Here is a 144,179-nt window from a genome sequence, read left to right on the forward strand (position 1 = left end):
CTCAATCCTCTAGGTCCAAATCTCCCATCCTAATTTGGTTATGCAACTCATTTCTTTCATTTTCCCCATCTAAAGGCTCCTAAGAAGGGAGAGCTGGCAAAAAAACAAACAAAAAGAACCAAAAATCAAAACTGAAGAAATGTAAAGAACCTGCATGTTCTGTCTCCTTTATGTATCCTTTATGCTGTTGCACCTTTTACAGGGTCGGAAGCCTCACACTGATAGTAATGAGTTATTCAGGGCATGCCGTGTTACTAGGCCTGTGTGTAATGTAAACGGAATTATTTGCCGTGGAAATACCCAGTCCAATCTCTTAGCAAATTGCAATCCCTGAAACTAGGTCCCTCTGGAAAGTGCTTAAATAAATGTATACCTTGTTGGAGAGAGTTGCAGCAATTTGAGAGACATATTGGGTTCTTTCTAATATAAAAATTGATAGTCTCTGCTCCATTTATCATAAAATTTAATGAACAATCATTTATCAGAACCTATTAATTACCTGATCGTTCATTGTTTGACAGGTTCAGTTGAATCATCAAAATACTTCTTCAAAAAGTGCAAGCTATGTGCCACTTAAATATGCATGTATGTATATATGTGAGGAATGTTTATATATGTCTGTATTTGTTGATTTATGAAAGAAAATTAAGCAGGCTTTTGTATTTTGCTTTGCTAGATTTAAAAAGGCAGTTTTGTTAAATTAAGTTTTCTTCTAGGTTCAGAACTCACCTGGACCCAAAGGCAAAGAGGTTATACAATACAGCCCTACTCTCAAGGACACTTTACAAATTTAACTAGGGAGTTAAGACTTATAAACATGAACTAGATGAAAAAAGCAAGTCTATGAGCAGCCATGACTATATGCCCAGGTACAAATTATACAACTAGTCAGGGAAAGAAGTTTCTAACATGAGATGGAAGTTGCCCAATGCTCCTTTTCAAAACACCATGAAAAAGACTCCTTCCAGGGTTTAGACCTGGGAAAGAGCCTGTCTCTGAGAAACAGCATGATGACCACCATCCCTAGCAGGAGTAGTCATAGGTCTTTCATAAAGCCTGGAATGGGATTCTGTTGAGTCTGGTGCCCAGACACAAGCTGGAGACCAGTTTAGGGGCCCAGAGGTGGGTTCTGTGAGAACACGGTGCCTGCAAGAAAGGAAGGGTCCTGAATTCAGCACCAAGAGGCCTGGGTTCTCCTGCCAGCCTCCCTTTTTTGAACCAAGCACTGAACCTTCTTCAAAACATATTAAATTATGCCTTTAAAAGCTTTTTCAAGTATGATGAAATAACATCTTAGGGTGGGAAGGGAAAGTTTTTTGGAGGTTGTGTTTTAGAAGGAACCAAATTCCTGGATATCTCAGGAAAGGGAAAAGACAGAAGGAGACATTTCTCTCTCCACACTTTGGCCTGGGACTCTCCCTGAAGCACACCAGCTGACTTCCTAGAACCATCACAGATGTTGAAGATGAGACCCTTCCCATTCCCTTAGCCCGTCATCTGTGTGGAGAGGAGTCTTCACTCCCCAGAACAGCCCTTCTGTTACCATAGAAACGGGGTAGGAGCAGGTAGCTCACCTACTCTGTGCTCCCATAGAGGTGAGCAATTTGTAACAACCTGTGAGATACAGTGTATCCCTATTGTACAGACAAGCAAACTGAAGCACAGAGATATTCAGAAACTTTCCAAAGTCATACAACCAGCAGGTGGAAGAGCCGGGTTGGAATCTGAGTCTACATGACCGTCTTCACGTGTCTGCACTGGGGAGGAAGGGTGCACGCCCTGAAGACACCAGGCTGGGGCCTGGGAACTTATGCTCCAGCCTTGCTCCACTGCTACTTCATTACATGCTCTCGGGTGAAGCCCTTGCCTGTTTTGGGCCTCAGGGCTCAACTGAGGACAATGAGCTCACTGCCCTCTCAATTGAAGGCACAGGATGTTTTGGTATCTAGTTTTCCAAGAAAGGATCCATAGCTTTATGGATCCTTTATGGAGGGATCCGTCATCCCTCAATATGTTAAGAACCACTAGTTTAGTAATGTTAAGCTATAAAATTGTAACTGCCAATATTTATGAATACATTTTTATGTTCAGTATTATTCCACACATTTTGCATATTTAACTCATTTAATTCTCATAAAAACTCTGCGGCAGGTACTCCTTTATACCCCTTTTAGAGATGAGGAAATAACAGCAGAGAGAAGTTAAGTAACTTTCCTAAGGACACACAGTAAGAGGCAGAAGCCAGATTCAAACCCAGGCAGTCTGGCTCCAGAGCCCATACTCTTAAACCACTACACTTCTGTTACTTTCTAACAGACACCTGGAACAGGACTGTGCCTCCCAGTGTTAAAGTTGAAGGTTCAAAGGGCTGAAAGAGTTCAGAGATCATCTGGTTCAGTGGCTTCCAAACTTTTTCGTACTTAGCTGGACCCTATTTTCTTATCACCTACGGTGTCATGTGTCCTTTACAGTAGGCTGGTGCATGAAACAGATGAGAGCTTCTGAGAAGAGAGAAAGAACGTGAATGCACGTGTGAGTGTGTGTGATTGTGTGTGCCTTTGTGTGAGACGTAGGGGTAAGTGTGTGGGAAATGTGTCTCAAAGTCCTTCTCCTTTGTCCCCTGCGGTGGCTCTACATCATCTCCTCTGAGCTCTACAGCTTCAAAGAGAGAATGTGAAGATCACTCATCTTGTCCTGCCCTTCTGCTTTGCAGGGTGTAAAATGAGGCACAGGGAGCGGGTAGCTGGGTGTGGACCCAGGCTCCTGATTCCAGTGCTCTGTTCTCTTTCTGTTTGATCCCAACTCACGGCCAAAGGGCTAGCACCAGTCAAGGACAAATACACTCCGTACACACCTCCCAAGCCTCTCCCTGGGCTGCGTGGATGTCTGAATGCTTCTAACCTTCCAGCTGGCTGGGGACAGTCACCGAAAGGCTTTCTAGGACAGGACGAATGGAAGAAAAGCTTTGGAGTTGTTTGGCAATAATAGCAAAGTCAATGACAGGAAAATGGTCAGCTCCAAGTGGACGGGGTAGGGGGTCACCTAAAAGGATCCTTATACTCAAGTCACATCAGACCCTTTGTCCATTTTGAGTGAGGCAGCCGGTAGAGGAGGGAGCCAACACCTCTTCCCCCACCTGCCCCCAAAATCTGGTGAGGCTCGTTCTCCCAGACAGAACATGTCTGGGATGTCATACCTACTTAGAAGACAACTTTGCTGTCCTCCCTGCCGCCTGCCTTCCCTTCTGGGTTTGCCATCATGCCCCTCTGTTGCCTCTGCAGTTGGCCACTGGACCTGGCTGAGTGTTCCAAGGAACAAGCTCGCAGGAGAGCTGTGGCCTGATTTAAACAGGGAGGGAAGCACCATGGGGCAGGGTGGGAACCAGTGGCCACAGTGCTTCCCAGCAAGTCCCTGTGATGTTGAATGACTGGGCGGGGTGTCTATGCATAGGCAGTGGAGGAACACCCCCCAGGACCACACTGAGGAAGGGAAGCAGGGCATCCTCATCTGCCTACTTTCTCTTTTCACACTCAAGTTTCTAGTAAGGGCTGCAGATGATCAACTATTCATCCCAGAGAGCATCTACAGGGTACTGGGCATGATGCTAGATGCTGCGGGAAAACAAAGATAAAGACAGTCCTCGTGAGGCTTCCAGTATAAAGAGGGAGGCAAACTTACATCAGATAATAAAGTTTATAATTATAATTGGTAGTAAGCTTCATAAAGGAAACGTAAGGAGCTAGAACATATAGCAGTGGGTCTGACTGAGTCTAGGGGTTAGGGCAGGGTAAACTTCCCTGTGGCAGTGATATAACTGAACTGAGGTCTGCAGGGCAGGTAAAATGACTAGGAAGAGAGGCAGGAAGAATATCCAGATGGAGGGAACACCAAGTGCAAAAGCACTGAGGCTACCAGACACACTTCTTTATCCACCATGATATCAGTGACATATTGACATACACATATATTCACATACATACATCCTATTTACTCATCACCTGCTATGCCACATACTTTACATTTTCTCATTTCTTCTTTCTCAAGGTGTTAGAGAGGCAGACAGAAACATGCAACAGAGTTACGTGAAATGAGAGGTTATATATTAGCATAATGGGGACAAAAAGGAGGGGCATAATAGCCTAGAGGGCCGGTGAGTCAAAGGAAGTTAATGGGAGGAAAAAACTCTTGTGTAAGAGTATGATTTCCTACACCAAGTGAGTGAGGAATACAATGATATCTTAGGCAGGGAGTCCAGTTAACCAAAAGCTAGAAGGTAGAACACAGCCTGGTGCCTATATAGGCAACTTGCAGCATTTCAGTGTTACCCAGAGAAACATTGCAAAGCAGAGTGGGGCAGATTAGGCAGGAAGCCCTTGTATGACATCCTTGCCTGTGTTTATTTTTTCTATGACTATTTATTGAGCATCTGCTACAAGCTAGACCCTAGGGCTATGATATGCACAAAATCAGACTTAGTCTAAGGCCTGGGAATTGGGACCCACACAAAACAAGGACTCAATCAGGTGAAAAAGACAGCCCAATAATTAGACCAATGGGAGTTGGGGAGATGACCGGGAGGAGTATCTAGAAGCCAGACTCTGTAGACCCTGTTAAGAGTGTTGGTCTTTATTTGCAAAGTAGTGAGAAGCTCCCATAGGGTTTTATTTTTTTGGAAAAAAATGTATCTTTACTCTCACTTATCACTAACTGCAATGTAGCATTCTTTGAGTTTTAAACATAGTCAACAAACCACAGTACTATTGGCAGTTCATGTGCCTTTGTCACAAAATCTCAGATATTTTCAAATTAAATCTCATAGGGTTTTAAACATCAGTTTTAAGCACATTCAGATTCATGTTTTCAAAAGATGACTTTGGGTGCCGGGGGCAGGGGGAGGGCATCTATTCTGACTTGGACACCCTATCCCTCTCCTAACTCCCATCTATCTGGCAACGGAAGAGAAGCTCGGAAGCCACTCTCCAGCATCATCTGGCCACACAGAATGCTAGCGGCTTCCACTAACTCTTTGCTTTTGCAGCCATCTCGGGTTACTAACCACGACGCCTTGCTGACTGCCTCTGAGGCCGACTGCAATGTCTCGGCAACAATTATATTAATATTAGAGCTAGGAATGAGCTGATGGAAAGGTGTTCATGCGTGTAATGAGGTTTCAGTTGCATTTTAGAAAAGCGTCAGATAATTTGCTGAGAGACGGTAGAGTTTTTACTGTTTGTCAAGAGACGGGGGAGGTGGAACTCGAGCTCCTCAGCTTCAACTACAATGTGAGAAATGTCATCTGTACGTGAGACGCTCAAGGCAGAATAAACAAATGTGAAGGGAACAGTGACAGTGAGAGAAGCCCAGGAAAAGAGGGGGGATAGAAGGGGAGGGGGAGTGGACAAAAACATAATTATCACCTAATATTGATCAAGCATCATCTGCACCATCTTATTTAAATATGGCAGCTCTATGGGGCAGGTATTAACCCCATTTGACATAGGGTTCAGAGTGGCAAATTCAAAGCCCTATTTTTTATACTCCAAAATCTGATTTTAAAAGACCTGATATTATGCTCCATCCCTAGATAAAAAGGCCTGTAACCGTCATGTGTCTTGGTGTAGAATTGTGGTCTATTTTATATGAAGCGGAAACACTTTCCCCCTAAGCTCAGGTGAATGTCAATATTGTATGTTCCTGTGTGACATTCACGTGATCTGAGATAGCCATCCTGACCGGTGCTCCCAAGTGTGGGACACGCAATGATTTCCAAGGGGCAGATGGAGCCCACATTGAATAAACTGAATCACATAGTGAGAAGACTGGGAAAAATGAAAGGGTTGATATAGAACCAATTACACTAAGTCTGTAGTTGGTACATCACCTGCCCCGGTGGGGTCACCTGGGAGCCTTAATCAACGCCCAGGTTCAAACCCCACATCAGAGATTCTGATTTAGTTAGTCCTGTGCAGTACTTCTTATACTTTAATGTCCTGTGAGTCACTTGGGGACCTTGGTAAATGCAGACTTGGATTCCCTGGGTGTGGGTAGGCTTGAGATCCTCTACTTCTAACAAGCTACAAGCTCCCAGGGATGCCAATGCTACTGGTCAGGGGACCTGACTTGGAGCAGCTGGTGTCTAGGTGTAGGCAAGGTTGAGAACCACTGCTTTAAGGAGATGGTTTCATTTTGGTGCTTAGCTTTTTAAGGGTTTAAAAAGCTTTCAATTAGAATGAGTTATACATGCACACGGAACACAAATTAAATAGCAATGACCCTCCCTCCCTCTCTATTTCCAATTGCCAGAAGCCTGTTCCCTCTACAGAATCAAATATCGACATCCTTCCAGAGGGATCATTGCATACACAAGCCTAGATGCATGTGTATATACATACTCCTTAAAAAAAAAAAAAAAACCCACAAATGGCAGCATTCGGGTCACACTGTTCAGCACTTTGCTTTTTTCACTTAATGCATCTTGAACATTGTTTCTTAACTGTACATAAAGAGCTGCCTCATTTTTTTTAATGGTTAAATATATATAAGTGCATTCACATTGTTGTGTAACCATCACCACTGTCCATCTCCAGAGTATCCCAAACTGAAACTCCACACCCATGAAATGGTGCCAGGTAATAGGCAACTTTCCTTTGAAACAAAGCAAGAGCTGGTCTCAGAGACAGAGCTTTCAGTGGACGGCAGTGTAAGGCTAGAGTTTACTCATGGTGTCGTGCATTCATTGTATTTAATTGCAGTTACCTTCTGTGATGAGCAATACTGACTTTCCACTTACAGTAGTTCCCTTTTAAATAAACTGAAGTTCCATCGAAATAATGATGTCTGGTGAGCTTTAGTGAAGGCTGCCCCTGGCCGTGCCACAGGTGAGAAAGTTGCCGTTCAAGAAGAACCAAAGCACTGGACGCTCCTCCCCCTTTCTGAGCTGCCCGCTGACCTTCTTCTCCACACACTAAGCTGGGAAAACAGCCTTCCCTTCAGCCTCATGACTTGTACCCAATGGCAGCCTTTCCTAGGCCATTTTCTCTAAGTCAGACCACACAGCAGACCCTCCTCTGTCATCCTCAGCAGAATGCTCACCAAGAATGAAGGTTCAGGTCCCTTACGGGATTTTGTGTCCCCTGATAGAAACAGGGAACCCAAACCCAGGCTCCTTACACTAAAGCAACGGGAGATTGCCCTTCTAGAAAATGGCACCCTTCAGTGGGTGGGTATCTGGCTTGAGAGCGGTCAGAAGGACCAGCATCCCTCTCACACGGGAGGGCGCCTAGCAGACCTGGGCTGAAGGCAGAGGTAGGTTTGCTGAGCAGCCCACGTTGGCAAGAGCTCAGGTCGGGAGCCCAGAGTCCCAGCACCGAGGCCAGGGCTCACCACCCACCAGCTCTGTGACCTCTGGCGGGTCATTTCACCTTGCCAGTGGCAGGGTTTTGTTCAGTGCAAAATAGTGAGGTGGAGGTCTTGTGATGGTGAAATGAGGTAGTATAGGGAAGCGTTTAGCGCTGAGCCTGGCACATTGTTAGTGCTCAATGAATGGAAATCTTATCATCCTGGACTCTTCCTGAAGGGGAATTCAAGAAAGGAGGAGATATGGGGAAGAAGTGGGGTCCAGGAACACGCACATGGTCGCTGCCAGGCTTTCACCTGTGTTGGAAAGAGGTAGAGTGTGTGCGACGGACCTCCCAGTGTAGCCGTGGCAGAAGAAATGGCATTATTAGATGGGATGGAAATGACGAACTCCACCCCGCCAAGAGAGTCCAGACTAACTCAGAAAGTAGCTGAGCAGAGAAATACTGAGAAGCTGATAGAGGAAAATGTGCTCCCAAATGTAATGATTCCAATACCCAACATTTAACCCTCTCCCTTCTTTGTTTCTTCTTAAGCAAAACAAACAAGTATCTGAAAAATCTACAATAAACATGTACTTTTTTTTTTTTTTTTTTTTAAGCTAACACAATGATCCAGGGAATAAACGCTTGAGCCTCTCTTATGTGCCCGGAACTGCTCTAGGGATCGGGGAACAGTGACACACAGGAGCAGAGCCTTGCACTCATGGGTGTACATCCTACTGGGTCCCCTCCCAGCCCCTGACTCTGTGGCCCATTCAACTCGCCAGCGTACAACCCCTGCTTCTCTCTGAGTGTCCTGGAAAGGCAGCGGTATCTGGTGGTCCTTCTGCCATGCAGAGGGAGGGAAAACGGATGGTTGTATTCTCAGAGGTAAGCACAAGCATTTGTTTGGAAGCTCTCTCAATTGTTAGGAAACTAAAAAGATTTACACTTATCGATGAGGTATCTTTCTGTGACGAGGAGAGCAAATGCAGAAGCAGGGGTAATGAGTAATGGCCAGGCTTGGGCTGGAGCTGCTCGGGTCACTGACCAGGAGATCGGCAGGTAAGAAGCAGTGCAGTGAGACCTGGAAAACGTCCTTAGCATGAGCTGCAAAAGCAGACTGCATGCAAGGGAAAGACTTGTGTGTGATCTCTTGGTAGAAAAGGAAGAATTTCACATCGAACCATCAGCCAGTGCATGATTCTGGTCGGGGTTATAGATTTTTACTTTGAAAGAACTGGTTCAAATCCCACCTCCACTACTTACTTAATAGGTGCTTAACCTTAACCGACTTGAATGTCCTCACCTGAAAGTGATGAGTGCAATGCTTACCTCATTAGGTTGGTAGGTGAATTAAGGGAAATGTTACCCATAAAGGAGTCAGTACAGTGCCTGAGACACTGTAAGAAATCTTAATACTAAATGTATGCAGAGTTGAACAAAATGAAAGCAGTGTTATGCTACTGCAGACAATAAGTAATCTGTGCAAGATCACATAGACAGTAAAAGGGCACGGTGTCTAAGATTTAACTAGATTTCCCCGACTCCTTTCTGCATTTATACCCGGTAAGAGCCCAGCTGAGTGAGCACTGCTTTCGAGGGATGACCCTTGCTTGACAGGCAGCCACAATGCAGCCCACCATTCTGTCTGCTTTTGTAAATAACATAATTCACAGCCCAGTCATCAGGCTAAGATGCCAATTACTGGGTTACCTCACGGCACTGAAGATATGCTTTATAATCCGATCAAATTCAGCTTGCTCTTAAACCAGACTGAAAAGTGAACAAAAAAGGCAAGAAAAGCTGGAACAGCTTAGAAGGGTTACTGTTCAAAAGGGTAAGAAATAGGCTGAGGGTGCCTTGGACAGACAGAAACTCTGCCCTCACTCTTTCCTGCTGTGATATTCCTGCGACTACAGGGTTACGGGGAGAAAGCCAAGCTGAGTCATTAAGGAGTTCAGCTGTGTCTGGAGAAGATGGAGCAAAAGGAAAACAGCTCACGGTCCAGGGCAGGAAGGACCAGGGAAACCAGGTGAGGCAGGTTTGTCTACATCCCCCGTGGGCCTGGCCCAGCGGGACCGGTTTTTCCATGGCTAGTTGGGAATGTGTTATATCACAGCACCTCAGAGAGGGTGACTCAGGCAGGAGGAGTTTGGGGTTGATGAGCACAGAGGTGAAGAACATGTGTTCAATCACACAGGTTTGGGTATATGTCCTGGTGGCACCGCTCAGTTGGGTGTCCTTGACCACGTCTGTGAGTTCCCCTGAATGTCATGTTCCTCTTCCCTAAAATAGGCAGGATAATACTGGAACCTACTTGAGAGTATTGTTGGGTTAAGATTCCATGAACTAGTTAAATAAACTCACACATAGCAAATACTCAATAAAAGGAAGCTGTTCATTATTAATGACTGTCATGATTTGGGAGGCATCTCAGAGCCGTGCACACTTCGTGCTGGCAGCTGCAAGACGGGGGCTTCCTGGGGATCCCGGTGCTCTCGCATTGCATGCTGGGATCCTGCAGAAGCAAGTCCCCGCCCAGGGAGAATGAACCCGTACAATAACTCCAGTATCCAACTGGGTACCACGACCGAAAGAACACAAGTGCTGGCATCTGTCTTTGAACAGCCCAGGACAGACCCCCGGACAGTTTCTTCTCATCACTTACGCCAACATAGATGCTAACTCAAGAGACGGTGTATCAACAGATTTCAGCCAGCCAGCACAGGACGATGTTATCACAGAGCTGAAAGAAGGCCCCTAACTGCTCAGGTAAGCACTCTGTCTTGAGGAAGAGGAGTGCTACTGATTGCTTTTAATGAGCAAACTTATCACCACAAGGCCAGTGTGGACGCCTGCCCACAGACAGAATCTTGAATAGAGGAGAGAGTTCTGGCTGGTTTGATGATAACCTAGAGACACAGCTTGAGACATTTCAATAAGATACTTTACTTACCAGCCTAAAAATGACATAATTAGGTACGTGCACAGAGAGAACGTAGGTTGGGTCTTGGAGTGTAAACCCCTGTCAAACTGAGTTCCCAGAGGGAATGTGCATTTCCTTTAGAGTTTATAGAGGAAATAACGACATAGAAGAGAGAAGGCTTGGGATGAGCACAGTCAGAGGTTTGCATCCTAGCCCTATGACCTGACTCTTCATCAGTCTATACTTGGGAGTGTAGGATGGGAGTGAGAAGACCTCGCTCACAGGAGGGCTGAGGGAAAAGCAGCAGTGGCAGCAAACATTTTAGTGGACGTTATATACCAAGCACCGTTTCAGCCCCTTACATGTTTCCACTTAGACAATGCTCACAACACCACTAGGGGAAAAGTTCAGCAATATCCCCATTTATAGATGGGAAATCTGAAACAGAGTGGTCGAGAAACTTACCCAAGGTCACACAGCTAGCATCAGACAGAGCCAGGCACCCTAAACCACAAGCCCACGACTTTACCACTGCGAGTGACTGCCTGTTGCACATGTGTTAACATGAGGACAATGCTTCCGTCAGTACCGAGTAGGAAGAAGTAGTTAATAAATGCTGACTATCATGATTATATCATTAACCCCTAGCATGGCATGTAGTATCTGCAAATTCTCCTGAAGATTTAAAGAATTTAAAACATTTTGGGTTCAGCCTGGTATCAAACTTATGCTCCGGGTTAGGGCAGATGATTTTCATGTTTCCTTTTGGTGAGATGCACCATTTTGCTTTCTTTTTGAAATATGTGTCATTTTCTTCAAAGGTCACTTCAAGAAAAGGAGTATCTGTAGAACATTTTTCTAAATCTTGGTAAACAAGATGTATGGAAAATGGTGAAATAAACCTGCATCATTTCAATGAACCATCACTGGCATCTTCTCATTGGATGACATCCTGTGGGGATGGCAGTCCCGGGGATGTCGAATTGTATATAAAGATCCTAGCATAGTGTGGCCCAGTAGACAGCAAGGCACCTGGTACGTAAGTGCACGTGCTCTTAAGTCAACCAGCACGTGTTTAAATCTGGGTTCCATCACTCCCTACCTGATGACCTCCTACCCTCCGAGTCTCACATTCCCCATTTCCAAAAACAGGAATAGTCAGCATGACCATGAAATGAGATTATCCAAGGAATCGTTTTAACATTTACTAAGTTCTCAGTAAAAGTCCACTGCCAATACTGCTATTATCCCCACCATGGCCCAAGGAGTCGGGAGAGGATTACTGAGAAGCGTGGCCAGGATTCAAGTCCAGGTCTCTGGACACTTAATGTCACTCTCTTTCCCTGATACGACTTTGCTTACGGACGTCTTCCTCCTCAGAAAATCCTCAGGTCTCTGGCTTCGCTCCTAATTCAAAAATATATTGTCTTTCAAAAAAGGCCTATTTTAAAATCTGGAAATCAAGAATAGTACAAGAGAGTAGAACAAGATAAAGAATGCCTTAAAAAAAGAATCACAGGGGCTTCCCTGGTGGCGCAGTGGTTAAGAATCTGCCTGCCAATGCAGGGGACACGGGTTCGAGTCCTGGTCTGGGAGGATCCCACATGCCGCGGAACAGCTGGGCCCGTGAGCCACAATTACTGAGCCTGCGCGTCTGGAGCCTGTGCTCCGCAGCAAGAGAGGCCGCGATCGTGAGAGGCCCGTGCACCGCAATGAAGAGTGGCCCCCGCTTGCCACAACTAGAGAAGGCCCTCGCACAGAAACGAAGACCCAACACAGCTATAAATAAATAAATACATTAATTAATTAAAAAAAAAAAAAAGAAAAAAAGGAACTGTCCAAATCAAAAACCTGTGGTCAGAACATCCTAGACATCTCCCTCTTTAAAAAAAAAAAAAAAAAAAAAATCACAGAACCACCTGAGGATCAGATATAAAGTCAGAAGTCCCTTAAATCAAATAGGGGCAGGGCCGATGCCAGAAAGGCCTACCACACATTACAATGAAGAACACATAAGAGCAAGAAGGGGCCCATAAAAACCACCAGCGTGTGACATACTGCCACGCGCTGCGTGCCTGTCATTAGGCTGGATTCTAATGCTTCTCACTGAAACGCAAATCGTCTGGGTGTTAATTAAAGTGTGTAAGTCGATTCTTGAGGTAGCTGCCTAGGAGAAGGAGTCCTGCAGAGAAGTCTCTTCCTCTGACAGATTTCTTTTGGAATTGTGGATTTTCTGCAAGTGAAATTCTCCAAAACAAACACACCTCCCTGTGTATTCTCTGCTCCTCACTGCTTGCAGGGCCAGGTGCTTATAAAGCAAGAGATATATCGCACTGGTCTCTACGTCGCTGTCACCCCGAATACTCTGAAACCTCACCGGCAATCGAGGGCAGCTATTCTCAGGCCATTTTACAGAGGAAAAACACGAGAAGTGGAGGCGCTAAAGGGACGTGCCCACAATTGCAGAGAGCAGTAGAGCCCATAGAAACACTTGGGACCCCATGTTCCTAAGCATGGGCCTCTTCCCATCCCACGAATGAATGACACCCAAAATAGCAAAAGGTATGTGGGCAAAGGCTGGTGGGAATTTGAATGAGAGGCTTGATGAAGCAGGGCTGGAAGCGTGCACTCTCAGCTTTCTGAAATCGCATTGGCATGCCAAGTACCCCAGGCATGGCCAAGGTCAATACCCTGTGTCCAGAAGGGCGTTGCTGGGCTGAGTCATAGGCAGTGTTGCTTATCAAGACTGGCCAGCAGAGCCAGCCTTATGGTACCTTGCTCTTTCTCAGGGAATGAAATCCACCTGATAGATTTCAGCCTTTTTCCCTATGTTACTCCAAGAATGCAATCAGCTGCCCCTTGAGCACTTGAAAACCCAGATGATCTTTACTTCAGTTTCTAGACCGAGACGTTTGCCTTCCGAAGGAAGACTGAGTCGAGGTGTTGGATAAGAAGGAGGCGATGATATCTCCTGATCCCTTCTATTATTTACTGACTCTATAAACTTTAACCCAGCCCCTGTTACTGGGAAATATAAGCTCTGGGGACCCAATAGTGTCCAGCAGGCAGAGGACATGTACGGTCCCTACCCTCATGGAGTTCTACTGGGGAGACACACAATAAACAAGAGGACAGACTTTCAGACTGTCATCACTATAATGACTATAATCAACACTATAAGGGAGTATACATGGGGATGGCAGTGGCGGGTCTACTTGTGATGCTGGGGTCTAGGAAGCCCTCTTAAACAGGCAACATCTGAGCTGCAGCCTTATTGAAGGGAGAGAGCCAAACACAGGAAGAGCCCAGGGAAATATGTTCCAAGCAGAGGGAAAACCACAGGTCCTAGGGAGGGAAAGAACAGCTGGCTCACCATGAGCTGAGGGACCCTGTATTAGGTGAGGTTGGGGAATGGGCAAGGGTTGGAGTCATGAGAGGCCTGGTAAATTGTTTTGGGGGTGTTGGGTTTAATTCTAAGAGGCCACAGGGCACTGGCTCGGTGTCCAGCTCTCAAAGGCATTCCTTTCCTCTGGTGTTTTAAAGACCAGCTCCATTGCTCAGCTGTAATCTCTGAATTCTTAATGGCACAGACCATGGGGATTACATCTTGCTGACAGTGAGCTCTTAACAGTTTCTGAATCCACAAGAAGGGGCTATTGAGGCCTGAGAAGCAGAGACCCAGGTCTAAATTAATTCCTGAACATGGCAGGGGGAGATGGAGGCTATCAGCTTTGTTCTGCTTGGAGAAAGCCTCTTTGCAAAGCCTCTTCACAGGTGGTTGCCTCTCACCTCTGTACACTTTGAATCTGAAAGACGCTTGGCTAAATATGACCTCATGGATATAAATCAGTGTGTACTGAGATCAGCAAACCCTGGTTTGCCTCAGTTAACCCGCCTGACCCTCAGCCTCCTCGTCACTAATTGTAGATAACACCAACACCTGCCACACGGGCTGCAACAAGATGAAAAGTGCTTCACCGTCCTGCTTTGCAAGTCGTAAGCTCTCGATAAGCTCTTACCCTTACTATTTATTCATTACCATCAAAAATCCAACTCTCTGTCTCACTCTGGCTCTTCCTCACACAATGTACATCTTTCAAAATCCCGCACAATGGTTTTGTCAGCTTTTGGGAAGAGGCCCTGAAATAGTACAGGTAGGTAATGACCAATGCCTGTATATCATGGACTCTCCATACAGGTAATTCATTCCAACCTATCGACAGCAAAGGCAGAGGCTGTCTGCTCATCAGCGCATGGAAAAAGCGGGGACCACATCGAGTGACCACTATCACCGCCTGCAGCTACCCTCATGACCCAGTCAACTGCACGCATGGGTGTGAACAAAGAGCTCCCCGGGTAGAGCGCTGAGGTTCCATGGGAGCCCGGAACTGCAGGTGGCTGGCGGTAGACACGGCTGCAGCACCCAGAATACAGAGGGTGAGGCCTGGAACAGCCTCAGGGGTTCCCTTTGAGGCAGCATCCCTGCCCCAGGCCAGCAAGCAGTGGGGAGAGCTGAGAAGAAAAGCTCAACCCTTCCCCACAGTCGTAGCATCAAGCAGGGTCCGTACCTCCTCTGTCCTTGGTGCAGGGTCCACAGCTATGACCGGGGGAGTCAGCACGCCTTGGGCACTCCTTGGGTTTTTCTTCTGGTGGGGAACTGTAGCGGGGGAGACCGGGTTGCAACCGCCTCCAGTTACCCCATCAACGGAGCATGACAGCCACGAGAGAGCTTCCTTCTCATCCCTGGCTGGAGCAGGCAGACCCAACCGCTTCTGAAGCCCAGCCTTCAGTGTCACACACCTGAACACAATTCCTCCACCTTATATCCTCCTCTCCCGGCCCTGCTGCAGAAACCTGCTTAGCCCCGCCCTCCCCACGGCTTCATGGCTCCTTTTCCAAGCCCTGCATCTCCACCCTCCTCTCCATGGCTCCCTGGGAGGGCTGGCCTGACCGGCTAGGGGCCCAGAGCTAACCCGAGGCTGCCTGTGCTGTTAGCTAGGGGCTGGCTGACCTGGTCTCTACCAGCCCGGCTCCTGCCCCTCCAATTTATTTTGAGAGAGAGCCCCTGGGTTAGAGCCAGAATTTAGGACTTTAATCCAGCTGAGGGAAAATGGGAAGTATCCATTTTCTGGTGATTAATTTTTAAAACTGTAGGAAGTTGAAGGTCAAGTGTCAGGGGATGGGGGCTCTGTCCAGCTGCTTCAATCCAGGCCAAGGAGCTACATCTCTCTGCCCGAAACTTGGCTATACCGCATCCTAACTTACGGGGCCCAGCTTTTCCCAAGACCGGTGCAGCGACTACCTGTATTCTCAGTAGAAAGGTGAGAGAGAGAACTTGAGATCCAGGTTGAAATCTGCCCACCAGGCCAAAAGGAGATTCTATTTCTTCCTCTGTGAAGTACTGGGGAGATCAGCAAGGAAAGTTTTAACAATGCACCCCATGTCTGTTAGTAAAAAGCACTTCGTCATCCTAGCTAATTGCTGTTGCACTGAATCCACAGGTGGTCTTAATATAAGGAGTTAAATGATCCACATGCTGTCTACTGAGACGCCATGTGCCAGGTGTACTCGATGAAAAAAGGCATCGTTACTCAGGTGCCAAATCTAAGCATTTGGGATTTTATTTCCCTACCCTGACAAGTATTCTGTCTCTCCAGATGAGAGGTTTGCAGACTTTAGGATTCATAGCAATTGTCCAGGTATTAAAAATGCAGATTTCTGCATGAAACTTTCAGATTCCAGGAAGGCTCAGGAAACCATATTTTAAAAATTTTCCCTAGGTGATTTTGTTGTGCGTGGTTTGGTGCCTGGACTTCAAGGAATACAACCCTAGAATAGGCCTAAGCTCTCCTATCCCAGCCTGGCATTTCTAGGTGGCTTTTAAACTCAGCCGAGGACCAGCTGTTCTCCATTGTTTTCAATTCACTCTTTTGCCCCTGCCCTCAGGAATTTTCCAGCTGACTCCAGTATCTTCCTCCTCCCTTTAAAAATGAGCTTTGTCAGAGGAAAGAGTGTTAGCCTCGCCAATATTGCAGCTACAAGAGGCCTTAGAAATGACATCGTTGAAGCCTTTATCCCACCAGCAGACACCAACGACATTAAGCCCTAGTTCTGCCCTTTCCCCCACTGGAGGCCCAGACCTCACACTACAGTCACCGTCCTGGAGCAAATCCCCCCATGCCGGCCCCTCCCCAGGCGCATTCTCTCTCACAGTACCCCCACTTCCAAGGAGAAGCCAGGTGTGTGGCCCTCACAATCAGTTCCTCTCCCTGCCCTATGGCCGACACTATCCGTGTTCAGGTTCCTTGTTTCTTGAGTCAAGTTTAGCTTTAGAATGAGATTCTCACATCCAACCTGCTCTCCTAAATGGAGTTTTTATACAGGCAACTAGATCTCATATGACTGCTTGTCCTTGCCAAACATTTTAATCCTAAGGCAAGAACTACAAAGCACATTTACTAAGCACCTAATATGGGCAGAGGCCCGTGCTCAGCTCAGCAAGGGGTGTGAGACTGTAGGTAGCTCAAGTAATCCATGGGATACAAAAGGGAAACTAAAAAAAAATGTTTTCTTGCCTTGTCAATGCAGGTCTGCAAGACTCTCCCAATACTCATAACCTTCAGACCAAAGGAATGGCAGCATAGTCCAGTGGTTACAAACACAGACTTTGGCTTGGATTCAAGCCCTTTCTCCATCAGCTCCCAGCTGTGTGGTTTTGGGCAAAGTACTGACCTTCCCTCTGGAATATTAGTAGTACTTATTTCACAGGGCTGTTACCAGGATGATATGAATTAATATGTATAAAGTGCTTTTAACAGCAAAAGTGCTTAAATATTATTATTATTATTCAGGAGATCCTGAACGCTGTTACCACATATTTATTTGCACTATAGAAGATTCATAATGTTTTCTCACCTAAAGACCAATAATGCCTTCCAAACATTTGCTCCATTTGATTGATGCTTCTCAGTTCTATGTTCAAGGTTCTTTAATTAGTCTTTCCATGGCTCCTTCATGTATTTACTTAACTTTTTCTATTGAGGATGTACTACACGTCAAGAACTGTGCTAGGTCCTGCTGATACAATCGGTGAACAGATAGCCATGATCCCTGCTCTGAGGAGTTTACAGCCCTTTGGTGTACCGGATATTGACTGAAGTCACACAAAAATTGTGAAATTAAGATCGTGACAAGTGTTAAGAGGGAACAGTGCCTGGTGCTGAGAAAGCATGGGAGAAGGGATTTGACCTGGTCAAAGGGTTAGATTAGTACTGGGCTGTGAAGGAAGAGATGGAGTTGGCTACGTGGAGTGGGGGTGACCAGTCAGAATGTTACGGATAGAGAGACGCCATGTGCCAGGTGTACTAGTCAATTTCGCCGCAGTAACAAATGACCTCTATGTCTCAGTGGCTTATGCCATAAAGGTGTATTACTTGCTTATTTTACAGTTAGGCTATGGGTTGACTGCAGCTCTGCCCAGGCTATGACTCTGCTTCTCATTCAGGGACTCAAACTGCAGGAACAGTCCCTATGTGAGATATGGTATTCTTGTAGCATAAAGAAAGGTCAAGAGCACTGGTGGAAACGTGCCATGACTCTGAGGGCTTCTGTTGGGCGTGGCCTTGTTCTGTTTACATTCTGTTTACATTCCTTTGGCCAAAGCCCAAAGTCAATGGGACAACGATATGTGGTCCTCAACACTGGGGACATAGCAAGGTACAGGGCAGCTGACAGGAATGTGATCCTCCTACAGGGAAAGGGATGGGAATGAATACCTGCAAAAATAATATAATTTACTACATTAAGGCTCTGTGGTAAGAGGCCTGTGTGTCTAGTGGTGAGAGAGTTGGTAGGAACATAGGAGAGATGAGGGAGGAGCGGGAGGTGGGGACATGCCATGGAAAGAATTTGAACTTTACACTGTGAGCAATGAAAACACTGACCTTTACCCGTTCAATCTCTTTCCTTAGTTGTGAAAAAATACTCTCCATGTTTTTCCGGTTTCTGAAGTTATACATGTTTATTATAGAAAGTGTGGACATGGCAGATAAATTTTTTAAAAAGTCACCCTTAACGTTACAAGTCAGAGAGAGCCATCATAGACTGATATTTTGTTGAATATATTTCTAGACTTTTAGATGCCATTTAAATGTACATAAAGTATTCTTACAACCAAAATTGGATCGTATTCCCTATCAGTTGTTATGAATACTCTCCAAGTTATTAAATAGTCTCTCCATTGCTTCAACATACGGATGCACCATAGTTTAACCCCAACTATTGGACATGGAAGTTTTTCTAATTTTTGCATTTTATAAAAATTTCTAAAGAATTCTGCAATGGAGTTGTTTCAATTCTGCAACATCCATATCATTTGGTAGATGTGGCATTTTTATCTTAAAGGGTATAAAACAAATTTAAGGCCACTGATACATATTGCCAATTGTCCCTTGAGAAAAGTCAGAGCAGATCACACACAACCCTAGAGCAGGATTTGCCAGCTCTGTTGAAAATTATTTTGTATTGCCAACTTAATCAGTGGAAGATACTGTCTTACTTTAATTTTGCATTTATTTGATCATTCAGGACAGACCTGATTTTCTATACTTCCCAGTGCTTTCATCAGGGAAGGACTTACCTGATTAAAATACTCGGCCGTTTGCATCTTCTTAGAATGCGCTCCTGGTTTCTCTTCAGCAAATTATGTCTACTTTGTCCCTTACGACGCTGCAAGATTTTCTTCTGCTTCCTATAAGAAGCCTTCTCTGCCTCCATCTCTTTACTGTGGAAGCTGCCAGGAAAGATGTGGGCAAGTTGGTTTTACGTATATGATAGGAGGTCATGGTTCCATACACCTCGTCTCCCCAAATGGAGAGGGTGTTTCCGTGATTGAATTTTGTGCCCTCCTATAGTGACTCACTCTGTCATCTGCATGCCTTAGAGTCCATAAACATTTGTGAATGACTGCTAAGAAAAGCCATAATGGCACAATGGGTGGGTAAGTTTTGACCTGATGAATGACTCACTTGTGGAGACGGGCACATGGCTATATTAATAAAAGACTATGGACCAAAAATCATTGTGAATGCCGCTCAGGAACTCTTTTTAGATTATAATCTAACACCAGTCTTTCAACTTTCATAACAGAGGTTAGCAACAGCACATCTGATTTGATAGACGCCCAATTACTTATATCTCTCTCTCTGATATATATACTTTTCCTCCTAGCCAGAGTCAAAGGACTTTTACCCATTTGATATGTGGTGTGATTTCCAGTTAACTTTTAATAGAGATTGGACGGTTTTCCCCTCCTGTTACAGGTTGTGCTAATGTCTTGTCAAGTTAGTCTGACAATGTAAATTGTACCTTCATGCTCCCCTTCTCATGTTACAGGGGGGCCAAGCCTTACAACATGGAAAGGCCATTAACGGAGCATTGGATTGTGTCAGTAAGGAATGTGGAGACAAGGGCAAACCTTGTTGACATGGTCTTGCTTCCTGGGGTGGTGGATTAAGTGCTTGCAAGTCTCTCAGAGGCCTCAGCGGATTGGGTTTATGATGATTTATTTGTACACGGGCATCGCCTGCACCCCCTGTCTTGAAGGAGCAGGGACTAAAGTCTGTCAATTCTTTGTCCCATCATGTCTCTCCTTCTATGCTCATTCTGTGCCACTGAACCCAGAAGTAATTGTAGGATTATTCTCTCACATAGCTCCACATAGCCCCCCTCAGTGACAAGAATGGTTACATGACATCAGATCTATTTGCCTTCCCTACATGTTTCAATATTATCAGATGGTGTTTGAATATAGTATACAGTCTACCATATAGTCTCACTGCTCTCTCCTATCTCACAAATATTACCTATGCCTTCAAATAGATGCCCACCTCCTTCCGGAAATAGTGAGATTTTGGGTTTTAATCATTGTTTTCCAAATAAAGCCAAGGCACCACCTGAACAGGTGTTCTGTCCATGAATTACTTAATTAAAACAGCTCGCTGAAGGCCGCTGAAATACTAGAAGAAGAGAGCAAAGCACAGAGACTTAATTTTGAGTAAATCCTTTATTAAAATGGAAGGAAAGACAACCTGGTCTACTTCAACTTAGGTGAATGCATTAAAAAATGCATCAGCAAAGAATGATGCCTTGTAATAAAGCAGTGTCTCCAGAGTGTGGTATGAAGACCACCTACATTAGGATGATTTGAGGAACGTGTGAAACATTCAGGTTCCTGGTTCTGCCCCAGACCTACTGAACTCGCTGAGGGTGGAGCCTGGATCTGCATTTTAACACCCACCATGCCAGATGATTTCTTTGTACACCAAACTTTGAGTACCAGTACAGGGCTTAGTGATCTTCTGGGGGAGAAGTCTGAATGTGATGTGGTCTTTGTAAAACTCTGTGTGTTGGAACATTGTTTAATGCCTGCCTTCGAAATTAAACTGTGTGTCCGGTGAAGACAGGGACCAGTGACTTCACTCCCGTATTCCCAGGGCCCAGCATGGTGCCTGGCCCATTCCTTACCTACTGGATCAGAAACTCCAGGATTCAGGCCCATCTTTATTTTAACAAGTCCTGCAGGTGAGCCTGATTCATGCTACAGTTTGAAAAGCCCTGGTATAAAAGAATCTTTTCAGAACAACTATTTGCTTCTTAAGAGTAGGAACCTACTGCCCTTCCCACTCACCCACCTACTTCAAATGGGATATTCTTCAGTCTATATGATACCACATATCTTTTAAGACAGAATATATTAGATGATCCCAGGCAGAGTTTCAAGGAAAGGAAATATTATCTCCATCTGACAACAGAGGATAGTGAGGCACATTGAATGGAGGTGACTTGTGTGAGGTTGCACAGCTGATAAGGGACAGACTTGGCGTTTAATTCAAGGTCTCTTAGAAACTTATGCCACATTCTTCCTTATTCTTCTACTAATTGCCTAGGTTCTGGCTTATGTTTCACTGGGCTGCATGAGGACTCTTGTGAGAGTTTTTTAAGGGGAGAAATAATACAGTCTCTTCTTGCATCACTAATAGCATCACCTTGAGGACAGCTGCCTTGTGGGACCTTGAGATCTGAGTAGTTTCCTGAACATGTCATCCAGAAGTGATTTGGAGGGATTCACTGGGACTTCTAGGCTGGAGAGGCAGACTGATTATTGTGGAATTGTCCCCTCTCACATCTACCAAACAGTCCTTAAAAGCTATGTATTTTTAAAATTCTGTTCCAGAAACCAAATTAAATCATATTTCTACAGACTGGAGGAGATGAGAGTAGGCCTAATGGAAGAATATTCATTGGGAATAAATAAACATTTATGCTGAAGACAGATCTGTGCTTTTTAAAAAATTAGAGTAGTGAGTGAGGTCATGCTTGATTGGTCCAGAGCAAAGTAGGTAACATCATCCATTCATTCATTCACCCTCTATGCCCACTTTGAACTCATGGTTGGGTGAATACAAAAAACAATGCCATTTCAAATATAGCAAGATGAGTGCCATGACAAGCAAAGGCAAGATGCTGTGGAAACATGTAAGAGGGCAAACCAATAAGGTATGGGAGTTAAGGAAGGCTTCCTGAATGTAGTGAGCCCAGGACCGGAAGATTTTATAGGCACTGCCAGCTGAGGAGTGTGCAAGGAGAGAAATATTAGGGAGAAGGAAGGGGTTTCTCAGCAGAAGGAAATACATGTAAAGAGTATACTGCAGAGCCAGGTAATCTAGGTCTTGTAAGTATACCCCAACTTATCTCTGTTCTTGGGGGAATCTAAACCAAGATAGAGACTGGAAGACAGGCTTTAGTCCAGTCATTCAAAATCTAGGCATCCTCTTAATCTTATTTATCACCGTCATCATTATTATAATATTATTATTAGAGCTAATAGAATGGCAGACTATATTAATATAACTACGTATTCAGAACAGGGAGAATGGAGAATATTCTTCCCTTCTTCTCAGGTTAGATACATCTGGGGTTCATGTTTGATGCCCCACTTAAAAAGACCCTGATAAACTGCAGTGTGTTCAAGGGTAGGAAAGGGGAAATATCTCATGTGAGGAAAAGCTGAAGAACTAGAAGGCTTAGGTGAGGCAGGAGAGCTATCTTTCAATTCTCAAGTGCTATTATTGGGGGAGAACTCTTCCCTAACATCTAACTCTAGGCTGTCTCCCATGAAACTGTCATGGCACCCTTTAAATTGTAAGTTTCATTGGGGGTAAGGACCAAGTTTGTCTTACTACTGCTTCCTCAATGCCTAGCACAGTGCCTGGTAAATAACAGGTACTCAGTAGATATTTGTTGAATGAATGAACGACTGGGACAGAAGCAGTCTCAGGCCAACTGCAGGGATTTTCTAGGCTCTGTATTATTCCCACTCTTTCCAAAGATTAGAGCTTGGCTGTACGCCCTTTTGACTAGAAATGTGGCCCATTTAAAATATCCAAAGCACATCACATCATTGTGTCTGGTTTCCATGGTGTATGTACAGACAAATCTTTTAAAAAACTTAACCAGTGGATGAGATGCCATGTCTAGTAGTTCTGCAGTACAGCTTGGAGAGTTTATTTTTCACAATCTGTTTTACGCATCATAAGCCAAAATATACAATTGAAATCGTTGCTGAGAAAGTGACACAACTTTTTTCAGATCCAAAGACCTGGGAACTGACCCCTCTGCCTAATCTACTGCTAAGTGTCCTGAGATTGCACAAGAGGAAAGAGGGTATAAGTGAAGATTTTAATCGTAGAGCTGATAGGTTCAAAGCACCCCGAGCAGTTTTCTGAACTCCTCAAGCATCAGAGCACCCCTTCAAGGGACTTTAGAGACCATTTGGTCCAACATTTTCATATTTTATATGGGTCAACTTGGGTTCCAAAAAGTAAAGTGTCTTTTTCCCATTAAAGCACCCTATTAGTGGCCGAGCAGGTGTCTTTACTCAAAGACCTGCTTTCTCTACCATGCATCACCACTTTTCTGCTATTCTTTCTTTTCCATCTGTGTTAAGCTCAGTATTCATCTTCCTTTAAAAATCAAAGATGGGCTAAAACATTAAGCTGACTTTTTTCAGTTTCCTCCACCTAGAATCATGTCCCTCTCAGCTACCTCTTTTCACATGGAGCGTATAGCAGTATTTTTCCTCTTATCTTCCCTTTGGGTTTTCTTTTTCACAAAAATGGTCTATTTAACTGGTAATGATAATTTACATGTTGGCATTCTGGCAGGCTACAGCAAAATAACAGATGCAGGAAAACCAAATGGAGGAGAGCACTCTGAAGATCTGGACTTTCAAAGAATGAGAAAACACTTAGCTTTCCTGACTTCTTGTTCAGTTTTCTAAGATTAATGCATTTAAATACATAAAATACAATACTCATAGTAGGCAGCTGCTCATTTATGAGGCTTTTGGCACCAGCCATCTAAAGTTGGATTTTTAAAATGGAATGATTGATGCTCTCTGTGATCTCAAATTTTCGTATTCATTGTACGAATGCTTATTCCTAACTAGATCTAGATTGCAGGCTGAGTGATATGAAGACTAGAAAGCTTCTTCACTCCAGATTCTATTTCCATTGGCCTATTCAACAATCTAGAGTTAGACATATAATCCTTTTCATGAAGGCATTTGTCTCTAGGAACCTCCTATAAAATACAGTTAGGACTGGCACACTCGGGGTACAAGGAGTCATCAGCTATTGAATCATAGGTGAGTTTACCAGGCAGTTAGTTTTTGCCTTAAAAATATGAAAATATTATTCTTTTCATGAATGGGAAGCAAGACAGCTAAGTTTGATACCTGTAAGCTTGGAACATATATCATATTGACAGTGAAGGAAGCAGGCAATGTGGGGGACACTGCATGGGAAAAGTGATGAGTATAAGGACAGTTACGAGATACTTCAATAAAACTTACACTTCCCCCTTGTTTTGCAGAGGAACAGACAATAGAAAAAATAGAATCTTTGAAAATTCCACTGCATTCACCTATTTGCATTTTCACCAAATACCTCATCAACAACTAAAGTTAAGATACTCAGATTCCAGAATTCTGTTTTTTTATTTTTTTTTTAACGTTTTTACTGGGGTATAATTGCTTTACAATGGTGAGTTAGTTTCTGCTTTATAACAAAGTGAATCAGTTATACATATATCCCCATATCTCTTCCCTCTTGCGTCTCCCTCCCTCTCACCCTCCCTATCCCACCCTTCTAGGTGGTCACAAAGCACCGAGCTGATCTCCCTGTGCTATGTGACTGCTTCCCACTACCTATCTATTTTACATTTGGTAGTGTATATATGTCCATGCCACTCTCTCACTTTGTCACATCTTACCCTTCCCCCTCCCCACGTCCTCAAGTCCATTCTCTAGTAGGTCTGCGTCTTTATTCCCGTCTTGCCCCTAGGTTCTTCATGACCATTTTTTTTTTTTTTTTAGATTCCATATATATGTGTTAGCATATGGTATTTGTTTTTCTCTTTCTGACTTACAATAGCCAGGACATGGAAGCAACCTAAGTGTCCATCGACAGACGAATGGATAAAGAACATGTGGCACATATATACAATGGAATATTACTCAGCCATAAAAAGAAACGAAATTGAGTTATTTGTAGTGAGGTGGATGGACCTAGAGTCTGTCATACAGAATTCTGGTTTTTAACTGTTTCACTCTATTCTCTTCCAAAGGAGCCCCAGATGGAAACATCTGGTCCCAAAAGTCTTTTGCTGGATTTTAATGAATAAAAACCTTTTCTGAAAAAAAATAAAATAAAACAAAACCCTCCACTAACACTTACCTCAAGTTACTGTTCTAACTTTATTTGAGCCATTTGAGTTTTTAGTCAAATCAAGCAAGTGAGGTTGTGTTGAGTTGAGAGGTAGCTTTTATCTTAGCTTTCTGGGGTCTAATATTAGGATAAAAACTTCTCATCTAGATCAAAGGTTTTCTAGAAAAGTCTGTCTGTGAGAAAGAGTAGTTGCTTATCTTGAGTGAAGACGATGTGGAACAGGGTACAAGCATCGTCTCCATAGATCAACACTTAGTGGCTCCTCTTGTTTTCTCTCTCGGGTTGTCTTTTTCCTTCTCATCTCAGTCTTCATTTTGGGTGTTTTCTTTGTCCAAAAATATGTAAGAAATTGACATTGGTTTTCTGGGCACTGGGCTCAGGGTTTCTAGAGTTTGGTTTTTCTACCTCAGAGGTGATTTCAGACATTACACTTGGAGATGACCACATTGGTCACTGTTATATTCATTAGTGGGAAAATGTATTTCAGTTGAGGAGAAGAGATCTTTAACTCTGGTGCTTCTAAGGATGATAGGTGAAAAGGGCTGTCCTATGAGTTGAGAGTGCTGAAAGATGAGACATAAAAATAAATCTTGTATTGCCATGGAAAAGCTTGTTCCTCATATTTGCTTTGCAATAGAGCTTGGTTTTAGTTTGAAAGCTATTCAACCTTGATGTTTGAAATATTAACATTTTATCCACAAATGTGTTTACAAATCACAAATCATGCTGGTAAATATTCATGGACCATTCTCTTTTGCTTCCTGGGAAAGTATGGAGAGTAGAAAAAAACCTTATGGGGTCAGAGCTTGGGGTGTGGTGGGAGATAAGATTGAATATCAACAGAGTTAAGCTGGCAATAAATTTGGGTTGCTGTTTGTGGATCTTGGTTGCAAAATAACCTCAAGCACTTTCAAAGATGAATGATGCTGGGGAAAGGCAAAGCCAAACTTTCTGGCCCCAATCCAAGCACACACAGGCTGGGATGCTGGAAAATTGGCAGCAATGGTGTCTCATACAATACCTTCCCTTGCACTGTGTAGAATGCTTTAGAATTTACCAGTCACTTGCACATATATTTTGTTACCTGATCCTATGAGATGTATTATTATCCCCATCTCAAAGATGAAGAGACTGATGTTCTTTGATTTTAAATGACTTGCACATGTTTTATAAGACTAACAACTCAAAAAATTGGACCTGGATCCCAGATCCATTGACTTCTGGTTCAGGATTCTTTCAGGTACATCTTACCATCCGGGACTCAGATTAAGACACTTCTTCCTCTGGCAGACATTTCTGTCTACCAAAATCTGGATTAAGTAAACATCTCTGGGCTCAAAAAAAAAAAAAAAAAATACCCTATAACAGCCTAGCTCTCATCACATTGACTTCTAATGAATTATTTCCTTGACTTTATTTTTCACTGGACAATGAGCTCCATGAGAAAAGTGACTTGTTTACCATGGTAATTACAACACATTGGGCCTGGTAGTAAAATATTCTCTAAGTCTTTGCGAAGTGAACTGAATTCCAACACTTATTTTACAGGGAGGATAGTAAAGACCTGACTTTTAACCTGACAAGTTCCAAGTCTGTTTAGAATGGGCGTTTTCAAGGAAGAGCTCATTACTGGTGTTGCCCTCTTGAAAATCTCATTGCAGATGCCCAAGAGAGAACTTGAAGAAGCCAGCATCTCTGGAGCAAGATGCACAATGGGAGAGAGTAGTATAGACATGAGGTTGGAGAGGAAAGCAGATGGCAGATCACGTAGAGATGTTGTAGGCTATGGTGACTAAGACTTCAATGCATTACCTTCTCTAAGCAACACAATAACCCTACGATGTAAGAGCTATTTGTATCCCCATTTATAGAGGAGAATAGTGAGACATAGAGAGGTAATGCAGAATGGTCAGGGTCACATCACTGGCAAGAGAACTTGAAAATTCTTTCTAACACAGACCATGGTTCTGCAAACAGGAATTGCCCCTGTTTCAGTTTCAGTTGAAGGGCATTTCTGCCCAGCTGTGAAATCAAGATGGCGAAGGAATGAGAAATTCTAAAAGTTCTCTGGGTACAAGGAACATGTCCTGTTGTTTCCTCACCAATGTCCACAAACCTGCAGAAGAGGGACGTGTATGTTTGCCTCTCTAGAGAAGCTGTATCTGTTCTCCAAAGCAGCCATCCTCTGCCAGGCAGGTAATTGTGATGATGAGGTTGGCAGAGGTGCCAGATGATGTCTCATCCTCCCAGATGAAAAGGAGCAAACGCTAAGTGAAAATAAACAATGAAAAGGTCCATTTAAAACTCATAACCTGCATAACTCAAAATTGGAAGTGGGACTTAGGATCTCTGTCCCCTTTGGAAATCTGTAAATTCCAGCCTACTCTGTGAGATTCTCCAACATGGCCAGCACAGCCAGAGTTGGCTAGCCTCCCAGATGCAATGCAGAGTCCATCTGTTTGGTCACTCTGTCTGGTGCGGATTTAGAGAATGAGTTGTGTGCATGGGACAGGTTCCAGATAAATTTGAATTTCCTAAATATATCGAAAATACGGTTGTGAGTTCTAAGAGTTAGAGATTCCCACTGTGCCTGGCCCCCACACCCCAACTTTTTCAGTCCATATACAACAGAGGTTTAAAGGAACATAGGCTATACTCTGCTGTAAGGCTGATAAATCTAATTTAGCAAAATGCCTGGCTTAGAGTAGGTATTTAATAACCATTTCTTTAATAATAATACTAGTAGCGTGTTTTTACTATTTTTATGCATCAGGTGATATGCTAAGTATTTTCCTTCTCCTTTGTCTCTCCTTCTCTCTCTCTCTCACTTCCTCTCTCTCCTCCTTCCTTTCCTTCCTTGTTTTCCCACAAAAATTCATTCATTTCCCTGTACACAGCAGTTACTCTTCTAAGAGCTACATCTATACTAGTGAACAAGTGACATGCACCCTAATTTCTAGTTGGAGGGATACTATTAATAATCAAGTGAACAAACAATAAAACTTCAGACAGTGATACATACTATGGAAACATTAATAAAAGAGAGTAATAAAAGAGAGTAACAAAAGAGAGTAACAAAAGAGAGTAACAAAAGAGAGTAACAAAAGAGAGTAACAAAAGAGAGTAATAAAAGAGAGTAATAAAAGTGACTGGGGATGAAGGATATTTCCTTTGGGCATACAGGAAAAACTTCTCTATGGGAAAGACATTTGAACTGACATTCTTTCAGCGAGTAAGAAAGAATTTGCCATGTAGCAGTCTGTAGGGGCAGTTTTCTAGGCAGATGAGCATTCCAAGGTAAATGTCCCAAATGAATCAGACTTGTTTGTGGAATCAAAAGAAGCCAGCATCTCTGGAGCAAGATGCACAATGGGAGAGAGTGGTATAGACATGAGGTTGGAGAGGAAAGCAGATGGCAGATCACGTAGAGATGTTGTAGGCTATGGTGAATAAGACTTCAATGCATTACCTTCTTTAAGCAACACAATAACCCTACGATGTAAGAGCTGTTTGTATCCCCATTTATAGAGGAGAATAGTGAGACATAGAGAGGTAATGCAGAATGGTCAGGGTCACATCACTGGCAAGTGGCAGAATCCAGATTTGAAAACGGGCGCCCTGGCTCCAAAACTCAATCTACAAATCCCAAAATAAATCCAGACATTATCAACGACATCTTAGAATCATTTCCTTTCCCACATCCAACCACTCATCAATCCATGTTCCCATCAACAACACAGAATACTGGGTACCAGCATGAATATGGGAGTCAGAGCCAAACAAACCCAGCTTAAGATCTCAGCTCTGTTTTGATGGGCTATGTGATCTGGGAAAGTCATCTAATTCCTTAGGGCTTCTGTTTTCTTGTCTGTGAAATGAGACTACTAATAGTACTTTCTTCCCACCTCTTAGAGTGTTGTGAGAATAAAGTGATATCATAACTGCCCATGCTAAGTCCTCAATAAATTCTTAACCTCAAACCAAACCAAACCAAATCTCCACCACATGTATCATGTACCACAACTCATCTGTCCTTCCTCTTTCTTTCCCCACTGTTATCGAGGTTGCAGATCACTGCTGCTACCATCCAGTTCTTCTGAGTCAGACTCCTCAGGTGGAGTCAGAAAGTTGCATTTTAATATATACTCTTCTATTGTTTCTAATGCAAACCAGAGTTTAAGACCACTGGAACAGACCATCAACCAAGATACAAGAGGATCTTGGTAGATCTCAGTGTCAGCCTTAGACATTGCAACTATATTTGTAAATATACAGTGTTAAGGATTAAATGGGATTTCAGGTCTTTTTGATGCTATTTTGATGCTGTGACAGTCAGAGTCTTGGTAGTACATGAATCCTGTCCTGCTCTTGCCCATCTTCCATGTTCTCCTGCTCTTACAATATTCCCATGTGAATTATATGCAAGGAATAATTGCCAAAGGGTATTTAAAATAGAATGTGTAACAACTGTCAGCACACAATTATGGTAAAGGCTAATCTGATTCGCCTGTTCAGGTTCAGTCTGACATTTAATTCCAATATTGACATCTCAATTTGAATCTTCAGTAGGCATTTCAAATGTAATATTTAATTTCAGATTTACTATATAACCATACTCATTATCTTTCCTCTAAATCTGCTCCTTCAATAACCTTTCCCATTTTGGAAAAAGCCTATCTATCCTTCCAATTGCTCAGGCTGAAAACTTGGAGAAATCAGTTCCTCTTCTATTTTTTCATGACCCATATCCACAAACCATGTTGATTTTGTCTTCAAAACATATCTAAGATAAGACTTAGATATGTTACTTATCTAAGATAACTTATACTTATCTTAGATAAGACTTAGATGGCACTCTGCTGCCATCACCCTGAACTGAACCATCATCATCTTTTACCTGAGGTATTGCAAGAGCCACCTAATAGGTTTCCTTGTTTCTGCGCTTGCACTTCCAAAACTGTTCTTAATAGAGCAGCCAAAGAACACTTTAGAAACCTAAATCAGAGCAAGGTATCTGTGGTAGAGTGAATAATGGCTTCCCAAATATGTCCAGGTCCTAATCCCCAGAACCTATGCATGTTATATGGCAAAAGAGATGTCACAGGTATGATTAAGGATTTTGAGATGAGGAGATTATCTGAGTCGGGGGCGGGCATGGGTCTGATGTATCAATAACTATATTGGTCTTTATAAGGGAATGATGGAACAATCAGAGTCAGAGTGATGTGATGATGGAAGCAGAGATTGGAACAACATGCTTTGAAAATGGAAGAAGGGGCTGCAAGCAAAGGCATGCAGGCGGCCACTAGACCCTGAAAAAGGCCAGGAAACAGAGTCTTTCCTCCCAGTCTCCAGAAGGAACCATCTCTGCTGACACCTTGACCTCAGTCCAGTGAAACTGATTTCAGACTTCTGACTTCCAGAACTGTAAAGAATACATTTGTGTTGATTCAAGCTGTTCAACTTGTGGTCATTTGTAACAGCAGCAACAGGCAATTAAGACAGCTCCCCCTTTCTTCCCTCTCATACTAAGTAAAATCCAAAGTCATCACAATGACCTACAAAGCCCCACACAATCTGAACCCCACCATCCACCTTGTGACTCTGACCTCACCTCCTATGATATTCCCCTTTGCTCACTCTTTCCAGCCACTTGGCCTCCTTGCTTCAGACACCCAGACATGTCCCCCTGCTCTTTGCCTTTGCTCCTTTCCGTACCTGGACTGCTCTTTCCCCAAAATAGTCTCATGATTTGATCCTCACTTCCTTGGGTGTTGCTCAGCTGTCACCTTCTCAGTGGGGGCTTTCCTGACCATGCTACTTGAAATCAGAACACATCTCCTTTGCACCCTTCTATTCCTTGTCCCAGTTGCCTGCTTTATTTTTTCCAAAGAACTTATCACCATCTGGCAAACTCTAGTTTTGCTTATTTATTTCCTAGAATGTAAGATCTATTTTTCTTTGCTTTGTGCAGTGCTATAAGCCTACCACTTCCATGATGCTTGCACACAGTAGGTACCCGAAATATTTTTGTTAATTGAAAGGAAGTGACGTGAATGAGTTGTTAACCCAGTGCAATGTCCAGCATGGCTTGGCACGCAGGCAGATGGTAGGGCTCCAAGGAGAATCCTGACTCAGCTGAGTGAGTGTTTCATGCAGTTTGAGAAGAGGAGAGGCAGGTGACACGTCCTGCCAAGGACAAGTGCTAATTTGACTTACTAACCAAGCTGTGTGTAGTGGAAGGCATGGAGAGAGGAGCAGAATGTGGGCTAAGGTCCTTTAATGCCGTGGCCCTACATATTAATATTCGTGGCACAATTAATTCTTGATCGCTGACCAATTATATTAGCTATTCTTCCCCCCTTGCCTTGAAAGGAGACCTGGAAAGAGAGTGGACAGAGAAGAGAGTTAAAATTTCTTTCCCTTATATTGGGGTACTTTTAAATTTTTCAGAAAGTCTCGAGAAAGGATTTAATGAGGAAACCATCAATTTCCAAACTTTCTCTCCATGACAGACGACGATCCATGAGGAAAGTTCAGCTTCCATTTCGGCACAAGGATGTGTTCCAGGCAAATTAAAAGCTCTTCAGCAGTCATCCATTAGCAATGGTGCCATATACTACACCACACATACGTCACACTGCACAAATGCAAGGGAAATTGATACCACTGGGACCCAAACCATGGATACAATTCAAAGCAGAAGCCTGGCGTGCGGCTTGTGATGACATTGTGATGACTTTGGATTCAGGGGTGGCAGATAGTCTAGATCACCTGTCAGTTCTAAAGCAGTTGCCTGAAGCTCTGAGGCCTCATCTAGAAGCAGTAGGAGAGAGTGCTGTTATGCTGAATGAGTGATACAGGCCCTGGGCATAGGAAAGCCACACATGTCACAGTCTTTCTTGCTTTAGATGAGAGAATATATTTAAGAGATTAGGATTTGCAAAACAAGCTCAGATGGGAACCACTGGGTATTTTCCCTTTCTCATCCATGGATTGCCAACCCTGCCTAACATCCTATGTTAGGAAGGAGAAAGCAAGTTAGAAAGAGGTTAAAGGATCTGGTTGAACTTGTACAGTTAATGTATGAAACAGCAAAAAGTCCCAAGGTTTCAGCAACTCTGCTTGTCTTTAAGCAATGACATGTGACACCTTGAAGGACAGGTACTTATAGAACAGTACAGTGAGTGTGTGGAAGCTTCCATGGGTGAACAAAAGCTTATTTTCCTCATCCTGATCTATCATTTCTCACCACATGTGCTATTTATCAGAAAATGGCTCACTAGCCACCAAATAGGTGATAGTTATTGATAAGACAAGAAGACAAAACTGAAAGGAAGGGCTTCCCTGGTGGCGCACTGGTTAAGAATCTGCCTGCCAAGACAGGGGACACAGGTTCGAGCCCTGGTTGGGGAAGATCCCACATGCCGCGGAGCAACTAAGCCCGTGAGCCACAACTACTGAGCCTGCGCTCTAGAACCCACAAGCCACAACTCCCGCCTGTGCTCCACAACAAGAGAAGCCACTGCAATGAAAAGCCCGCACACCACAACGTAGAGTAGCCCTGGTTCTCTGCAACTAGAGAAAGCCCGTGTGCAGCAACGAAGACCCAATGCAGCCAAAAATAAATAAGTAAAATAAAAAACAAAAAACAACTGAAAGGAAAAAGTCAAGCATCCAGAAAAGCACGTTGCTACTAGTCTCCTTCATTACTGTAGTGGATTGCCCAATCCATTCTGCTCTTGAAGTTGGCTTTGAGTCAGCCTCCTTTGGAGACCTGCTGATTGTGTTACAAATATGAGTTTGACACGTAGCAGATGAGGATTTTTCAAAACACATGTTCAGTGAAGAGCGAGGTCACAGCTTAAGCAAAATCCATGTGGGTTCTTGGCCTGGCTCAGATCAAAGAACGTGGGGAGTAAAATCCCCTGGAAGGTCATGTAAATACACCTGGTAATAACCTTCCACTTCCTCATCAACCTCCAGGTCTTCAGAGGTTCCTGGTTATGGGGGCCCTTCCTCAGGTACTCCCATCATCTTTCGGGGTTTTGGCCTCCTATAGCATTCTCAAGTATTTTTCTATCATCCTCCCCATCATCTCTCTGCCCTGAAATTGTCTTGTGGATAATCCTGGCAGCTGGTCCCATACAATGCTGCTCTCAGTAGCTTCAGAGCTTTTGGAGGTAGAATCTTTTCCTGCAGCTTTTATCCCTGATGGTGGGAAGATGATGTGCCAGGTGACAGCAGGTAGAACAGATGGCCTCATTTTTTGCCTGGTTCCTATTTAAAGTCAGGTTCTTCTCCTCTGATGTCATGTATTTCAAAAGTCACTCCTCCTAAGCAATGATATTTACTTATATTAATTATTCCTGGACTCAGATTTGCATTGAAAGAAAATTTAGATGTCACTAAATTCTTTTTAAATGGATTTTTTACTATAAATTAAAAAGGCTCATGGTAAAATAAATTCTAAAACTGTACAGAAAGGCACAAAACAAAAGATAAAGTCTCTTTTCTCTCAGCTCTCCTAAAGGACACTGATAAAAATTCTTGCATAGCCAGTCAGAAATATATTTATACCTTTATCTATATCCAGCTATCCCTTTTCTAATTCTCAGAGTTGTGGTAACACAGTGTATACTATTCCTCACTCAGCTTTCTATTTTTGTTAATAATTTATCTTAGAGATAGTGTCATATAAGCAATACAATCTTACACTCTAGTCTTTTTTAAATGTACCAAGATTTATCTCATTAGGTCCCACAGATGAACACCTGGGTTATTTCTAGTACCTGTCATTAGTGTTGCTATTACAAAACATTGAGGTGTGCTCATTCTGGTACTCGGCCCACTTCTGCATACATCTAATAGTTTTGTAGACTCTGCTCTCCTCTTCCATGCTCCTAGTAATTCCTTAGTACTTTACCCTGCTTTATTTTCTAGCATTTAGTGTGTCTAAGCTAACCCATCTACTTCTACTTGCTTCCCATCCCCCCAAATTAGACCATTAAGTGTAATAAGAATAGGTAGTGGTGTCTTCTTCACCTCTCTATTACCGGCACATAGAACAGTGCATGGCATCTAGTGGGTGCTCAATAAATACTTAAACAAAACAAGCCTCAGCATATCTGCGAGAATGAATTTTCCTGAATGGAACCAAAAACTGCAATGCAAACTGGCTTAAGCAAAAAAGAAAATTTATCTCACGAAACTGGATGTCTAGCAATGTGGCAGGTTCTAGGCATTTTTGATCAGTGCCTCAATCATGTCACCAAGGATCCAAATCCTTCCCTTCTTTTTATTCTGTCATCTTCAGCCTGGGCTTCATTTTACGGATGGTTATGTGCTCAAAGATGTCTGCAGGATTTACAGGCCTCACCATCAGACATGATAACAGCCAGAGGAAGAAGCTAAACTATTTCTTTCTGTGTTTCTTTCCTAGGGATAATAAATCTTTTAGTAGAAAGCCCCAGCAGACTGTCCTCTAGCATTTTATTGGCCAGATAGGTCACACGCATATTTCAGAGTCACTCATAAGCAAGGCATGTTGAAGTACCCGGCCTGGCTTAGACTAGTACTACACCTCGCGTGGAACCGAGACAGAGAAGTCATCCATAAATGTACACCTCACTTGAGTTCTGGAGTCAAATCAACAGCCCTGGTCTCCCTGGATTCTAAACCTGGCCACGGGCAAGGTAGCAGTTAGTTATACAATGTAAGCGGGACCAGAATAGGGGGTAGAAAGGTGGAACTGGGGGATCAAAGGAGCTAAACTGCTCTGTAATCACAGAAAACCTTTTCCGTGTTGTAGGAGAAGATGTGTATTTTCAGACTATATTCCTTTGGGGGACAACTTTACTTTCTAGGTCTGGGTTTAGAAATATATGTGACTAAAATCGCTGACTTGTTCTAGGGCGAAGTGTGCATTTTTATTTGCTCCGTAGCCCTTCAGGAAGGCTGTGTGAACACGGGTTTCGCCACAGGCCAAGGCAGCTCAGGGGGAAAACCAAGAACCTGCTGGTTCTAAATATGTCACATAACTGAACCATGCTCATCATTTCCACTCGTGCACATTCAGCTGGCGCTCCCTTCATCTCCTGTCTGGACCACTGCATTACCTGCCTGGACCACTCCTCCCAGTGTCTTGGCCTTCTCTTGCTTCCCATCAGTTGGTTCTCCCCATAGCAGCCAAGCGAGCTTTTGAAAACCAGTCCTCCTTTCCCTGGCTCAAATGCTCACATAACTTTTCACCTCACTAAGAATATAACACCCTCTCCTTTTTGGATACTATGTATAAAATAGGTAACTAATGAGAAGTTACCATATAGCACAGGGAACTCTACTCAATGCTCTGTGGCGACCTAAATGGGAAGGAAATCCAAAAAAAAGGGGGATGTATGTATACGTATAGCTGATTCACTTTGCTGTACAGCAGAAACTAACACAACATTGTAAAGCAACCATACTCCAATAAAAATTAATTTTAAAAACCACTCTCTTTTTGGCAAGGGATAAATTAGGAGTTTGGGATTATACACATGCATGACTGTATATAAAATAGATAACCAACAAGGACCTACTGTATAGCACAGGGAACTCTACTCAATATTTTGTAATAACCTATAAGGGAAAAATAATGTGAAAAATAATAGATATAGTACATATATATTTAAATATATATAAATTATACATAAATTTATATATATATATAAATATATATTAATAATTTATACAAATTATATATTTAAACATATAAAAATATATAAATTTTATATATTATATATAATATATATAAAACTGAATCACTGTGGTGTCTACTGTTACGAATCAACTATACTTCAATAAACTGTAAAAATATATAAATAAAATGCACTATCCACTTAATGATAGTTTTGAAAGCCAAAACATAAGTGTTCTATTTACTATTTAAAAAACAAAATCAAGAACAACAAAAAACCACCCTCTCCATACTTTACGTCCTCAACCCCTCCGCTATAAGGTGATACACCATGGCTCTCGCCCTCATTCGCCACACTCCAACCCCAGGCGATGCTGTTCTTTCCCCTTGAACATGTCAAGCTGTCGCCTTCCGAAGGTCTTTGCCCTGGACTTCCAGTTGTTCACATGGTTGCCACCTTCAGCTTACTCAGGTCCCAGCTCCAATGTCACATCCTCCTTAGGCCAACCCTGAGCACTGCAGTGCAAGTGACTCCACCACAAGTCCTAGTAACTCACTGTCGCATGTTTAATTTTAATTTGTTCAGAGTTTCATTACTATGTAATGTCTTAAATATTTATTTGATTACTAATTAATGTTCAGTCTCTCCCAACCGGAGGGTATACTCCTGGAAGGTAGGGTTTTGTTTGGCACTTTATCCCCAGCACCTAGGTCAATAACTGGCTTAATTAATATTGGATTGTTTAATACTTGTTAACAGCAATGCCAACGTCTGTTCTTTTAACCAACCCCTTCTACACGGTATTTTCACATCATATGTCACATAGGAAGGCGCAGAGAAGAAATGACTCCCTAGCAGGCATGGTTGGTTTGGATGACACAAAAGAGAGTGGGTACAGGCTTACAAACCTTTGGTCAATTATTTAAAGCACTGTCATGTGGAGAAGTGGCTCCGAGGTCAAGTCACTTCAACAGGACCAGTAAATAGGAACTGGGAGATCTTGACATAGGCTCACCCAAACTACAAAAGACAATCCCCAAATTGCCAGATCAGTTTCTCCCTCTTGTAAAAGGAATGATTCTCTCTCGCTGAGAGAGATGCTATGTCAGTCTATATAATACAGGTCTGGGGGAAAGAGGGTAACGGAAGGGAGAAGGAAAGAAAAGCTGCCTTAGTGGGAACAGAGGAGAAAGTTTTGAGGGGGAGGATGGTGTTGCAACACAGCTGCACATTGGGAGAAAAGGAGGGGAGAGGAAAGAGGATTTCTTACGTCTTTCTGTGGACCCTTTATTTGGGTCCCTTTTAAAGCTGTTGAGTGGAGAATAGACTTCCTTTCTCATTACTTTTGGATATTGACTATACTTTTTTTTTTAAATTTTTATTTATTCATTTATTTATTTTTGGCTGTGTTGGGTCCCCGCCTCCGTGCGAGGGCCTTCCCCAGCCGCGGCAAGTGGAGGCCACTCTTCATTGCGGTGCGTGGGCCTCTCACTATTGTGGCCTCTCTTGTTGCGGAGCACAGGCTCCAGACGCGCAGGCTCAGTAGTTGTGACTCATGGGCTTAGTTGCTCCGTGGCATGTGGAATCTTCCCAGACCAGGGCTCGAACCCCTGTCCCCTGCATTGGCAGGCAGACCCTCAACCACTGCACCACCAGGGAAGCCCTTGACTATACTTTTTGAACATAAAGTCCCTCTGATATTGAACCACCTGCGTCCCTGGATTATAATGGTTACATTAAAAATACAACTTTAAAACAATTGACTGAAAATGGAAGAAAAAACTGCTTGATAAAGAAGTTAGTAGCTTGTCATTTGAAATATAAGCAGAGGGGGCTTCCCTGAGGGGGCTTCCCTGGTGGCGCAGTGGCTGAGAATCTGCCTGCCAATGCAGGGGACACGGGTTCGAGCCCTGGTCTGGGAAGATTCCACATGCCGCAGAGCAACTAAGCCCATGAGCCACAACTACTGAGCCTGCGCGTCTGGAGCCTGTGCTCCGCAACAAGAGAGGCCACGACAGTGAGAGGCCCGCGCACCGCGATGAAGAGTGGCCCCCGCTTGCCGCAACTAGAGAAAGCCCTCGACAGAAACGAAGACCCAACACACCCAAAATTAAATAAATAAATAAATAAATAAATGAAATTTAAGCAGAACGTCAAAGACAATTTGCTAGAGACTGAAGTATAGGTTACTTGCCAAAGTCTGTTCCAACTCTCACCAGACAATGACTCTAGTCTACTGTCAAGTAGAAAGAGCTTCTCTGGGTAGAACAGAAGGGACCCTTTACATGTTCTTACAGATACCCTCTTGGATGAAAGTTGGCCAGTTTGGGTTTGGAAATGGGTACAGTAATGGGACATTGTTTCTGTTTTCCCATCTAGAATTTCCTGCTGAATGACTTGCAGAGTGGAGAAAATGGAGGTGTCAGGGGACTGTGGAGAGATGAGGAACATGGTATCAGTTCTGGCCAGGGTTGGGTGTGTGACCTCAGGTTGGCTGCCAACCTCTGTGTGCACGCTCTCCTGCCACTTGCATACAGGGGCACGATACTCTCTGTATGTACAGAAAAGATGATCTGTTTGGGGAGCTATCCTCACCTCAGCAAAAACGGTCCCTGGAATGAGTTGAGCAGGCAAACAGGTGATGGACCAAACACAGGAAACAAGTGAGAACACTGGACTGCAAGGGTGCCTGTGTGACCTTGTGAGGGTCCCTTCCCTCTCTGGGCCTCACTCTGTTTATTTGTGAACAAAGAGGACTAGACAAATACTCTGACAGCTCTCCTCACCCTGATATGCTGGTTAGCAAATTTGCAGGTCAGTATGTTTTTGCTGTTGTGTAATCCTCAGAAAGTTAAAACTTAGAATAAAATTGGGATACAGAAGTAAGGCAGAGGAATGGCATCAAGAAAGAAACAAAAAGAACTGGGCAAGAAAGGCACCAATTAGAGTATGGAAAATCATAAGTTTGCTTAGACAAAGTAACGTTACAAGTGGCCAGGGAAAGAAAGTATTGTTAGAAATTCTTAGCAGATTCTCTTTTGCTACAAGTATTTCTGAGATGTGAAGAACTGTAGTTGAGAAATCTCTTTTCTTCCCCCTTCTTCCTTACTATTCATAGCTGGTCTGAAAATTTGACCTTCTTTAATGACACACGGCTCTCTGCCATCTGCCCTATCTGTCTTTGCTACTTTATCTCTCTATAATCCTTCCTGATTTTTCATTACGGTGGCCACTTTGGACTCTCACAAAGATTTTGTACTTTGCTATCTGTATTAGTTTGCTCAGGCTGCCACAGCAAAATACCACAGATTGGGTGGCTTAAACAACAGAAATTTATTTCTCACAGTTCTGGAGCTTAAGATGCTGAAAGTCCAAGATTAAGGTGCTGGCAGGTTTGGTTTCACCTGAGACCTTACTCCTTGGCTTGAGGTTGCCTGCTTTCTCAGTGTGTCCTCACATGGCCTTTTCTCGGTGCACAGGAATCCCTGGTGTCTCTCCATCTTCTTATAAGGACACCACTCATATTGGATTAGGACCCCTACCTTAAGTTAAATGGCTTCATTTAACTTAATCATCTCTCTAAAGGCCCTGTCTCTAAATACAGTCACATTTTGAGGTACAGGGGGTTAGAGCTTCAATGTATGAATTTTGGGACACAATTCAGCCCATCACACCATCTCATCAACTTGGTTTAATGTCTTCTCCCCTTTTCTATCTTTCAAAATCCTATGCATCCTTTAATTCCACCTCAAAAACCCTTTCCTCCTTTTCTTCCTTCACTTATCACTCCCTCTCTCTGTAACTAGCTTTTCTTTTAATTGAAGAAGTAACACTTGTACCTGGTATACTAATAAAAACACAGAAGTGCTATCTTGTAAATGATAAAACTCTTTCACACCCCAAATCCCTCATCCAGAGTGCCCCTCTGCAAGCAAATGGTTAATACCCATTTTGGGAGTCTCTTGTCTGATCCACAGTACCCACATCCTGGCCATTAGCCCACACTGCCTAGAGGGAAGGGCTAATTCTAAGTGAGGGATGGACAAAGGTATCATAGACTGTTGTATATCCTCTCATACAAGGTCTTTCCCAATTTCTGATGATTAGGTCTTTCTCTAGGCAGTGGGACAGAGTGCAGCCTTGGGCTATATGACTCACACAGATTTGGATTTGAATCCAAGCACTAAAACTTGCTGGTTGCATACTTTGGACAAAGTGTTTCATCACTTTGGGCCTCTGTTTACTTATCTACAAAATAGGGACAATAATTACAGTAAGTCCCCTACATACAAAAGAGTTCTGTTCCGAGAGTGCGTTCATAAGTTCCATTTGTTAAGTCCAACAAAGTTAGCCTAGGTACCCAACTAACATAATTGGCTATATACTGTGCTGTAATAGGTTTATAATACTTTTTACACAAATAATACATAAAAAACAAACACAAAAAATAAACATTTTAAATCTTACAGTACAGTACCTTGACGAGTACAGTAGTACAGTACAACAGCTGGCATACTGGGGCTGGCATCAAGTGAACAGGCGAGAAGAGTTACTGACTGGAGGAGGGAGAGGAGGTGGGAGATGGAAGAGGTTAAGGATTGTCAGCAATAGGAGACGGAGGGCAAGCTGCAATTTCACTCACACCTGACCTTGATGGCACAGGTTCTGGTTCTTTGCTGGATTCAATTCTATCTACCCTCTTGAAAAAACGATCCAGTGATGTCTGGGTAGTAACTCTTTTTTTCTTGTCATAGATGACACGGAAGCACTGGACTGCATTCTGAATGGCTGCTGCAACCTTCATGTACCGTTCTACATTTGGGTCCTGTGCCTCAAAAACTAACAGTGCTTCCTCAAATAAAGAAAATCTCCTTGCCGTTTCCTGTGTTGTGAATCTCTTCGATCCTTCAGTTACTGAATGAGGGACGTCTACCGTCTTTTCACCTCGCTCCACTCTCTCAATTATTTTCACTTTTGTTTCCATCGTTATCGCTTGGCACTTAGCAGTACTAGCTACATCACTGCTGCTTTTACGCTTGCTTCTGGACATTCTGGGTTTGAAATAAAGATACTGTACTACTGTAGTCTATACAGTACTGTACAGTAAAGTACACAAAAGCACAACCACTCGTAGAGGAGGCATGCACGTGACAATGTACGCCAAATATGTGAACTAACTTATGTAATTGGACATATGAACGCATGTTTGCATCGTGGAAAGTTTGCAACTTGAAGGTTCGTATGTAGGGGACTTACTGTATACTTTCTCTAGAGAGTTCTGGGATAAAACAAGAGGTTGCTTGTGAAATGCCATGGGAATGGCATGCAGTAGTGCTGCAGAAATGTTCTCCTTTTCATCACCCTCTGTGCTTCTGCAGGACTCTATGACTACTTCATGGCTCCTGTAGGATGCTTTGCTCTCAGCCTGTCCTGTGGCTCCTTTGAGAGTAGGGCCCAGGTAGGTGCCGCTTTATATCTTTGAAGATCCCACTGATTCTAACTCAGTACCTATTTAGGCAATAAATATACATTAAAATCAATTTAAACATGGATCTATCTGGCATACAAAAGGCAAAGTATTCTGTTTTGTGGAGGAAAGATGTGGGAGAGTAACCCAGTTCTGTCTTAAATGAGCTGTGGCCTTAGGCAAATCATTTAAGTCGCCTTCATCCTCAGGTTTCTTATCTGTAGAATGTGGGTGGCCATCTCTACCTCATGGGGCTGTTGGGAGGGAAACTGAGAGAATCACCAGAGCTGCTGCAGGACAGTTACATAGAATTATGAGGATCTTTCTTACTGCTTTCTGTTTTCCCTTCCATGTGAAATTTTCCCTTTAGGTACACAGTGTCCCAGTTCCTCCTATTCTATCCCCTCCTCATCCTGAGAGCTCGCCACAAGCAAGGCCTGGAGGGAAGATAAGAAACTAAGGTGTGTGCAAATGTTGTCAGAGTTATTCTTTTCCTAGGTTCTGACAGTTTGAAACTGCATTACTGCAATTTTCTGTTCCACTGTCAACCTGACTTGCATGAGTCATCTCCATGGCAACCATTAGAGAAAGCCTCACATGATCATTTATTTAATGATGGCATCCACATTGTGCTGCACATGGCTGTCCTCTTAAAATACAGTCAGCAGCTGACCAGCAGGACATCAGGCAATTTGTGATCCATTTGGTGCCACTCAGCATCTTGCATTCAATTTCTAACTATAGTGTCCAGTTCTCTGGCACCTCATTTGATATTCCAGAACCTCCCATTTGACTGTCTCTAAGGGCAAAGCATACTGTGTACTTATTCTCTGATCCCATCCCATGTCCCCATCTCCAAGACTGTATCCTGAGTAAAAACAGGGAGAGCAGCCTTGAAGTAGAAGTCAGGAAGGCCACCAGGCAGGCTTGTGGTAAGATTGCTGGTGGGCAAACAGATTTAGAAGGAGAAGACAAAGTTTGTCCAGGTCAGTTGTTCTCAAACATTTTAGGCCCAGGATTCCTTCACACTTGTAAAAATGATTGAGGACCCTCAATAATTTTTTTGTTCATGTGGATTATATCTACCAATAGTTATTGCATTAGCAATTTTAAAAAGGTTAAATTTTTGTGACTTTAAAAAAAAAATAGCAATAATAAGCTGTTAACAACAGCACAGTAACATCAATACACATCATGTAGCCTCTGGAAAACTCCATTTTACATTTAAGAAAGAATAAAAGTGAAAAGTCAATTAATGTCAGATTATAAAAATAATTTTGATCTCATGGACCTCCAAAATGGGTCTTGGGGACCTTTGAGAGGTAAGGACACTGGAGGTTAAAGGAGAGAGAGAGAGAGAGAGAGAGAGAGAGAGTTTGTGTGTCTGTGTGATATACATGAATCTCTCTCTCTTTTGGTAATAATGATAGCACATTAGTGTTTACTGAGAATTAGATACTCTGCTAATTCACAGTTATTATTTAATTTAATCCCCATAATAACTCATGAGAGGCGTTACTATTATTATTCGCATTTTACAGGTTAAGAAACAAGGCAGGTTTAGAAAGAGAGGTTAAAACTCAAAGTGAGGCCAAATTTCCATGACAAATACCAGAAAAGGACAAATCACGTTTCTAATGCAAACTACTGTGGGGTGTATTCTAAAGCATGTAGATAGAAAACGAAAAGACTTGAGGAACACTCTTCTACAAAAAAACCTCCAGGTTAAGGGTTATTTAACCTTGGAGGATGACAGGAGTAACTTCCTGGTTAGGTTCTAGAGAGATGGGGAGAGCTGGCTGTAGTGGATGCTGTTGTGGGCTGTCCACAGCCCCTTCAGAACTGAGTCACTCTGGTATTGACTGCTGACTGCTCTCAGTGAGTTCCTCTCTGGGAATTATCCTCAAAAAGAGGGCTGTTAATCCAAGGTCACACCTCTTCCCCTGGGGCAGCCCAAAGCCAGGACTAGTTACTAGTTAGCCCAAAGCCAGGACTAGTTACTACAAGCCCTTACCCCAAGGCAGGACAGCTCTAAAAGGCCATCCAATCATAGACCTCCCCACGGGATCTGAGGAGGCCTTTCCTGCTTGTGCAGTACCGCTCAAAACCTCCCTCGGACCAGGCTTGCTGCCTTCATTCCCCTGAAGGTGTTGATCCTGAAGGCACTTCTCAATCAACATCCTGTTGCCAAATCTCCTTCTCAGAGTCTGTTTACCAGGAGAACCAACCTAAGACAGATTCCCAAGTCTTCCACCATTCGAAACAGTTCATTCCAATTCCTTTTAAATATTCGGTCTCTGTAGGATTAAGCCTCTTGACACTCAGCAACCAGTGGAATAGTCCTGATTTATGCTTACCCAGCCTTCCCGCAATAGGCTTTCTGTTCCATGTTGGACACTTTAGATTTTGACAATTCTTCTTCCTACTGAGTGGAAATCGGTCTGCCTGGTACCCATCCACTGTTCTTAGTTTTCCATGTGGAGCTTTTCAGATCCACCCATTCATTCTTCTGTGATGGCTGTGTCCACATTACAATCTGGGTTGGTAGGTGAGAACCTGACCAGTCAGAGAGCTGGACCAGACAACATTTTAGGTGCTTCCTAGTCCCAAGGTTTTCTGATTCCAGGAAGGTTTTTCTGGTAGGCCGTTCATAATAGAAGGTTCCCTCTTTCCAATCTCCACCTTCCATGCAGTCTTGGATGCCTCATGCCATGGAAAGGTGGTAGCCTAACAAACTTCCTTCTGATTCTTCTTTTGTTTTCTGTTATAGTCAAATAGGGGTGAAGGTTTAAGGCCCCTGAGTTACATGGTTTTCAATTTGACCCCATATACCTTCTTTCTTGTGAACCAACTTACCTTTGTGCAGTCTCATTTTCCCTGCTGTGCTCTGGAAGTAGGACAATTTTCAGTGTTATTTTTAATCATGTAGCACTCAGGGAGATAATGATATTGATTAAAATGTGAACTTAAGAAAGGTAATTCTCTTGGAGAAGGATGAATGTGTGTCTTGCCTGCAAAGCTCCACTAGGTGACATTTCATTAAAGCAGTATTGCTATTGTGCTTATTAGAGGTAATTGCTCATGCTATAACTCTTAAACGAGTAAACTCCTCAAAGATTTAAACGTCCACATTTCCATGGTAGAGTGAGGATTCTAAAACAAAGGCTTGTCATATTTTTTAAGATAAAATATCCAGATCTATGCCTGGCAAATCTAGCTTAGCCTAAAGAGAGAATGAGGGCTCAAGACAAGATTTCTAACCTGGATTCCACCACTAACTTATTCACGTGACCTTGTGCAAATCACTTTCCCTCTCTGGGCTGATTTCTTCTTTGACCTGAGTGGGGAGAGCAAACTAGACAATCTTCTAAGGTCTTTTTACTTCTACTATTTATAATTCGATCTCATTCATTTATGTGTTTAAATGACAAGTTTTTTAATACCCTCATCACCGAATTTGTAATGAAGACAAAATTTGACCATCGGTTTGTTGATAAAATACTTACTGTGAAACATTACTGTGATTTTAGGCAATTCTAATTTTTATTGAAGAAGACCTGTTAGAGGCATTTTTTCTCATATTGAGTTTCAGAGTCTTTTATTTCAAGTCAAACAATTTCAGCGGTCGACAACCTCTCTACTTTTTCAAGCCCTGTGGAATGAGCGTCTTTGAAACCTAGAGAAAGTCACCTGGGAGAGCAAGAGAGGTCTTCACAGATAATTATCAGCATTAGACAGGAGAAGGGCACTCAACACTCTTGTCCAGTTCTGCCAAAGAAACCTCTTTAAAGTTTCTATTTTCCAGATTGCTTTTACCTGAACTATAACAGATGCCACTGAACAGAGGCTTGTAATACTTTACAATGTCATAGAATTTTTTTCCCATCTTTCTATCCCTAAGCCTTACTAAAACAGAAGGGATAGTGCCTTCAGAGCTCAAGCTCCTCCGGACCTGTGGATTTGGGCCCAGGGGAAGGCAGTTTTAATTCTTTGAGAGCATTACTGCTCTCCTGTGGACATCGAATAATGAATGCTACATTGATTCTGTGGTTAGAAATCTGCTTCTCCCTTGCTTTCACTGCTCTCCTTACCCCCAAATTCACAGAACCTAAGGCTATCAGTGTCAGAAAGGACTTGGCTGGTTGCCTGGCTTGATGTTTTTCAAAGGGTGTTCCATGAAACAAGAGCCACCGTGGGAAAAAGAAATGGCTCTGTCTTCAAAGAAGTTTCAGGAAGCTTGCAAAGAACTGTCACAGTGTACATTAGCATTTTAACTCTCTGGAGTTTTCTACAGTAAAGCAACCTATTTGTAGAAACCATTGTTTGGCAAAACTATGAAATGGTTTGGAGAGACACAGCTAATTTAACAATTTTATGTTATAAATAATGAAGAAACAGAGTTTTGTCAAGAATAAAGTCCAGGAAAAAACTCTAACTTGAAAAGATACATGCACCCCTATGTTCATAGCAACACCATTTACAATAGCCAAGACATGGAAGCAACCTAAATGTCCATCGACAGATGAATGGATAAAGAAGATGTGGTACATATATGCAATGGAATATTAGTCATAAAAAAGAATGAAACAGACAGTCAGCTCTACCCACCACCAGAGCCTCCCATCAAGCCTCTTAGAGAGCCTCAACCACCAGAGGGCAGACAGCAGAAGCAAGAAAAACTACAATCCTGCAGCCTGTGGACCAAAAACCACACTTACAGAAAGATAGAGAAGATGAAAAGGCAGAGGGCTATGTACCAGATGAAGGAACAAGAAAAAACCCCAGAAAAACAACTAAATGAAGTGGAGATAGGCAACCTTCCAGAAAAAGAATTCAGAATAATGATAGTGAAGATGATCCAGGACCTCGGAATAAGAATGGAGGCAAAGATTGAGAAGATGCAAGAAATGATTAACAAAGACCTAGAAGAATTAAAGAACAAACAAACAGAGATGACCAATACAATAACTGAAATGAAAACTACACTAGAAGGAATCAATAGCAGAATAACTGAGGCAGAAGAACGGATAAGTGACCTGGAAGACAGAATGGTGGAATTCACTGCTGCGGAACAGACTAAAGAAAAAAGAATGAAAAGAAATGAAGACAGCCTAAGAGACCTCTGGGACAACATTAAACCCAACAACATTCGCATTATAGGGGTCCCAGAAGGAGAAGAGAGAGAGAAAGGACCAGAGAAAATATTTGAAGAGATTATAGTCGAAAACTTCCCTGACATGGGAAAGGAAATAGCCACCCTAGTCCAGGAAGCGCAGAGAGTCCCATACAGGATAAACCCAAGGAGAAACACGCCGAGACACATAGTAATCAAAGTGGCAAAAATTAAAGACAAAGAAAAATTATTGAAAGCAGCAAGGGAAAAACGACAAATAACATACAAGGGAACTCCCATAAGGTTAACAGCTGATTTCTCAGCCGAAACTCTGCAAGCCAGAAGGGAGTGGCATGATATACTTAAAGTGATGAAAGGGAAGAACCTACAACCAAGATTACTCTACCCGGCAAGGATCTCATTTAGATTTGATGGAGAAATCAAAAGCTTTACAGACAAGCAAAAGCTACGAGAATTCAGCACCACCAAACCAGCTCTACAAAAAATGCTAAAGGAACTTCTCTAAGTGGGAAACACAAGAGAAGAAAAGGACCTACAAAAACAAACCCAAAACAATTAAGAAAATGGTCATAGGAACATACATATCGATAATTACCTTAAACGTGAATGGATTAAATGCTCCAACCAAAAGACATAGACTGGCTGAATGGATACAAAAACAAGACCCATATATATGCTGTCTACAAGAGACCCACTTTAGACCTAGGGACACATACAGACTGAAAGTGAGGGGATGGAAAAAGATATTCCATGCAAATGGAAATCAAAAGAAAGCTGGAGTAGCTATACTCATATCAGATAAAATAGACTTTAAAATAAAGAATGTTACAAGAGACAAGGAAGGACACTACATAATGATCAAGGGATCAATCCAAGAAGAAGAGATAACAATTATAAATATATATGCACCCAACATAGGAGCACCTCAATACATAAGGCAACTGCTAACAGCTATAAAAGAGGAAATCGACAGTAACACAGTAATAGTGGGGGACTTTAACACCTCACTTACACCAATGGACAGATCATCCAAAATGAAAATAAATAAGGAAACAGAAGCTTTAAATGACACAATAGACCAGATAGATTTAATTGATATATATAGGACATTCCATCCAAAAACAGCAGATTACACATTCTTCTCAAGGGCGCACGGAACATTCTCCAGGATAGATCACATCTTGGGTCACAAATCAAGCCTCAGTAAATTTAAGAAAATTGAAATCATATCAAGCATCTTTTCTGACCACAACGCTATGAGATTAGAAATGAATTACAGGGAAAAAAACGTAAAAAAGACAAACACATGGAGGCTAAACAATACGTTACTAAATAACCAAGAGATCACTGAAGAAATCAAAGAGGAAATAAAAAAATACCTAGAGACAAATGACAATGAAAACACGACGACCCAAAACCTATGGGATGCAGCAAAAGCAGTTCTAAGAGGGAAGTTTATAGCTATACAAGCCTACCTCAAGAAACAAGAAAAATCTCAAGTAAACAATCTAACCTTACACCTAAAGAAACTAGAGAAAGAAGAACAAACAAAACCCAAAGTTAGCAGAAGGAAAGAAATCATAAAGATCAGAGCAGAAATAAATGAAATAGAAACAAAGAAAACAATAGCAAAGATCAATAAAACTAAAAGTTGGTTCTTTGAGAAGATAAACAAAATTGATAAGCCATTAGCCAGACTCATCAAGAAAAAGAGGGAGAGGACTCAAATCAATAAAATCAGAAATGGAAAAGGAGAAGTTACAACAGACACTGCAGAAATACAAAGCATCCTAAGAGACTACTACAAGCAACTTTATGCCAATAAAATGGACAACCTGGAAGAAATGGACAAATTCTTAGAAAGGTATAACCTTCCAAGACTGAACCAGGAAGAAACAGAAAATATGAACAGACCAATCACAAGTAATGAAATTGAAACTGTGATTAAAAATCTTCCAACAAACAAAAGTCCAGGACCAGATGGCTTCACAGGTGAATTCTATCAAACATTTAGAGAAGAGCTAACACCCATCCTTCTCAAACTCTTCCAAAAAATTGCAGAGGAAGGAACACTCCCAAACTCATTCTATGAGGCCACCATCACCCTGATACCAAAACCAGACAAAGACACTACAAAAAAAGAAAATTACAGACCAATATCACTGATGAATATAGATGCAAAAATCCTCAACAAAATACTAGCAAACAGAATCCAACAACACATTAGAAGGATCATACACCACGATCAAGTGGGATTTACCCCAGGGATGCAAGGATTCTTCAATATACGCAAATCAATCAATGTGATACACCATATTAACAAACTGAAGAATAAAAACCATATGATCATCTCAGTAGATGCAGAAAAAGCTTTTGACAAAATTCAACACCCATTTCTGATAAAAACTCTCCAGAAAGTGGGCATAGAGGGAACCTACCTCAACATAATAAAGGCCATATATGACAAACCCACAGCAAACATCATTCTCAATGGTGAAAAACTGAAAGCATTTCCTCTAAGATCAGGAACGAGACAAGGATGTCCACTCTCACCACTATTATTCAACATAGTTCTGGAAGTCCTAGCCACGGCAATCAGGGAAGAAAAAGAAATAAAAGGAATACAAATTGGAAAAGAAGAAGTAAAACTGTCACTGTTTGCAGACGACATGATACTATACATAGAGAATCCTAAAACTGCCACCAGAAAACTGCTAGAGCTAATTAATGAATATGGTAAAGTTGCAGGATACAAAATTAATGCACAGAAATCTCTTGCATTCCTATACACTAATGATGAAAAATCTGAAAGAGAAATTATGGAAACACTCCCATTTACCATTGCAACAAAAAGAATAAAATACCTAGGAATAAACCTACCTAGGGAGACAAAAGACCTGTATGCAGAAAATTATAAGACACTGATGAAAGAAATTAAAGATGATACCAACAGATGGAGAGATATACCATGTTCCTGGATTGGAAGAATCAACATTGTGAAAATGACTATACTACCCAAAGCAATCTACAGATTCAATGCAATCCCTATCAAATTACCAATGGCATTTTTTACGGAGCTAGAACAAATCATCTTCAAATTTGTATGGAGACACAAAAGACCCCGAATAGCCAAAGCAGTCTTGAGGCAAAAAAAATGGAGCTGGAGGAATCAGACTCCCTGACTTCAGACTATACTACAAAGCTACAGTAATCAAGACAATATGGTACTGGCACAAAAACAGAAACATAGATCAATGGAACAAGATAGAAAGCCCAGAGATTAACCCACACACCTATGGTCAACTAATCTATGACAAAGGAGGCAAAGATATACAATGGAGAAAAGACAGTCTCTTCAATAAGTGGTGCTGGGAAAACTGGACAGCTACATGTAAAAGAATGAAATTAGAATACTCCCTAACACCATACACAAAAATAAACTCAAAATGGATTAGAGACCTAAATATAAGACGGGACACTATAAAACTCTTAGAGGAAAACATAGGAAGAACACTCTTTGACATAAATCACAGCAAGATCTTTTTTGATCCACCTCCTAGAGTAATGGAAATAAAAACAAAAATAAACAAGTGGGACCTAATGAAACTTCAAAGCTTTTGCACAGCAAAGGAAACCATAAACAAGACGAAAAGACAACCCTCAGAATGGGAGAAAATATTTGCAAATGAATCAACGGACAAAGGATTAATCTCCAAAATATATAAACAGCTCATTCAGCTCAGTAGTAAAGAAACAAACACCCCAATCCAAAAATGGGCAGAAGACCTAAATAGACATTTCTCCAAAGAAGACATAGAGACTGCCACGAAGCACATGAAAAGATGCTCAACATCACTAATTATTAGAGAAATGCAAATCAAAACTACAATGAGGTATCACCTCACTCCTGTTAGAATGGGCATCATCAGAAAATCTACAAACAACAAATGCTGGAGAGGGTGTGGAGAAAAGGGAACCCTCTTGCACTGTTGGTGGGAATGTAAATTGATACAGCCACTACGGAGAACAATATGGAGGTTCCTTAAAAAACTAAAAATAGAATTACCATATGACCCAGCAATCCCACTACTGAGCATATACCCAGAGAAAACCGTAATTCAAAAAGACACATGCACCCGAATGTTCATTGCAGCACTATTTACAATAGCCAGGTCATGGAAGCAACCTAAATGCCCATCAACAGACGAATGCATAAAGAAGATGTGGTACATATATACAATGGGATATTACTCAGCCATAAAAAGGAACGAAATTGAGTCATTTGTTGAGACGTGGATGGATCTAGAGACTGTCATACAGAGTGAAGTAAGCGAGAAAGAGAAAAACAAATATCGTATATTAATGCATGTATGTGGAACCTAGAAAAATGGTACAGATGAGCCAGTTTGCAGGGCAGAAGTTGAGACACAGATGTAGAGAATGGACATATGGACACCAAGGGGGGAAAACTGCGGTGGGGTGGGGATGGTGGTGTGCTGAACTGGGCGATAGGGATTGACATGTATACACTGATGTGTATAAAATTGATGCCTAATAAGAACCTGCAGTATAAAAAAACAAACAAAACAACTAATACTAAACTTTCATTGGGTTATTTGTATGGAAATATGTTAATATAAATGTTTCAGACATTACATGAAATTTCTAAAAATCTTATATGTTCTGGTATAATGTTATAAGTAACAATCCTAGTTATTACTTTAAAATGTATATCTCAGAAATAACTAATTTTCTTGCCAACTGCATTATTATGAACTTTCATCAAATCTTTAACCGTGGTCATTTTTAAGTCTTTTGTCATTTACAGACAGTTCTGGGTGTGCTCTGATGATTTTGCAAATATGTTCCTATAAAAGGGTTTCATCTTCAGGAAATTCATGGAAAAGACTCTGACAAGTACAGGTTTCTGGTAACTGACTGTACTGCTGAACTGAATGAATAAGCATTTTCAGAACTCTAATGAAAAACTGATGAACTCATAAAAGTGCTAACAAAAGATCAAGATGAAAAAAAAAATTAATTACATGGGACTGAGTGAACTGATGAGGATGAGTATAATTTTTGTGTCTTTCTGTCTGAATTTAAAAAAAAAAATCCCACAAGGACTCAGAGGCAAAGAGTATACAAATCAATTTTCACTGCAAAGTAAAGGAGCTGTTACAGTGGAGGATTACTGGACTGAATGTCAATATTATGACATAGTATGAGTGTGTTTCATGTTTGGTAATTGCAATCATTGTTGCTTTTGTTGTGGTCATCCATGTACAATGCTTGGTGTCAGTCTATTTATCTCTTGTAAAAATAAAATACAGTGTGTGTGTGTGAAAAAAAAAAAAAAGAATGAAACAATGCCATTTGCAGCAACATGGAGATTATCATACTAAGTGAAATAAGTCAGAAAGAGAAAGATAAATTTCATATGATATCACTTATATGAGGAGTCTAAAACAATGATACAAGTGCAATCATTTACAAAACAGAAATAGACTCACAGATACAGAAAACAGACTTATGGTTACCAAAAGGGAAAGGGATAAACTGGAATTTAGGATTAACAGACTACTATATATAAAATACATAAACAATAAGAACCTACTGTATAGCACAGGGAACTATATTCAATATCTTGTAACAACCTATAATGGAAAAGAATCTGAAAAATAATATATATATATATATATGTGTATAACTAAATCACTTTGCTATAATCTGAAACTGTAAATCAACTATATGTCAATTAAAAAATAAAAATTAAAAAAAAATAAAGTCAAGAGTTTAGTCACAATAAAAACATAGGAGAAGCATTGGACTCAGAACCCTGTATCTTCTGGCTTTCAGCCCTGTTCTTTTTCCCCCATACATTCTAGTTGCAGATCCAAATCTAGAATATCCTCTACAATTTTTGAAAACGCAATATGAATTACATACAATTTAAAACAAAAATGGACCTAGACAATGTTGCTTAGTGTTATTTTACTAGTGAGCAAAGCAAGACTCAGAGAGGCTAAGTGACCTTCTCAAGGTCATACAACTAAGTACAAGCAGAACTAGAGATAAGAGGTGAATTCGCTTAATGTCTAGGTATGGTGCCCATACTTATGTCATTTGTCCAGTTTAACCCACGCCTTAGATATAATCTCCATTCTTAATTCAAAGTCATTCTGTACATGTGTCATTATCAAATTCAGTTGAATAGGGTTGTTCCTTTTGCTTTAGCAGAAGGTGACAATAAGACAGATAAGATCTGATGACACTGTTTCGACAAGAGAGAGCCAATAAAAATAAGGATCAGAATGAAAAATGTCAAATGCATAACTTCAAACATGAACCCATCTTCTTTAAAGTTTGGCTTGGACTAGTTTAGTGAGAAATTGTGTTCTTAAATTTTTTTTTTTAATCGAATTATAGCTCTGGGTAGCAGTGACAAAGAGCCCAAATTATTAAAGATAATAGTTATAGAAATACAGATAGAGAACATTTACCAAGTGTTTATGCAGTACCAGGTACTGTGCTAAGGACTCATATACACTTAACCTTTGCAATAGCTCTACAAGGTAGGTATGCCCATTTCATGGATGTTCAAGCTAAAGCTCAGAGAGATTGGTTAGGAGATTGGTTAAAGGTCACGCAGTAGCAAATGGTAGAAATAGGATTTGAACCTATGAAATTAGTTTCTAGAGTCCTTAAACAGTTTACAATATTAAAATACCACACTGAAAACCAAATCTGAAAATATGATACAGAAATGTCTTCCTCCTTTGAATGCCCTCTTGCCCAGCAGGAAGCATAGATCTCCATTCTTTCATCCATTCATGTCAGTGAGTTCATTACTAGCCACTCCCTAGGTAAGGCTGTGCTGCCTTATATTTGGAGAACCTCTTAAAGGATGAACATAAGCACTTCTAGTTTCATATGTAATGGAATTACATGATTTGGATAAGGAACTGGGCTGAAGGCAACTTTTCCTGCTCTGGGAAGAAAGAGTTTGCCAGAGAAAATAATGATGTTGATAAAATGACCTTAAGTGTAGTCTGCATAAGAAAACTGGTCTAAAGTAAGTTGGCAGCTTTCCAAAGTGTGCTCATATTCAAGATGCTCTAAATATATTCTGTAACAACCTTTGTTTGCTTTCTCTTATGACCAAGCTGATAGTAGTGGCTTTCTTGCCTTTTGGAGAATAACCTTTGTTTAAATGGCTGGTTCCATGGCTCTGGAAAGACTGAAGTGTCACCAAAATTTCTAGGGGTTCCTAGGAGCTTGCTTGCTCCTGATGACTTCTGTCTCTAGATTTGCAGCCATTGTGGTGTTGGCCTATTCTCCTGTTTCCGGGGAGATAAAGCTACTCCCATTTTGTGAGTTAGATCACTCACTGAACATTTGGAGGGTCAAGGGGGAGAGCAAACATTATGCCCTGCAAAGCCTTCTGCCACTTCTGCCCTCCCCTGCTCTCCCTTCCCTTCTCCTCTTCCCTCCCCTCCCCTCTCCCTTTCTCTCCTTCCCTCTTAGGAACAAATTTCCCTTCCTGCCACTAGCAGGTAGCTCGGCCCTTCTCTGAAGGCTCCCTGTAAGCTGACGTGCATTCCCCACAGCCTCTCAAGCCTCTCACGGCATTCTTCCAAGGTATATGGTTTGCTCCGTAAGAAAATTCTGTAGCATACCCCCGAGAATAAGTGTTTCTCTACCTGTTATAACCATATGTGCTTGAAAATAGCAAAACTGTGTCTTTTCTTTTAAATTCTGTGCTTCTGACTTCTCACCAGTGTAGTCAACCTGCCTCCTTCGTTACTTAATTCTAATACTTTACAAAGAAAAATGGTTCTATTTTTTTTAAAAAAACATTATGTCTCTAAGTCATATCTCATGTCTCCTCACCTCTCTTATATAAGGAGAGTAGGGAGGATGATGCTTGATTTTCTTTAAAGATGAACAAAAATTGAGGCCCAGGAAGGAGAAATAAGTTGTCAAAATTCAACCTGCACCTACCTGGCACCAACACCCATGATCTTTCTTGATGTACTCCATCACGTCTGGTACGCATCCCCCAAAACATAGTTTCGAGCACCATCGGTTTCAGCAGCATGCACCCACGGTGGCAAGCTCTGCAGTATAGTTCTGGGGCTGGAGGCCACCAGAAAGAGAGAGAAAGACTAGACAAAGGGAACAAAGACAAAGAGACAAAGAAAATTTCCATCATTACTGGTCCTCCACGAGCTTTGCTCGTTATCTGGGAGCATCTTTTCTCCACCCTGCAGGAGGAATGTGCTTTTAAATTTAACTGGATCATGATTCAAGTTTAAATAGCTTCCTCTTGCTCTTGGGTCAAAATCCAAACTCCTGAACATGTTCTTGAGTGATCTGCCCCCGCCTCTTTTTTTTTATCCTCATCTGAGTTACCTACTCTCTCCTTTGATCAGCTCCAGACAACTGGCCTCTTTGCAGTTCTGCAAATAAGCCGTGCTACCTTCTGTCCCAGTCTCCCTCCACATGCTCATCTCCCAGCCTAAAATTACAAACCCCCATCCCACCTGCCACCTTTCCACCTGGTCAACTTTTCCTGGTTCTATGGTTTCCATTTATTTGTCTTCTCTTTTGAAAAGCTCTTCCCACTAGCCTGTGCTTTAGAGTCTTCTCCCCATTTTGCCCTATGTATTGACACTATTTTTTAAGGTCTCATGCTCCCACAGGCCCTTATTAACCTCTGAGGTCAGTGCTCAGTGTAGTTCCTGGCACATAATAGGCTTTCTTTTCTTTTTTTTTTTTTAACATCTTTATTGGAGTATAGTTGCTTTACAATGGTGTGTCAGTCTCTGCTGTACAACAAAGTGAATCAGCTATACATATACATGTATCCCCATATCTCCTCCCTCTTGCGTCTCCCTCCCACCCTCTTTATCCCACCCCTCTAGGTGGTCACAAAGCACCGAGCTGATCTCCCTGTGCTATGCGGCTGCTTCCCACTAGCTATCTACTTTACATTTGGTAGTGTATATATGTCCATGCCACTCTCTCACCCTGTCACATCTCACCCCTCCCCCTCCCCATATCCTCAAGTCCATTCTCTAGTAGGTCTGTGTCTTTATTCCTGTCTTGCCCCTAGGTTCTTCATGACTTTTTTTTCCTTTTTTTTAGATTCCATATATATGTGTTAGCATATGGTATTTGTTCTTCTCTTTCTGACTTACTTCACTCTGTATGACAGTCTCTAGGCCCATCCACCTCACTAGAAATAACTCCGTTTCATTCCTTTTTATGGCTGAGTAATATTCCATTGTATATATGTGCCACATCTTCTTTATCCATTCATCTGTTGATGGACGCTTCGGTTGCTTCCATGTCCTGGCTATTGTAAATAGAGCTGCAATGAACATTTTGGTACATGACTCTTTTTGAATTATGGTTTTCTCAGGGTATATGCCAGGTAGTGGGATTGCTGGGTCGTATGGTAGTTCTATTTTTAGTTTTTTAAGGAACGTTGATACTGTTCTCCATAGTGGCTGTATCAATTTACATTCCCACCAACAGTGCAAGAAGGTTCCCTTTTCTCCACACTCTCTCCAGCATTTATTGTTTCTAGATTTTTTTATGGTGGCCATTCTGATCGGTGTGAGATGATATCTCATTGTAGTTTTGATTTGCATTTCTCTAATGATTAATGATGTTGAGCATTCTTTCATGTGTCTGTTGGCAATGTGTATATCTTCTTTGGAGAAATGTCTGTTTAGGTCTTCTACCCATTTTTGGATTGGGTTGTTTCTTTTTTTAATGTTGAGCTGCTTGTAAATTTTGGAGATTAATCCTTTGTCAGTTGCTTCATTTGCAAATATTTCCTCCCATTCTGAGGGTTGTCTTTTCGTCTTGTTTATGGTTTCCTTTGCTGTGCACAAGCTTTTAAGTTTCATTAGGTCCCATTTGTTTATTTTTGTTTTTATTTCCATTACTCTAGGAGGTGGGTCAAAAAGGATCTTGCTGTGATGTATGTCATAGAATGTTCTGCCTATGTTTTCCTCTAAGAGTTTGATGGTGTCTGGCCTTACATTTAGGTCTTTAATCCATTTTCAGTTTATTTTTGTGTATGGTGTTAGGGAGTGTTCTAACTTCATTCTTTTACATGTAGCTGTCCAATTGTCCCAGCACCATTTATTGAAGAGGCTGTCTTTTCTCCACCGTATATTCTTGCCTCCTTTATCAAAGATAAGGTGAGCATATGTGCATGGGTTTATATCTGGACTTTCTAGCCTGTTCCATTGATCTATATTTTTATTTCTGTGCCACTACCATACTGTCTTGATTACTGTAGCTTTGTAGTATAGTCTGAAGTCAGGGAGCCTGATTCCTCCAGCTCCATTTTTCTTTCTCAACATTACTTTGGCTATTCGGGGTCTTTCGTGTTTCCATACAAATTGTGAAATTTTTTGTTCTAGTTCTGTGAAAAATGCCAGTGGTAGTTTGATAGGGATTGCATTGAATCTGTAGATTGCTTTGGGTAGTAGAGTCATTTTCACAATGTTGATTCTTCCAACCCAAGAACATGGTATATATCTCTATCTATTTTTATCATCTTTAATTTCTTTCATCAGTGTCTTATAATTTTCTGCATACAGGTCTTTTGTCTCCTTAGGTAGGTTTATTCCTAGATATTTTATTCTTTTTGTTGCAATGGTAAATGGGAGTGTTTCCCCAATTTCTCTTTCAGATTTTTCATCATTAGTGTATAGGAATGCAAGAGATTTCTGTGCATTAATTTTGTATCCTGCTACTTTACCAAATTCCTTGATTAGCTCTAGTAGTTTTCTGGTAGCATTTTTAGGATTCACTATGTATAGTATCATGTCATCTGCAAACAGTGACACCTTTACTTCTTCTCTTCCAATTTGGATTCCTTTTATTTCTCTTTCTTCTCTGATTGCTGTGGCTAAAACTTCCAAAACTATGTTGAGTAATAGTGGTGAGAGTGGGCAACCTTGTTTTGTTCCTGATCTTAGTGGAAATGGTTCCAGTTTTTCACCATTGAGGACGACGTTGGCTGTGGGTTTGTCATATATGGCCTTTATTATGTTGAGGAAAGTTCCCTCTATGCCTATTTTCTGGAGGGTTTTTATCATAAATGGTGTTCAATTTTGTCAAAAGCTTTCTCTGCATCTATTGACATGATCATATGGTTTTTCTTCTTCAGTTTGTTTATATGGTGTATCACGTTGATTGATTTGCATATACTGAAGAATCCTTGCATTCCTGGGATAAACCCCACTTGATCATAGTGTATGATACTTTTAATGTGCTATTGGATTCTGTTTGCTGGTATTTTCTTGAGGATTTTTGCATCTATGTTCATCAGTGATATTGGCCTGTAGTTTTCTTTCTTTGTGACATCTTTGTCTGGTTTTGGTATCAGAGTGATGGTGGCCTCATAGAATGAGTTTGGGAGTGTTCCTCCCTCTGCTATATTGTGGAAGAGTTTGAGAAGGATAGGTGTTAGCTCTTCTCTAAATGTTTGATAGAATTCGTCTGTGAAGCCATCTGGTCCTGGGCTTTTGTTTGTTGGAAGATTTTTAATCACAGTTTCAATTTCAGTGCTTGTGATTGGTCTGTTCATATTTTCTATTTCTTCCTGGTTCAGTCTCAGAAGGTTGTGCATTTCTAAGAATTTGTCCATTTCTTTCAGGCTGTCCATTTTATTGGCATACAGTTGCTTGTAGTAATCTCTCATGATCCTTTGTATTTCTGCCGTGTCAGTTGTTACTTCTCCTTTTTCATTTCTAATTCTATTGATCTGAGTCTTCTCCCTTTTTTTCTTGATAAATCTGGTTAATGGTTTATCAAGTTTTTTTATCTTCTCAAAGAACCACGTTTTAGTTTTATTGATCTTTGCTATCATTTCCTTCATTTCTTTTTCATTTATTTCTGATCTGATCTTTATGATTTCTTTCCTTCTGCTAGCTTTGGGGTTTTTTTGTTCTTCTTTCTCTAACTGCTTTAGGTGTAAGGTTAGGTTGTTGATTTCAGATGCTTCTTGTTTCTTAAGGTAGGATTGTATTGCTATAAACTTTCCTCTTAGAACTGTTTCTGCTGCATCCCATAGGTTTTGTGTCATCGTGTTTTCACTGTCAATTGTTTCTAGGTATTTTTTGATTTCCTCTTTGATTTCTTCAGTGATCTCTTGGTTATTAAGTAGTGTGTTGTTTAGACTCCATGTGTTTGTATTTCTTACAGATTTTTTCCTGTAACTGATATCTAGTCTCATAGCATTGTGGTCAGAAAAGATGCTTGACAGGATTTCAATTTTCTTAAATTTACCAAGGCTTGATTTGTGACCCAAGATATGACCTATCCTAGTGAATGTTCCATGAGCACTTGAGAAGAATGTGTAGTCTGTTGTTTTTGTATCGAATGTCCTATAAATATCAATTAAGTCCATCTTGTTTAATGTATCATTTAAAGCTCGTGTTTCCTTATTTATTTTCATTTTGAATGATCTGTCCATTGGTGAAAGTGGGGTGTTAAAGTCCCCTACTATGGTTGTGTTACTGTCGATTTCCCCTTTTATAGCTGTTAGTATTTGCCTTATGTATTGAGGTGCTCCTATGTTGTGTGCATAAATATTTACAATTGTTATATCTTCTTGGATTGATCCCTTGATCATTATGTAGTGTACTTCTTTGTCTCTTGTAATACTCTTTGTTTTAAAGTCTATTTTGTCTGATATGAGAATTGCTACTCCAGCTTTCTTTTGATTTCCATTTGTATGGAGTATCTTTTTCCATCCCCTCACTTTCAGTCTGTATGTGTCCCTAGGTCTGAAGTGGGTCTCTTGTAGACAGCATATATACGGGTCTTGTTTTTGCGTCCATTCAGCCAATCTATGTGTTTTGGTTGGAGCATTTAATCCATTTACATTTAAGGTAATTATTGATATGTATGTTCCTATTACCATTTTCTTAATTGTTTTGGGTTTCTTATTGTAGGTCTTTTCCTTCTCTTGTGTTTCCTGCCTAGAGAAGTTCCTTTAGCATTTGTTGTAAAGCTGGTTTGGTGGTGCTGAATTCTCTTAGCTTTTGCTTGTCTGTAAAGGTTTTAATTTCTCCCTCAAATCTGAATGAGATCCTTGCTGGGTAGAGTAATCTTGGTTGTAGGTTTTTCTCCTTCATCACTTTAAATATGTCCTGCCACTCCCTTCTGGCTTGCAGAGTTTCTGCTAAAAGATCAGCTGTTAACCTTATGGGGATTCCCTTATGGGTTATTTGTTGTTTTTCCCTTGCTGCTTTTAATATCTGTTCTTTGTATTTAATTTTTGATAGTTTGATTAATATGTGTCTTGGTGTGTTTCTCCTTGGATTTATCCTGTATGGGACTCTCTGTGCTTCCTGGACTTGATTAACTATTTCCTTTCTCATATTAGGGAAGTTTTCAACTATAATCTCTTCAAATATTTTCTCATTCCCTTTCCTTTTCTCTTCTTCTTCTGGGACCCCTATAATTCGAATGTTGGTGCTTTTAATGTTGTCCCAGAGGTCTCTGGGACTGTGCTCAATTCTTTTCATTCTTTTTTCTTTATTCTGCTCTGCAGTGGTTATTTCCACTATTTTCTCTTCCAGGTCACTTATCTGTTCTTCTGCCTCAGTTATTCTGCTATTCATCCCTTCTAGAGAATTTTTAATTTCATTTATTGTGTTGTTCATCACTGTTTGTTTGCTCTTTAGTTCTTCTAGGTCCTTGTTAAACGTTTCTTGTATTTTCTCCATGCTATTTCCAAGATTTTGGATCATCTTTACTATCATTATTCTGAATTCTTTTTCAGGTAGACTGCCTATTTCCTCTTCATTTGTTAGGTCTGGTGGGGTTTTGCCTTGCTCCTTCGTCTGCTGTGTGTTTCTCTGTCTTCTCCTTTTGCTTAACTTACTGTGTTTGGGGTCTTCTTTTCGCAGGCTGCAGGTTCATAGTTCCCGTTGTTTTTGGTTTCTGTCCCCCGTGGCTAAGGTTGGTTCAGTGGGTTGTGTAGGCTTCCTGGTGGAGGGGACTAGTGCCTGTGTTCTGGTGGATGAGGTTGGATCTTGTCTTTCTGGTGGGCAGGACCCCGTCTGATGGTGTGTTTTGGGGTGTCTGTGGCCTTATTATGATGTTAGGCAGCCTCTGTGCTAATGTGTGGGGTTTTGTTCCTGTCTTGGTAGTTGTTTGGCATGGGGTGTAAAACACTGTAGCTTGCTGGTCGTTGAGTGGAGCTGGGTCTTGGCGTTGAGATGGCGATCTCTGGGAGATTTTTGCTGTTTGATATTACGTGGAGCTGGGAGGTCTCTTGTGGACCAGTGTCCTGAACTTGGCTCTCCCACCTCAGTGGCACAGCCCTGATGCCTGGCTGGAGCACCAAGAGCCTGTCCTCCACACAGCTCAGAATAAAAGTGAGAAAAGAAAGAAAGAAAAAGATAAAATAAAATAAAATAAAATAAAGTTATTAAAATAAAAAATAATTATTAAGAAAAAAATTTTTTAAAGTAATTTAAAAAAAACCAAAAAACAAAACGGACAGACAGAACCCTAGGACAAATGGTAAAAGCAAAGCTATACAGACAAAATCACACACAGAAGCATACACATACACACTCACAAAAAGAGGAAAAGGGGAAAAAATATATATATTTTTGCTCCCAAAGTCCACCTCCTCTATTTGGGATGATTTGTTGTCTATTCAGGTATTCCACAGATGCAGGTACATCAAGTTGTTTGTGGAGCTTTAATCCGCTGCTCCTGAGGCTGCTGGGAGAAATTTCCCTTTCTCTTCTTTGTTCGCACAGCTCCCGGGGTTCAGCTTTGGATTTGGACCTGCCTCTGCGTGTAGGTCGCCTGAGGGCGTCTGTTCTTCGCTCAGACAGGACGGGGTTAAAAGAGCAGCTGCTTCGGGGGCTCTGGCTCACTCGGGCCGGGGGGAGGGAGCGGTACGGAGGAGGCAGGGCGAGCCTGCGGCAGCGGAGGCCGGCGTGACGTTGCACCAGCCCAAGGTGCGCCGTGCGTTCTCCCGGGGAAGTTGTCCCTGGATCACGGGACCCTGGCAGTGGCGGGTTGCACAGCCTCCCGGGAGGGGAGGTGTGGAGAGTGACCTGTGCTCGCACACAGGCTTCTTGGTGGCAGCAGCAGCAGCCTTAGCGTCTCATGCCCGCCTCTGGGGTCCGCGCTGATAGCCGTGGCTCGCGCCCGTCTCGGGAGCTCGTTTAGGCGGCGCTCTGAATCCCCTCTCCTCGCGCACCAGGAAACAAAGAGGCAAGAAAAAGTCTCCTGCCTCTTCGGCAGCTCCAGACCTTTTCCCGGACTCCCTCCCGGCTAGCCGTGGTGCACTAGCCCCTTCAGGCTGTGTTCACGCCGCCAACCCCAGTCCTCTCCCTGGGATCCGACCAAAGCCCGAGCCTCAGCTCCCGGCCTCCGCCCGCCCCGGCGGTGGAGCAGACAAGCCTCTCGGGCTGGTGAGTGCTGGGCGGCACCGAGCCTCTGTGCGGGAATCTCTCCGCTTTGCCCTCCGCACCCCTGTGGCTGCGCTCTCCTCCTTGGCTCCGAAGCTTCCCCCCTCTGCCACCCACAGTCTCCGCCCGCGAAGGGGCTTCCTAGTGTGTGGAAACCTTTCCTCCTTCACAGTTCCCTCCCACTGGCGCAGGTGCCGTCCCTATTCTTTTGTCTCTGTTTTTTCTTTTTTCTTTTGCCCTACCCAGGTACGTGGGGAGTTTCTTGCCTTTTGGGAGGTCTGACGTCTTCTGCCAGCGTTCAGTGGGTGTTCTGTAGGAGTTGTTCCACATGTAGACGTATTTCTGATGTATTTGTGGGGAGGAAGGTGATCTCCGCGTCTTACTCTTCCGCCATCTTGAAGCTCTCCCCTGCATAATAGACTTTCGATAAATAATGTTGAATGAGTGAATGAATGAATGAGCAAGGCAGCATGGAAGAGTGTTCTTTTCTTCCTGTGCTCAGCTCATATATTTGCCCATCCTACAAATGCCTAGTAGACCTTCCTCGTCATGCTTGTATTAAAGGGACCCAGGGTTTGAGATGACAGAGGCCCTGCCATCTGACACTTAAAACTGAATAGGAAGCTGTCTGGGAGGCAAGTTTGGAGCACCGTAACTGAGCACAGACTTTGTCTTTGCCAAACCTTCTTATCTACAACCTTGCAGAATCTCCTTAAGTCTGACCAACATGTTGTGCACCCAATACATCAAGATGACCCTTTAAGCTGCCAGGTTAGCAGTATTAAAACAAGCATGGCTCCTCCACCCGGCAGCAGTCCCAGTGATTTCTAGGCTCTGGTTTTGCAATTTCCGAAAGAACTGCAAGGACTCTTGGGATGAGTAGCTGAATTTAATCTGTTTGTTTATCACGAATTGAGAAGGCCAGTCTGCCTATTTCCTCCTAAAAGGGAAAACATTTTTCAATTACATGTTAGAATGCTTATCCCAGTTCCCCTCAAACTTCAGAGCCCACACAAGCCTGAAAAATCCCTGAACTAACCTGATCTTATTGTTAATTTTCTGTATATATTCTCTCTACCTTTCATTTTGCCATGTAATCACTCAAATTCACATATTTTCACGTAAATAATGTTGCATTATTACTTAGCTGTTTTAGGGGGGTGTATGTGTATTCTGTCTCCCTATGGTGTTCCTTGAGTACAAGAACTTGTGTATTTCCTTTATAAACCCCATAATATTTAGCACGGTTCCAGGCATTCCTTAAGAGGTCAAGGATGTAGGTCCCGTAATAACATGCCACAGGTTGAGTTCACCAGAAGCAGACATAGTGATGAAGTTCAGTTTGCAGGATATTTGTTAGGGATCAATGCATGTGGAAGGAAGGCAGGAGAAGGACTGGGCAGGTGGAGAAGCCCAACTGAGCTGCAGACCCTACAATGCCTCAGCCAACCCCACAGAGTAGTTCCCTGAAGTATCAACATGACAGGGCCTCTACATCCTCCAGCCTAGGCCTTCATCAGTCATTCTACGGAGACTCCCTCAGAAGGGCAGGCCCTTGGGGTTCTTGCTGCCACTGAAGCGAGGCCCAGAGAAGCTGTCAGCTAAGGCTGCCTGTTGATAACCGGGGCAACAAGTTCTTCCATGAAGGGGAATCTGGGTGGCACATCACCTTGTCTACCATGAAGTAGGTGACACCACTCACTAAAAGCCATATGAGATTAAAGTTGATAAATACCTGTGGAACTGAATCCTATTGGCCAGAACTCTGGCTAGGGTGAAAGACCACCCCACGAACCCAGACTATACTTAATAAGGGAAAAAGAATAACTGTACTTTGGTCTGGAAATGATATGGGGCAGATAATGCATCCCCCTAAATTTAAAAGGTTCTTGGACACATAGGAAAACTTACATTTCCAAATCCATCCAGGATGGTTCCTTTTCACAGATGGTTCTGATTTAATGAGTACAGAAATGCTCCCCACCTAACTGCGTATTCAGTTCAAAATATTTCCCCAACAGTGCCTGCAATCTCTACCATTTTAATGTACGTGACAACATGACATCATCTGACTCACATAAAGGCCTATGAAAGTACAATAGCTGCTCCCTACTGAAAGCCCGCTATGTACTAGGCATTTTACACATCTGTTTCTTAACATTTGTGGGGTTACAAGCCTATCCTGTGCTAAGCCCTTTTTTGGGATCATCTCATTTAATCACAGCAACAACATTATAATGTAAGTTCTCTGATTCCTATTTTAGAGACAGGGAAATTACAATTTACCAAGGGGAAACAACTTGCCCAAGATCACAAGGTAGTAAACTGCAGAACCAGAATTTAATCTAAGCAGTCTGACCCCAGGGAGATTTTAAAATTTCCTTTACAACAAGGACACTACTTTCTCATTAAAGACACTTGCCTATTTTTTGAAATTTGTTTTCATAAGTCCTTTAGGATTTCAGAGCCTCAGGGGCTAGACCCCAAGGATTAAGAGGGTGGAAAACTATTCTACATAACTATGACAAGGTAAGGAACTCAAGTTCCCCAAGAAGGAATGAGAGGGGCCAGGCAGACTGGTCCCTCTGTGCACGAAGGGTTGAAAAGAAGAGCACTGATTCCCTCATCATACTTACGACAGCTCAGCTGAAGCTCTTTAGGAGAGCAAAAAACAAGTAATGAACGTTGAAAAAAAGTTATGTATGTAATATAAACTTCCTTTTCAATCTTGCAAAAGCTTCAGCAAAATTGACCTAGCTCATGAAGACACTTGTGTGAGTGGGTCCTTTAGAGGAGCTTGAGGAGGGGCTGAGATCTGCATCTGAGTGGGTGCTGGGTGATCACAGAGATGGCCCACAGAAGCAAAGGATCCCCAAGACAAGAGGACAACTGACAGCTGGATTTACCTTTCATTTAAAATAACCCATCAGGTGAGTTGATATTTCCATCTTATGGCTGAAGAAATAGTGACCATGAGACGTGACCTTGCCAAAGGTCACACAGAGAATAATGACAAACCAGACTGTCATGACAAACCAGGTCCCATAGCCTGAGCTTATTTCCCTATGACCTTAAACTGTCATCCGAAGAGGACAGGGGAAATAGTAAAACAAACAAACAAAAAGCTGTTAATATTTTGATTCTCCTCTTAGGTCCTTAATTTTAATCTCTTTGACTTGAGCAGAACAAGCCAAATGAAAAGTGAAAGCCACAAATAAGACTCCTTCTGAGTCTCTGTGTGTGTAATACCAGGCAGCTCTGATCCCTCATCCCTCCCCACGAAAGACAGTCTTCACTGCATAATGAGGTTACAGCTCTTGGAGGAGACGCAGGGAGCCAGGGGATTTTTAGCCTCAGGGAGCTGGAGAAGCTACACATCACAACCCCTCAAGATCGGGGATCCTGTTGCTACCCATGACATCTCTGCAAAGCAGTCATGAAATTTAAATTCCGGGAGATCCGCATGTTGCTTCAGGATACAGGTACATAGCCCTCCAAGGAACAGCAATGTTTATACAATAAGGAAACTGAAACATGAAAGCTGGCTAACAGTGTCACATCAAAAACCCAGCCAGAGCGCTCTCCTCTGGTCGTTTCATTTGCACTGAGACAGGCACGCCTGCCAGTATGGATAGCAGACCCAGATGTCCTCATTTGACCCACAGTTGGGTGGGTAGAAAGAAGCAGACCATCAGGCAAAGGTTCTAAACTTTGAACACTTACTCCGTTCCAAGCTGTTCTTGGTGCAGGTGACAGAATGGAGTATAAGAAAGATGAGATCCTTTCCTCAGGGAGCTCACGGTCTCACGAGCAAGATGGGTGGGACAATCTGGAATACAAGACAGCAGAGCAAGGGTAGTTCTCAAACTCAGGAGACCAGCCTCTTGGTTACTTAAACCAAGCTGCAAAGGGGTTTTGGGGATAAGAAATAAGCAAAGACTTACATATTAGAACCATTTCTTTCTAGGCCTGTGATTCATTAGGTAGGACAAAGTGAAGGCATTGGCGTGGCCCAGGGTGCCCCTGCCTTGTTCACCTCTCTGGGCATGAAGACCAACAGTGGTCTCTCAGGAGGGCCCGGGACTTCTTGTACCACACCGTCCATGAGAATGTCCCACAAAACTTCTGCCCCTTTGTTTGGTGTCTCCCACCTCTTTGAAAACTTCTTTTCCAGCAGTCATTACCCTAAACTATCCATTGCCTTTGCCCCAGCGTACATGGGTGAACATGAGAAGCATTTGGTGCCTTTGCCCACACTTTGCCCACACTGACTTTGGTGGGCTGAGTGGGAGCAAGACTTTCCCCCTGAGAAGCCTGCAGGACCCTCCTGTAGAGCATGAGGTGAGGGTGTCCCTGAAGGATCCTGTCAGGGCTGCACCAAGCTCGTGAAGATGACAAGGCAGGAGTCTCAATTAAGGAAAATAGGGACATTCCATCCCTTCCAACCAGATGGTTGATCCTTTCTCTTCTTCATTCAGTTTCTTCATTTCTCACTCACCGTCCCCACACTTTTCTTCATCCTGTCTCATTTTCCCCGTGTAGCTGCACTGTGGGCATTCCCACCACTGATGGCTGGGTGATCCCTTTGCCTGCAAAGAAGACATGCAGCCGAGCACCAGGCAAAGATTCCAGGAGGACGGCCTTCCTTTCCAAAAGGAGCCCATCCACGTCATGGTCAAGTTCAAAGTCTGTTTCTGGTACTTTCAGGAAAATGTTCCCATCCCTGAATCACTTAACAGCTGGGCTATCTCGTCAAGTGGGGAAGGTGGGGAAACCTGACCTAAGCCTGGGGACCATTTCTATGTTCCTACTTTTGAATCCAGTTCCTGTCCCAGGGCTGGAGACAGAACTGAGAGGTCCCCGAATATGTGAAAAGATGTCCAAGCTGATGAACTGCATGTCCTACTGCTTCTTCTAGTTTTGCTAGGAAATTCCTCTGAATCTTCCCCCACGTCCCCTCTGCCATTCTCCCATTTGGGGGAAAAAGAACACAGAAGGGAAACTGCTTTATGCCACCACCTCATCCCCAGCTCCCCTTAGGTCCACTGCATCCAACAGTCAGTAGCCAAGGTCACCCACCCAATAGCTCATGGTGCACCCACTGAGCTGCTTGCACCCTCTCTGGCCTTGAGACAGGAAGTGAGGTTACATAAACGATAAACATTTTCATTTGTGCAGAGAGGGAGACAAAACCCCCAGCTGCTGTCCCTACAGCTACACACACACACACACCTGGAAGTCCAGTTCTTAGAGCATGTGCCAGGTGGGTGAGGGGAAGTCATGGACTGCTCTCTACCTCACTAAGGCCAAGCTCAGGGCCCGTCTCCCCTGTCTTCCTAAGGAAGGGAAAGGCATCTGGGTAAAAGCGTCAGTTTTTCCCGCCAAGAGACTGAGAAACACAGATTTCTCCCCACTCTTCCAAACTCAGGGCCCAGCCTCCCCAGACTGCAATTCTCACATTGGTGATACATGAGGCCACTTGTCTTTCATTCTTCATGGAGGATTTCTGGCCTTAGCAGGCCCGTGTGGCCCCACCCACCCCACCGCCATGTAAAGTTCCGGAGAGTGAAGGCTTAGGGGAAAGGGCTGCTTGAGCCAGTACCTGGGCTTAGCACTTGACCGTATTTCTCACCTTCACAGCTCTTAGAGACTTTTGTAATAATTTTGTTGTTGTTTTTGTGCAACTTTTAAATGATAAAATCAAGCAAAAATATTTTAAAAATATTTTAAAGCCTCTCTGAGTAGATGGAAATGAAGAAATGCTGGATGGTAATGGATATGCAATACCACTGTCAACATCCCTCCATGAACAGGCTCTTCTGGGGGACAAATCAGGCGCTCCCTAGGAGGTGGTGCTCCCCCTTTATCCAAGCATGAGCTACTAGGATGCCCTAAACCTTAACCTCAAATGTGGCAGACACAGAGGACATCACTGTCCTATTTGAACAAGTATTTTTTAAAGAATATTTTCTATGGGTAGGAAAGACAGATTATCCCCTTCAGAGAAGGTTCTGCATGGATGGAAGGAGACTCTGGGGCTCAGTGGAGGAGACATACCCCTTAATACAGAGCAGATGGCAGTGGTGACAGCAGCCTGGGGGACCTGGCACCCTTGCCACCTGCTGGTGGGTCCTTATGGGAGACACAGACTCACCAGGAGGGATGGAAGGAGGAGGCCCTGGATACTGGGAGGCTGACACTGACCTAGCTGGTTTCAAGGCAACTTGCTGTCTTTTCCCTTTTCTCCTTGCACAGATCCACCTTAGCAAACAGCTTATCCTTTTTGGTGGGAAAATCCTCATCCTGGGAAAGGTGGCCCATCACCTCTCTGATGAGGGAGGTCCCTCTGCCTGCTCACTGAGTTCCTAAAGGGAATGTCCCCATCTTTCCCTAAAAGGCCCAAACATTTTATTATTCAAAACTGGTAATGTGATAAAAGTAGAAGAAAGTCTGGGGAACTTTTACAAATTAAAGGACATTCCAGACATGATAGCTAAATAGAATATGTGATGCTAGATGGGATTCTGTATTGGAGGAAAAACAATGCAATATAAGACATTATTGGATAAATTGACAAGAAATGCCATCAGCAGATTAGATAAAATTTCTATATTAATGTTCAATTCACTGAAGCTGAGAACCACTGTATTGTGGTTGTAGAAAGGAATATCCTTCTTAGGAAATGTGCACTGAAGTAGTTAGGGATAAATGGCAATAATGTATGCAATTTACTTTCTAACGTTCAGGAAGAAGAGTAGTCGTGTGTATGGACAGAGAGAAGGCAAATGGAACAGAACGATAAAGCAAGGTGAAATCTGGGTAAACTGTATGCTCTCTACTATTCAGGCAGCTTCTCTGTAAGCTGGGAATTATTTTCAAGTGAAAAGTTTTATAAAATGACCCATGACCCTGCCCCCTAAATTTTACCCCCTCTTCGAGATGCTCTAACTTTTGCCTTCTGCAATGGCCTCCATCACACAAGGCCCCCAGAGATGTGGTAACCCAGCTGTACATCCTTTGAGTTAGGAGCTGTCTCAGGCAAACACCCTAGGGTGCAATTATCACAGCTGATGTTCAAACAGTTCAAGTAGGGTTTTACAAAGTACTGGGAAAGAGCAAAAAACAAATGGAATTAAAAAGTCTAAACACAAACAAAAATACAAAACTCCAAAGAGGAGACCGACACCCCTGAGATCCAACCTTTGCTTTGACACACACCTGGGGAAAGACATTGCATCTCATTGCTCTTCAGTTTTCTGATCCAGAATGTGGAGATAAATACATTTGTTTAAGTGGTAAAACAAAAACAAAAAACAGATAAGTCACATGAGGAAGATTCATGAAAAGAAGCGTATCAAAAAAAAACCTAACCCTATCAGGAAAATGGAACAACAAGCTACTGTAGTTGAAGCAGAATGGTACCAATACAGGGCTGGGCAGGAAAACAATGAAACAGAACGTAGTTCAGAAATCAATCTCAGCTCCCAAAGAAATTGTGTGTTTGAAACAGAAGGCATTTAAAACTGTTGGGAGAACGTTACAGTCAATATATTCTGTTGAGAAAAACAAGGAGCTGAGGAGAAATGGATTTTTACAATGTTGGAAAACAGGAAGCTGAGATGCTCAGAAACATCTGGGCACTGCCCTCACTTTTCAGTCTCAAATGCTAATACGGAATGCTGGCAAAGAGCTTATTCTGGAGGAAACTGAGAACAGCTAGACACCAGATGAGCAGGTACAGAGCTGAGGTAGTTTTTATTCTTGTCTGAGTTCACAGAAATACTCCAGTTTTTGGGGGGGGGGGGATACACCTCTTCCTGTGCACATGCTTTCAGTCTACAAGAATCAGGGTGGGCATGTGCAGCTGAAATCACACATTGAAATCAGCTGGAGCAGGAGAAGGCAAGTTTTTTCTGTAAAGGGCCAGAGAGTAAATATTTTAGATTTTGAAGACCAAGAGGCAAAATTGATGATATCATTTAGGAAGCAGGCAGAATTCTAAGATAGCCCTGAAGATTTCTGCTTCTTGGTTTATACCAATGACATACTGCCCTCTTCTTGAGTGTGGGTAGGGCCACAACTATGATGAGATTTCACCCCTTGATCAGGTTTAATTATATGACAAAGGTAATGGGATTGTCATTTCTGTGATTATGTTATGTTATACAAGACTTTGTCATAGCAGACCGAGATTCTCTTGCTGGCTTTGAAGAAGTAAGTTGCCAAGTTGTGGTTAGGACCTGAGGGCAACCTCCAGGATCTGAGAGAGACCTTTAGCCAGACAGTTAACAAAGACCTCAGTCCTACAACCAAGGAACTGAATTCTGCCAACAATCTGAATGAGCTTGGAATAGGACCTCAACTCCAACTGATAATGTCGCCCAGCTGACAGACTTCAGCCTTGTGAGACTCTGAGCAGAGAACTCAGGAATGCCATACTAAGACTTCTGACCTGCAGAACTTTGAGATAATAAGTGGGTACTGTTTTAAGCTTCTAATTTTGTGGTAATTTGCTATGCAGAAATAGAGATCTAATATGCATACTTGTTTAACAAGACAGAAAACAAATTTCTGCAATGTTTTTGTTGACAAAACACAAATATAATATTAGATAATTTTTTTCTTTTGTAATACAGGTCTACTAATGAAAAGAATGGAATGGGGGGGTAACATCTCTCTTTTTTTTTTTTTATGGTTATCTAACATTCCTTTTATTTTTTTTGGATGACCACAACAAAAGCAACAGTGGTTGCAATTACCAAACACGAAACACACTCATACTATGTCATAATATTGACTTTCAGTCCAGTAATCCTCCACTGTAACAGCTCCTTTTCTTTGCAGTGAAAATTGATTTGTATATTTTTTGCCTCTGAGTCCCTGTGGGATTTTTTTTTTAATTCAAACAGAAAGCCACAAAAATTATAATCATCCTCATCAGTTCACTCAGTCCCATGTAATTAATTTTTTTTTCATCTTGATCTTTTGTTAGCACTTTTATGAATTCATCAGTTTTCCATTAGCTCTCTTTTTCCATTAACATCTCTTTTAATTGGGGTCAAATTAGTATTTCCAATAATCAAAATTGATTGTAAATACTCATCTGGTAATACTCATCTGATCTGTGACTAAAGTTTATATATTTCATCTTTGAAAATTTCTTTTTGCATAGATAGGTCCTATCAAACAAATAATATCAATCCAGGAGCATGTGAATTTTTTAAAATTGAGGTAAAACTCATATAACATAAACTTAACCCATTTAATATGGCATTTAGTGCATTCCTAATGTTTTGCAACCATCACCTCTATCTAGTTCCAAACATTTTATCACTATAAAAGCAAATCCTGCACTCATTAAGAAGTTGCATTCCATTTTCCCCTTACCTCAGTCCCTGGCAACTACCAGTCTGCTTTTGGACTCTGTAGACTTCCCTATTCTGATTATTTCATATAAGTGGAATCACACAATAGCTGACCTTTTTTGGCATATTTTACTTAGCCTAATGTTTTCAAGTTTCATCCACATTGTAGCAGTACTTCATGCCTTGGTAAATGTATATATCATAATTTATATTTTATGGTATATATGTATCTATTATGTTTATGATAGACACTTCAGAGGTTTCCACCTTTGGCTATTGTGAATAATGTTGCTATAAATATGTTTATACATGTATTTGTTTGAGTAGTAGCTTTCAGTTGGGAGTGGGGGTGGTATATACCTAGGAGTGGAATCGCTGAGTCATATGGTAATTCTATGTCTATCTTTCTGTGAAACTGACAATTTTTTCCACAGCAGTTGTACCACTTTACATTCCCATCAGCAATGCACAAAGGTTCCAATTTCTCCACATCCTTGCCAACACTTACCATGTTCTGTTTTTTTTTGTTTTTGTTTCTTTGGTAATAGCTCATCCTATGGGTGTGAGGCAGTGAAGTGGTACTTCATTGTGATTTTGATGTGCATTTCCCTAATGACTAACAAGGAGCATCATTTCAGGTACTTATTGGCCATTTATAAATCTTCTTTGGAGAAATGTCTGCCTAATTCCTTTGCCCATTTTAAAATTGGATTGTTTGTTATTTTGTTGTTGGGTTGTAGGAGTTCTTCATAGATTCCGGGTACTAGACCCTTATCAGATATATGATTTACAAATATTTTCTCCCATTCTGTAGATTATCTTTTCACTTTGTTGATAGTGTCCATTGATGCATAAAAGTTTTTGATTTTGATAAAGTTTAATTTATCTATTTTTCTTTTGTTTTTCATGCTTTTGGTGTCATATCTAAAATTCATCATGAAATTCAAGGTTATAAAGATTACCTCTGCATTTTTTTGAAGAGTTTTATGGTTTTAGCCTCTTTATTTAGGTTGGTTCATTTCAAGTTAATTTTTGTATGTGGTATAAGATAGGGTTCTAACTTCACTTTTTTGCATGCGAATATCCAGTTGTCACAACACTGGATTGAAGAGACTCTCCTTTTCCCATTGAGTGGTATCATTAAGTATATGATTTTAATTGGAAACATTCATTGCTTAGAAGGCATTTATAGAATTCTATTAGATCCTTCTCTTAATATTTTCTTTTTACCATGTCATTACATTGCTGATTCATCATTTTCATTTGAGGATTAAGTGGAAGCTCCTCAATTGCAGTAACATGAGTTTTGAAATTTGACAATTTTCTTCTCACTTTCATTGAGGTCTGAAAAATGTTGCTAGAACTGCAGTTTTAACTCAGAAAAAAAAATGCTACAAATTCACATGGAAATGAAAAACTCACTTCTTGTTTTAGTTTTTACGGCATGGGACGTGCACAATACGGCTTGCCATTACTAGTGATCAAAACAAGTTGACATTGAAATTACTTAACCACAATGTATGGTACATTATGGTATCATACACTATTTTGCCTTATAATTTTAGGTTGAATTTAGTCAGAAATATTATGAAGTCTGAAGCAACAGCTAATTTTCAAAGCCATCTAGTACTCAGTATTTGTTGAGAGCAATTCTTTTTGTTCAGAAAAATTTCACTCTTGGTCCTCCACTCAAAAAATTTACAATAAAACTTTACCACTGCTAAGTTATTGAACTTCTGGGTGGTAGTGAACTTCTTCTGCTTATATTTCTGACTAAAATTCATGAAACTGATGATGCTTAAGTCCACAAGGTGAATGAAGTCACTGCTGGCATGCTAGTTCAATAACATGATAGAGTCAAGTATTTTCTGCAAACTACCTGCCAATGAATAATGCAATGAATAACCACAGGCTTTAAGTATCTTCCATTTCCATAACTTTTATAACTTTGTCTGTTTATATATTTTCCTTTCCCTCATACATTTTTACCACCATCAGTTGTAATACATCTTAGCAGATTCCACATCAGTTTTCATTGAATAGTGTTTTCAAATCACTGAAAATATTCTCCCCTATAAATATCCCATGCAAATTATTTATAGAGGCTAATTCTCTAGTCACTTCAAATTTGGCATTGACCCTTCAAATAAACAACAGAAAAGTATTGGTAAAATCTGTCAACTTAAGAGCAAGGAAGATGATTCAAAATCATTTGCCTTGTTTTTAATTGACTATTGATGTTGTTCCCAATGTCCTCAATACTTTGAGCCACTGTTTTCACTAAAAGCCTAATAGTTTAAACAAATTAATTTTTTTCTGAATGTATTTATTTGGAGGCTACATTTAAACATGATTTAATTAACTCACCATTGGTAAATTTCTCTTGCTTGGCTAACAAATGGGTCCATCTGACACTTACTTTAATTGTAGTTTGGTTCATTTCTCTTCTTGGTGTGAAGACATTTTGCTGTGATGAGATAACCCCTTTAAATTATCTAATTTTTCTTTCTTTTTTTTTTTTTTTTACAAGAAAATTAGTTATTTCTGAGATATACATTTTAAAGTAATAACTAGGATTATAACATATAACATTATACCAGAACATATAAGATTTTTAGAAATTTCATGTAATGTCTGAAACATTTATATTAACATATTTCCATACATATTTCCATACAAATACAAATATAAGATTTTTAGAAATTTCATGTAATGTCTGAAACATTTATATTAACATATTTCCATACAAATAACCCAATGAAAGTTTAGTATTAGTTGTTTTGTTTGTTTTTTTATACTGCAGGTTCTTATTAGGCATCAATTTTATACACATCGCTGTATACATGTCAATCCCAATCGCCCAATTCATCCCACCACCACCCCAACCCCCCGCCGCTTTCCCCCCTTGGTGTCCATACGTTTGTTCTCTGCATCTGTGTCTCAATTTCTGCCCTGCAAACCAGTTCATCTGTACCATTTTTCTAGGTTCCACATATATGCGTTAATATACAATATTTGTTTTTCTCTTTCTGGCTTACTTCACTCTGTATGACAGTCTCTAGATCCATCCACGTCTCAACAAATGACTCAGTTTCGTTCCTTTTTATGGCTGAGTAATATTCCATTGTATATATGGAACACAACTTCTTTATCCATTCGTCTGCTGATGGGCATTTAGGTTGCTTCCATGACCTGGCTATTGTAAATAGTGCTGCAATGAACATTCGGGTGCATGTGTCTTTTTGAATTACGGTTTTCTCTGGGTATATGCCCAGTAGTGGGATTGCTGGGTCATATGGTAATTCTATTTTTAGTTTTTTAAGGAACCTCCATATTGTTCTCCATAGTGGCTGTATCAATTTACATTCCCACCAACAGTGCAAGAGGGTTCCCTTTTCTCCACACCCTCTCCAGCATTTGTTGTTTGTAGATTTTCTGATGATGCCCATTCTAACAGGAGTGAGGTGATACCTCATTGTAGTTTTGATTTGCATTTCTCTAATAATTAGTGATGTTGAGCATCTTTTCATGTGCTTCGTGGCCGTCTGTATGTCTTCTTTGGAGAAATGTCTATTTACGTCTTCTGCCCATTTTTGGATTGGGGTGTTTGTTTCTTTGATATTGAGCTGAATGAGCTGTTTATATATTTTGGAGATTAATCCTTTGTCCGTTGATTCATTTGCAAATATTTTCTCCCATTCTGAGGGTTGTCTTTTCGTCTTGTTTATGGTTTCCTTTGCTGTGCAAAAGCTTTGAAGTTTCATTAGGTCCCACTTGTTTATTTTTGTTTTTATTTCCATTACTCTAGGAGGTGGATCAAAGAAGATCTTGCTGTGATTTATGTCAAAGAGTGTTCTTCCTATGTTTTCCTCTAAGAGTTTTATAGTGTCCAGTCTTATATTTAGGTCTCTAATCCATTTTGAGTTTATTTTTGTGTATGGTGTTAGGGAGTATTCTAATTTCATTCTTTTACATGTAGCTGTCCAGTTTTCCCAGCACCACTTATTGAAGAGACTGTCTTTTCTCCATTGTATATCTTTGCCTCCTTTGTCATAGATTAGTTGACCATAGGTGCGTGGGTTAATCTCTGGGCTTTCTATCTTGTTCCATTGATCTGTGTTTCTGTTTTTGTGCCAGTACCATATTGTCTTGATTACTGTAGCTTTGTAGTATAGTCTGAAGTCAGGGAGTCTGATTCCTCCAGCTCCATTTTTTTTGCCTCAAGACTGCTTTGGCTATTCGGGGTCTTTTGTGTCTCCATACAAATTTGAAGATGATTTGTTCTAGCTCCGTAAAAAATGCCATGGGTAATTTGATAGGGATTGCATTGAATCTGTAGATTGCTTTGGGTAGTATAGTCATTTTCACAGTATTGATTCTTTCATTCCAAGAACATGGTATATCTCTCCATCTGTTGGTATCATCTTTAATTTCTTTCATCAGTGTCTTATAGTTTTCTGCATACAGGTCTTTTGTCTCCCTAGGTAGGTTTATTCCTAAGTATTTTATTCTTTTTGTTGCAATGGTAAATGGGAGTGTTTCCATAATTTCTCTTTCAGATTTTTCATCATTAGTGTATAGGAATGCAAGAGATTTCTGTGCATTAATTTTGTATCCTGCAACTTTACCATATTCATTAATTAGCTCTAGCAGTTTTCTGGTGGCAGTTTTAGGATTCTCTATGTATAGTATCATGTCGTCTGCAAACAGTGACAGTTTTACTTCTTCTTTTCCAATTTGTATTCCTTTTATTTCTTTTTCTTCCCTGATTGCCGTGGCTAGGACTTCCAGAACTATGTTGAATAATAGTGGTGAGAGTGGACATCCTTGTCTCGTTCCTGATCTTAGAGGAAATGCTTTCAGTTTTTCACCATTGAGAATGATGTTTGCTGTGGGTTTGTCATATATGGCCTTTATTATGTTGAGGTAGGTTCCCTCTATGCCCACTTTCTGGAGAGTTTTTATCAGAAATGGGTGTTGAATTTTGTCAAAAGCTTTTTCTGCATCTACTGAGATGATCATATGGTTTTTATTCTTCAATTTGTTAATATGGTGTATCACATTGATTGATTTGCGTATGTTGAAGAATCCTTGCATCCCTGGGATAAATCCCACTTGATCGTGGTGTATGATCCTTTTAATGTGTTGTTGGATTCTGTTTGCTAGTATTTTGTTGAGGATTTTTGCATCTATATTCATCAGTGATATTGGTCTGTAATTTTCTTTTTTTGTAGTGTCTTTGTCTGGTTTTGGTATCAGGGTGATGGTGGCCTCATAGAATGAGTTTGGGAGTGTTCCTTCCTCTGCAATTTTTTGGAAGAGTTTGAGAAGGATGGGTGTTAGCTCTTCTCTAAATGTTTGATAGAATTCACCTGTGAAGCCATCTGGTCCTGGACTTTTGTTTGTTGGAAGATTTTTAATCACAGTTTCAATTTCATTACTGGTGATTGGTCTGTTCATATTTTCTATTTCTTCCTGATTCAGTCTTGGAAGGTTATACCTTTCTAAGAATTTGTCCATTTCTTCCAGGTTGTCCATTTTATTGGCATAAAGTTGCTTGTAGTAGTCTCTTAGGATGCTTTGTATTTCTGCGGTGTCTGTTGTAACTTCTCCTTTTCCATTTCTGATTTTATTGATTTGAGTCCTCTCCCTCTTTTTCTTGATGAGTCTGGCTAATGGCTTATCAATTTTGTTTATCTTCTCAAAGAACCAACTTTTAGTTTTATTGATCTTTGCTATTGTTTTCTTTGTTTCTATTTCATTTATTTCTGCTCTGATCTTTATGATTTCTTTCCTTCTGCTAACTTTGGGTTCTGTTTGTTCTTCTTTCTCTAGTTTCTTTAGGTGTAAGGTTAGATTGTTTACTTGAGATTTTTCTTGTTTCTTGAGGTAGGCTTGTATAGCTATAAACTTCCCTCTTAGAACCGCTTTTGCTGCATCCCATAGGTTTTGGGTCATCGTGTTTTCCTTGTCATTTGTCTCTAGGTATTTTTTTATTTCCTCTTTGATTTCTTCAGTGATCTCTTGGTTATTTAGTAACGTATTGTTTAGCCTCCATGTGTTTGTCTTTTTTACGTTTTTTTCCCTGTAATTCATTTCTAATCTCATAGCGTTGTGGTCAGAAAAGATGCTTGATATGATTTCAATTTTCTTAAATTTACTGAGGCTTGATTTGTGACCCAAGATGTGATCTATCCTGGAGAATGTTCCGTGCGCACTTGAGAAGAACGTGTAATCTGCTGTTTTTGGATGGAATGTCCTATATATATCAATTAAATCTATCTGGTCTATTGTGTCATTTAAAGCTTCTGTTTCCTTATTTATTTTCATTTTGGATGATCTGTCCATTGGTGTAAGTGAAGTGTTAAAGTCCCCCACTATTATTGTGTTACTGTCGATTTCCTCTTTTATAGCTGTTAGCAGTTGCCTTATGTATTGAGGTGCTCCTATGTTGGGTGCATATATATTTATAATTGTTATATCTTCTTCTTGGATTGACCCCTGGATCATTATGTAGTGTCCTTCCTTGTCTCTTGTAACATTCTTTATTTTAAAGTCTATTTTATCTGATATGAGTATAGCTACTCCAGCTTTCTTTTGACTTCCATTTGCATGGAATATCTTTTTCCATCCCCTCACTTTCAGTCTGTATGTGTCCCTAGGTCTAAAATGGGTCTCTTGTAGACAGCATATATATGGGTCTTGTTTTTGTATCCATTCAGCCAGTCTATGTCTTTTGGTTGGGGCATTTAATCCATTCACGTTTAAGGTAATTATCGATATGTATGTTCCTATGACCATTTTCTTAATTGTTTTGGGTTTGTTTTGGTAGGTCCTTTTCTTCTCTTGTGTTTCCCACTTAGAGAAGTTCCTTTAGCATTTGTTGTAGAGCTGGTTTGGTGGTGCTGAATTCTCGTAGCTTTTGCTTGTCTGTAAAGCTTTTGATTTCTCCATCGAATCTAAATGAGATCCTTGCCGGGTAGAGTAATCTTGGTTGTAGGTTCTTCCCTTTCATCACTTTAAGTATATCATGCCTCTCCCTTCTGGCTTGCAGAGTTTCGGCTGAGAAATCAGCTGTTAACCTTATGGGAGTTCCCTTGTATGTTATTTGTCGTTTTTCCCTTGCTGCTTTCAATAATTTTTCTTTGTCTTTAATTTTTGCCACTTTGATTACTATGTGTCTCGGCGTGTTTCTCCTTGGGTTTATTCTGTATGGGACTCTCTGCGCTTCCTGGACTTGGGTGGCTATTTCCTTTCCCATGTCAGGGAAGTTTTCGACTATAATCTCTTCAAATATTTTCTCTGGTCCTTTCTCTCTCTCTTCTCCTTCTGGGACCCCTATAATGCGAATGTTGTTGGGTTTAATGTTGTCCCAGAGGTCTCTTAGGCTGTCTTCATTTCTTTTCATTCTTTTTTCTTTAGTCTGTTCCGCAGCAGTGAATTCCACCATTCTGTCTTCCAGGTCACTTATCCGTTCTTCTGCCTCAGTTATTCTGCTATTGATTCCTTCTAGTGTAGTTTTCATTTCAGTTATTGTATTGGTCATCTCTGTTTGTTTGTTCTTTAATTCTTCTAGGTCTTTGTTAATCATTTCTTGCATCTTCTCAATCTTTGCCTCCATTCTTATTCCGAGGTCCTGGATCATCTTCACTATCATTATTCTGAATTCTTTTTCTGGAAGGTTGCCTATCTCCACTTCATTTAGTTGTTTTTCTGGGGTTTTTTCTTGTTCCTTCATCTGGTACATAGCCCTCTGCCTTTTCATCTTCTCTATCTTTCTGTAAGTGTGGTTTTTGGTCCACAGGCTGCAGGATTGTAGTTTTTCTTGCTTCTGTTCGAACAAACAGAACTCTTTAAGAGGGGTAGCAGTTTCCTGTGGTTTGTCTAATGTCCTCTATACTTAATGGCAGTGACTTGTAGTTAATGCTTGACCCTTTATATTAGATGCTCTGTTTGAATTGAGTCATGCTTTTTCCCTTCTGTATCAAATATCTTGCATTGGGGTGCAGATGCTCTGTAATCATGGAAGTGGCTTTAAATCAGACACTAGGAAAAGGGATTTTTTTTTTTAGTGAAAATAACAGGTAGCTTTTAAAGAGAGGGAGGGATAACTGGGGGAGTGGTATTTTGAGGTTTGCAGATTTCAGGATTTGAAATCATCTCATGTTGTTAAGTAGCAAAGAGTGTTGGTTAGAAGTGTTTTCACATAAGGATAAATATTGTTGCCTTGATGTAACACTGACCACAAGCCATGGGGTTAGAAAAGACTGATGTCATGAGGAAGAAGAGAGAGGCAGCAGGATGGAGAGGGGGAGAGGATAGAAAAAAGGAGGAAAAAAAGGAAGGGAAATTAGGAACTCCGAGGAAGACTTAGCAGAAAGGGAAAGGAAGAGAGAAACAAAGGAAGAAAAAGAAAAATGGAAGATGAGGAAGAAGAAAACCAGGAAAGATGACAACAAAAGCTCTATTACACATTATAAAACCTGAGCACTAGTCTTCCTAGGCTCCTACTTAAGAGAAATCTGTTAACCTCTCTAGGTTTGTGGTTTTATATCTATTGAGTGAATGGATTGGATTAGATGATTGATAATGGTCCTTGGTGGCTTACTATCCTGTGAGAATAAAACTGTTCCATTACGGACTACTTTTCAGTGTGCTTCTGTCTGTGTGATCTTATTTGCGTCTACCACTCTCCTAACTAGCTCACTCTGTTCCAGTCATGCAGGCCTTTCTGCTGTTCGTCCAACATGCAGAGTCCACTCCTTACCCTCTGATGCCCTCCTAGGCCTTTTGCATTGTCATTACCTCTTCCTGAAGTTTTCTCTCATCAGCTCTTCACAAGCCATGCTCTTTTACATCACTTAGGTTTCTGCCTAAATATCACCTCCTTGGAGAGTCTTTCTCTGACCTTCCTGTATTTGAGGAGACCTCACCTGCACCCTTCCATTCCTCTCTATCACATTATTCAGTTCTACTTACTTGCTGTGTCATGTAATATAGTATAACATAAATGTATGTAATTTTATATATATATACACACATATATTTTATCTGTGCCTCTGTGAGGCAAGAATTTGGTCTTGTTCTCTGATGTATCCTTAGCACCTTACTACTTGTCACCTCATAGGCACTCAATAAATATTTATAGAATAAAGTTCACACCAGGCTGTGGTGGTAGACCAGTCAGGTTTTAATATCTACTTTTTATAGATTAGGACACCACAGTGTAAAATAGAGAATCAGCTTAAAACATCCTGTGTATTTTTGTCTTATTCCATTGTCACTCTGTGCCCTTGTCTTGCATTTATACTAGACTTCAGGACTGTGTTGCACTCACCATGCCCAACCCTCAAACTCTGTAACATCCTGCTCTGATTAATAAATTGCAATCAATTGCAATGCCTTATTATCTCCCTAGGAGGTCTGAAAAGAATGTACTTACCACTCAACATGGGAGGGGAGATATGGCTGGGTAACCCAGAAAAAAATACTTCAAGAAGAAAAATATATATATAAGAGAGCAAACGAAAAGTTGTTCTAGGTAGAAATAACTGAAATGTATTTACTGCTTCCAAACATCAAGTTTAATAAAAGTTACTTGTTTGATGCCTGGAGTGCTTAAAGCAGCATTTCTCCAAGTGTGGTCACCACCTGATTCAGATACAACCAAGGTGCTTGGTAAAAATGCAAATAACTGGGAAAACTCCAGATTGATGGAATCAGAATCTCTGGGTGTGGTTCAGAAATATGCATCTTTACTAAGTTCCCTGTGATGTTTTCTGACACACACTAGAGTTTGGAATGAAATTGGCTGAATGATTATTCAGCTTTATTTTGTGTTTTAAAGCTCAATATCAAAAATATAAACAACCCAATCAGAAAATGGGCAGAGGACCTAAATAGTCATTTCTCCAAAGAAGACATAGAGGTGACCAACAGGCATATGAAAAGATGCTCAACATTGCTAATTATTAGAGAAATGCAAATCAAAACTACAATAGGGTATCACCTTACAGTGGTCAGAATGGCCATCATCAAAAAGTCTACAATTAACAAATGCTGGAGAGGGTGTGGTGAAGAGGGAACCCTCCTAGAACGTTGGTGGGAATGTAAATTGGTACAGCCACTATGGAGAACAGTATGGAGGTTCCTTAAAAGACTAAAAATAGAGTTACTATATGATCCAGCAATCCCACTCCTGGGTATATATCCAGAAAAGATGAAAACTTTAATTTGAAAAGGTACATGCACCCCAATGTTCATAGCAGCAGTATTTACAATAGCCAAGACATGGAAGCAACCTAAATGTCCATCAACAGATGAACAGATAAAGAAGATGTGGTATATATATATATATATATATATATATATATATATATATATATATATATATATATATATATATATATATATATATATAATGGAATATTACTCAGCCATAAAAAACAATGAAATAATGCCATTTGCAGCAACATGGATGAACTGAGAGATTATCACACTGAGTAAAGTCAGAAAGAGAAAGACAAATATCATGGAATATTACTTTGTGTGGAATCTAAAAAAATGATACAAATGAACTTATTTACAAAACAGAAATAGATTCACAGACATAGAAAGCAAACTTTCAGTTACCAAAGGGGAAAGTGGAGGGGGGAGGGATAAATTAGGAGTTTGGGATTAGAAGATACACATCACTATATGTGAAATAGAAAACCAACAAGGACCTACTGTATAGCACAGCGAAATATACTCAATATCTTGTAATAACCTATAATGGAAAAGAATCTGAAAAGTTTTATATATGTATGTATATATACACATATATATACATGCCTATATATAACTGAATCACCTTGTTGTAGAGCTGAAATGAATGCAACATTGTAAATCAACTATACTTCCATAAAAAAAGAGTAATACACTTGGAAATAGGAACTCTTTCCTTCATTTATCACAAACATTTGCTGGGTGCCTACTATGCGTGAGACACTATGCTGGATGCTTGGATACAGAGATGAACGAGATGTGAGCTTTGTGGTAAAGGCCTCTGTCTTTTAAAATCACTAAAGGTCAGAGAGAGAAGACAGTGCAGTGCAATGGAGGGATCCCATTCTGCAGTCTGGGTGGGAAGGCTACTGTCAGGTTTGAAGGGTTATCACGTGGAAGGGACAGAAGCCTTGTTCTATGTGACTCAGAGGACAGAAGTAAGGCAATGGGTGGCTGTTTCAGGAAAGTTAATTTGAGTTCCATACGGAGAAGAATTTCCCTGTGATCAGAGCTGCCCAGTTGGGGAGCAAATAGTCACTGGATTCATCCAAGTGGGTATTGGAAGACCATCTGTTAAGACTTTGGAAACAGGGATTCCTACATTTAGTGGGAGGTGGAGCTCCATCGCTTCTGACTCTTTCACTGATTCACAAAAATACTATATTAATCAATATTTTACAACAATTTATGGACCAAAATTATTTTATGCCTCGACGAGACAGGCTCACCATTCTTATAGAATAAGAAGAAAACATATACTAAGATTGATAGCTAGCATTTCTGGCATGCTTACTATGTGCTAGACCTTACGTTAACCATCTTCTATGTGTTACTTCCTTTTGGCCTTAGAGCAACCCTATGATGTGGGTACCATTATCACCTCCATTTTACAGGTGGACCCAATGATATTTTAACCCAGTGACCTTCCCAGGAAGAGGGGTAACTTGATTTCGCAGATTTTAAAATGTTAAGACAAAGTTCTCACCTGAGGCTCCTGGCTAATGTGTACTCAGATCTTGCCTTCAGTGTCGCTTCCTGGGGACAACCTTCTCAACTCCCCCAGATTAAGCCAGGTCTCTTGATCATCTACTCCCACAGTACCCTGTGACTCTCTTTCTTAACTATTGCCATGAACCATTCTAAGGGGAAGAAACAGCCTGAAATTTCATTTAAAAGAGATTCACTTTATTCAGTTGAAACTATACCTCATCTTATTCTATAATGGCATCATGGTTACTGAACCCTAAATCCTCCAGGGTGGTTGCTCAGCCTGGAAGAGAAATGTAGGATTTCATTTTTAGTATAGGCTGCATCTGTAGCATAAAAACTCAAAGGCTCTCTGGCCCAAAGTCAGTGGCTTTAGGTTTGCATACAAAGCCCTCTGTCATGGTCTCTGACCACCACTTCTGCTGACTCTTCCTCCTCCACCCTACCCACGCCCACCATGAATGCCTAATGAGCCTTGCTTTTTTTTAATCTTCATTATTTTGCTCATATGGCTACCTCGGCCTGCATTCCTGTATCCTGCCTCTCTCCCTGGATAACTTTCAAGACATCATCTTTTTCATGAAGTCACCCCCTGCTTCATTTGAGCCCACACTGTATACCCCATACGGAATTCTATAATAACACCTGCAACACTTGGTTTCACTTAAGGCTCCTTCTACTAAATCAGGGGGCAGCAAAATTTTTCTGGAAAGACTCAGATAGTAAATATTTTCAGGTTTGTGGGCCACACGGTTTCTATTAACTGCTTAACTCCACTGATGTAGCACAAAGCAGTCACAGGCGACCTGCAAATGAATGGGCCTGGGTGTGTTTCAGCAACACTTGACTTAGCAAAACAGGCTTTGGGCCAAATTTGGCCCAGAATGTAAGGTTTGTCAATATCTGTTCTAGACTATCGACACTTCAGAATACCGACCATTATTTGTTTATCTCTTTCTAGGTGTTATCCTGATACTTAGCACATGGTGGATGTTCAGAAAATGTTTGTTGACGGAACACGATGATTCCAAACCTGATAAAAACTATGCCGTGAGCTGAGACAATTTCCTTCCCAACTAGTATTTTAAAATCCTAACACTTTCCATTTTGAGCTTCAATTTATCACCTGACAAATGGGGAGAAGTATCAGTTACCTTGTGTCACCCCTAGGGTTTTGATGAGGAACAAAGTGACATTGCACTTGGGCTGAACTTAGATAAAACAGAGCACACACATGAGGGACTTTTCTATCATGTGCTGCTGGGCCTGTAGCCAGTGAGGTCTTCACAGAAAAGTTTAATGGACTAGGAAACATGCAAATGGGAGGTCTGATTTGGCAAATGAAACTGAAAAGAACACCCCTTCAAATTGACAGAGAAAGATCTGAGGAGGAGACTGGAGAACCATTTGCATCCAACAGCTGCACTGACTCAAGCTCGGCGGATATTGGAGCTGTTGTGCTGCCTCATTACCACCCTTATGTGGTGATTGCGCTGGTGGCAAAATGATTTGTCCCCTCAAGCGGCAGTGCTGGTTGCTTCTCAGGGCCTGCCTAAAGCTGATCTGAGTGTGTCCAGCCTCAGTGAGGAGTTTTATAAGAGAGCAAGTGTTGCTCAGGGAACTATGTCATTTGGAGGTGGACATATCATAGATCGAGTTGCCTTGGGGACCTGAGTGTGTCCACTGCAGTGGGGAGCTAAGGGAAACACCTGGGGAAAGGCACATAAAGACAATTCAGAAGGTAAGGTGAGAATGTGCCCAAATCTAACCGGGACCACTGTAAAAGTTTAGTTAGAATCAGACCAGAAAAGATGGTGGAATCTGTCATCTCTTCTTTCTCCCTCTTACTCTGAAGAGTTCAAATGCAATCTGTACTATTGGTACCTTAGATTGCTCATTATATGGGTCAGTTAGGCCCCAGTGGGCTATTCTAGAAATCTCTGTCCATTTAGAACACTGCCTTTCTCAGTAAGTTAATGCCAAGGTTTTCCCAATTGATTTATAAACTCTTAGGCCAGTTTTACCCTATTTGGCTGCTGTCTGATTGGTTTGTTTCTTGCTCTTTGTGAACACCTTGAATCCAGCTGGCCTGCCTGCCTCTGCTCTCTGCTTTGCCCTCTCCATGGCTCTTAACACCGGCTGTCCTAAAGAATCACGAGGAGGGCCTTTAAGATGATTTGGTGCCACAGACTCAGTTAGCAGAGGTCCTAATTTAATTAGCGTGGGTAGGACATAGGCATCAGTATTTTTTAAAAGTCCCCAGAGGGGAGTCTAATTTTTTGTGGAAGTTCAACACAGTGGTTAGAGCTCAGGCGTCTGGGAGAGACAAGAATGGTTTCACGTCGTAGCTTCCCACTTACAACGTGACCATGGGAAAGTGGCCTAACTTCTCTGTTCCTTAGCTATTTCGTCTTGTTTAATGGGGCTAATAGTAATCCCTTCCTCACAGGGTTATTGTTATGAAGAACAGATTAAGATAGCATATGAAAAGCACTTAGAACAGCATGTAGCACATGGTGGGTTAGTAATAAATATCAACTATGACGGCTACTGAAGTTTTTGTTCTTTTTATTGTGGTGGTTATGATTCTTGTTGTTATGATTATGATGATGATGGTGTTGACTACAAATTGGCACTTGCCATAGGCACTTGCCATCTACCTCTACAAGGATTAAATCATGAGCTGCAGCTGCTGACTTTCAACACCCCCTGAAAGGAGTTCAGGGTGGAGAGCAGAGATGAGGCGCTCTTTGCTCTGGGAAAAACTGGCAGAACAGGTCTTCAGATAGTTAGATATTTTCGGGAGCCGATTTTATGAGCCCAATTCTTGTATCTCCTCATATCTAGAAAAGCACTAACATCCTTCATGGTGACGACTGCTCCTCATGACTAGCAGAAACCTTCTGCAAAAAAATATGTGCTCGATTGCATGTACTCCCCCTTCACCAAAGTCACATATATACTGACCTTCCCCCCTAGCTCTTTGGAGTAGTTTCTCAGAACTATCTGAGGTACTGTCTCCTGGGCTACAGTCCTTATTTTGCCCCAAATAAAACTTAACTTGCAACTTTGACGTTGTGCATTTTTTTTCAGTCGACAACGGTGCTGATCACCAGTGTGATATACACACTTTATTTGCCTACTTGTGGACACCTGTGGTTACTCCCAGGCACAGCAAAAAGCTAATTTTCTATTTTTGCTTTTCCATCCTATAGCAGGCTACATAAACACCTATAGAACAGGAGTCTAGAACTAGCCAGGAGACCTAGGTTCAAGAACCCCGTTCTGCCATATACTAGCTATGTGATCTTGGGTAGCCTTCTAGTTTTCTCAGGTACAATTAAGGCAAACCAATATATACACACAAAAGAGCACTATTATTCCCTGAGAGGGAAAACGTTTATTCTTCTCTCTGTTCATGCTGTACCACTAAGAAGACCTGTAATGTCTTTCTTCTTGATTCTTCTTGTAGTGTAATCCTTTCACTCTTTTAAGAACGAGCCAAAATTCTACCTTCTTGCTTAAGAACTTATGGAGAACATCATTTTTACTTTTATGTTTTCCCAGCATATTATTGGTACTTCCTTTGCCACCTTCATTTTACTTTGTCTTGAATTATGACTAGTTGTTTATCTCTATTCTCTCTTACTATGAGGTCACTAAAGGTAGAGGGTAATTTTTTTTTTTCACTTGTAGCCAGATATTTTCTAGGATAGAACCTAGCATGTTAGATTAGTCAGCCATAACTGCATAACAAGCAACCTCAAAATCTCAGAAGCTGCCAACTAGGCATTGATTTCTTAACCACGCGTTACTGGTCAGCTGGGGAAGCCCTGCTTCAGGCTGTAGGTGTGTGGGTCGGTCGGGGCTGCTCAGCTCTATGCGTCTCTCATCCTTTTTCTGGGATGGGTGGGTTAGCTGGAGCCTGTTCGTTTCATGATCATTGTAGAAGTGCAAGGGGACAAGCTCAACTACGCAAGCCCATTTTAAACCATTGTTCATGTTTAGTCTGTATATTCCATTAGCCAAAGCAAACCACACGGTCAAGAGCAAAGTCATCTTTTATGAGAACTGAAATTTACATGGCAAAGGTTATGGATATAGAAGTGATGAAAATTTGTAAGCAATAATTCATTCTAGCACATGTATAGTAGGGTTGGAGAAAGGCAACAAAAAGCAAATACGCATTTTCAACTAACAAAATTCATCTTGATGCTGGGAAAACATTTCCTAAAATATTCATCATGAAACACTAATTTCAGCAGACATGACTAAGTGTTTCATTGTGAAGGAGGGATGGGGTGGGATTCTATGGTAGAACAAGTATGGGAAATACAGAGTTACATTTAAATGATTTTGTGTTTCGTTAACTGAGACACTTTCAGAACTTTTGATTTGTTAACTTGTGTCATGAATATGTTAAAGGATGACTTAGTAGGGAGTTTTAGCAAAACTTACAGTAGCATGAAACTTTCCTTTTAGGAGCTTCTTGTTGAATTAGTGTTGTAGGGGACCCATTTCAGGACACATTGCGTGAAATGATGGAAACACAATTTTCTCAATCTTTCACTTAGAAGGGCTGCTTGAGGAGTTGATGAAGGATTAAGGCAGTAAGGGCAGAATGACCAATGAGAGAGTTGCGTGAAGACTCTGATGATAGAAAGTGGACATAGTGAGGCAACTATTTTAAAAAAAACATGCTCTTGGGAAACCCAAATAATAAATAAATATAGAAACTGAGAATTCTATGGACACCTTTCATGTTGCAAGTCACTATAATGTCAAAGCAGAACCTGGTTGGTTGATGAATCAGAGAGCTAAAACTTTGAATCAAAATTACATCTATTTAAATATGATGGGATTGGCTTGGCTGGACACCTCCTGCCCTCTGGGGTGCCATGCTTCAGACTGCAAAGCTGGAGCTGATTTTCAGGGTTAGGGGACAAGCCCACAGAGGGGGTGGATTATCAGATCACACTGGACACCCCTGCTCTCCACTCGGTGTCTATCTCCCGTCTCAGTCCTTTGTCCTTTCCTTTTCAACTCCTTCACTGAACTCTAACCTTGAGAACATGGAGTTGAAACTCCCTGGGCTCTGTTGACAAATAGCTAATGCATTGATTAGATAGATGGAACTGATAGAAGTAAAGTGATTGCTGGGAGTGGAATGAGGAGGGTAGATAAGTGCAGGGAGGGAGGGAAGCAGGAAAAGAAGCACAAGACAATCTTGTGGAGTTGGAGAGCTCTTCTGTACCCGTGGGGGTCAGGCTGCAGAGAAATGTATTTAGATGGGTTTGTGAATCAGGACTGAATAATAAAACTCAGGTGAAAGATAGAGGTGAGAAGCACAAAATTTGAAGATGCACAAAGCGTATTAATCTCTTTCTGACAGTTTCAACACATAGATGTATTTCTTTGATTTCCTCAGGACTATTACAAGTTTGTAGAGCAAAATGTTGACTCTCCCTGTCAAGAAATAAGATAGTAGAGATAGCTTTCGTAGTAGAGGTGATAGATTCAAGTGCCTAGAGAGCCTCCGTAAATGATGTCGATGGGTGAAGTTGGACAGGGTGAAGTTGGAACTGGGGAGACAGGGATAGTGGTGAGTGAACCGGAAAGCATATGCCCCATCTAAAGCATCGAAAGCTGGAAACAATCTTCAGGCAATTGTTACCTTGCTAGAATAGGGATCCAGATTTGCCAGATGTTCTGATTTATAAAGAAAGGCTGTGTATGCACATTTAATGTGTAAATTAATATCCCTTGGGGCATGCTGCGTGGGTATAATTCAACCCACCACTCAGGGGTTTGTGAACCCTTCCTTAGAGGGCTGCAGTGAGGTGAGATAGGGAAGGCCAGCCTTGGAATCTGACACCTGGAGTTAGATCCCAATGACCTGGAGGTTAACTTACTGACTGACTTGAAATTTCCTTGTCAGTAAAAAGGGGGATGGTAATGCCTACCTCATAGATTTAAGGTAGCTTAACAGCTGCAGTCAGTGTAGCAAAGACAGCTGTCCACCAAACTTCTGCCGTCCTTCTTTGGGACATCGTCATTGCTAGGTAGTGTCTTCCCAGCAATGACTACATTTCCTAGGTCCTGCTTACAGCCAGATGTGGTCTGGTGAGTTGTTCTCCATAATGGACTGAGAACAGAAGTGATATATATCACTTTTGGACCAAAACTTTCAGGAAGCAGGGATGCCTTCTTTCTCCTCTCTCTGTCAGCTAAATACATGTAATGATGAGGGGGACTGAACCACAAGGTGAAAGGAGACTGGGTCTCAGCCTCTCCACGTGGAGGACAGCCAGCTGCCAATGAGGAACATCTACTTGCCCTGTTAGATGAGTGACAGATGAACTTCTATTTTGTTTGGGCCACTGTACACTTTGAGATCAGTTTGTCACTGCAGCCTGATCCAGCCTAATAAAACAATCCTTGACACATGGCAGGTGCTATGTGAAGGTGAGTTCCTTTCCCTTGAGTTATAATTACGCTCAGTTACCTTCTCTTTTACCCCTATGATGCGTGCAGCCCTCTCCTGAGCTCTTTGCCTTCACGATGTCATTCCTCACCACAGTACTGCCAGATAGATATTATCACTTACATTTTACAGATGCAGAATCAGCAACTCTGAGAGGTGAAGTTATGCACTCAGGGCGACCCAGCTACACCCGCTTGCATGTAAGCGGTAGAGCTACATCATGAATGAGGTCAGTCTAATTCCACACCTGGGCTTTTCCTAGTGAGCCACACTGTTCTCCCGTCCTGATACTGGGGGCAAATGGAGTATGATGGAAGAAAGATTCCACATGGCTCTGAATACTCTGAATACTCTGCTTTTAATCCATTTTCCTTCTTTATCAACAAATAGAGCATAGACAGCTTCAGATAACATTTCAATAATTTAGAAAGATTTGTGTGACTCCCTGCTGGAACCTAAAAGTACTTTTGCTTATCCAAATTGGATAAAGGACGTGATTTTCCAAAGAAACTTCACACTGAATTATTCTATGACAATAGTATCAGACTGGACTTTCTCAGCTGCATTTAAGATAAGCGAAGGGAAAAGATTTTTCAGTGTAGAAGAGACAGTAGAATCTAATCTCAAATTTATCTTTGTATCCCTAGGGCCTACGTCATCTCTAGCACACCATGGGCATGGAATTATGGTTTGGAAGAAAGGAAGCAAGGAAGGGAGGGAGAGAGGGAGCGAGAGAAAGTGACAAGAGGAGGAGAGGCGTCAGAAATCGACTAGGAAAGGAAGGAGAGGAAGGAAGAATAGGAGGGAAAAGGGAAGGGAGAGGTGTCAGATTACTGTTGCGCAGTCTTGTCTTCTATTTTGGTTGAAGTCCCAGCACTTGCGGTAACCAGCTGTTTAAATTTCTAACATAAATTTAGAATTGAAAGTCACCTTGGGTATTTACTCTGAGCCCTCTCTGGGAAGATGAGGAATTTGAGATTCAGAGGTTAGACAAACTTAACAACATTTCTCAGCTGGTTAATTGCAGGACCAGGATTAGAATCTAGTTCTCTTGATTCCCAATTATACCACCTTAAAAAATTTTTCACCATACAGTTGTGGTAAAATGCAGCTAAGATGGAAGCACAGAAGCTGCTTGGTAGAGAATTCACCAAAAGTAAGTACATGTGTGTATATATGTAGCTTCATTATTCTGAGCCACTGATTTATGATGTCACACATACATTTAATCGTGGCAAACTTAACTCCAGGAACTCAGCAAAGAAAGGAAGAAGCAAAGAGCGGGGAAGAGTTTAAACAATGCAGGTGGCTGGCCAGTCACTCCTCTCAAACATATGGCCCAAGGCAGCCGGACATGGGAGCCGCAGACCCGTCGTTCCTCCCTTGCTAGTAAGTTCTCTCTTGCTTCCCATGGAGTGAGCATTTCACTCTGCTGAGTGTTTAGTGTTTAAAGATAGATATTTATCTTACAACACTGCCCCTGGATGCAAGTCAACTCACCACTTCATCTGGTGTTCAACCGAAGAAAGAGCAATGTTCCAAAATTGGAGCAAATGCAGTCTGAGTTGGTTGGATAGGCTGAGAGTTCGTATTAGATCGCCAGTGTGGTGCCTTCTCAGGGCTATTGCAAGGTGATTTTTCACTAGTTGTGGTGTTTGCCTTAGAAGCTGACTTGCGATCTCAATCCCCTGTTGAGATGTGAGGTTTCTGTGCTATTGATTTCTACACTGTACATCCAGTGTCCTATCTGCTTGCCTCTCTGAATTTAACATGGCCAAGCATCGTGCACTTTCATTGCAATTAGTGACTTTGTAGCCTTGACTCAAAGTGTATTATCAGGAAAATACATGTCTGGATGATGAACAATATTTAAGATTCCTGTAATACTGGGGACCCATAATACAAAACAAGCAATTTTTTAAAAACGGCAATATTTAAGATTCCTCTAATTATGAGGACCAACAACAAATATTCTCCCAAAGACAGGAATTCTGTGGACTTCAAAAAGCAGTGGATAAGAGGTTAAAGGTCCTGAGTTTGAATCTTAGTCTGCCATTGATGGATGGGTGGCACTGGGCATGTCACTCACAGTATCTGAGATTTGATTGCATCACTTAAAACATGTGCAGGTAGTAATTATAATCTCAAAAGCTGCTTCCAGATTTTATATTGTTTCAATCTATTAAATATATTTCCATTTCTTGTGTGCACAAGGAGAAGAGAAAACAGCTCTTTAGAATCTGTCTGCCCACCTGCCACTTGGTAGATCAGAAGGCAAGGATCGAATTAAGACTATAATTTGGCTCATTCCCAAATTAGGAGTTTGAAGCTGTCTTAATTTCTCCTACAAGATTTTTTTTTCTTTTGTTGTTGCAGGTGCAGTCACTCGTTGGATTCAGTTTCACTTTTTATATTGAACATTCAAAACATAAGAAACCCTAGTGTGTGTCTCCCTGTCCTCCCACTGCAGCCTCATTCCAGTGAATCTGGGCATTGCTGACTGCTCAGGGTGGTCTCCTGGACTCTGGCCTTCAGGCTACTAATGCTGTCTTATTTCGATGCCACCAAAGGCTCACTACCTGAGAGATCCTGCCCACCTCTATCTGGTTCTTCTAAGAAACTGTGACCAAGAAGAGTGGATATCTCTTCAAAGTTGGAGAAAAGAACACTCCATGAAGCTGAACTTGTCTTTTCTTCCTACCAACCATGAATAGCAATGAAAAACTCTTGTTCCAGTCAAAGTATAACACAACCCCACAACGTGTTACCACCTTTTGAGTTGAACAAGGAAAGCACGAGCAAGGAAGGGACTAAGATGAGAGGACCCAACCACTAATGAGTGAAAAGGAAAAATAAAAGGTATCCATAGTTGAAAGTGTCAAAAAGGAGGACGGCGCTTCAGATGAATGAAACGACCTCCTTTTTTTTTTTTTTTTGGAAGTCCTCCAAAGAGTTGAGTGTGATCACCAACTGAAAGACATTGAATGCTCGGGGAGGGAAGAAAGTTGCAAAAATAGTGGATTCTAATGAGAAGATATATTCAGAGATTTCTGAGCCTTGCTGAGCCATTGATGGGCCCAGACATGGATGTGCTGTCTCATGTCATCATGGGGTGCGTTCTTCATGTCCGTCTGTCTTCCTCACCTCATTGTGAGGACGTCAGGGCTCAGACCAGGCACTCAGTGCCTGTTTTCCTGTATTAAACATTCTCTTAGAACATCTCTGCTTTCATTGCCCTCTTCTTGAAAAAGTGTCCCTAATTTTTCTTTTGCAGGCACAGGAACAGGATGGAAGAGAAGGGGAAGTTTATATGAGTCATTTGTAAGTGGAAAACCCAATACAGACAAAAATGATGATTATAGGGGCGGCTGAGGAAACTAAACGGAATGATACAAAGTTAGAATATAAGCAAGATCTAAACAATTCCATGTTTGACACAGAGCATAATAAGAATTCTGAGAAGGAGATGATGACTGTGGGTTGGAGCCTCATGTGGCATTCAGCTACCAGAGTCATGTTTAGAAGGGAACATCCTACAAAACAGTAGCTGGATTTGTAGTGTGGGAAGCTGGGAGAGCTCTTACTATTTGCATTGCCCCTTTCCCTTCATGTGAGTCAAAAGATGACCCAAACCTCCTTCATCCAGCAGGGGGAGCCATGTTGCCTGAAGAGACCATCTCTGCTCTTTGGCCATTGGAGTGTGGAGGGGAAAGCATGGGGTCATTGGAGAATAATGTACTTACTTGCTATATTTAAAAGCCCTGATGCTCCAAAATAACTAACTTATCAGAAAGAACTTCCACCGTTTGTTTTTTAACAATCCAGTGCAAGTGATATTCTAGGGATGAAGGCGGGGTACGGCAATAAAAGAACAATAGTGGTAATAAGGAAATATTTAGTTCACTAAACTAAAAAGAGAGCCAAAAACGCTTCTGAAAGACTGAGAAGATTGAGATGGTGTGTAATCTTTCAGCTTGTCTGAATTTAGCCTCTGATGAGAAGACCATGGAGAATTGTGTTGAAGTTTACTCTGTGTGACAGACATTCTACTCAGCACTTTTATGGCTTCTCTCACTCAACCCTCACAGCTACACTATATATTATAGACTATCACTGGAATCATTTAAAAAATACATAAATGTTATACAGTAAAGTTACGGAAAACTACCAGTAGGTGCTGGAGCCAACACAAAACCCCAGAGAGTCTTGAGTTCAGGGTCCAAATTTTCAGGGGTTGTCTCTCTTATTGTGACAGATATTATGTTGGATGCTTAAAAAGTATCTTATTTACACAGCTCCCCCCCAAAATACTAAAACAGAGGGAAGTTAAGTGACTCACCTAATACCACATAGCTAGTAAGTAGCTGAGACAAGTCTGTTGATTTCAAAGCCACACTTTTTGACCTAGGAACTGGGCTGAGTATAGAAAAAGCATAGATCTTGACTCCTTCCCTCCAGAATCTTACACTCTTACAAAGGATACAGAAGGCAATGGACAGAAAACAGCAAAAATTGAATTCAAATTCTGGTTCAAGGTATGAGGTTAGTAATTGACTGCTCTGAGCCAGGAGGAATGGGAGCCAACCTTTCAGCTGCAGTGGCCTGAAGTCTTGTAGGGGAGTGTGGTTAGTTCTGGAATTTGCAGGAAGACTTGCCCGTCTTGCACTTTAATCATCGTCCCATCTATCTGTCTCTTCTCTATGGATCTTGAAATAAACCCCTGGTCTATTTTCAGCTGAATGATGCCATGGAGACGGGCCTGGTGTCCGGGAAGCAGAGATCTCAGCCATCTGTCCCAGAGTGTCTTATGACTCCCAATCCAGGGCAGGGGCACAGCTGCCTCTGCTGTGGGAGCCCAGCCTGTGGATGGTGGGAGGCAGCTGTGCTGCCATGTGGGTGGCAGAGCCAGGTCTCAGGTGGAAGGTATTAGAAATTGGAAATTACAGCTGCCAGTCACTAACATTTCACCTGGGGAGACTTTTGCAACATACGTGTGCAGGGAAATGTATTCAGTGCAGTTGTGTGTAGACAGGTGGGCCAAGGAGATGATCTTAGGAGAGAAGGAAAAGACATGGCTATTATATATTTTCACAAATGTCTGACTTTCATAGAGAAAACATGAAGAGCTACCTTGTGTGGGGTGCTGGCTATATACCAAGTGCCCTGCATACCTGATCTCTCCTTGGAGGGACTCCTATTTAACGAGGGCTAGAGATGGAGAATTTAAAGAGGTTAAAGTAAAACCACACAGTTTTGAGCCCAGAGTGGCCGGAAACCAAAGCCCATGCCTTGGGACCCAACAAGCAACTATCCTTCATGTGCTCAGAGAATCCATGCCTGAGATAAAGCACAATCCCAGACCTCCTCTCACATCCAGGAGCGGGTCTGTGTTGTGGTTTCTGTATTTGTATGTGGGAAATGAATAATACACGGTGGCAGCTCTGCACACTAATATTGGCTCTTCTTGCAAATGCAATGGTGGAGGCTCTTCTGGGGCAGCTGGGGTGAAACTTCTGCTCTCTCTCCCTTGCCTTTGGTCCAAGCTGTGGGTGACATCTGCAATGGAGCCTCCACACAACAGCCCGTGGGATGACTGAACATTTCTCCTAACTGCCCTTGATCCTGGCTAAATAGCAGCCCAATGTTGTTCCCAGAAATCATGTCAGCTTATAATAAATCATTTTCTGTTTGAACTAACCAGAGTGGATCCTGTGGTCTGCAAAAGTCCCTCTGACTTACGTCACCCCGTTTGACAAATGGGGAAACTGAGTCTCACAGGATGTGACTTGCTTACAAGGAAGGAAGCATTCCTTCCTTCTATCATGTTCTTTTTGCACAGGACACATTTTCTCATTAAAGTCTTTGATGGATGATGTTTATTTGTAAGAAACAGGAGCTTAGTCTGTTCACGTGGTTTCACCCTCAGGGCTTGTTATCATGTGGCATCAGTTCAAGTAACATGGAATTCTCTCTTTGACCAGACTTTAAAGGAGTAAGAATCCTTAAAAACACCATAAACAGGAGATAATGTCCGGTGCACTAAAATGAAGGCTGTGTAGATATATGTTGCTTTGGTCAATTCAGGTGACTTCTCCCTTTTGTGGTAAGAGCCTCATGCTTTTCCTTTCGAGAACTGTTATCCCTCCCTCCAAATGATTCCGATGGAACTGAATCCAAAAGGCCCCCTCCAAAGAGCAACACGTGACTCGGATTGGCCAGATTATCAGGGTGGTCCACAGGCAGGCACATGACCCGAGGGAGGTCAACTGGAGTCAGTTTTAGAGGTTTGTTTTGACTTTTGTGAGATAGAGATTTCCATTATACTCCAAGTTTCTGTAAGCATGGAGGCTCGAAACTTCAAGGGACCATCAACTACCATATGGAACAAACCGATATGAGAATGAAGCTTAAAAAGAAGAAAACAGAGCTGATAACTAAGAGAGAAGAGTGCTAGATGGGGAGAAACATCTGGAGAAAGAGAGACAGAGAGAGATGAGCAGAGAAAGACTGAAAGGAAAAGGCAGAAAGAGACAAAAACAGAGAAAGAAGAGTTACGCGTTAGGCACATGTATACACAGACACACAGAGCGGGAGCCGCACACACACACAGACACTTATAGACACACACACACACATGCATACGAAGATACATGCGAAGAGGACCAGAGGGATTCGATGCCACGGACACTTGACGGTATCATTTGAATTCCAGCAGCCATCTGTGCCTAAAACTGTATCTCTTCATTGGACTTCCTGGTTCTAAGAGCCAACGCTGCTTCAGCCCATTGGGCTTGGAGTCCTAAAGAATATAGACTAAGAATCTGGTGTTTCTGGTTCCATTTTGGTCACTCAACCAGCTCTGGGACCTAACTATATCTCAGATCCTCATTTTTTAAGAAGGCAGCAACGATACCTGCTTTACCTCCTTCCAATGTTGTAAGAGCTGAATCCATCAGGCTACGGAAGGAATTTGGAAGTAAAAACAAATGCTCTACAGATATATGGACATCATCATGGAACATCCATCTTGAAAACATTGCCCTGGTAGGAGTTTGGTGTCATTTTCCAATGCTGTGGTTCTCACAGCGGACAAGGCTGGTGGAAAAAGTCCTCTACCCAGGCGATGCTTTTTGAGGTAACAGAAAGCAACTATTAAAACGTATCAAACATTCGGGGAGCCGATGTATCTAATGGGAGGGAATTGCTTTGAACAGAGATGATTGCTACTTTTAAAGACACCTTGAGGGAATGACCCAGAAAATTAGCATGATCTCCTGCTGCAAAATGGTCATCCCATCTCTATTTGCGTTCAGCTAGAAAGGAAACGGGGGGGAGGACAAGTAATCCTGATCTTTCAAATCTGTGTTTTACTGCTTTTACAAAGTTAAATCTTCAGGTAAAAAGAAGAAAAACATTTCACTGATTTTTTTCCTCATGCCTCTCGGATGGGAGATGTTTTGTTTGTGATGTGTTGGGTTCCCTTAGCAGCAATACTGCTGTAACTACCTTGGGTGGTAAAGAAATCATAGTTGGTAGTTATGATAAATAGCTTGCCTCCTAAAAGCAAGGTGAAATCTTCTGGAGGTAATCATCTCAAAAGTATTCATTCAAAGAGAATATCTAATATGTATTGAGTGCAGGACAATGAAATAGATGTTCCCCATCCTTTGTCTTCTTGAGAACTCATACGTGGGGTAGATAATTGAACCACATCTTCTAGCTGAGGAAACTGAGTACGGAGAATTTAGGTGAGAGGCTCCCAACCCTTGTTGTGCATCAGCGCCATCTAGAGAGCTTGTTTAAGAAACTGATTCTTTGGCTGAAGCCCAGATGATTCTGATGTGTGAGATCAGGTGTGGGAAACATTGTGTTCAATAACTTGGCTAAGATTATACTGACTGCTAGTTGATCTAGGTCTATAGGAACCCGAATTCCACATTCTTTTTGTTTCATCATCTTTGTTGTTGATCCTTCAGGGTAACTTAAACAAGCAAAAAACTCAACCACCCACATCCTTTGCATTGCTCCTTATATCTAAAATAGTCCATCAAAGATAGGAAATCACAAATCCTATTGAGTCTACACTTCTGGAAAACTATTTTCCCTCTAGTGATTGTTGTCTCTATTTTGGACCTAACACAGAGCTAATTAAATGCACACTGTCCTATGCCAGGTTTGGCGAGTGACATTGGACAGGTTATCTGCTTGCTGGCAAAATTAAGAGAACAAAACACATTCACTAGAGTGTGGAAGGTCAGCTCTCCTTAATAAAGGGTTTGTGGCTATGTGAAACTGGAAAAGACATGATGTATTCTGAAGCTATTTTCATCCCATTAACTTAAGTCGAGAAGAATAAAGGCAAGTGTACTTTCAGAGGTGAGTCTCCAAACCTGATGTGCATTGAAGGGGCATAACTGACTTTTTTCTGCCACCTCCACTGACCCTTTCCCCCTCAGCTTGGAAACATGGTACTGGAACATTCACAAACACTGAAGGCATACAGGTACTTTTCAAGGTTTTCTATGACAGGACAAACATTTTCTGAGCTCAGGGTCTGCAAATCTACTGAACCTTAGGGAAGGAATAAATTGTTTCCCTCTCTAAGGCCAGGCAGCGCCACCACCAACTGTCTTCTCTGGAATAGAAACCAAATAAATATTGGATCCTGATGCCTTCTAACGTTTAACTCAGAGCTGGTGGCAAACTAATTTTAATTCAGTGTAATCACGTTTCTCCACTTGGTCTGTGTTATGATTTGGGGCATTTTCTCCTAGCAGTTTTGGCTTTTTGAGAGTACAAAGATAACTTAGAAAAGAAAAGGGAATTGGAACTAGAGAAAGCAAGGCGATAGCTTAAACGCTTCTCAAAAGAGTAGAGATTGTTTCTGGTTTACATAAATCGCATAAACCCTTTCACCCAGAGAGTCATTTCCAGAGTGTATTTCTTTTCCAAAGTAATAAACAAACAAACAGATATTTTGCCTATATACAATCTTTCTCATATTCACTGTAAACCACAATTCAGGATTTTTCCAACTATCCCAGATATTCTGAAACAAAGACTGGCATTTCACTTTTAAAGATCCCATGTTGTCCAGCACAGGGAGATGAGCTCAGTGCTTTGTGACCACCTAGAGGGGTGGGATAGGGAGGGTGGGAGGGAGACGCAAGGGGGAGGCGATATGGGGATATATGTATATGTATAGCTGATTCACTCTGTTATACAGCAGAAACTAACACAACATTGTAAAGCAATCATACTCCAATAAAGATGTTAAAAAAAAAATCCCATGTTGTCTAGTTTTTTATATGAGAAGTAAATCTGGGTCTTCATCAGAGCCATGAAAATTTTGAGGTAAGAGGGTGGGAGAGATGAACAGGGATGCCCTCAAAATGCACCAATGGGATTTTGAACCATCTGCCTTTAACAATGGAATTCTTAGTGGGAGATGGGGCCTGAGGGGGTGGGGAGAGCACAGCATTATAGAGAGTGCTGTTTGTCCATGCTTCATAAAAATGGGCACTCCGATGGTTACTGTCATGGAAACTCTCTCTTCACTTCCGTGCATTCCCCTGGCTTCTCACTTTGTCTTGTCCCATGTGGAAATTTTCTCCCACGTCCAACCACCTAAGTTAGGCAGATTTGATTTTTCCCAGGTTGCTCCTCTTTTCCATACAACCTACACTTGACCTGTGACTTTTCCCACAGTGGGCCATTCTGGGAAACCACCCGGTTCACTCCAACCCCAGCCTCTGGGATGCTTCCAGCCGTAACAGCAGATTTAGCTGGCATCCCTTTGTTCTTTCTGAGCTTTCTGTGCGAGGCATTATTTCATTCCATCTTCTCCCAGTTAACCAGATAACCAGATCTCAAACCCATCTGACTGACTTGCGTTATGGCAAATGCCTGTCAGAAATGAATGTGAAATAAAATAGTGTTGGGTCTTTAATGGTGAGATCCTAAATCACCCAGGGCATGACGATTTGTCAAACACAGCCCCTGTTAACACTGACATCCTATCTCCCTCATCCATAGAGGGAGATATTCAGAAGTTAATTCAAGCAATTACTCTTTAGTAATACTTTTCAGGGTCTCGTTCCATCTCCTTTATATTTTATACATCTGCTAAACTGGTCTGAAACAAGTGTGACCCAGTAAAGTATCCTTTACCTGGATTAGTGGCTGGCCTATGTGTTCCCTTCAGTTATCACCTGTTTGCCGTTGGTTTTCCAAGTTGAGAGGAAGAAGTCCTCTAGACTTCTAGGAGGAGGAGCTGAGTCTCTAACTTCACAGAACCAAAAGAATGAAACAATACCCAAGGGGAAAAAGGCCAAGAGAGATTTCCATCCCACCTTTAGTTCAATTCACAGTCTCTTTATCCCCTCTATTCCACCCATTTTGTTCTTAAACCTTATCATGGCCCCTCCTTTACCTTGATGGTGAAGTGAGGTGTGATAGGGAGTGTGTGAGTGTGTGTGTGTGTGTAAGTAGGTAGCTCTCACTTGGGGTTAGAACGTGCAGCCAATGATGACCCTGAGGGCATTTGATGAAAAAGAGGTGGAGAGGGAAGGTGTGGGGAAATCAGGCATTCTCAAACGCCAGTGGCTGGAAAGGCAAATTGGTAAAACTTTGCTTGAGGGTGTTCTGTTAATATTTATCAATCATCTTAAAAATGTACATTCTCTCCTTGAGAATCTATTTTTAAACAAATAATAAGAAACGCAGAAAAGGATTTGCATCTGAAGATCTGAATCTCAGCATTATTTATACCAATGAAAAAACTCAGGGATTCGTTAGGTAAGTTATAAAATATCCACACAGTGGGATTCCATCATTAAAAATACTGTTTCTAAAGAGCTTTTAGTGATAGGGAAATGATTATGCTAAGTGAAAAGGACAGATATAAAACCATGTGACTATAATACCAGTTCTGCCAAAAATGAAGTATTGAAAAAGACTGTACAAAAATGTTAATTGAATTTTGGGTGATTTTTTTTCTTCTTTTTGTTTTCTGTATTTAAAACACACACACACACACACACACACACACACACACACACACACACACCTCCAAAACAATAACTACTAGGGAACAAAAGAAGGAAATATAAGGCATAGGGGTTTATTAGACCAAATGCAGGCAAACCTTCTGGGAGGTGCCCACAGTTGCAAACACAGAAGTTGACCTTGACCCAACAGCAAAAAGGGATGGTTGGAAAGATATGCGGGGCTTATAGAACTGGGGAGAGCCTGAAGATAAAGCTGGAGAAAGGCAGGTAGTCTACCCGGGACGTTCGTGGCACCAGAGCAAATGTACAAATGGAAGCCCATATACAATATGTTTAATTATTTATGAGTTATAAATCAAACTAACAGACTATTACATGAAATATGTTCTATTCTTTGCTCTTGACAAATACATCTTCAGAGCAACAACAAAAAAATATGTGCAAAGCAACAGTTACTTCCAAATAACTGCAGCTAGCCTGCACGTTTGCCCTGGGGATTTGCAGACACAGCAGAAGCCAGGCAGGAATAGAGAGAGGACAGAGAAGAACTTTCCCTGGCTGCTGGTCCTCTTCCCTCAGCTTCCTCTTCTGATGGCTCAGGAAATCCATAAGAAAAGCTCTTGCGTTTTCTTTTCTTTGAGGTGTCTGGGGTGGAGGGGTGGAGGGGGCTCTTAATTCTCATCAAGCTGCTTGACAGCTAAAATCCTCCTTCCCCCTTTTCTAGGCACTTCATAAGCTATAAGACTTCTTACCCTACACAGTTCAAACTGGGCAACCTCTGCCCACAAAATGCCCCCTGCCACACCAGCCTCTGCTTTTATTGTACTTTCTGGTTTCTCAAAGGAACCTCCACCCTCCACTCTTCTCTTTTCACCTGCTCACAAGCCCTAGGAAGTGCCTTGCCGGCGTACGTATGAACACCCCAGGGTAAGTTTTATTCACACCCTACCACCTCCTTGCAATCAGCCATCCCTTGGCCAGCCTCACATCCTAGGGGTGTGGGCGCCAAAGGCAGTGTGGTCCACCCTTAGAAGCAGAAATATGGGGGAAGCCTGGATGTAGGCTGGGGCATATGAGCAGGGAATTTGGGGACCCTGGGTATCCAAAATGGGGTGGGAGAGCTCCAGGTGGGGACACCTCCTTGGCCCCACTGGAAAAAGGAATAGGGAAGCCCTGGAAGACCAAAAAGAAGGAAGCAGGGAACCAAGTCTCTCTGGTCACCAGAAGAGCCTGGGCAGAACGGACCGCCCATGGTCACTGCTATCTCTGCTGGTGGTGACAGGTCAAGTTTCAAGGTCTAGGAGGAGGTCTTTTGATTGGCCACTCTTGGGTCTCCTGACAACCTTTAACTGGACTAGATAGCAGATATAATAAATATCATGCTACCACAGGTGGAGGGGCTGGGGTGGGTAATGGAAAATCTGCCAAGACAATATAAATACAATGGAAGAAGAAGCTTCGAAATGGATATAAGGAGGCCATTAGGAAGGGGAATGGATTCTGGGGAATCACTTATAAAGGAGTAAAAACATTTATCTATAAAATATCCTACTCGTGCAAGAGAAGGACATGGCTGCAACTATTCTCTGAGAAGACTAATCTGATAACAGTGTGTGCTATGGTCTGAATGTTAGTGTCCCAAATAATGTTCAAGATTTATATGTTGAAATCCTACCCCCCAAAACAATGGTATTAGAAGGTAGAGCCTGTAGGAGTTTCTTAGGTTGTGTGGGTGGAGTCCTTATGAATGAGATTAGCGCCTTTTTGACCCAGAGAGATCGCTTGTCCCTTTTATCATGTAAGGACACAGAGAGAAGGTGCTGGCTAGGAAGCAGGAAGATGGTCCTCACCAGAAAGCCACCAGGCTAGTGCCTTAATCCTGGACTTCCCAGCCTCCTGAACTGAGAGCAATAAATTTCTGTTGTTTTTAAGGTAACCAGGCTACAGTATTTTGTTACAGCAGCCCAAACAGACTAAGACAGCACATAAGATAAGTTGGAGACAGGAAGACAAATTAGGAACCATCTTTGCCTCGGAGTAAATGTTAGTCGTTGCCTCTGATACCAGTGGTCAACGAAAACAATGACTCTCAGATTGCTTTTGTGGGCTTGGACTCTAGGTAATTCCTTCCAACCCTCTGTAGGTTATGGAGTGATGTCCTGCCCAACTGATTAGACTGTATGTGATGCTGGGTGAAGTAAATAGCTCTCTGCTTGCTCTCAGCCAAGAAATATATTTGGAGGCACAAAGGCAGAAAGGCTGTTTTGTGTTTGGAGGAACTACCGCTGGATTGAGGTAATCACACTGAGACCCACTATGTCTTGGAATACTTGTCTATGAAGGATGAAATGAGTCCACTGGGGAATATTTATGTCACACACACACACACACACACATACACACACACCCACACACCCCCGCCACAGAATCGTGAAGGGATCTAGTAATGTATAACTGCAATAGAAGAATGTATGTGTCAGACTCCTCTCATAACAACTGATCTCATTGCTTTTATGTGAATAAATGTGGGGACAGGGCTGGGGCAAAAAACCCTTATTTTATATCTCAACTTCTGAGTTGAATGCCTAGCTTCTGGTTAAATGCTTCTGAAAATCACAACAGAAGGTCTCTGGGATTAGGGATTACAAATTCTCCCACATGACGCATTATTTCAAAAGCTCTCACTCAAGTGTGTAAATGCCTGTGCTCCTAGGCTGAATGATTCATGGCCTTTAGTACATATTTTCTCCTTTGAAGGTTGAAGTGACGATGATGTCTTGTACCTTATTAATTTCTTCTGTCCTCTTAGTTTCTCTTTGTCCTTCCATCCAAGGCTTCTCTCTCTCTCTTTCCCTCTAGCATCTCTCTTGGTCCAAATTAGCCACCTTCTCTGTCTGCCATTTCTGTCAACGGGGCAATTATTGTTTGTCTTATTCAGAACTGATACCCAGGTGACATCATTATCTCCTCCACTTTCCTCACATCTAGTCAGTCATAAGCTCTGTCAGCCCTGTCAATGTGGCCTCTATGACATCTTTTATATGCCCACCATCCATTCATTTCCTGCTATCCCATCAGGCCTCCATTATTTCTCATCTTTATCTACAATATATTATGTCCACAGTCCAAATTTTAAAAATAGTCTCCATTTAAACAATTGCTCTCTCTTCATACAAGTCTATATTCTATTAGAAAATTAATACACTGTTACTAAACACTATTTTAAAACTTTCCAAGGAACTTCCCAGTCTTAAGTATAAATTTCAAATTCCTTAACTCCTCATTCAAGGCTCTCACTCCATCGGGTACCTACCTTCTTTACATCTCTCCTCCTACAGCATTTGCATCTGGACTGGTCCACTAAGTGTTCCTGACAACTTAAAGCACATTTTTACTAGACTATCTTTGTTTCTACTATTCTACCTGCCTGAAATTCTTTCCCTTCATCTCTACCTTTGCCTAATTCTAGTGCATCTTTTAAAGTCTGTCTCAAACCTGACCTCTGCTGTGGGACCTTTTCTGATTTATAATATTTTACTCTTCTCTAATAAACTATAGGAACTTACACTCTCTACCATTCTCTCATTTTAATTTAATGCTAGCTAGCTAGCTGTAATGTTATTTCTCTATTAATAGAAATATCCTGTCTTCCAGCTAGCTTGTATATTCCTTGAGTATATAACCTTTCTCATGTTGTTTTGACTTGCAATTCTAACAACAACAATTAATGAAAAGAATAATAGCTACATTCATTGGGTGCTTACTATGTACCTGGCACTGTGCTAAGAGTTTTATGTTTATGATCTCACTTGAGTCCTTACTGTCAATGAAGGAGGAAGGCACTGTTAACCTACCCCTTTGCACATAAGGAAGCTGAATCTTAGAGAACCGAAGTAACTTGTCCGAGGTCACAAAACTAGAAAGTTGTGAAATCAGCATTTGAACCTTGGTCTTTCTTGTGGCAGAGCCTAAACTTATAAACCCATTTTCTACTGAATCTTTAGTTTTCACTCAGCTACATTCACAGAGTTTCTGAGGGTCAGCCAAATACACAGCATCATCCTTGTGACCTATCCATTGATATGACAACTGCAAATAGCTAAAAGTAGTTCAAACTAGCCTGCCCCAAATCGGCTATTTGTGTGGAGGCACACAACATTCTCAGGGAACCCAAGTGCAGCCAGCAGAATTAAGGATGGTGCCGTTTCCTTTCTAATCGTTTTGTTGTCAGAGCTGCTCCAGGTCTTTGCTCAAAACCTGCCCATCCCCACCGTTAGCCAGAGTTAATATAAATCTTTAAGTTAAAGGGTCAAAAGATAAGAAAGGAAGCTACGAACAACAACAACAAACAACCCCAGATGGAACAAGCTAGGACCAAGATGGCTACAAATCTGACCTCCAACAGACCCTGCGTCTCATTATAGGTTGATTTTACTACATTAGCATATTACACGATATACCTACTAGCGGTCATGACCAGACATTAAGTACCAAAAGAAGGATAAAAAGGGGGTGGCATCCTACTCCCTCGAAAAAGCACTGCCCTTTCCCCATAGACTAATGCATATGCCTCCGCATCAATGGTCTCACTTCTCCTCCCTTTGTCTTTATTCTTTAAAATTAAATCCCTCTAGCCAGGTGGGTGAGAAGTTGATCTGTGAACTTAGTTCCTGACTCTCCATTATTTGGCCACTGAATAAAGCTTGTGCTATGTCCATCTCAGCTTTAGTTTTGTTATTTGCCTACTCAGAACTGAAGGGAAAAAGAACCCGCCCTTGCAGAGGCAGAGAACCTTGGCCGGACTAGGGCCCAAGCAGGGTCTATATGACTTAATTCAGTAATATTTTCATTGAGAGGTCAGGTCTAATTCTCTTCCCCCTTGAATCTAAACTGGACTTAGTGAATTGCTTGACTAATAGAATTGGAGCAGAAGAGAATGCAATGCCAGCTTCCAGCCTGGGACCTTGAGAGACTGGAAGCTTCCATTTCCTCTCTTGGAATATTTTCTGGAGGAATCCTGAGCTGCTCCGAAACAAGTCTGAATAGTCTGAGACTGCCATGCTACAGAGGTCACATGTACATGGTCAGGTAGACATTTCCAGCTGAACCAAGCCTTACTGCCAATCTCACCAAGGCACCAAGCATATACGTGGAGACCTCATGGGCCCTCTAGACCAGTCTCTCTGCCAGCTGAATACCAGTTAGTAACTTCAGTCAATGATATGAAGTGGGAGACCCACCCACCCAAGCTCTGCCCTAACTCTTCACCCATAAAATCATGGGATATAATGAAATGGTTGTTACTTAAGGCACAAAGTTTTGAGTTAATCTGCACTGCAAATGGTAACTGAAACTAAGTAGAACCAGGAACTATTAACCATAAACTTCTCTATGAGCCTACAGGGACTTTCATCCTCTTTCCTTGCTATATTCTTGTGCATTCTTCTCCCTTTCTGTCAACTAACTTCCAGTTTCCTGTGCAGATAGGAGGAATTGGTCATAGCACAGTACCCTACTTTATATGTCCTCTTAGTTCAAGAGATGACAGAAACTGAACAATGTCTCATGTTTTAATTCTAAATTTCCACGGGATTGATTTTTAAACTGGGCTCAACTTGGGTTGGTTTTCAACCCTGCTATAAAAACAACAGCTAAGGAGAAGGGGTCACGTAATACAAATAGGGCTTCCAGCATCCATAGCAGTGTATGTGCCACAGGGAATGAGTAGTTCTCAGAAACATACTCAGTAATGCTCCACTTAAAAGCCTGCCTTCCTTATTTCTGGACCCTCACGTGACTCTGCTCTCCACTTCTAGGCTATGAAGTGTGTCAGCCTCCTGAAGGGTTTTCACGTGCTCATGAGCACAATACTGATCTCTGGAGCAGCCTCCGTTGCTCAGTCTCCTCCAGCAGTTCTTTAGGCAGCACAGGAAATTGGCACCCCAGGTATACTCAGCCTCCATTCTCCCCAGGAGCTGGATTGGGATGCTGGTCTAGAGGCAGAGTAGCAGAGTGGTTAGGAAGAGTCTAATATATACAGGCGCACCTCCGAGATACTGCAGGTTCAGTTCCAAACCACCGTAATAAAGCGTATATCTGAACACTGCAATAAAACGAGTCACAAATGTTTTGGTTTCCCAGTGCATATCAAAGTTATGTTTACACTATACTGTAGTCTATTAAGTGTGCAATAGCATTAAGTCTAAAAACACAATGGGCATACCTTAATTAAAAATACTTTATTGCTAAATCATGCTAACCATCATGGCCTTCACTAAGCCATAATCCTTTTGCAATAGTAACATCAAAGATCACTGACCACAGATCACCGTAACCAATATAAACGAAAAAGTCTGAAATATTGCAAGAATTGCCAAAAAAATGTGACACAGAGACACAAAGTCAGCAAATGCTGTTGGAAAAATGGCACTGATAGACTTGCTCAATGCAGGGCTGCCACAAACCTTCAATTTGTAAGAAACATAATATCTGTGAAGGGCAATAAAGTGAAGTGTAATAAAATGAGGTGTGCCTGTGTATACATGTTGCATAAAGTAACATTTTCCAGATGTTAGTCTTTCATTGCCACATTTTTGGACTTGGGGCCATTTCCATCTACTATTGATACTAATATTTACTTTATATTTTTCTTTAAATAAATTCATTTGTTTGAAATATAAATGTGGGCTTTCCTGGTGGCTCAGTGGTTAAGAATCCACCTGTCAATGCAGGGGACATGGGTTTGAGCCCTGGCCCGGGAAGATCCCACATGCCACAGAGCGACTAAGCCCGTGTTCCACAGCTACTGAACCTGAGCTCTAGAGCCTGCAAGCCACAACTACTGAGCCCACATGCCACAACTATGGAAGCACACGTGCCTAGAGCCTGTGCTCCACAACAAGAGAAGCCACTGCAATGAGAAGCCCGTGCACCGCAATGAAGAGTAGCCCCCGCTCGCCGCAACTAGAGAAAGCCCGCACGCAGCAACAAAGGCGCAATGCAGCCAAAAATAAATAAATTAATTTAATTAGTTACTTAAAAAAATATATAAATGTATTCATTTAAAAAGTAACTATCAGGATTTCTGGATTCTGTGTCAGCTTGTAAGGAGCTTGGAAGTTACCACTCCATCCTAACAAGTAAAAGGCTAAACAGATTGAAAAGTCATCAACTCTTCTTGGATCCATAAGAGAGGTGAGACACAGGACAAACTGCTGCCCTCAAGACTGGAGAGAGAGACAGGTGAATACGGGGAGTCTCAGCTGACCAGAGCAGAGGGTCATGAGTGGAAATTGCCTTGGGAACCAGTGTCAGGGTAGGAAAACCTGAACTGCAATTGACAAACATCTGAAGGCTCAGTGTGGCCAATTCTTAGGGTTAAAAACACTGGGACAGGGCTTCCCTGGTGCTGCAGTGGTTAAGAATCCACCTGCCAATGCAGGGGACACAGGTTTGAGCCCTGGTCCAGGAAGATCACACATGCCGTGGAGGAACTAAGCCCGTGCACCACAACTACTGAACCTATGCTCTAGAGCCTGTGAGCTATAACTACTGAGCCTGCATTCCACAACTACTAAAGCCTGCATGCCTAGAGCCCGTGCTCCGCAACAAGAGAAGCTACTGCAATAAGCAGGTGCACCGCCATGAAGAGTAGCCCCTGCTCGCGCCACAACTAGAGAAAGCCCACGCACAGCAACGAAGACCAAATGTAGCCAGAAATAAAATAAATAAATTTATTTAAAAAATAAAACAATAAAAACACTAGGGGACCAAGTCATGGCTGAGGGAGGGGTTGCGGGTGTGTTTCCACATTTTTGTGGGTTTTACCTCCTGGAGCTCCACCAGGTTCTCACAATAAATATCAGGGAAAAAAATCCCCTCATGACTCTAGCAGTGGGAGGGGAAAAGAAACCATTTTCAACTACACCAGAGCACTCTGTTATTCTTAACAAGGGTTACCCTCAGGAGAAACTAGTCAACTGGAACCTAACCTGCTGAAGTATTATCGGAACCTACCTGACTTAGGGAAAGTGAAATACCTAACTCCAGTCTGTTTTAACCTTCCATGTGAAAGAAAGGAAAACCTCAGCTCCTGTCCACCTTCACCTTCTGTGTGGAAGTAGGAAATGTCTAACTCCAGCCCTCTCTAAGCATCCTGTTCCAACTAAGAGGGGAGGAAAACTGGAATACATGTGACATTCCCAGGTTCACTAAAAGACTAACCACATTACTAAAGGCCCTTTTACAGCAATTCCTTCTACCCAGTACCTCATGTCTGGCTATCAAGAAGATATTACAAGACACACTAAAAGGCAAAAAACACAATTTGAAAAGACAGAGCAAGTATCAGTACCAGATAAGGTAGGGATATTGTAATTATCAGACAGGGAATCTAAACAAGGATGATTAATATGATAAGAGCTTTAATTGAGAAAGTAGACAGCACGCAAGAACAGATGGGCAATGTAAGCAGGGAGACAGAAACCCTAAAGAAGAAACAAAAAGAAATGCTAGAGAACAAAAAACACTTTAACAGAAATGAAGACTGCCTTTGATAGGATTATTTATAAACAGGTCACAGCTGAGGAAAGAATGTCTGAGTTTAAGGATTTTTTTCATAAGATACTGCCAAAACTGAAAAGCAGAGAGAACAAACAGAAAATAACAGAAAAATAACAGAATAGCAAGGACTGTAAGACAACACCAAAATGTGTAACAAATGCATAATGGGAATACAGGGAATAACAGAGGGAGAAGAAAGAAAGAAAGGGACAGAAGAAATATTTGAAAAATATTCAGAATATTGTTGAAAACTACTGAGAATTTCACCCAACTTAATGGCAGATACCAAACCACAGACCCAGGAAGCTCAGAGAACACTGAGCAGAATAAATGTCAAAAGAAAACTATACCTAGGCATATTATTTTCAAACTATATAAAATCAAAAATAAAGAAAAAAAAACCAAAAGAAGCCAGAGGAAAAAAACCCTTACCTACAGAGGAACAAAGATAAGAATTACATCTAACTTCCCAGAAACCATGCAAGCAAGAAGAGAGTGAAGTGAAATATTTAAAGTGTTGTGAAAGGCTTCTTTCCAAACAGGCAGGAATTATTATTTCTCCCTACATCCCTAAGAAAAATTCAGAACCACTATCAAATCTGCGTTCTGTATCATGGAGAGTCTGTGAGCCACTGCTAGGCACGTCCTCCCCTTACTGGCCTTATCAAGGGCAGGCTGAACCACCTGGAAGAGAGAAGGACCTGTGATTCCTACTGTGGGTTAGATGCTAATAAACGTGCCCAAGTCAAATTGATTAAGGTAATCTAATAACATTCATTGTGTATTTGCTTATCTCCAAGGAAACTACCTTACTTTGTGAAATAAACTACTCAATAGAAATCTAGAGGCTAGGTGCACACACCTCCCACAGAGTTGGTGGAGGCTTTTACAGAGCTGTGTTGGCGGGAAAACTCGGAGCTTCCCAGGTGAAATCTGAAACTGGACTGCTGTACAAGAAGGGCAAGGAGAGATAGAAAAAGAGGCCGCCTCCCAGATTGCTGTGTGGCTGAGAGGGTCTTGGTGAACAGGCGTGGTGTCAGGCTTGAGCCTCTGAGGTGGGAGAGCTGACTACAGGACACTACACCACCAGAGACCTCCTGGCTCCATGTAATAACAACTGGCGAGAGGTCTCCCAGATATCTCCGTCCCAAAGATAAGACCCAGATCCACCCAACGGCCAGCAAGCTCCAGGGCTGGAAGCCCCGTGCCAAACAACTAGCAAGACAGGAACACAACCACGCCCATTAGCAGAGAGGATGCCTAAAATCATACTAAGTTCACAGACACCCCAAAACACACCACTGGACATGGCCTGGCCCACCAGAAAGACAAGATCCAGCCCCACCCACCAAAACACAGGCACTAGTCACCTCCACCAGGAAGCCATCACAAGCCACTGAACCAACCTCACCCACTGGGGGCAAACACCAAAAACAACGGGAACTACGGACTTGCAGCCTGAGAAAAGGAGACCGCAAACACAGTAAGTTAAACAAAATAAGAAGACAGAGAAAAATGCAGCAGATGAAGGAACAAGGTAAAAACCCACCAGACCAAACAAATGAAGAGGAAATAGGCAGTCTAACTGGAAAAGAATTCAGAGTAATGACAGTAAAGATGATCCAAAATCTTGGAAATAGAATGGAGAAAATACAAGAAACGTTTAACAAGGATCTAGAAGAACTAAAGAACAAGCAATGATGAACAACATAATAAAGGAAATTAAAAATTCTCTACAAGGAATCAATAGCACAATAACTGAGGCAGAAGAACAGATAAGTGAGCTGGAAGATAAAATACAGGAAATAACTACCACAGAGCAGAATAAAGAAAAAAAGAATGAAAAGAATTGAGGACAAGCTCAGAGACCTCTGGGACAACACTAAATGCACAAACATTTGAATTATAGGGGTCCCAGAAGAAGAAGAGAAAAAGAAAGGGTCTGAGAAAATATTTGAAGAGATTATAGTTGAAAACTTCCCAAACATGGGAAAGGAAAGAGTCAATCAAGTCCAGGAAGCACAGAGAGTCCCATACAGGATAAATCCAAGGAGAAACACGCCAAGACACATATTAATCAAACTATCAAAAATTAAATACAAAGAAAAAATATTAAAAGCAGCAAGGGAAAAGCAACAAATAACATACAAGGGAATCCCCATAAGGTTAACAGCTGATCTTTCAGCAGAAACTCTGCAAGCCAGAAGGGAGCGGCAGGACATATTTAAAGTGATGAAAGGGGAAAACCTACAACCAAGATGACTCTACACAGCAAGATCTCATTCAGATTCGATGGAGAAATTAAAACCTTTAGAGACAACCAAAAGTTAAGAGAATTCAGCACCACCAAACCAGCTCTACAACAAATGCTAAAGGAACTTCTCTAAGTGGGAAACACAAGAGAAGTAAAGGACCTATAAAAACAAACCCAAAACAATTAAGAAAATGGTCATAGGAACATACATATCAATAATTACCTTAAATGTAAATGGATTAAATGCTCCAACAAAAAGACATAGACTGGCTGAATGGATACAAAAACAAGACCCATATATATACTGTCTACAAGAGACCCACTTCAGACCTAGGGACACATACAGACTGAAAGTGAGGGGATGGAAAAAGATACTCCATGCAAATGGAAATCAAAAGAAAGCTGGAGTAGCAATTCTCATATCAGACAAAATAGACTTTCAAATGAAGAATGTTATAAGAGACAAGGAAGGACACTACATAATGATCAAGGGATCAGTCCAAGAAGAAGATATAACAATTGTAAATATTTATGGACCCAACATAGGAGCACTTCAATACATAAGGCAAATGCTAACAGCCATAAAAGTGGAAATCAACAGTAACACAATCATAGTAGGGGACTTTAACACCCCACTTTCACCAATGGACAGATCATCCAAAATGAAAATAAATAAGGAAACACAAGCTTTAAATGACACATTAAACAAGATGAACTTAATTGATATTTATAGGACATTCCATCCAAAAACAACAGAATACACATTCTTCTCAAGTGCATATGGAACATTCTCCAGGATACATCATATCTTGGGTCACAAATCAAGCCTTGGTAAATTCAAGAAAATTTAAATTGTATCAAGTATCTTTTCCAACCACAATGCCATGAGACTAGATATCAATTACAGGAAAATAACTGTAAAAAATAGAAACACAAGGAGGGTAAACACTACACTACTAAATAACCAAGAAATCACTGAGAAATCAAAGAGGAAATCGAAAAATACCTAGAAAAAAATGACAATGAAAACACAAAGACCCAAAACCTATGGAATGCAGCAAAAGCAGTACTAAGAGGGACGTTTATAGCAATACAATGCTACCTCAAGAAACAAGAAACTTCTCAAATAAACAACCTAACCTAACACCTAAAGCAGTTAGAGAAAGAAGGACAAAAAAATACCAAAGTTAGCAAAAAGAAAGAAATCATAAAGATCCATTCAGAAATAAATGAAAAAGAAATGAAGGAAACAATAGCAAAGATCAATAAAACTAAAAGCTTGTTCTTTGAGAAGATAAACAAAATTGATAAATCATTAGCCAGACTCATCAAGAAAAAAGGGAGAAGACTCAAATCAACACAGTTCAAAATGAAAAAGGAGAAGTAACAACTGACACTGCAGAAATACAAAGGATCATGAGAGACTACTACAAGCAACTATATGCCAATAAAATGGACAACCTGGAAGAAATGGACAAATTCTTAGAAAAGCACAACCTTCCCACACTGAACCAGGAAGAAACAGAAAATATAAACAGACCAATCACAGGCACTGAAATTGAAACAGTGATTAAATATCTTCCAGCAGAGGGCTGCTTCAAGATGGTGGAAGAGTAAGACATGGAGATCACCTTCCTCCCCACAAACACATCAGAAATACATCTACATGTGGAACAACTCTTACAGAACACCTACTGAACACTGGCAGAAGACCTCAGACCTCCCAAAAGGCAAGAAAATCCCCACGTACCTGGGTAGGGCAAAAGAAAAAAGAAAACACAGAGACAAAGGAATAGAGATGTAACCTGCACCAGTGGGAGGGAGCAGTGAAGGAGGAAAGGTTTCCACACACTAGGAAGCCCCTTCTCAGGCAGAGACTGTGGGTGGCAGAGGGGGGAAGCTTTGGAGCCACGGAGGAGAGCGCAGCAACAGGGGTGCGGAGGGCAAAGCAGAGAGATTCCCGCACAGAGGATCGGTGCCAACCAGCACTCACCATCCCAAGAGACTTGTCTGCTCACCTGTCAGGAAGGGTGGGGGCTGGGAGCTGAGGCTCAGGCTTCAGAGGTCGGATCCCAGGGAGAGGACTGGGGTTGGCTGTGTGAACACAGCCTGAAGAGGCAAGTTGTGCCACAGCTAGCCAGGAGGGAGTCTGGGAAAATGTCTGGAGCTGCCTTAGAGGCAAGAGACTTTTTCTTGCCTCTTTGTTTCCTGGTGCGCAAGGAGAGGGGATTAAGAGCGCTGCTTAAACGTGCTCCAGAGACGGGCGTGAGCCGTGGCTATCAGTGCAGACCCCAGAGACGGGCATGAGATGCTAAGGCTGCTGCTGCAGCCACCAAGAAGCCTGTGTGCAAGCACAGGTCACTATCAACACTGCCCCTCCCAGGAGCCTGTGCAGCCCGCCACTGCCAGGGTCCCGTGATCCAGGGACAACTTCACCAAGAGAACACACGGTGTGCCGCAGGCTGCTGCAACATCACACCTGCCTCTGCCGCCCCAGGCTCGCCCCGCACTCTGTACCCCTCCCTCCCCGCAGCCTGAGTGACCCAGAGCCCCCGAATCAGCTGCTCTTTTAACCCCGTCCTGTCTGAGCAAAGAACAGATGCCCTCAGGCGACCTACATGCAGAGGCAGGGCCAAATCCAAAGCTGAATGCCAGGAGCTGTGCGAACAAAGAAGAGAAAGGGAAATTTCTCCCAGCAGCCTCAGGAGCAGCGGATTAAATCTCCACGATCAATTGATGTACCTTTATCTGTGGAATACCTGAATAAACAATGAATAATCCCAAATTGAGGAGGTGGACTTTGGGAGCAACGATATATATACATTTTTTCCCTTTTTCTCTTTTTCTGAGTGTGTACGTGTATGCTTCTGTGTGTGATTTTGTCTGTATAGCTTTGCTTTTACCATTTATCCTAGGGTTCTGTCTGTCGTTGTTTTTGTTTTTGTTTTTTTGTATAGTTTTTAGCGCTTGTTATCATTGGTGGGTTTGTTTTTTGGTTTGGTTGCTCTCCTTTCTTGCTATCTTTTTTTATTACTTAAAAAAATTTTTTTTAATAATTATTTTTTATTTTAATAACTTTATTTTATCTTCTTCTTTCTTTCTTTCTTTTTTTTTCCTCCTTTTTATTCTGAGCCATGTGGATGACAGGCTCTTGGTGCTCCAGCCAGGCATCAGGGCTGTGCCTCTGAGGTGGGAGAGCCAAGTTCAGGACACTGGTCCACAAGAGACCTCCCAGCTCCACGTAATATCATACGGCGAAAATTTCCCAGAGATCTCCACCTAAACGCCAAGACCCAGCTCCACTCAATGACCAGCAAGCTACAGTGCTGGACATCCTATGCCAAACAACTAGCAAGAGAGGAACACAACCCCACCCATTAGCAGAGAGGCTGCCTAAAATCATAATAAGGCTACAGACATCCAAAAACACACCACCAGATGTGGACCTGCCTACCAGAAAGACAAGATCCAACCTCATCCACCAGAACACAGGCACTAGTCCCCTCCACTAGGAAGCCTGCACAACCCACTGAAACAACTTTAGCCACTGGGGACAGACACCAAAAACAATGGGAACTACGAACCTGCAGCCTGAAAAAAGGAGATCCCAAACACAGTAAGGTAAGAAAATGAGAAGACAGAGAAACACACAGCAGATGAAGGAGCAAGGCAAAAACCCACCAGACCTAACAAATGAAGAGGAAATAGGCAGCCTACCTGAAAAAGAATTCAGAATAATGATAGTAAATATCATCCAAAATCTTGGAAATAGAATGGAGAAAATACAAGAAACGTTTAACAAGGACCTCGAAGAACTAAAGAGCAAACAAACAGTGATGAACAACACAATAAAGGAAATTAAAAATTCTCCAGAAGGGCTCAACAGCAGAATAACTGAGGCAGAAGAACGGATAAGTGACCCAGAAGATAAAAGAGTGGAAATAACTACTGCAGAGCAGAATAAAGAAAAAACAATGAAAAGAATTGAGCACAGTCCCAGAGACCTCTGGGACAACATTAAAAGCAGGAACATTTGCATTATAGGGGTCCCAGAAGAAGAAGAGAAAAAGAAAGGGTCTGAGAAAATATTTGAAGAGATTATAGTTGAAAACCTCCCTAATATGGGAAAAGAAATAGTTAATCAAGTCCAGGAAGCACAGAGAGTCCCATACAGGATAAATCCAAGGAGAAACACGCCAAGACACATATTAATCAAACTATCAAAAATTAAATACAAAGAAAAAATATTAAAAGCAGCAAGGGAAAAACAACAAATAACACACAAGGGAATCTCCATAAGGTTAACAGCTGATCTTTCAGCAGAAACTCTGCAAGCCAGAAGGGAGTGGCAGGACATATTTAAAGTGATGAAGGAGAAAAACCTACAACCAAGATTACTCTACATAGCATGGATCTCATTCAGATTTGAGGGGGAAATTAAAACCTTTACAGACAAGCAGAAGCTAAGAGAATTTAGCACCACCAAACCAGCTTTACAACAAGTTCTAAAGGAACTTCTCTAGGCAGGAAACACAAGAGAAGGAAAAGACCTACAATAACAAACCCAAAACAATTAAGAAAATGGTAATAGGTACATACATATCGATAATTACCTTAAACATAAATGGATTAAATGCTCCAACAAAAAGACACAGACGGGCTGAATGGATCAAAAAATAAGACCCGTATATATGCTGTCTACAAGAGACCCATTTCAGACCTAGGGACACATACAGACTGAAAGTGAGGGGATGGAAAAAGTTATTCCATGCAAATGGAAATCAAAAGAAAGCTGGAGTAGCAATTCTCATATCAGACAAAATAGTCTTTAAAACAAAGACTATTACAAGAGACAAAGAAGGTCATTACATAATGATCAAGGGATCAATCCAAGAAGAAGATATAACAACTGATAATATTTATGTACCCCACATAGGAGCACCTCAATACATAAGGCAAATACTAACAGCCATAAAAGGGGAAATCGACAGCAACACAACCATAGTAGGGGACTTTAACACCCCACTTTCACCAACGGACAGATCATCCAAAATGAAAATAAATAAGGAAACACAAGCTTTAAATGACACATTAAACAAGATGAACTTAATTGATATTTATAGGACATTCCATCCCAAAACAACAGAATACACATTCTTCTCAAGGGCTCATGGAACATTCTCCAGGATAGATCATATCTTGGGTCACAAATCAAGCCTTGGTAAATTTAACAAAATTGAAATTGTATCAAGTATCTTTTCCGAGCAAAACGCTATGAGAATAGATATCACTTACAGGAAAACACCTGTAAAAAATACAAACACATGGAGGCTAAACAATACACTACTTAATAACCAAGAGATCACTGAAGAAATCAAAGAGGAAATCAAAAAATACCTAGAAAAAAGTGACAGTGAAAACACAACGACCCAAAACCTATGGGATGCAGCAGAAGCAGTTCTAAGAGGGAAGTTTATAGCAATAAAATCCTACCTTAAAGAAGAAACATCTCAAATAAACAACCTAACCTTACACCTAATGCAAGTAGAGAAAGAAGAACAAAAAAACCCCAAGGTTAGCAAAGGAAAGAAATCATAAAGATCAGATCAGAATTAAATGAAAAAGAAATGAAGGAAATGATAGCAAAGATCAATAAAACTACAAGCTGGTTCTTTGAGAAGATAAACAAAATTGATAAACCATTAGCCAGACTCATCAAGAAAAAAAGGGAGAGGACTCAAATCAATAGAATTAGAAATGAAAAAGGAGAAATAACAACTGACACTGCAGAAATACAAAGGATCATGAGAGATTACTACAAGCAACTATATGCCTATAAAATGGATGACCTGGAAGAAATGGACAAATTCTTAGAAATGCACAACCTTCCGAGACCGAACCAGGAAGAAATAGGAAAGATGAACAGACCAATCACAAGCACTGAAATTGAAACTGTGATTAAAAATCTTCCAACAAACAAAAGCCCAGGACCAGACGGCTTCACAGGCGAATTCTATCAAACATTTAGAGAAGAGCTAACACCCATCCTTCTCAAAATCTTCCAAAAAATTGCAGAGGAAGGAACACTCCGAAACTCATTCTATGAGGCCACCATCACCCTGATACCAAAACCAGACAAAGATACTACAAAAAAAGAAAAGTATAGACCAATATCACTGATGAATATAGATGCAAAAATCCTCAACAAAATACTAGCAAACAGAATCCAACAACACATTAAAAGGATCATACACCGTGATCAAGCAGGATTCACCCCAGGGTTGCAAGGATTCTTCAATATACGCAAATCAATCAATGTGATACACCATATTAACAAATTGAAGGAGAAAAACCATATGATCATCTCAATAGATGCAGAGAAAGCTTTCGACAAAATTCAACACCCATTTATGATAAAAACCCTCCAGAAAGTAGGCATAGAGTGAAGTTTCCTCAACATAATAAAGGCCATATATGACAAACCCACAGCCAACATTGTCCTCAATGGTGAAAAACTGAAACCATTTCCACTAAGATCAGGAACAAAACAAGGTTGCCCACTCTCACCAGTATTACGCAACACAGTTTTGGAAGTTTTAGCCACAGCCATCAGAAAAGAAAAAGAAATAAAAGGAATCCGAACCGGAAAATAAGAAGTAAAACTGTCACTGTTTGAAGATGACGTGACACTATACATAAAGAATCCTAAAGATGCTACTAGAAACTATTAGAACTAATCAATGAATATGGTAAAGTAGCAGGATACAAAATTAATGCACAGAAATCTTTTGCATTCCTATACACTAGCAACGAAAGATCAGAAAGAGAAATTAAGGAAACAATCCCATTCACCATTGCAACAAAAAGAATAAAATACCTAGGAATGAACCTACCTAAGGAGACAAAAGACCTATATGCAGAAAACTATAAGACAGTGATGAAAGAAATTAAAGATGATACAAACAGATGGAGAGATATACCATGTTCTTGCTCAGGAAGAATGAACATTGTGAAAATGACTATACTACCCAAAGCAATCTACAGATTCAATGCAATCCCTATCAAACTACCACTGGCATTTTTCACAGAACTAGAACAAAAAATTTCACAATTTGTATGAAAACACAAAAGACCCTGAATAGCCAAAGCAATCTTGAGAAAGAACAACGGAGCTTGTTCTTCCCCTTCAATATTGTTCTGGCTATTCTGGGTCAGTTCTCATGCTCTGAATTCTGATTTAAGTTGTATGGGTAATGGTATTAAAAAAAAAAATTCACCAGGTGATTTTTATGCAGCAAAGCGAGAACTGCTGCTATTGCATGGATTAGATTGACAACACTGATTTCTGTAAATGAACTTTAAGTCATATGCCTATATTCTCAGTAAAACTGGGAGATCAGTGGGTAGGTTATTAATATGCCCATTTCACAAATGGAGACAACAAGATTCAGGACAGGAAAGTCACTTAGGAGGAATAATATGATGGGGTCTACCCTATAGCTTGCTTTTCTGAAGTTTTTTCTCTACTGACACATTGCCTCTTAATTTAGTAAGGTACAAAGCACGATTTTCAAAGTTTAGACTATGTATACCACAAGCACACTTTTTCGAACCTATCACCAAAAGCCACTTTTATTAAAACAACTTGATTCTGCTATACAGATTATTCTAGAAAGTTTGTTAAGTTGGAATAAAAGGAATACCCACATGATCTCATCATTACTTAAGTAATTTACTTGTTATTGGGAAAAATAGAGATCAAAGTTGTCGAAGCCCACTGACTAAAAGCCACCAAGCACGTCCAGAAAAAAATGTTTGGTTTATTTAGCTTGCTGCAGCAAAGGAGAACACCTTCCAGTGAATCCATGGGAACATCTTAGTAAGGGAAAAGGAGACTAGGAAGGGCTTCTTGTAGGATTTAGGCTTGTGCTGAATGATTCTCAGGAGGGATTAAGAAAGCCAGGGCTGGTTCTTTACTGGAAGCTCTCAAGCAGCAGTGATTGTATCTTAGTGCATTTTATCTAGGAGGTGGGAGGATATTAGGGGCTAGAGCTGTCATTGGTAAAGCAGCGTCAGCAACATGCAGGTCAGTCAGAGGAGGCTGTGCTTAATCATTTGTGGTTGCAGAGTGGCCTCGCTTCTGCCATGTTCCAAATGTGATCCTAATGTGATCTTGCCTGAGCCTTACTCTGAAATCTCACAGTCTGCTTACAAGATGGATTTTTTCTTTAAACTTTATCAATCAAAGTATGCCTTTAAGTTCTGGTTACTCTTTTGAAAATTAAAAAAAAAAAAAAAAAAGAAAGGAAAAGGAAGGAATATAAATTCCTGTGTCCTTATTACTATTGGGCCCTAAAAATAGACAGAGTAGGAATTCCTTGTGGAAGTTTTAGACTCTAAAATATTATTACTGTAGACCAAAAAAAAATTATCATTTATAACTCAATGGCTTTTTAAATGGGGTAGATTTTGGTATCTGGGAAGGGTTTTTTGGTTCTGTTGATTAAATTCCAGGTTAAGTATTCATGGGAAAATGTTAAGGGTAAAAGAATAGAAATAGACTATATCATTACCGGAAAAGTGAAAGAGGAGAAATAGATTTGGAAAACATATAACTATCTTAGTCAATCAAAAAAGAAAGATTGAGCATAAAGGAGAGTAAAAATCATAGAAAAAAGAGAAAAAAAGCATAAAATAAGATGATAGAAAACAGTTCAATTATATTGATAGTAGTAGTAACAATTACAATGAATTATGCCTGTCAACTGGGAGACAGAGACTATCAGATTAAGTTTTTAAAGATCCAACTCTATGATATCTAAAAGACACATTTAAAAATTAGACTGTGGGAAGATTGAAAGAAAAATGACGGAAAAAAGCATATCAGGCAAGTACTAACCAAGGGAAAGCTGAGTAATAAGGCAAATTGTACTTTAAGATAAATAAAGAGCATAATTAGTGATAAAGTAAATCACTATTAAATAGTGACATAATGATAGGTTTTATTACCAGGAAGACATAATAATTCTGAAATTATATGTATCTAATAAAATGTTATATCTATACGTATCTATACATATACAGACACACATATAGATATAACCTATGATGGAACTACTTGGGCACATTAGTAGATCCACCATCATGGAAATTTTCAATATATCTTTATCAATTTTAAGACAAGCAGATAGAAAATTAGTAGGATACAGAAATTTGAATACACACATAACAAGATTGATATAATAAATGTACAGAAAACCCTGCTTCTAACAACTAAAGAATAATATTTTTCTTCAAGCATTTATGGAACATTCATAAAACAGACCTAATACTAGGCCGTAAAGCAAATATCAATAAATTTCAGAATATGTTCATTATTAGAACAAATTATATAATCACAGTACATTTAGAAACAACCTTTTAAAAGGGATAGATTTAAAGAAATAAAGGAAACAAACAAAAAACCTTATATTTTTTGTCTTGAGACCAGAAAAAAATCATAACAGAAATTTAAAATACAACTGAATGATAATTAAAATACTGAGAATATTGTGGTATAGTCATATAATGGTATACTAGAGTAATGAAAATTCACAAATTACTGCTTTATGCAATCACATGGGTGAATCTCACAGACACAATATTTAGCAAAGAAGCCAAATACAAGCTTACACAAGCAACAGTTTCATCTTCATAAAAAAAAGAGGCAAAACTAATGGATGGTAATAGATGTCATAATTGTTCTTACTTTCAGGAAGGGATAGTGGCTGGGAAGGTGCATGAGAATGTGTTCTGAGGTCCTAGTAATGTTCTGTACATTGGTGGGGGTAATACCCCTGCCACCACCCAACTACTACCACTAGTACTGCTTTTATTCTGTAAACATTCAGTATGCCGCGAACTTATGGTTTGTGCACTTCTCTGTGTGTACTTCAATAAAAAGTTTCCTTTAAAAAAAGCAAGCAAAACTATATGAAATATTGCAGATGAATACCTATGTGCCAAAACTTTTTTCTTAGTAAGATAATGGTCCACCCAAAATTTAGAATATCAGTTACCTCTGAGAAGCAGTGGGAGGCTGGCATGTGATCTGGGAGGAATGTAGGACATCAGTAGAACTGGTGATGTCCTAAGCCAGGCCAGGAGTCAGAAGACTTTTTCTGTCAAAAGACAAACAGTAAATGTTTTTACCTTTGCAGGCTATAAATTCATTCTTGCAACCATTCAAATATGCCATTGTTGCCTGAAAGCCGCCACAGACAATACATAAATGGATGGGCTTGACTGCGTCTCAAAACAACTCTATTTACAAAAACAAGTGGTGGAGTGGATTTGGCCCACAGGCCATAGTTTGCTGGTCCCAGTTCTAATTCTTCACAGAAGGTCAAATAGCCTCACTGACAGTTATTCTCTGCATTTCTATGCTTTATAATTTCATCTGCCTCACTTATATGGTTTTGCACATTTCAGAAAATAGACACCCACCAAACTCATGTGGGATGGTATGAGGGAATCCAGTGTGACAATGCCTTTAAATTGGGGTTGCTATTCTATTTTATCAGTTGAACACACTGTGCAAATACTATAGTGTCATTACTTGGCTAACTGACCTTGAATGAACTATATAATCTCTGTTTCTTTACCTATAGATGAGGATAGAAATAATGTCTGTTTTTCATAGCCATTTGTGAAAACTAAATGTAATAGTGCAAATAAAGTGCATAGCGTTCTGTCCAGTTCATAGTGAGCATTCAATGCTGCTGCTACAACCACTCTGACTGTGTCTGTCACTACTGCTTTGACTACTACTACTGTACTGCTACTTTTAACCTCTAGGAGCCCAAGGTCTTTGATGGAAAGTGAAGGAGGTAAATAAGGTAAACTCAAAAGCTACTTCTAGCTCAGTGTCATAGACAGGAACTGACTTAGGATGGACACGTGTTTGCCCAGCTGAGGTGACTTGATTTAATGAGTAAACAAGAACAATGATACTCAGCCTATGGATGCCCTTGAGGATGCTTGAGGACATTTCACTTCCTTCAATAGGGGGGTTTTTTTAAATTAATTTATTTATTTTGGCTGCGTTGGGTCTTTGTTGCTGTGCGCGGGCTTTCTCTAGATGTCGCGAGCAGGGGCTACTCTTCGTTGCAGTGCCTGGGCTTCTTATTGCAGTGGCTTCTCTTATTGCGGAGCATGGGCTCTAGGAGCACGGGCTTCAGTAGTTGGCACGCGGGCTCAGTAGTTGTGGCTCGCGGGCTCTAGAGCACAGGCTCAGTAGTTGTGGCGCATGGGCTTAGTTGCGCCGCGGCATGTGGGATCTTCCCGGGCCAGGGCTGGAACCCATATTCCCTGCATTGGCAGGTAGATTCTTAACCACTGCGCCACCAGGGGAGCCCCCTTAAATAGTTTAAATATACCCATAGCACCACTCTTTTATGCTGGGTATGAAGCAAGTGGTTCCTGAACAATGTGCAGTGGTGGTAGCTCAACATCAGAATGCTTACAAACCCCAAATGAGTTAAGATTTTGCTGTAGAAAAGATACTGAAAAGAGGTCAGGAAGAGTGGGAAAAAAAAAAAAAAAAAGCGTAGGGATAAATGAGGTCATGCGGCCAAGACTTCAGGGTAGCTGAAAAGTACCGTTGTCGAGTGTTTTGGCTCTCCTGGTAGACCTGGATTCCGTCCTGATTCTGCTCCTTCCTAACTAGGTCACTGATACAGTTACTTAAAGCTAGAGCTTCAGTTTCTTACTCTGTAAAAAGGAGGCGATAATGAAATGTACCACTTAATGTTGGATACATGTCAATCACTTGGCTTCGTGCCTGCCTATAGTAAATGTTCAATAAAGGGCCTTAGTATCACTTAATACCCAAGTCTGAGTGTTCCTTTTAAACAAGGAGGACAGAGGACAAACTTTAAAACCTGCAACACTTTGAAGAATGCCCTTTTCCCCAGGAGGACTCAAGAATGAAAAAAGTGACCATGCATCTGTTGGTGCTGTGTGCCAGAAATCAGTCTAGGGATTTTCTGTATATTATCTCACTTAATCCTCACAAAACCCTGCTGAGGTGGACATTAGTATCCCTGCTTATAGAAAAATAAGCTCGCATTGAGAGAGGATGGATAACTTATTCCAGGTCACACAACTAGGAGCTTAATCAAGGTCTCTCTGATTCTAAACCCAGGACTTTTTTCTGCTCATGGCCTTGCTTTTTTTTTTTTTTTTTTAAATAGACCCCTTTGTTTTGTTACAATGTTTCAGTGGTTCAAATTATAGGTATGTTAAGGCATTTATAATTTGGGTACTGGCCTCTGACTTACTAGGCTTTCTTGTGCCAGGGGTCTGAGGTTACCACATTTCTCTCTTGGCCTAGAAGTTAGTTTTTGAGAAGAAATCTGCCTATTTCCATTTCCTTCATGTGTGCTGACAGCTCTTGGAGGGAACAGCTGTCCCTGTGTCTCTTCAGAATAGACTTCCTAGAGAGGGCTACAGAAAGATTCTGCCATGTGTTCTGCAAATTCCAGCCCCCTTCTCCTGAGGGCCATGACAACTACATTTTTATACAAACCCAGCATGGAAACTTTTTTTTTAATACTTCGCAAGAGCTATAATTACCTATTCCTAATTGAAGAGTAAGTCAAATAACTTTACATTGAAGAAGAATAAAAGAACTGACAAACAGTGGGAAGTATTTTGTCAATTGTGGGACCTTGAGGTCCTGGTACAAAAGTCCTAGTTTGGGAAGTGCAGACACAGCGGGCCACCACTTGCCCCCAGTGAAGGAACTTGGCCTCAGTGTGTCCCTTATTCCAGCTTACCAAATTCAAGAGAAAAATCGCACTGCTGTGCACACACACAACCAACAGGCTGTGATAGTATCTGCTCACCAGCGTTCGTGAGCTGTTTTGGGACTGTGGGTTGACACCATGCAACTACACCTTTTTGCTCGGTCCCGCTTCTGACTCATATACATTTGTGTTGCTGAAGTCCACAACTCATAACTATGAAAGTTGGGAGAAGCTAATAGGTCTACAAAGGTATTAAACTCACTGAATTCCTGAGTGATGTTTATGTTCATCAACCTAATTAATATTCTTTTCTCTACTAACGTGATAACATCATCTAGTTTACGTGTGAGTGCAAAAAAAATTAAGGAATTAAAATACGAATACTTGTCAACAGAGAGAGCTGTGCTAACCGAGCAAGAAGTCTGTGGCAGTTGCTGCTCTAGGCGTTTTTTTTTTTTTAAGTTAATTAATTAATTAATTAATATATATATATATATATTTTTATTTTTGGCTGTGTTGGGTCTTCGTTTCTGTGCGAGGGCTTTCTCTAGTTGCGGCAAGTGGGGGCCACTCTTCATCACGGTGCGCGGGCCTCTGACTATCGCGGCCTCTCTTGTTGCGGAGCACAGGCTCCAGACGCGCAGGCTCAGTAGTTGTGGCTCACGGGCCCAGTTGCTCCGCGGCATGTGGGATCTTCCCAGACCAGGGCTCGAACCCGTGTCCCCTGCATTGGCAGGCAGATTCTCAACCACTGCGCCACCAGGGAAGCCCCTAGGCGTTTTTAATACGTTATTTCATTTAGTTCTTCACAACAACCCTCAAAGCAGTGTCATTATTCCCACGGACAGGTGAAGAACGTGGACTCACAGACACTGGGTGACTTATTCAGTGTCTTGAAGTCTCAGAGAAAAGATTCAAAAGCACATGTCTTCTCACAATCCCATGCTTCCTCTCCCCGCTGAAGTTTACATTGTAATCCTCATGGCAAGCCTTTGAGGAAAGCACTATACCACCTCCGTTTTACAGATGAGGACACCAAGACTCAGAGATGTTAAGCAAATTGCCTAAGATGGCAGAGTTTGTATATGTAAAAAGCAAAATTCTCACTCAAGTCTGTCTGACCGCAACAAATTTTAAATATAAGCAGTGGTACCTGGTTTTTGGCGTTTCAGTGTTTTCAGTAAAATACTATGTCCAACTGAACCAACTGACCGTTGCCTTTCAACTTCCAAATTCAAAGACTGGAACTGAGTGGAGGCAGAGTCAGCATGAGATAGAGGAGACGGTAGTCTCCAAAGAAGGCTCTGATTGGTTGCTCATCAAATCTCTTTCTACCACTGTCTAAATCGCACCTTCACAGCTTGGGTCAGGACCATTGCACTTTGAGTAGTGGGATTACATAACTGAGAAGGAAAAAGACGGCAGAAAGCATTTTGCTTGCTAACTCATTACTACCTTTCAGAATGCCTAGCGATGCTTGGGATGTGGAAAACAGGGCAATGGGAAGGGATTAGGAGACCTAATGGTAAATTCTCAGGCTGAGGTGAGATCTGAACAAGTCAAATCCAATTCTGCTATACTATCCACCTGCTGGATAACTGGGGGCAAGTTATTCAAACTCCTGGGGTGCTGTAAAGATTAAATAAGTTTGTGCAGGTGATGTATTTGGCATCGATCCTCGTACACAGTAATAAGCACACCATAATTGTTCATTAGTTTATCACGATAGCATCACAGGGCAAAGGGATGACAGTGGGTTCCCACCTCCCTTGGTTGAGTTGGTTTCAGTCCAGACTAAGGTCGATCTCCGTTCATTTAAGGTTCTGCCACTTTCTCTTCACTTCTCTCTGAGAAGCAGAGGGGCGGGCAGGGGATACGGGAGGGCACACCGGATCCTCTTGAGATGCCGCCTGCAGCTCTGCTCTGCACCCTGCTCTGCAGACCAGGTGTTCCAGGCACCTAATCTTTGCAGGTATTTAGCAAATCAAAGCCAACAGCAGGAGGCTGTCAGCCTGGCATATGATAAACACCCTCTGCAATTTAGCGCATTCACACAGAGAGTGTGCTAGCAGGATGAGTTAATTGCCAAGCTAGCAACCAAGCTGATGTTTCTTGAACACCCTGAAACGCCAGCTGAGAACTGTCTAAGAAAGTCTGGGGTAGTGGGAGGTTTTCAAGCCTGAAGAAAAAATTGGGTGGGGGTGGTCGGTGAGGAGATTGGCAGGTAGTAACACAAACTATATTAACCAACTCTTGAAAATATAATTACCTACAAACAGACAGGAAAAACAAGAATAGGACTCAGAAGGAGCCCTAGAAATTGTATAATAAAAGCCTTTCGGGGGGGGGGGGTTGAGGGGCAAGAAATGGACTAAAGGCTACAGTCAGTGACAAAGCCAGCACTGGAATGCCCATATTTTGAGTCCAGATTCAGTTTTGTGCAATCATGCTTTTGCTATTAAATTTTCTTCTCGAGTTCATAACGGGCAGCATAGTGTAGGCTCTGGCGTCATCTTGGCTTGACCAATTACTAGTTCTGTCAGCTCAGGCAAAGTATTTTTTCTTTCTGTGCCTCAGTTTCCTTAGCTCTAAAAAGGATTAATATTGGTATGTATTCCAAAGGATTATTAAGACAAATGAGATAATGTTAATGGTTTGAAAGATTGTGAAGGTGTCAATAAAATGCATCTAATAATATTATTATTGGCTCCAGAATACTGGCTTTGATTTACTTGGTGATGAGTTTGGCTGGGACTTTTGTAGTGACTGAGGACATGGCAGAAACATCAACTTTCTGATAATTGCCTCTCTTGTATTTCTTATACACACACCGAGGGAGGAAAGCTATATACTACTACAGAAAAAGAGCTCTGGACCAGTACAGGCGATCTCCAATTTACGATGGTTTGACTTGCAATTTGTTTACTTTACGAGGGTGTGAAAGCAATACACATTCAGTAGAAACAGTATTTTGAATGCCAAATGCTGATCTTTTTCTGGGCTAGTGGTAAGCGCTACAATCATCTCTTGTGATGCTGGGCAGCAGCAGTGAGCCACAGCTCCCCGGCAGCCATGTGATCAGAGGAAACAACTGATATCGTGCAACCATTCTGTACCCATACAACCATGCTTTTTCCCTTTCAATAAATTGCACGAGATATCCAACACTTTATTATAAAATAGGCTTTGTGTGATATGCTTTTGCCCAACTGGAGGCTAGTATAAGTGTTCTGAGCACGTGTAAGGTAGGCTAATCTAAGCTATGACGTTCTGTAGGTTAGGTGTATTAAATGCATCTTCAAATAACCATATTTTCAACTTAAAATGGATTTATCAGGATGTAACCCCCATTGTAAGTGGAGGAAGATCTGTACTATAGAATTTGGTTCTGGTCTCAGCTGTGGGTTAATTACTAGATTAACAGCAGACAGTCCACATGACTCCTTTGAACCTCCTTTGTAAAAGGGATAATGATGTTGATCCCATTGTGTTACTGTGGCAATCAAATCAGATAATGCATGTGAAGTATTTTGGAAAATCTACATAAAGAAAATATAAGCTTTTATATTTTTAAAGCCCAAACTTTTCATAACTCCTTTTCTCTCATTTCCCTGTTTATTCCATGGCCAAGTCTTACTGATTCTACCTATAAAATATATTTCAAATCCAATCAATTATTTACCTTAACAGCCACCATCTTAATCCAAGTCATTTTCCATGTGAACACTTTCAATAGCCTCCTAACCCATCTACATGTGTTCAGTTTTACTCTTTTCCAACCCATTCTCCACAGAGCAAATTGGCACTTCAGTCCTTAAAACTATGCAATGAACAAAATATAAGACCTTAACTGATCATAAGGCTTTAAATGACCTAGCATCTCTCCTAGCAGGCTCCTTCTCACTCAAGCTTGCATGGTTTCAAAGGCTTCATAAAGACAGCCTCTGTATTAGAAAAACTCAGTCTTCCACCTCCTGTGTCTCCTTTACTGCTCACACAGAACGCTCCATTTCTGATCATTTTGGTCACCAAATATGAGGTTTTTTTCCTCCACGCTAAGCAATGCTCTGAGATACCAGCTGAGTGCCCTACAATTTAACTCAAGGCTGTCTGGAGATAGCATCAGGTCCCACAGGTTAAGGGCTCAGTCTTACAAGTCTGCCCCCTGCTCCCAGCCCCTTCAGAAGCCAGTCACAAGCCCACTTTATCACCAGAGCTTCTGACCAACTGGCCAGAGATCAGAGGTTCCAATGACTCCCTCCTTGGGCTTGACTAATTTGCTAGAGCAGCTCATATAACTCAGAGAAACATTTTACTTACTAGATTGCTGGTTTGTTGTAAAGGGATATAACTCAAAAACAGCCAGATGGAAGAGATGAATAAGGCAAGATATGGAAAAGGTCATGGAGAATCCATGCCCTCTCTGAGCATACCACGTGTTTGCCAACCCAGAAGCTCTCCAAACCCACTCCGTTTGGGTTTTTATGGAGGCACAATTGATTAACACATTGGCCATTGGTGACTGAACTCAATCACCAGCCCCTCTCATTTCCCTGGAGGTCACGGGGGTGGGACTGAAAGTTCCAATCTCTAATCACTTTTCTCGGCATCCAGCCCCCATCCTTAGGTGTGGTACAAAAGTCACCTCATTAACATAACAAAAGACACATTTATTGCTCTTATCACAGGAAGTTCCAAGGGTTTTATCACAGGAAGTTCCAAGGGTTTTTGGAGTTCTGTGTCAGAAATGGGGCCAAAGACCAAATATATATTTCTTATTACAAATCACAATATCACATTTTCCAACTTTACACTATTGCATATAATGTTTATTCTCTCTGAAATGATCTTGTTTCCATTCTTTTCTGGTATAATTTCTTCTTATTTTTCAAGTTGAAACTGAGCAGGACCCTGTGGGGCTCCTGGGCACAAAAGCCTTTCTGTGTCCCCCATTTCTTTTTTGCAGGGAATAGGCTTCATTCAGCCTCCATGACCTTCCTTGAGTTCCAAAGGGCAGGTTCAAACAGTTGCTAATCAGGGAAGACAGGGGGTGCTGGGACAAGGGAGGAGCAGTCAAGAAACAATAGCGCAGCCTTGGGGCAGGGTCCTGGTTCCCCCTCAAGGGGTATACATAACAATCTCTTCGAGTTTTTTGCAGATACTAAAACTCCCACCAGGTGAAAGAAGTTAACTCTATGCTGCCCACAAGAACGTAGAACCCAGACCAGTTGGAACCAGAAGATTGATGATGCTGATTCCCAATTACAACACCACCAAACAATCAGAAGAACTGATGCCAAGCAGGGCCCTGTGGGGCTCCCGGGCATGGAGGCCTTTTTGTTCCCCATTTCTTGTAGGCAAGACTCCAGCTTCCATGACCTTCCCTGAGTTCCAAAGGTCAGATTCAAACAGTTGCTAATCAAGGGGAGAGCAGCCACGAAAACACCTGAGGCAAGAGTAAAGGGACCATCGGAGAAGCTCATCAAGATTAGGAGGCCTGACCACCTGAGACCGTGCACACACCTTAATCTTGTCAGCAACCCCACCCTTTTGAAACTTTGCAGAAGAAAGAAGAAATCAAGACTGTTACTGCCTTGATCCTTATCACATACCTCTTACTGAGTCCTGACTGTATAACCTCTCCCTATTCCTTAGGAAGGGGGACACAGTTCTTGAGGTGCTAGCCTACTGTGTTCCCTCTTTGCCTGGCAAAGAAATAAAACCACTCTTTCTTTCTCCTCCATAATTCTGTCTCCATATTTCTGTTCAGAGTGCACAGAGAGCCAAGATTTTGGCAACAGAATGTCAATGAGTTGACCATGCCCTCCTCTTTGAACCGTTATGATAAAGCTCCTCACTACCCCCTCCAGGTCGGGGACACAGAGTTTTGAAGGCATTAGCCCACTCTGGCCCCCTTTGTCTGGCAAAGCAATAAAGCTATTCTTTTCTACTTCACCCAAAACTCTGTCTCTGAGATTCAATTTGGTGCCAGTGCATAGAGGTGGGATTTGGGCATCAAGGTCTCAATTTAATTGTCACCTAGGGGAGGATTTACCTGACCCTGCAATCTAAGTCAGTAGCCTCTTGGAATCTTTTACCTCATGCTATTCCTTTATAGCACTTAACTTTTTAAATTGCATGCTGATTAAAAAAAATAAAATGTAGCGCTCTCACTCAATTGCAAGCTCTATAACGGCAAGGGCCATATATGCATTGTACATGTTTATATCACTTGAAATTCTTAGTACAGTATCTGGTCGTATTTAATAAGCACTGGGTGTTTGTGATTTTCAAGATGGAGACCTGGTGAGGGAAGTTATGGGGAAATTTCCCACCTCAAATTCAGTGTAGAAATTCTGTTTCCAGGCAGGATAAATTAAGGACATGTATTAAGAAGATTTTTCTTCTATGCAACAACCACACATAACAAAATCAATATTTAGAAGTATGATTATTAAAAAGACTTTGAAGAGGTATGGAAGCAAATATAGATGGATAATTAGAATTCCTTAGAGGAAAGAGCCCCTTCTAGGGAAGCTGGGATCAGAGTCCTTTTCTTTTTTCCTGGAGGAATTTCCAAGTCTGGGAGTAGGCTCTCAGACTAGCTTGCTATTGCCAGAGGGGCACTTCCAGGAGAAGGAGAAACCAGCAGAGCTTCTGATGGTTGTATTTGCTGGTGTGGCATTATGAAATCTAGAAGACTTCCTATTCCATGGCTCATTTTGCCACCCGGACATTTTCCCCCAGCTTTATTAAGGTATAACTAACAGGTAAAAATTATATGTATTTCAAGAGTACACTGTGATGTTTTGATACATGTATACCTTGTGAAATGATTACCACAATCAAGCTAATTAACATATCCATCATCACCTCAGAAATTACTTTTTTTTTTTTTGCAGTGAGAACACAATATCTATTCTTTTAGAAAATTTCAAGTACATGATACAGTATTATTATTATTATTTTTTTAAACTTTGTACACGTTTAGTTCCTTTCCCTTGACTCTGGATTTTTTTTTAAATTTATTTTTATTTATTTATTTTTGGCTGTGTTGGGTCTTCGTTTCTGTGCGAGGGCTTTCTCTAGTTGCGGCAGGCGGGGGCCACTCTTCATCGCGGTGCGTGGGCCTCTTACTATCGCAGCCTCTCTTGTTGCGGAGCACAGGCTCCAGACGCGCAGGCTCAGTAATTGTGGCTCACGGGCCCAGCTGCTCCGCGGCACGTGGGATCCTCCCAGACCAGGGCTCGAACCCGTGTCCCCTGCATTAGCAGGCAGATTCTCAACCACTGCGCCACCAGGGAAGCCCCATGATACAGTATTATTAACTGTAGTCACCAAGTTTTATATTAGGTCTCCAGGGCTTATTCATATTATAACTGAAAATTTATACCATTTGATCACAGCTCCCCATTCCCCACCCCCCCCGCCTCCAAGTCATTGGTAACCACTATTCTACTCTGTTACTATGAGTTTGACGTTTGTAGATTTCACACATAAGAGAGATCATGCAGTAACTATCTTCCTGTGTTTGGCTTATTTCACTAAGCATAATGTCCTCCAGATTCAACCAAGTTGTTGCAAATGGCAAGATTTCCTTCTTTTTTAAGGCTGACTGATAGTTCTGGGTGTACATGTGTGTATCTCACATTTTCTTTATCCATTGTTTCCAGATCTTGGCTATTCTGAATAACGAAGCAATAAACATGGGAGTGCAGATACCTCTTCAAAACACTATTTTGTTTTTGGATATATACCCAGAAGTAGGATTGCTGGATCATATAATACTCCTACTTTTAATTTTTTTGGGAACCTCTATTCTGTTTTCCATAATGGCTGCACCAATTTTTATTCCCACCAACAGTGCATGGGATTCCCTTTTCTTCATATCCTCACCAGCACTTGTTAGCTCATCTTTTTGAGGACAGCCATTCTAACAGGTGTGAGGTGATACCTCATTTGGTTTTGATTTGCATTTCTTTGATGATTAGTGATGTTGAGTACATTTTTATGTACCTATTAACCATTTTTATGTCTTCTTTTGAAAAAATGTCTATTCAGTTCTTCTGCCTATTTTTTAATTAATTAATTAATTATTATTATTATTATTATTGGCTCTTGAGTTGTGTGAGTACTTTATTTTTGATATTATCCCCTTATTAGATGTATGATTTGCAAATATTTTCCCCCACTCCATAGCTTGCCTTTTCATTTTGTTAACAGCTTCTTTTGTGCAGAAGCTTTTTAGTTTGATGTAGTCTCCTTTATTAAGTTTTGCTTTTGTTGCTTGTACTTTGTGTCATATTCAAAAAATTATTGTCAAGAAGATTTTTTTCCTGTTTTCTCCTAGGAGTTTTACGTTTTCAGGTCTTATGTTTATGATGTAGATCCATTTTGATTTAAATTTTGTGAGGGGTATAGGAAACACCTATACCACTTTCATTCTTTTGCATGTGGGTATTCTTTTCCCAACACTATTTATTTAAGAGACTATCCTTCCCCATCGTATATTCTTTGTGCCCTTGTCACAGTTGACCATATATATGTGGGTTTATCTGTGGGCTCTCTATTCTGTTCCATTGGTTGGTGTGTCTGTTTTTATGCCAATACCATACTGTTTTGAGTACCATAGCTTTGTAATATAATTTGAAATCAGGAAGTGTGATGCCTCCAGCTTGATTTTTCTTGCTAAAAAATGCTTTAGCTACTCAGGGTCTTTTGTGGTTCCATACAAATTTTAGGATGGTTTGCTCTATTTCTGTGAAAAATGCCATTGGAATTTTGATAGGAATTGCATTGAATCTGTAAATTGCTTTAGGTAGTATGGACATTTTAATAATATTAGTTCTTCCAATCCATGAATGTGGGATAGCTTTCCGTTTATTTGTGTCTTCTTCAATTTCTTTTAAGAATACTTTATAGTTTCTAATGTACAGATATTTTACCTCTGGTTAAATTTATTTCTAAATATTTTATTCTTTTTGATACTAATGTAAATGAGATTGTTTTATTAATTACTTTTTTGATGATTAATTGTTAGTGTACAGAAATGAAACTGATTTTTGTATGCTGATCTTGTATCTTGCAACTTTATTGAATTTGTATACTAGTTCTATCCATTTTTTTGGTGGAGTCATCAGGATTTTCTATATGTAGATTGTGTCATCTGAGAACAGAGACAATTTTACTTCTTCTTTTCTTGTTTGGATGCCTTTTGTTTCTTTTTCTTGTCTGACTGATCTAGCTAGGACTTCCAGTACTATGTTAAACAGAGTGGTGAGAGTGGGCACCACTCTCCACAAGTGTTTTTGTTCCTTATCTTAGAGGAGAAGCTTTCAATCTTTCATCATTGAGTATAATGTTATCTGTGGACTTGCCATATATGGTCTGTATTATTTTGAGGCACTTTCTGTCTATATCCTATTTGTTAAGAGTTTTATCATGAATGGATGTTGAATTATGTCAAATGCTTTTTCTCAATCTATTGAGATGATAATGAGATTTTTATCTTTCTATTAATATGTCATATTTATTGATTTGTGTACACTGAACCATCTTTACATCCCAGGGATAAATCCTATTTGATCATGGTATAAGACTCTTTTAATATCCTGTTAAATTCAGTTTGCTAGTATGTTGTTAAGAATTTTTTCATCTATGTTCATCAGTGATATTGAGCTGCAATTTTCTTTTCTTGTAGTGTCCTTGGTTTGCTTAGGGTAATGCTGGCCTCATAAAAAGGGTTTGGACATGTTTCCTTCTCTTCAGTTTTTTGGAAGAATTTGAGAAGGAGTGGTGTTAATTCTATTTTAAATATTTGGTAGAATTCACCAGAGAAGACATCTGGTCCTGGGCTTTTCTTTTTTGGGAGGTTTTTGTATTACTGATTCAATCTTCTTACTCATAATTTGTTCAGATTTTCTATTTCTTCATTACTTGGTAGGTTGTATGTTTTTAGGAATGTATTTCTTCTAGGTTATCCAATTTGTTGGCCTATACTTATTCACAGCAAACTCTCATGGTTCTCTGAGTTTCTGCAGTCATAGTTGTGATGTCTCCTCTTTCATGTCTAATTTTATTTATTTGAGTTTTCTCTCTCTCTCTCTCTTTTTTTTTTTTTTTTTTGGTTAGTCTAACTAGAAGTTTGTCAATTTTGTTTATATTTTCAAAAAGTCAGCTTAGTTTCATTGATATTTTCTATTCTTTTTCTGGTATCTATTTCATTTATGTCAATTCTGATCTTTATTATTTCCTTACTTCTGCTAACTTTAGGCTTAGTTTGTTCATTTCTTAGTTCCTTGAGTTATTTGAGATAAGTTGCTTATTTGAGATTTCTTAATGTAGGCATTTATTATAAACTTCCCTCTTAGAATTGTTTTTGCTGTATCCCGTAAGTTTGCTATATTCTGTTTCCATTTTCAATTATCTCAAGATTTTTTAAAAAAATTCCCTTTTGATGTCTTCTTTGACTCATTGTGTGTTCAGTAGTGTGTTATTTAATTTACACCTATTTGTGAATTTCCCAGTTTTTCTCCTGTTATAGATTTCTAGTTTTATACCATTGAAGTTGGAAAAGATACTTGATATGATTTCAACCTTCCTAAATATGTTAATGCTTGTCTTGTAACCTAACATATGATCTATCCTTTAGAATGTTTCACATACACTTGAAAAGAATGTGTATGTGGTTGCTAATAGATGTACTGTTCTATATACATTTATCAGGTTCTTTTGCTTTAAGTATAGTTCAAATCCAATGATTCATTATTGATTTTCTGTCTGGATAATTGATCCATTGTTGAAAGTGGGATACTGAAGTTCTCTATTATTGTTATATTGCAGTCTATTTCTCCTTTCAGATATGTTAATATGTGCTTTATGTGTTAATAGGTGCTCCAATGTTGAGTGCATATATATTTACAGTTGTTATATTCTCCTGATGAATTGACACCTTTTATCATTATATAGTGGTCTTCTTTGACATTTGGTATAGTTTTTGACTTTAAATCTATTTTTTCTTATATAGGTACACTTACTTCTCTTCTCTTAGTTTCCATTTGTATGGAATATCTTTTTTCTATCCCTTCATTCAACCTATATGTGTTGTTAAATCTGAAGTAAGTTTCATGTAGGCAACATATAGTTGCTTTTCAGCCATTCAGCCACTCTGTCTTTTGATTAAATGATTTAATCCATTTGTATTTAAAGTAAGTATCAATATATAAGTTATTATTGCTATTTTTGTTAATTGTTGTTGGCTGTTTTGTAGCTTCTTCAATCATTTTTCCACTCTTACTATCTCTCTTTGTGGTTTTATTATTTTCTATAATTATATGCTTCCACTCCTTTCCCTTTTGATTTTGTGTATCTGACAGGACGTTTGTAGCAGTCTGAAGTGACACAAAAGACCAGGGAACTTAGCAGGAAAGGAATAATACAATCTTGAACAGTCTTACAGTGCTTAGGAGGAAAAAGTTCCACTAACAGTAGGTATCTATAATGAGCACACAATGAGTCTCACCCATGAGACCTTAAAACCAGAGATAGATTGTAACTAAAGCTGTAGCCAGTCCTGACCCTGCTCAATTCTTAACTGGGTTGAGGTGACCAGCCCTTTAGCCTGTTACTCAAAGAGGAAAAGGAAAACACTCTTTGGGGAAAAATAACATCAACCTAAGTGTCTATAACTCTTTTAAACATAATATCTAGTATACAATAAAATATTACTACACACTTGAACTGTCAGGAGCATGTGAGAGATAATCAAGAGAAAAAGCTATTAACAGAAGCAGACTCACAGATAAAGCCAGATGTTGGAGAAGGCCAACCAATAACTTAAGTATTACAAATAAGTCAAAGAGTATAGAAGATGGAGAATATAGATAAAAAGAGAAAAATAAAACATTCAACAGAGATTTTTGATCTATAAAAAGTCAATATTCTAGAATTTTAAAAAACACTTGAAACAAAAAATTCATTGGATGGATTAAACAACATCCAATTGGGTGGTAAATAGCAGAAGACTGCCTTTTAGTTTCCTATTAGTAAACTTAAAACAGGTCAATAGAAAATATACAACTAAAACTTGGAGGTAAAAAAGATGAAAGAAGCATGAACAGAACACAAGAAATATTTGGGACAGAGCTTTAAGTTTTTTTTTTTTTTTAGCATCTTTATTGGAATATAATTGCTTTACAATAGTGTGTTAGTTTCTTCTTTATAACAAAGTGAATCAGTTATACATATACATATGTCCCCATAACTCTTCCCTCTAGCATTTCCCTCCCTCCCACCTTCCCTATCCCACCCTTCTACCTTCTAAGTGGTCACAAAGCACCGAGCTGATCTCCCTGTGTTATGCGGCTGCTTCCCACTAGCTGTCTGTTTTACATTTGGTAGTGTATATATGTCCATGCCACTCTCTCACCCTGTCACATCTCACCCCTCCCCCTCCCCATATCCTCAAGTCCATTCTCTAGTAGGTCTGTGTCTTTATTCCCGTCTTGCCACTAGGTTCTTCATGACCATTTTTTTTTTCTTAGATTCCATATATATGTGTTAGCATACGGTATTTGTTTTTCTCTTTCTGACTTACTTCACTCTGTATGACAGACTGTAGGTCCATCCACCTCACTACAAATAACTCAATTTCATTTCTTTTTATGGCTGAGTAATATTCTATTATATATATGTGCCACATCTTCTTATCCATTCATCTGTTGATGGACACCTAGGTTGCTTCCATGTCCTGGCTATTGTAAATAGAGCTGCAATGAACATTTTGATACATGACTCTTTTTGAATTATGGTTTTCTCAGGGTATATGCCCAGTAGGGAGATTGCTGCGTCGTATGGTAGTTCTATTTTTAGTTTTTTAAGGAACCTCCATACTGTTCTCCATAGTGGCTGTATCAATTTACATTCCCACCAACAGTGCAAGAGGGTTCCCTTTTCTCCACACCCTCTCCAGCATTTATTGTTTGTAGATTTTTTGATGATGGCCATTCTGACTGGTGTGAGATGATATCTCATTGTAGTTTTGATTTGCATTTCTCTAATGATTAATGATGTTGAGCATTCTTTCATGTGTTTGTTGGCAATCTGTATATCTTCTTCGGAGAAATGTCTATTTAGGTCTCCTGCCCATTTTTGGATTGGGTTGTTTGTCTTTTTGATATTGAGCTGCATGAACTGCTTGTAAATTTTGGAGATTAATCCTGTCAGCTGCTTCATTTGCAAATATTTTCTCCCATTCTGAGGGTTGTCTTTTCGTCTTGTTTATGGTTTCCTTTGCTGTGCAAAAGCTTTTAAGTTTCATTAGGTCCCATGTGTTTATTTTTGTTTTTATTTCCATTTCTCTAGGAGGTGGGTCAAAAAAGATCTTGCTGTGATTTATGTCATAGAGTGTTCTGCCTACGTTTTAGAGGTTTAAGTTTTAAGACTCATGTCAGAGACCCAGAAAAATGAGAAGAAAGAGACAAAGGGGTAGAAGCAATATATGAAGAGAAAATAATTTAAAAGTTTCCACAAGTAGTTAAAGACTTCAACCTACACATCCAAGAAGTAAATCCCAAGTAAGATAAAATAAATTGCAATTTGGTTCAAATCATTCCAGTGCCAAAAATCAAAGACAAAAGAAAATATTTAAGCAAGAAGAGACAAAAATAAAACAAAGCAAAACAAAACTATAGTAACTTCACAATGAGAGATATGGAAGCCATAAAACATGGATTAACTTCACACTGCATAAAGAGAAAAAAAAGCTTTATCCATCAAGAAATCTTACAGCAGCACTATTTACAATAGCCAGGGCATGGAAGCCACCTAAATGTCTATTGATGATGAATGAATAAAGAAGATGTGGTACATATATACAATGGAGTATTACTTAGTCATAAAAAAAGAACAAAATAATGCCATTTGCAGCAACATGAATGGACCTAGAGATTGTCATCCTGAGTGAGGTAAGTCAGAGAAAGACAAATATCATATGGTATCACTTATAGGTAGAATCTTTAAAAAATGGTACAAATGAACTTATTTATAAAACAGAAATATAGTTACAGATGTAGAAAACAAACTTACAGTTACCAAGGGGGAAAGGGTGGGAGGAGGGATAAACTGGAGATTGGGATTGACATATACACACTACTATATATAAAATAGATAACTAATAAGAACCCATTGTATAGCACAGGGAATACTCAATACTCAATACTCTGTAATGACCTATATGGGAAAAGAATCTAAAAAAGAGTGGATATATATATACGTATAACTGATTCACTTTGCTGTACAGCAGAAACTAACACAACATTATAAATCACTTATACTCCAATAAAAATTAATTTTAAAAGAGGAAGATAAAAAAATATTTCAAAAATAAATGTAAAATTTAAAGATATTTTTAAAAAAAAAAAGCTAAGAGAATTTGTCACCAGCCCATGACACTACAAGAAATAATGAAGGAAATTCTTAAGGATGAAGAAAAATTACCCTAGAGGAAGCACAAAACTGTATGAAAGAATTAAGAGAATTAGAAAAGATAAATTGATGTGAATATCAACTGTTTAAGCAATAATAATAATTGTGTTGTGGAGTTTATATACAACACATAGAAGTAAAATACATGAAAACAATAGTTCAGAGGATAGAAAGGGGTAAAAATGTTAAACTGTTGTAAAGTTCTTGCAATATTTGAGAAGTACTAATAATTAAAGTAGCATATTTAAGTTCAGGATGCATAGTCTAAACTTTACGGTAACTATTAAAATAATAAGGCAAAACAGCAATAAACAAAAAAGCTTATGGAAGAGATAAAATAATGTGAAAGATTAAAATAATATGAAATAATAAAAAACAATCAGTAAAAAATGAAGGACAGAAGGAATAAAGAAACAAAGAACAAATAGAACAGAAAGAAAATGAAAGCCAAGATGGTAGACTTAAATCAAATTATAGCAATAATTACATTGTACGTAAATGAACTTAGCATTCTAAGTAAAAGACAAAGATTGTCAGACTTGCTAAAAAAAAACTCCACAAAAACCAACAACTAATCTGTTTACAAGAGCTACATACTAGGGCTTCCCTGGTGGTGCAGTGGTTAAGAATCTGCCTGCCAATGCTGGGGACTCGGGTTTGAGCCCTGCTCCGGGAGGATCCCTCATGCCGTAGAGCAACTAAGCCCATGCACCACAACTACTGAGCCTGTGCTCTAGAGCCCACAAGCCACAACTACTGAGCCCACGTGCCACAACTACTGAAACCCATGCCCCTAGAGCCCGTGCTCGGCAACAAGAGAAGCCACCACCATGAGAAGCCCGCGCACCGCAACGAAGAGTAGCCCCAACTCGCCACAACTAAAGAATGCCGCACGCAGCAACAAAGACCCAATGCAGCCAAAAATAAATAAATAAATAAAATTAATTAATTAAAAAAAAAGCTACATACTAAATATAAAGTCATCAAGAACTTGGCATTAAACACATGGAAAATGTATACCATGTGGAAATTAACCAAAAGAAACTATGTGTGGTTATAATATTACTTTCAGACAAATAAAGCTTTAAGACTAAAGGTGTTACTAAACATAGAAAAGGATATTTCCTAATAATAGAAGTTAATTAAACAAACAACTACTCAAACTTTCTATGCACTTAATAACATAACTTTAAAATATATAAAGTAAAAGTGGACAGAACTAAGAGGAGAAATAGGCAAAGATGCAATCTCAGTTGGAAATTTTAGCACACCTCAATTAGTAAGTGATTAAAAAAAAAAGCAGACAAGAAACTAAGATATAGAATCAATGTTTGTAAAACATATCCAACCAGTGCAGAATACAAATCCTTTTTAAGTGGATTTAGAACATTTACCAAAATAGAGCCTTGTCTGGGCCAAAAGCAATACATTGCAAAAGACTGAAATTATAGAGTGTATGTTCTCTTTCCACAATAGAATTAAACTAGAAATCAATAATAGAGAGATAACTAGACTATTACCAAATGTTCAGAAAATAAGCAGCATACTTCTTAATAGCTCATTGGTCAAAGAAGAAGTCATAATGTAAATTAGAGAATATTTTGAAACTGAAGATAAAGAGAAAAATGACATAAATTCATTTAAAATTACTTTATAAGCAGGGTCTTTGTAGTTAAAGATTTTTCAGAAGTACAAGTAAAGTTGAAAAAGCCTGTGGTCAGATGGCATACTTATTTGCTAGGGCTGTGGTAAAAAAGTATCACAGATGGGGTGAGTTATTAAACAACAGAAATTTATGTCCTCATAATTCTGGAATCTAGAAGTCCAAGATTAAGGTGCTGGCAGGCTTGGTTTCTTCTGAGGCCTCTCTCCTTGCCTTGCAGATAACCCTTTCTGGCTGTGTCCTTACATAGTCTTTCCTTTGTGTAAGTACATCCCTGTGTCTCTTCCTTTTCTTAGAAAGACATCAGTCATGTTGGATCAGGGACCAACCATATGACCTCAATTAACCTTAAATACCTCTTTGAAAGCTCTAGCTTCAGATACAGTCACATTCTGAGGTATTGGGGGTAAGGACTTCAACATATGTATTTGGCGAGGTAAATGGGGAGACATAATTCAGTCCATAACAGATGGAAAGGTCCTGGCTTGTCCACTCCACATCATTAAGGATGGGACAAAGAGAAAAGGTAATGTTGAAGAACAAAAGAATACTTGGAAAAACAGAGGTTCGGGGAAACAAAAAACCCTAAAACATGCAAATTGTCTGTAGTTAAAAGGCCACAGAAAGTAGCAACAGTAATATTACTAACCAGTAACATTTGTTCTATGCGTATTATTCAGATTTTATTGATGATTAAATAAGGTAATCAAGTTAAGACTTGAGCAAAATTCAGAGCATAAAACAAGCATTCAATAAATGTTACATACTGTTATTATTTCTGAGCTGTGTTTTTGCTTCTGGAAGGAGAAGGCAGGCAGTGGCTCAGGAGCTGAATTTTGTTTAAAATTATTAAAAATATATGGTGCTATTTTATTGTTTGTTTCAAGAATTATAATGGCAAATGGAGGTTAGAAGGAGTCTGCTGAATATGTAAGAGACAGTATTGGTTGTTATGGTGAATCAAGCCTTGGAAGAAGCAGAACATGTTTCATTTTATTTTGATGCTTATCCCAATGTCTATGAAAGTCTTCTCTCAGTTGGAAAAGAATACAAGTAAGCTATAAAAAATTGATTTCTCACCAACAGGACATTTGCAAATATGGTGGAAATATGTGTAAGCAAGAAGAGAAAAAATGGTTTTCAGTTCTGTTTAGTTGAGAGTAAAAGGAGACGATAAAACTGTACCATGGACGATCTTCTCGATAGGGCCCTCCAAGGTCTCTGCTACCCTTCCATTCCAAGGGAACACCTGTGATACCAATAATCACAAGAACTGCCCTTTGCTGAACACCTACTATATACCATACACTGTAAATCTCTTTTCTTTCTCCCAAAATACACTAAAATAGGAAACTGAGTCTCAGAGGGGTTATATGACTTGCCCAAGTTCACAGAGCTATAAATGGGTGAACTGAAATACAAATCTAAGTTTGTGGAATTGAAATCTCATTCTCTTTCTGCTAAAGATGTGTTTGTTTATCCAGTGGTTATTGGGTAAAGTAAAGAAGCAGGACTTAAGGAAATGACTGAGTACAGACTTGAAGGCTCACAGCCTGTCTTCTTTAAGGAGCTCTCAGAACTGGCACTTTGTCCTCTGCAGAGGAAGCCAGCTGGGTACCCCACCCATGACCCTCTCATCCATGCATCCTCCCTTGCTATCCCCTGTGCCATTCCCTCTATTCAAATCTCTACTTCCTTTTACCAGACTTTAGTAACCACCTCCTAACTAATGTCCTTATCTTCAGTCAGCCCCCAGTCCAAGTTCTCCTCTATATACACTGCTTGTCAGACTTAGGTTCTCTCAAACACAGCTTGGAATGTGTCACTTCTTTGGTAAAACAGCAGCTACAACAAAGTCATTCCCCTGTGTCACATTCAGAACAAAATCTCAATTAGCTCCAAGTTGTTTTTTGTACTTTCTCTTCCACTCTGTGCCCACACTTACTGGTGTCCAGACACGCTGAGTTTACTACTCTATGTTATTGAAGTATGTCCTCTAATTCCTCACTTCCCTACCTTGGCTCATGCTACTCTGTGTACTGTCCTCCCATGCAAGTATATCCCCATCTATCAAAATTCCTCTCTATACTTTGAGGCCAACATCAGTGCAGCTCCGCTATGAAATCTTTCTAGACACCCAGAGTCACATGTCTCCCAGAGTACCATCTGTCTTCACTGTCACAGCTGAAATGGCTGCCTTATTGGTCCCAGAGGATAAGCAGTTTGAAGATAGTGACCATGGCCTATTTTTCTTTTTTTGTCTCCACTGCTTGACAAATAGTCTCTCCTCAGTTAGTGTTTGCTTTGGTTGAAGAGATAATGCTGTGATACATGTACTGATACTCCACAGTCATACTGACTGTTCACTGGCTGTTTATTATAGAATTTGGGCAGAAAGGGAGATAAAGTGGCTTGGTTTTAAAATCCTATTTGGTCTAGTTTTGCGTAACTTCAGAACTTTGTGTATCTTCAGAGTCAGAATTCTTTTTCCTGTTTCAGGAATATCTAAACAATTTAATCAGGAAGGTTGTATTTGGACATCAAAGTGAAAATTACAGACTCATTCTTCCTCTCTAATAGAAAAGTAACGACAACAACAAAAATCGTGGCTGAAATAAACAAAATATGGGGGGAGAGCAGGCAAATGTGGGAACCACAGAATGTTACAACTCCCATTTATTTCACCCATAGGGAAACTGAGCCATGTGAAATGACTGACCTAAAAATCACTCTTTTATCAAATACTTGAATTTTATAGTCTATGTAGAGTGTACGAACAAGACTAAATCTTGGCCTGGTACCCAAGACTCCACTTGTCAACACTTTGTCCATAATTACTTTTTTGTTGTGGTTGAGAGAAATGGCTCTGAAGTCAGGGAAAACAGGTTTTCACTACTTTCTAGTGATGACCGTGGATGAATTAATTAATTAGTGTAAGGCTCATTTTCTCATTTGTAAAAAGAGAAAAATATCAGCGTCCACCTCATAGAGATGTTGTGAGGATACATTTGGATAATGCTTATAAAGGGCTCAGCTCAGAGCCAGGCACACAATGGAGTACTCAATGAATATTTACTGCCACCACCACCATTAGCATTATATTTTTATTGTCAATATCACTGCACCATACTTCCTTATCATTTCCTTTTGTGAGGTCTTGGGCATGCTTTCTCTTAACAATGAATGCAATGCAGGAAGATGCTGCCAATATTTTCCTAATTTCTGTGATGATCAGAATTACCTTCTATGCTGTTAAAACAGGCCATCAGGTCCTCCAACCCTGATCCTTATACTGGAAATTCTGGTGCAGTAGATCTGGATTGGGGACCAGGAGCTTGTTTTTAAAAAGTGCCCTATAGTTGCTTAGAGAGAGGTTTGCCTCACAAAAGCCTATCTTATCACCCTTTTGACAAGTCCATGATCAAATCTGATGAGGAAAAGAAAGGAAAACAGAGTAGGTACTGCTTTTGAAAGAAGTGTGAATGGGTGTAATCCCACTGCAAAATCACATACAGAAGGGTCCTGACATGCCAGACACTCTTCAGGACAGAAGCTCTTAGAATGCCTCCAACAACTGTACGAGGTTGATGTTCTTACCTCATTTTATAGATGAGGAAACAAACAAACAAAACTTGGTAAGTCATTTGCCTAACAAGATCATACAGTCAATAAGTCAGTAAATGTCAGAGTTAGCATCTGAACTTATATATTTACTGTTATGAAGCTCTTTCTACCATTCCTTCAACTCCTCTGAAAGGTAATGAAAATCTGGGGATGAAGAGCTATGAGATGAAATACTTTTTTTTTTTTTAATTTATTTATTTTTATTTATTTTATGGCTGTGCTGGGTCTTCGTTTCTGTGCGAGGGCTTTCTCTAGTTGTGGCAAGCGGGGGCTGCTCTTCATCGCGGTGCGCGGGCCTCTGACTATCGCGGCCTCTCTTGTTGCGGAGCACAGGCTCCAGACGCGCAGGCTCAGTAATTGTGGCTCACGGGCCCAGTTGCTCCGCGGCATGTG

This window comes from Eschrichtius robustus, chromosome 2, assembly GCF_028021215.1.
Source record: "Eschrichtius robustus isolate mEscRob2 chromosome 2, mEscRob2.pri, whole genome shotgun sequence".
Taxonomy (NCBI): Eukaryota; Metazoa; Chordata; class Mammalia; order Artiodactyla; family Eschrichtiidae; genus Eschrichtius; species Eschrichtius robustus.